Source organism: Bufo bufo, chromosome 2 (genome assembly GCF_905171765.1).
Source record: "Bufo bufo chromosome 2, aBufBuf1.1, whole genome shotgun sequence".
Lineage (NCBI taxonomy): Eukaryota > Metazoa > Chordata > Amphibia > Anura > Bufonidae > Bufo > Bufo bufo.
In genome coordinates this window covers 507,199,623-507,343,801 of record NC_053390.1, presented here as the reverse complement: position 1 = coordinate 507,343,801, position 144,179 = coordinate 507,199,623, and the positions used below count along the sequence as shown (strand labels likewise).

The window sequence follows — 144,179 nt, the reverse complement described above, 5'->3', positions numbered from 1 at the left end:
CAACTGGGACGTGAAAAGTGCCTGCGGCCAAACCCCCGTGACACATATCATACCCATATGACAACAGGACATACCACCTACTGCAAATAAGGAATCCTAGGTACGGAATGGCGCGTCGGATACTTGACCAGAAGCAAACTCTGCAAGATGATGATGCATGACAGAAATGTAAATGTACCAGAAATTAAATATTTCCTTTTTTTTTTTTTTTTTTTTTTTTTTACACAGACATTGGTACTGCTGCTCCCGATCGGAGGCCCAAAAACACCGCCCTATAGCAGGGCAGTAGAATATACCTAAGGTTAGGGTAATTCCAGATGACACACCCGGTCAGGGACCTAATTAGAGATCTAAGTGGAAAGGTGTACCACCACCATCCCACATGTGGGTAGACCGTGAACTACGGGGCTACTGTCTATGCCAGCCACACCTAGACATAATAGTCCCCATTATAATTGCTTCCACCCCGCAAAAAACTCGCACAGCTACCAGTGCTGTAGCCACATCCCCGACCTAGGTAAGAAGTCCCCAAGTGCATGCCCTCAGTGGTGGCATTTGTATTATGCGATATTGATCCGCAAGAAGCAACCCGTCTCAGTAGATTAATATCTTGCTCCACACTGCCAGGCTCCAATTGAAGACACTGGCATCGTGTACGGCTTGTTTATGCGGCGTGTAAGCAGCTATTAGCAGCACCTTATACAAATGTGACCTTGCAACTGGCAATTGACTTGAGGTGTGGGTGGCGTTTGATTTAAGGAAAAACGTTCAAGCCATAACTACCGTAATTCATAACATATCCCCACCAGCGTTTGCAGCCTGTTATTGCTCATGTCTCTGCGCCGCAAGCTAACCACCGTAGACCAGTTCCCATGGCAACCAGCCACGTGCCTAACAGCATGCGCTGGCCTACAGGCGCTTCTGCCATCTAACATGACCCCCCAGCCGGCGGCGGTGTAAAACAAAGAAGCGTAACCAGGGGCGGCGCCGCCGGCGTGCCTAGCAACCGGCACCCGCGGCCGCCCCCCGCCACAACACACGCCCTCGGTTTTACAGTGCCAGCCGGCCCGGACCAGGAGGTGAGCGGAGCTCCGGCCCCACAATCCCCCCGCGTGGATGCGCCGTCCCCGTGGTGAGGAGAAGCCTTGCGCCGCCGTATGCCGCCCCCCGCACCGAGGTACGAATCCGACCAGGATCGGCATCGGAGATATATCTTACCTGGGCGGCCGAGACACGGAGAAGCCGATCCAATACTTACCCGGATCGAGGTTTGAAGGCGCGGGACGTGCAGGAACCAGACGTGAACGGACGATCCAGGTAACTGGCTGCACGTCCCGTCTGTAACTCCCGCCAAGGTTTATAAGGGCAGAGGGGGCGTGGCCTCTGCCCCTCCCACAAATACAGGCTGCCCGGCAGCCTTAACACATATCCACAGTATCAGAGGAAATCAGTCTGTGAACAGGGGGCCCTTCTGTCCTTTGGTTATGTTGGACAGCAGGTAGCTTACAGTGTTTCCACCACATGCATAGGAGGCTGTAGCCAGATTAGCATTGATTACCTTCTTTGCCAAAGTTGTCCACAATCCCTTTGTGGTGGCTAAACCTTCTGTAGCTCTTTCACCTTATGATGCCTGGTACAAAAACTGCTTATAGTCTGTAAAGGAATGGAATCTCCCTACAGGATCTGCTCCTTGCCGCTCTGAGGTGTTCACTCCTCAGCAGTCAGCCATTAACTCCAGAATCTTCCTCCTAGAGAGAAAAGGTGGAGCCAGCCCTGACTAGCCTCATGGGACCTCCCACGCCCTATACAACCTTATGGGATTTATAGTACATGCACATAATACATGAGATACAATGATAATAACACTTTCAATGCTTTGAAGTGTATTTCAGGACACTGCATACAGTTGCAGCATAATTATCACTTTTAATTTTATGCAAATCAGGCAACCAGAGCAATCATGGGCTGGTGCAACCCCTGGGAGCACCTCTTCACCTTCTCCTCTCCCCATCACCACTCCGCTCCTGACGTGATTAACAGGTTCAGGCATCCTCACTGTTCGGATGTTTGACCCACGCTTGTACTGGCGAGACTTCATTGGTGCATGTATGGTTGATCTCAGGAGGCTCTCCCCGCGAGATCTGCACATAATATCCATTTTCAGCAATAGAGGGCTCTTTTTTGTCCAGAATTAAAGAGTTTTCTAGAAACAAGTACCATTTCTAGCATTGCAGCTCAGCTACAATACCCCAAGAATGTTGCAGATTCTGGAAACAAAGGGATGCCCAGAATTTTACAACTGATGGCCTATCTTCAGCCTGACACCCCGTAGATTGGCTTTTTCGGGGTAGCTCCAATGCTGAGCCTGGATTGTTTCATCCATCAAGTAGTAGATGGAGCTGGTAAATGCAGTGATGCTCCCATTCACTTCTACGGGAATAGACCTGCAGTACCCTCCTCTGTATACTACACAGTGGATGGAACTGTGTATACTTTGGTGCCAGAGCTACCCTGAAATAGTTGATCAGTGCCACAGATTTGTGAGCTTCTTCTGGATTACCCAATCTTCTTACATATCAATGAAAAAAGGGCTGCTACTGCCTTACATACTTCATGAAAATATATTGCAAATTGACACACTTTGGTATACTCATGACCATCAGAAAACATTAGGATATGTTAAGTGTATGATTAATGGGATTTAGGATAGATCATCAATATCTGATAAGTGGGGATCTGACTGCCAGCACCACCGTCAGTGAGCTGTTTGTAGAGGCTTTGGCGCTTCATTGAGTATTGTGATCTCTTCACAGCATACCAAGCATAGTTTTGTACATTGTATGGTGGTTGCAGTTGGTATTGCAGACCAGGCCTATTAAAAAACAGCATTATGGTGGAGGTGCCAGGAGTCAGACCCCCACCGATGACATATTAATCACTATCCTAAGGATAGGTCATCAATATTCTACTACTGGAGAGCCCCCTTCAATACAATTTTATCACCTAGAAATGCATTTACCAGTATACATAAAAAGGTGGTTTAAAAGAGGCCTGATGAATGTACATAATTTCTCCACAAGCTGTAATCCTATATTGAGAAGGCCACAGATTCCTTTCTCTTGTATTCTACAGGTTTACTACAGTCTTCAAAATCTCTTAGCTGTATAGCTTGTTCATCTGGCAGTGATCTCTCCCAACTCCACCATGCACATACACACTCAGTTAGGCCTAGAGTTTTTGTGTTTTCCATGGGTAGAGAGGAGAAAGTTGTTACCAGACACCTTTGTCGGTGGCTTATCTCTCAACAGAACAAAAGGATCAGTCATTAAAATTCAGTGCACCGAACTTTCTTTCCCCAAGATCACCTGTAGGAGGAGAGTTGGGCGCTCCCAATACACATTAGTTTATCAGCCTGCCTGCTTATTTGGCCAACAATAGTCTGTGTTTGGGGTCTTTACTTGCCAACTATATGTAAATTGGTCTGTTGAGCACTCTTGTTTCGTAGAGCGCTAAAGAACACCGCTCCAAATACAAGGTTGGTGTTGGATGAGCAGTGAATCTATTCCTAGAAAGCCAATTAAAATAACAAAATAAAGCTAAAATGTCTTGTTCTTTATGTTTAGGAACATATTCTACTATTATTACAAACAATACATAGAAATAATTCCAGGTTACCTGCCTTATGTTCCGTTCTTTCTCTCTACTACTAGGGTACATCCACATGTGACAGAAAATACAGTCGAAAAGACAGCTGTGGATTTTTCAGAGGATCTACGGCAAAAAAAAAATTATGTGTTACATGTGGTTTTTGCCATGAAAATAGCTGTGGATTTCATTGTCTCCATTGCTGGCTGCTCATGAGGAGTGTCCTTTCTCAGGGGGCATGTGGTCACAGTTTCTAACAGAATATATGGCTGGTGGCAGTTGAAGGTTGGAATTGAGCATGTGCATGTGCGTCCACCTCAGTAAGACTGACATGGAAATGAGGAAAACAAACAGCAGGTACATTTCATGAAACAACTCTATACTAAGTTTTTAATTACAGCAATTACAAAAGTATTCAGATCCAGGCGCTGGTATAAAAAAATGTAGAATATTATTCGTACTACAATCCCTTAAAACATAATTCTGGGATTAGGTACTCAGTGGCTGCATAATAGAATCACTGGAATAATTGCTTATAATAACTGATTGTATAGATATGATTGTGCTGGGTTGAGCATGCAGTCTCTAGAGATAACCAAGTGGAGTCATCGAGATGAAGTGTCCCCACCCTTTACTAGCACTGCTGTCACTTTGTTCTAGAGATGTCATCAATATCTGTACTGAGAGGACAACATCTCGGCTTTAATACACAAGTAATAAAATGCGAAGTAAAGATACTCCTCTAAATGTTTGTCAGTTTCCAGTAGCATCACCAATGCAGAATAAACCTGTATTTCAACTAAAGTCATCCTGTAATAAATGATCTAAATGTGCCAATTTCAAGGAAACTTTGAACGGCTGGCAAAGAGGTTGTCAGAGATCATAAATTGTTCTATATACATGTTGATTTTGCCACACCTTTACATTTACTGGTATGTGTTGTTACCTTACTGCTGCATTCCTCACATTTTCGATTATAAACCGGTAAAACAGAACTTGAATATTTTAACAGATATCTGCTGTTTTCTTAATCCTGGCTTACAGGACAATAAAACACGATGCATGTATATTGTCTTCACAATAAGAGATCAAGCATCTCAATTTCATATGAACTGGTTCTCATGTGCAACACTGTTGTTATTTGCACTAGACTTTATGTATGTCTTCACTGTAGTTCCTAAGGTAGATGCTTCTTCCAAACTGAAACCGAGTGCTTAGGCTAGGTTCACATCTTCATTGTGTACTCCGGTAGTCTGTTCCGATACTGGAGTACACAGTATCCTGTAAAGCCAGATCCGGCAGTGCTGAATCCCCATTCACTATATTGCTTGTTCATTGGGCAATCGAAATCATATGACATGTTAAAAAAAAAATCACTGTTTGCAGGCAGCAGATCATGCCGTCTAATAACTAGAGATGAGCAAATTATTGAAAAGTTCGATTTGACTGTTTCGCCGAAATTTACAAAAAAAATCCATTTTGTGGACAAGAATAGGCATTTTGACAATGGGGCCGTCGGAAATTGTGGGATACAGACAGCCAGTATCCGTATTTGGCAGACACACAGATTGCAGACTGCAAAATACTTACAGTTGTGTGCATGAGGCCTTAAAGGGAGTCTGACACCAAGAAATTCACAGTTAAAGGCACAATGCTTTGTAGAACTAGCTCAGCTGAATGTAATACTTTTCACTTAGTGATCCATTGCTTTATCCAGAAGAAAAAGTACTTTATATCGATATGCAAATGAGTAGTTAAGGGCACAGAGAATGGGCCTTAACCACTTTTTCCTGGCTCTTCCACCTTCCTCTACCAGCTAGTCCCTTTACTTGTTGATTGACAGGGCTAGGTGAGATCACTATGCAGGATCCTGGCCATGTCAATCAAGATGGAGAGGGAGGGGCTATGCGTACAAAAAAAGCAAGAAGATGCAAAATACATGCACACCACCAGTATAATATAAAGTATAGAAACCTTTATTGGAGACAAAAATAGTTAAAAACAATTAAAACCACTTAATAATGTAAATAGATGGAACAAAATTTAAGTGACCTTCCAGGAGTGCCCATCTATAATAAGGAAATAACATCAGGTTAAGGGTCCCAAATAGAACACAATGCAAAACAATGTGGAGAACATACAAACTTCATGCAGATGCTGTCCTTGGTGGGATTCAAACCCAAGGCACCAGTGCTAACCACTGAGCCACCGTGCTGCCCTATATACTAACATTCCTCAACTTAAAGGCCTTTTATGCGTTAAAGAGACACTTATGCAAGACGCTGTATTAGATAATAATACTATTGCTTTTCCGACTACATTATTGGAATTTGTTCTAACCATAAATTACTTCAGATTTGATGATACACATTACTTACAGCGGCGGGGGACTTCGATGGGCTCCTCCGCAGCCCCAAGTTTCGCAAATATTTTCATGCCTGTATATGAATAAAAAAAAAAATTTGGGACGATATTTTCCTACTCTGGAAAGATACTGAAGAATCTTTGAAAACATTCATTGAATACTTGAATTTATGCCATGACACTATCAATTCCAGCAATACCATCCAAAGATTATTCAATTCTTGGATGTAGAAGCTATGAAAAATGACAAAGGAGGGTTCGATACTGTGCTATATTCTAAACCTACGGATCGGAATAACTTATTGTTATATTCAGGTCATCAAGCTCCACATATTTTTAAAAGTATACCTAAAAGTCAATTAATTTGTACAAAACGGATAACTCAAACAAATTCTGATTATGAGAAACAGAAAAATTTAGCATTTAAAGTTTTTGGGGATCGAGTTTATCCTAAAAAAATTATTAGTAAGATCAAAAAAGAAGTAGATTCAATTCCCAGAGATTCCCTTCTTACAAGAAAAATTAAAAAAAACTAGTGATCGCCCAGTTTACATAGGAATTTATGACAGCCATGCACCTTTGATTAAAAAAGGTATTAATAAATACTGGGATTTATTACAAAACGATAAAAATATGGAAAACTTTTTAAACAAAAACCTAATTTTGCATATAGAAAAGGGAAATCAATAGGTAATGGATTAATTAAGGGCGATATAAAAATACAAAAGAAGGATCGACAGACTTTTTTTTGGCCACAAGCAAAAAGAGAACATTTCCATGTTTATCTTGTATGAATTGTAATCAGATCATAAAAGGAAATACAATAAATCGCCCTAGAAAAGGATATAATATACCTATGTACCACTATGCTACCTGTTTGACTAAAACTGTCATTTATGGCATTAGATGTCCTTGCAGCATGTGGTACATAGGACAGACGAAAAGGGAAATTTGAATAAGGCTTAATGAGCACAGATCAAATATAAAAAGATTTATGGAGGACGCGGATAAAAAAGAAAGTACAAAAGAAAGTAAAAATAAGACTACGCTACTGCAACACTGTAGCAAAAGAAAACACAAATGGAATGAGTTAAAATGGGTAGTATTAGAATATGTGAACCCTGGACAAACTCCATAAGAAAATAAACGTAAATTATTACAACACGAAATAAGATGGATCACAAAGATGGAAACTCTTAAACCAAAGGGGTTAAATGACATATGTAGTTTTAGGGTATTTTTATGAATCAGCTTTTGTGTAACCAAATGTTTTTAATAATGTTGATGATTGAGACATGAGAACTAAGAGTACTTAAGTTGTCTGGTTGCACCTGATAGCCATGCATGAGTAAGGGGGCGTGACCCCCGAAACGTTGCACATGATGGAGTAGGTTACAACTCGGCGTCTCAGAAACAGAGACCTGTGAGCCCACAAACTGCTTTTAACGTTTGCAAATAAAGGACTGAAAGTGCAAGCACTTCATGAAAAGTGAGTAGTAATTTTTCCTCACCTATACAAGTAAGCTAAGAGCTATATACAACTGAATTGCACTGAGAGTATTGACATAGAGTCAGAATGACACTCGAAGTTGTTTTATACAAGTGGGAGTAATCTGATATTTTGCACCTCCACAGAAGCCCACCCCCTTAACTTTGACCTTCACAGCAGCCTGCCCCGTTAACAGTGAGTTTCACAGCACCCCAACCCCTTGACAGTGACCTCCACAGGGGCCCACCCCTTAACAGTGACTGCCACAGTACCCCGCTCCCTTAACAGTGACCTCACAGCAGTGTCAGACTGGGGTATCTAGGGCCTCCTTACAGAGAATTCTCCTGTCCCAATCACTTCTTTATGGTGGAGGACTTGCCACCTCAATGACCTAGAAGCGTAGGACACTAGAGTCACCTCTATGATATTCCATGACATGCTGTGCTATGAGGGTATACCCAAGTGATCTCCAATTCTCTGTGTTCACACTTAGTTTTTCCTACATAATTGAGTGGGCATTTGCATGTACATAAATATACCACACCAGTAGTTTTGCAATTGGAGACACTCATAAAATGATTTGATCTGAGTATATAGGGACAGCTCACACAACCTCCCCGACAACTTAATGTTCCTAATGGTTTGCGGTCAAGCCACATACCAGTAATAGGGAGTCTCTGATAGAAACTATGCGCCATTCTATCTCTAATGGATCTGCCTCTTCTGTAAGTAACTGTGGGGTATGGGGACAATGTGTCTCTGAGGTTTGTATCAGATAAAAGGATCCCCCCAAATTTTCTAAATATATTGATGACCCTCTGATTTTGATCATCAAATGTACGAATTAATCTAATGATTTTCTTGGTTGCCATCTGCATAGAGGGTCAGAGAAGGGCCTGTCGATCACTTCTTAATGAACAGTGAAAGGCATCCCTGAGGACACCTAGAGGATAACCCCTCTGATAAAATCTATCTCGTAGTTCCCTAGCTTGTGATTTGAAGGTCTATACAGTGGAGCAGTTTCTCCCCATCCTCAAGTACTGTTCCTTGGTAATACCTCTTTTTAAACTCAATGGATGATGGCTTTCTATTTAGGATAGGCCTCTGTGTGTAATTAACCATCCTTTTTAGTAATGCAGTTATCAAGAAAAGGGACACTATTAGTCTATCTTCCAGGTGAATCTAAGGCAAACTGGATTTTGGTTGAGCTGTTCAACAAATGCAGTGCAGGACTCCTTTGTTCTATTCCACAAGACCAAAATCTGGTTGATAAAACAACACCAGGACATAATTTTGGAAGTTCATTTATCATATTCCTCTTGGAAAACTATGGTGTCCTCCCACCAGCCCAAAAGAAGATTCGCATAACTCAGGGCATATGGGCTGCCCATAGCGGTGCCCCCTGAGCTGGTGATAGAACGGGATACAAACATAAAATAGTTGTGAAACCAAATTAATTCTGAAACCTCACATATGAATCGATTATAAGTTTGGAACTGATTTCCTCTAGTCTTAAGAAAGTGATCAACAGCTTTTAAACCCCAATCATGTGTAATGCTAGTATAGAGGGCCTCCACATCAACTGAGGCCAAAAGAACCCCCTCATCTACTGATATATTTTAAATTTTCATCAAAAGATCAGTGGTATTCCCGTACAAAAGATGGCAATGAGGAAAAAAGGGACACAGGATCACATCAACATATTTGCTGACATTTTGGGTGATAGGTTGTACAATATGGTGTGGCTCACACTATGTATAATGGAAAACGTGGGTGCACCTCCAATTCGGGATCCCCCGTCCCTACATATTTTATATCAATTAAAATAAAAAATGGGGGGCACACCACTATCTGGATTGATTGGAACAACTCCTTTAATATGAGTATAACAAATTTATTTAATTTATTTAAAATGTCTAAAACAACATAAAATAATATCTAAACTTTGCCTTGAATAAAATAAACAACAAGTTTCCTATGTTTACCAAAACTAGTCGCTGGGATCTATGGCTAGTTGTTCCAGCCTATAGATTTCAGCCAATAGCTGGACAATACTGTTCACAGAGCAAAACATTAATAATTTGACCCCAAAGATATAGCTGGCGATTGCATCTTACAGTTCACTGGTGGTACATTTCATCACATATTTCCTTTCCATGCACTCTGATTTGACATATATGTTTTCAGTTGTTGCAACAATGTAATAATGTCTCGTTACTTCACTGTGTCAGTAGCAAAATCCCATTGTATGTCGGTACTAATGTCCCGCTTTAAATTTGCCTTTCAATGAGACTTTGGATTTGTTTATGCAATGTTCCACTTTATAGTGTTGCAATCTCCTTGGATGGATTAAATCAGGTACAGTGTATTGACAGGGTAGTGCACTTACCCCTATTGTAGAAGTCCATTTTGTTCCTTGTTCGTTCTCAGAACTGCTACTAGTTCACCAGCGCACTCCTCTGGACATACGTGTCCGGACCACGTGCCCCTAGTTTTTGTTTTTTCACCAGGTTGTTGTTCATATCCTGGAGGTTGTCGTACTTGCCGGGTGGTTTGAGATCCTAGCTGCGTATTGTGGTGACATATTAAACCCAAGTAACCACTTTACCTTTTTCACTGTAATGCTTTTTCCATCCTTCTATTGTGGTTTTTCTGTGCTTACTGCTGTCGACATCTGGCTTTTGGTGACAAAGCGCCAAACATGTTTCGGAGCTGCTGCTCCTTCCTCAGTGGCTATAAATCACCTCTTAAATTATCTTACTTTACACACATTTTCCATTTCCTTCGGTGGTGGTGCGTTTTTAGCGCATTATTTCATATACATGCGTTATTTCTGTGTACACTCGTTTGTCCTTGCTGTGAATCATTTGCGTTTATCTGAATATATTTGTCATTCTTATAATATGGTTTCTACTAAATTTTCTTCTTGGTTATATTTTGATCTATAGAAATGTTAGATAGCAATGAAAAAAGAGTCTAAATAATCTCAGTCAGTCAATGTACGTTGACTGAGCCCCAAAAAAGCTGTTGAATAAAGGAACTTAAATTCGCCCCCTACAACCCCAATGAACAAATTCAACGCCTATATAGGCATAAAAAAATATGCCTAAAGAAAAAACAAAAACGAATGAGACTTAAGGACCAGCGCCGTACATGTGATTGGGCGGGTGCAGGATATCCACGGCAGGGGTCTGGCAGTCACTGATAGCCGGACCCCTGCTGCATGCCGGCGTATTAACCCTTGATGTGCCACGGTCAGCACTGACCGCGGCACATGCAATGTCCTTCCGGTTATCGGAGCTGCCATCGGGTCCCCATGCTGCTGTAACGGGAACCCGATGGCATAGAAGGCTGCCTTCTGGGAGAGCCTGTGAGATCCAGGAAGCTGTAAGTGTATTACAGTGTGTAATACACTTACAGCCAATGCATGACAATACAGAAGTATTGTCATGCATTGTAAAGGGGACCAGACCCCTCACAAAGTGACTTCAGACCTGAACTTGTCCTGAAAAAGTGGGTTTTAGAAATTTTATGAAAAATTTCAAGATTTGCTTCTAAACTTCTAAGGGTTCTAACGTCCCCAAAAAATAAAATGGCATTCACAAAATGATCCAAACATGAAGTAGACATATGGGGAATATCTATTGTAAAAGTAGAGAAATTTAAATTAGTAAATTTGCTAATTTTTTTTTTTTTTTTGTAAATTTGGCATTTTTTTATAAATAAAAATAATTTTTTTGGACTCAATTTTACCAGTGTCATAAAGTACAATATGTGACGAGAAAACAATCTCAGAATGGCCTGCTTAAGTAAAAGCGTTTTAAAGTTATCACCACATAAAGTGACACTAGTCAGATTTGTAAAAAATGGACTGGTCCTTAAAGGGATTTTGTCACCAGGATTAACAATATGTAGATATTTATATGTGCCCATTGGTCAGGGACAGCCGGCGCATGCGCAGTGGACAAGTGGAATATAGAGCAACCAAAAATCATATGTACCCCAAACTAGTACCAACAATACTGCCACCCTATCCCGTAGTTTCTAAAATGGGGTCACTTTTTTGGAGTTTCTACTCTAGGGGTGCATCAGGGTGGCTTCAAATGGGACATGGTGTCAAAAAAACCAATCCAGCAAAACCTGCTTTGAATACCTTGAGGGGTGTAGTTTCTTAGATGGGGTCACTTTTATGGAGTTTCTACTCTAGGGGTGCATCAGGGGGGCTTCAAATGGGACATGGTGTCAAAAAGAACAGTCCAGCAAAACCTGCCTTCCAAAAACCGAATGGCATTCATTTCCTTCTGCGCCCTGCCGTGTGCCCGTACAGCGGTTTACGACCACATATGGGGTGTTTCTGTAAACTACAGAATCAGGGCCATAAATATTGAGTTTGGTTTGGCTGTTAACCCTTGCTTTGTAACTGGAAAAAAATTATTAAAATGGAAAATCTGCCAAAAAAGTGAAATTTTGAAATTGTATCTCTATTTTCCATTAATTCTTGTGGAACACCTAAGCGTTAACAAAGTTTGTAAAATCAGTTTTGAATACCTTGAGGAGTGTAGTTTATACAATGGGGTGGTTTTTGGGTGGTTTATATTATGTAAGCCTCGCAAAGTGACTTCAGACATGAACTGGTCCCTAAAAATTGGGTTTTTGAAAATTTCTGAAAAATTTCAAGATTTGCTTCTAAACTTCTAAGTCTTGTAACATCCCCAAAAAATAAAATATCATTCCCAAAATAATCCAAACATGAAGTAGACATATGAGGAATAAAAAGTAATAACTTTTTTTGGAGGTATTATTATGTATTATAGAAGTAGAGAAATTGAAACATGGAAATTGGCAATTTGTTTACAAATTTTGGGTAAATTTGGTATTTTTTTATAATTAAAAATGAATTTTTTTTACTTCATTTTACCAGTGTCATGAAGTACAATATGTGACGAAAAAACTATCTCAGAATGGCCTGGATAAGGCAAAGCGTTTTAAAGTTATCAGCACTCAAAGTGACACTGGTCAGATTTGCAATAAATGGCCGAGTCCTTAAGGGGTTAAGGTGAAAAATGGCAGGGTCCTGAAGGGGTTAAAACAAAAATCCTGTATGTATCCTAGACTTTGATGGGAAATCGGAACGTGGTATTAATCGACGTCCGGGTTTCCCCTTGGACCGGACCCCTCCCCTATTCATGAGTAAAGGTGATTAGATATTCGTCTCCCATGTACTAATGAATTATTAGATATTTTGTAATAAATGAAAAGAGGAAAGAATAGAGAGACAACTAATATATTTTGATAAAGTAGTAGAAATCCGGAAATAAGAATGTTGGTTATATTTTGATCGATAGAAATGTTAGATAGCAATGAAAAAAGAGTATTGGTATTGTATGAAAAAAAAACATCAAAAACGCACCATTAACGCAGGTAGCAAATCATTTTTTTTTTATAAATAATGAAGCCCTTAGAATAAGTATAATGAAGAAAATTTAGTAGAAACCATATTATGAGAATGACAAATATATTCAGATAAACGCAAATGATTCACAGAAAGGACAAACGAGTGTACACAGAAATAACGCATGTATATCAAATAATGCACTAAAAACGCACCACCACCGAAGGAAATGGAAAATGTGTGTAAAGTAAGATAATTTAAATGTTGAAGTGATGTAAATGTTTCTGATGAAATAGTATCAAGACATTAGAAATACATGCACATGAGTATAAGATCCATGCACAGGTTTTGGATTTATCCCTCCAACCTAATCAAGGTGAATGAAAGAAGGTGTATATAAAGCTGGGCTGAACATGGAACAAAAAGGACTTCTACAATAGGGGTAAGTGCACTACCTTGTCAATACACTGTACCTGATTTAATCCATCCAAGGAGATTGCAACACTATAAAGTGGAACATTGCATAAACAAATCCAAAGTCTCATTGAAAGGCAAATTTAAAGCGGGACATTAGTACCGACATACAATGGGATTTTGCTACTGACACAGTGAAGTAACGAGACGTTATTACATTGTTGCAACAACTGAAAACATATATGTCAAATCAGAGTGCATGGAAAGGAAATATGTGATGAAATGTACCACCAGTGAACTGTAAGATGCAATCGCCAACTATATCTTTGGGGTCAAATTATTAATGTTTTGCTCTGTGAACAGTATTGTCCAGCTATTGGCTGAAATCTATAGGCTGGAACAACTAGCCATAGATCCCAGCAACTAGTTTTGGAAAACATAGGAAACTTGTTGTTTATTTTATTCAAGGCAAAGTTTAGATATTATTTTATGTTGTTTTAGACATTTTAAATAAATTTGTTATACTCATATTAAAGGAGTTGTTCCAATCAATCGAGATAGTGGTGTGCCCACCATTGTTTATTGCAATTTTGGGTGTTAGAATCTACCCCAGATACTATAGGTCAACCTTTTAAAGGGGAAAGCCCATAAAATCTTGGGATCTGGGGATTCTTGGGTAACATGAATCTCATCTCCTCCCTGGATAATATACCATTCTCAATACCATCCAATAGAATCGCCTCTAACCGATTATAGAATTTCTCTGTAAGACGAAATTTTAACATCTTATAACAGGTCTTATCATTCAGTAATCAGTGGCACATTTCCTGATATAAAAAATGGTCCATCAATACTACATTCCCTCCTTTTTTAGAGGGTTTGAGAATGATGGTTGGATCTAATTCTAAGGCCTTGAGTGCCTACAATTCCAGATTACTTACTGTTCTTTTATTCCTTTTAGGAATTTTTTCTAGATGGTCAATAACTGCCCGTGGAGACATTAAAAATAGAAAATAATAAATTTTTAATGATATGAAGTTTAAGATTACAAAAACACCCTTGTCAGGCAATTGTATAGTGCGGTACCTCTCCAAAATACATTGCTTGTATCCAAGATAAAAATTTCAAGGATCGAGCTAAGGAGGTGACCCAAGAAGAAAGAAATCTAAACTGGGCTCAAATTAAGATATTAGTGGTCCCATGGAGAAAAACTATACCCTGTATATAGGGCTGAAAAAAATGGAGCAATGAGGAGGCTAGTAATGTGTCCAAGCTCCGCTTGTATTTCTCTGAAGAGCCTAATATATTGACTCAAATATGTATCAAAATGTCCTATGAGCCCAAATTAACCATGACGCAGAACTATTGCTACAATGTATACACTCAACACGTTTCTACTAATCTATTTTCATTAGGAGCGTGAGAGAGGTAGCGCTGTGAAATACACATAAAGCGACCACAACTCGTGTAGTGTGGCGCTGCGTCTGGCGCTGCTACAAAAACAAGCAGAGCTTGGACGAATTACTAGCATCATCATTGCTACGTTTTTTTTAAGCCCTATCTACAGTCAGGTCCATAAATATTGGGACATCGACACAATTCTAACATTTTTGGCTCTATACACCACCAAAATGGATTTGAAATGAAACAAACAAGATGTGCTTTACCTGCAGACTGTCAGCTTTAATTTGAGGGTATTTACATCCAAATCAGGTGAACGGTGTAGGAATTACAACAGTTTGCATATGTGCCTCCCACTTGTTAAGGGACCAAAAATAATAAGACAGAATAATAATCATAAATCAAATTTTCACTTTTTAATACTTAAAAAGTATTCATGCTTTATTACAGCATGAAGTCTGTAACGCATAGACATCACCAGACGCTGGGTTTCATCCCTGGTGATGCTCTGCCAGGCCTCTACTGCAACTGTCTTCAGTTCCTGCTTGTTCTTGGGGCATTTTCCCTTCAGTTTTGTCTTCAGCAAGTGAAATGCATGCTCAATCGGATTCAGCTCAGGTGATTGACTTGGCCATTGCATAACATTCCACTTCTTTCCCTTAAAAAACTTTTGTTGCTTTTGCAGTATGCTTTGGATCATTGTCCATCTGCACTGTGAAGCGCCGTCCAATGAGTTCTGAAGCATTTGGCTGAATATCAGCAGATAATATTGCCCGAAACACTTCAGAATTCATCCGGCTGCTTTTGTCAGCAGTTACATAATCAATAAATACAAGAGAACCAGTTCCATTGGCAGCCATACATGCCCACGCCATGACACTACCACCACCATGCTTCACTGTTGAGGTGGTATGCTTAGGATCATGATCAGTTCCTTTCCTTCTCCATACTTTTCTCTTCCCATCACTCTGGTACAAGTTGATCTTGGGCTCATCTGTCCATAGGATGTTGTTCCAAAACTGTGAAGGCTTTTTTAGATGTCGTTTGGCAAACTCTAATCTGGCCTTTCTGTTTTTGAGGGTCACCGATGGTTTACTTCTTGTGGTGAACCCTCTGTATTCACTCTGGTGAAGTCTTCTCTGGATTGTTGACTTTGACACACATACACCTACCTTCTGGAGAGTGTTCTTGATCTGGCCAACTGTTGAAAAGAGTGTTTTCTTCACCAGGGAAAGAATTCTTCGGTCATCCACCACAGTTGTTTTCCGTTGTTTTCCGTGGTCTTCCGGGTCTTTTGGTGTTGCTGAGCTCACCGGTGTGTTCCTACTTTTTAAGAATGTTCCAAACAGTTGTTTTGGCCACTCCTAATGTTTTTGCTATCTCTCTGATGTTTTATTTATTTATTTCAGCCTAATGATGGCTTGCTTCACTGGTAGTGACAGCTCTTTGGATCTAATCTTGAGAGTTGACAGCAACAGATTCCAAATGCAAATAGCACACTTGAAATAAACTCTGGACCTTTTATCTGCTCATTGTAATTGGGATAATGAGGGAATAACACAAACCTGGCCATGGAACAGCTGAGAAGACAATTGTCCCATTACTTTTGGTCCCTTAACAAGTGGGAGACACATATACAAACTGTTGTAATTCCTACACCGTTCACCCGATTTGGATGTAAATACCCTCAAATTAAAGCTGACAGTCTGCAGTTAAAGCACATCTTGTTTGTTTCATTTCAAATCCATTGTGGTGGTGTATAGAGCCAACAATCTTAGAATTGTGTCGATGTCCCAATATTTATGGACCTGACTGTATATACAGGGTATAGTTTTTCTCCATGGGACCACTAATATCCTAGTTTGAGCCCAGTTTAAATTTTTTTTTTCTTGGGCCACCTCCTTTTAGCTCAATCCTTGATATTTTTTATCTTGGATACAAGCAATGTATTTTGGATGGTGTAAGAAGGTACCTGGAATCATCGTGAATGGAAGGTATGTGTCACCGAGGTTCCTGGCCTCGGTGAAGTAAGAGCCGGTATTTTATGTGTCAGCAGCAGCTATTGCTAATTGACACCTTGAGATTTAGCATGCCTGTCATAGCTGATGCGGAAAACGTATCTTAGCTTGTCACTGTGGGGTGATCAAGCTGGTAGACGATCATAAGGTGCATTACCACGACCCGGTACAGGATACAATAAAGTTTATTTTGAGACAACGCGTTTCGGGGTCTCGACGGCCCCTTTATCAAGTCTACATGGAACATAGATAATAGGAAAAGTACAGTAAAAAATTATAATAAATAAAAACATATATATGTACGTTTCAAAGTTGTATATGGAATTTGGTATAGACAGATGTGTACATGTATATGTACATTTAAGAGTCGTATATGGAATTTAGTATATAAAGTTATATATTTGCATGGATGAATATATAGATATTGATAAAACATATAGATATCAATAAAACAGGGGAAAACACACTCCATTGGGTGGGCAGGTGCATCAATAATTATATGAATATATAAATAAATGTATATAAAAATATATAAAAGAAGGCTGTAAGAAATCTCTCTGTAAACATTCATAAATAAATAGGTTAATTATAAAAAATATATAAAACATAGATGATAAAATATTCAAATACTCGGTTAGGTGAGTAGATATCTCATTGGTACTGATTCATTAGCACATGTGAAAATGCCGTATATATATAATTAGTTGACGTATATTGGTAAGACTGTCATATGTAGGCACATATTTGGCAGGAAATATTTGCGTATTAAAAAATACCTGTGTCACCCTAGTTTTTTGTGCAGCTGGGTGTGTACTGCCTGGTTTCTTCTAAAAAAGGCGCATGTCCATACCTGTGGGGTCATGTGAAACAAAAGAAAGGGGGGGGGGGTTCTTTTAAGACTTTGGCTAAAATGGATCAACCAGTAAATATATATACATTATGACCCTCTGACCCTATTTTTCTTCTTTTCTCTCCTTTCCCTCCTCTCTCTCCTTGCTTTCTCCTTCTTTATCTTCCTTGGAGGTGGAATAGTGATACAAAAAAGAGAAGACTATGTCTCGGAAGCATATAGGATCCTGGGAGACCGTATATACTACGAACCCCTCCCCCATAATCCCCTTAAAGAAGATGCAAAGAAATTGGAAATATTATTAAAACAAGCAGAAGACGACCATGTCCTGAACAAAAAGGAGAAAGAATTTATAACCATCGACTTTCCCACTATGGCGATATTCTACCACCTCCCCAAAGTACATAAGGACATAAATAACCCTCCCGGAAGACCTATAATTTCAGGTATCAATTCATTAACCAGTAACCTCTCGCACTACGTAGACCTGTTTTTACAAAAACATGTCACCAACCTCTGTTCCTACCTAAGGGATTCCTCCCAACTCATTTCACTGCTCAAAGACACCAACTGGGACCCCACTTACTGCTGGCTGACATTGGACGTTGCCTCCCTCTACTCAAACATCCCGCACGAGGCAGGCATTAATACATCCAACTATTATCTGGACACTGATGACCAATTGTCCCCCAAACATAAGATTTTCATAAGCGAAGCAATTAGGTTTATCCTGACACACAATGTGTTCATGTTTGAAAATAACATCTACAAACAGCGGAAAGGAACCGCAATGGGGACGCGTTTCGCGCCAAGCTTCGCAAATTTGTATATGGGTCGCTTCGAGGAGGAATTCATCTATAACCAACACAAATGGAGAAACAAGATTGTGTTCTATAAACGCTACATCGACGACTTGATCATCATCTGGAAGGGAAATGATGAGGAAGCCGAGGCCTTTGTGTCATACCTGAACTCCAACGAGTGGAACCTTAATTTCACGGTTAACAGCTCAATAACCTCAATCGAATATTTGGACCTCCTTTTATACACTGATGATAAAACTATCCTGACCAAAACATTTTTCAAAATGGTGGATGGAAACAACTATTTAGACTTCAGAAGCGCACACTATAGTAAGTGGAAAAAGAACATACCCTTCAGCCAATTCAAACGAATACGCCGGAACTGCTCAACCACAGCTGATTTCACAACACAAAGCGAAATATTAATATCTAGATTCCAAAATAAAAAATACCCAAATAGAATTATAAATGGGGCATATGAACGTGCAAGGAACCTCACACAAAATGAATGCCTCAAGACCAAAACAAAAGCAAAAGGAATAGAGGAATCAAAGAAGTACAGACCTTCGTTCATCACCACCTATAATTCAAATCATGCCAAACTTAGGAACATTCTAACAAAACATTGGCATATTCTGAAAAACGACCCCTACCTCAGACACAATATTCCGCAAAAACCACGGATTACGTTCAGGAGAGCGAGGACCTTGAAGAATGCACTGGCCCCCAGCAAGCTGAAACAGAAAGAGCCCCCTATAAAAATCTATGTACATTCCGATACTGTAGGCAGTTACAAATGCAATCACACTTTGTGTAAGTGCTGTAATAGTATAACCCATCGTAGAAAAGAGTTTAGGAGCAACTTCACAAAAGAAGAGTTTCACATCAAAAGTTTTGCTAACTGCTCCTCATCATATATAATCTACCTCCTGGAATGTGAGTGTGGACTACAATATGTAGGTCGCACGATACAAACACTCAGAGAACGCTTAAACAAACATAGGTCAAATATCGTGAAGGGCTTCATGAAGCATAGCGTGTCCCGACATTTTCTCAACGTCCACAATAAAGACCCTACAAAGCTGACGATTACTCCTATTGAACAGATTGACGCAAACTGCTCAGCAAGATATAAGACTCTCCAGAGGAGAGAAATGTTTTGGATCTTCAAATTATATACATTAGAACCACATGGACTCAATGAAACCCATAGTTCACCATATAATTATAGCACATTGCTTATATCACTACCTCCCTCCAATCTCATTCATAGTCCTTCCCTCCAGTCACATCAATCATCCCTCCAATTTTTCATATATCAATACACACACCCACTCTACTAATATCCTCCCACCAGGTCCTGCCACCCTTAATACCCAGCATGTCCCATTAATACTGTCACCCCCCTTTGGACAAAGATCCTACAATACATCATTTCTCTTCCCCAGACCAATTGCTTCTATAGAACTGCTCTGGCTAACAAGTACATCAGCCGTGCCGCTCAAAGAAGCGGCCGACACTCCTGCATTTGCATAACCACGCCCCTTCATTTGCATAGCCACGCCCGACCTCCCGATATCAATTCCCTCACAGCGCGCGCAGACCTCTTTGCCTGCGCGCCCTTTCTACACGTGCCACACATAGGACTGTAGTGGTGAACCGCTGCTCTCACTCAAAGTGTAACAAGAACAAAACTAAGGTAACCAACCTAAAATAGATACATTTGTGTATACTTATCTGATAACCCATCTCCTTTTCTTTTATGTATATAAGGCATGAACATATAAAGGGAGAATAGAAAGTTTAATATATATATATATAGGATTGAGAAGAGAAAGATATGGGAGGAATGGAGGGAAAAGAAGAGGGGAAGAGAGAGAAAGTGAGGGAGGAGGAGAAAGGAAGATAAAGAAGGAGAAAGCAAGGAGAGAGAGGAGGGAAAGGAGAGAAAAGAAGAAAAATAGGGTCAGAGGGTCATAATGTATATATATTTACTGGTTGATCCATTTTAGCCAAAGTCTTAAAAGAACCCCCCCCCCCCCCTTTCTTTTGTTTCACATGACCCCACAGGTATGGACATGCGCCTTTTTTAGAAGAAACCAGGCAGTACACACCCAGCTGCACAAAAAACTAGGGTGACACAGGTATTTTTTAATACGCAAATATTTCCTGCCAAATATGTGCCTACATATGACAGTCTTACCAATATACGTCAACTAATTATATATATACGGCATTTTCACATGTGCTAATGAATCAGTACCAATGAGATATCTACTCACCTAACCGAGTATTTGAATATTTTATCATCTATGTTTTATATATTTTTTATAATTAACCTATTTATTTATGAATGTTTACAGAGAGATTTCTTACAGCCTTCTTTTATATATTTTTATATACATTTATTTATATATTCATATAATTATTGATGCACCTGCCCACCCAATGGAGTGTGTTTTCCCCTGTTTTATTGATATCTATATGTTTTATCAATATCTATATATTCATCCATGCAAATATATAACTTTATATACTAAATTCCATATACGACTCTTAAATGTACATATACATGTACACATCTGTCTATACCAAATTCCATATACAACTTTGAAACGTACATATATAGGTTTTTATTTATTATAATTTTTTACTGTACTTTTCCTATTATCTATGTTCCATGTAGACTTGATAAAGGGGCCGTCGAGACCCCGAAACGCGTTGTCTCAAAATAAACTTTATTGTATCCTGTACCGGGTCGTGGTAATGCGCCTTATGATCGTCTACCAGCTTGATCACCCCACAGTGACAAGCTAAGATACGTTTTCCAATATATACCCGAGTGGCGACTTGGCCTTCGTCCCAAGGGGCTTCTTGACGCATCTGGCAGCACTGACCTGCACCTTTTATACTTCACTGCTCACCTACAATACGGTTGCACTTAACTTCGGTGCAACCATAACAGGTGAGTCTATCGCATCCACCAGCTCTCTAAAAGAAGCTGTTGCACCTCGACTTACTTACCCTATGAGCGCCTTTCTCACCCTTTGGCCGTTACCTTATAGCTGATGCGGGACAGCTCTTACTGGGAGTAGTCAAAGTGCTGGGTGGGTGACTACTCCCCATGTTCCAGGACAGGTTTTGCCAGGCATAAAAACCAGCCAGCACTGCCAGGTGGAGAGGATTACCTCCGTCTAACAGTGGAGCTCAGGAGGTCTGTGTGTTGTGTTAGGATCCACGGCTTGAGCTTGGCTGGAAGGCTCAGACCCCCGTGAGGGCGAACAGGCCGCCTAACGCCTCCTGTGGACTTGACAAACCAGACCTTCCAACAGGGTGTGAAGTAACACCCAGGAGAAAAGGTAACTGTTTTGTATATGAACTTTTCATGTGTGTCAACGATCACCAAGCAACTTGCGTTTTTGTTTTGCTTTGACGTGTGAATAAACACTGATGTTTTGAACTAAGAACTTGTACTTGTACTCTGTGCTGCACCCGCTAATCCTAACTACCAGAGCGAATCCCCACAAGGGGTACCGCACTATACAATTGCCTGACAAGGGTGTTTTTGTAATCTTAAACGTTATATCATTAATGATTTTTAACGTCTCCACAGGCAGTGATACATTATTAATTTGAGATGTACAGTATACCCTTTTTTATCTATACTTCCGTGATTAGATGGTCAATAACCAGTGTTGCAAAAATATTTATAGCCAGTATATCCTGTGGGGGAGGCATTCTAGTGTTTTGGGGTTTAAGCGTAGTGAACAGGCCCTGTCCTATCTCTTTGTCCCTCTTCTTCATTAGGGGCCATAGGGTTCAAGCCTACTCTAGATCTACTAAAGGAATACCCTGCTTAGCACATTCATCCTGGTCATGCGTTTTATAAAATTTGTTCAGTTTTTGAATAAATAGATTCATATCCTTTTAAATGCATTAAATTTAGTATTTGGTACAAATGACAGACCCCCTAGATAGTATCCTGAATTCCATCAGGGTCATGGATGACAGATTAAAGACTTGTTTTATTTGTATTTTCCTGTTCTCTGGGATATAGATCCCTTCCCATCTCTGAGTTGATATGGAAAGATATTTCCTCTCCCCCTGATTCTGAAAAAGCGGAGGAGGATACTGAGGAGGATGGGCCCGCCCCCACCAGTTCTTGTACCGTGATGAATGGGTGGAGCTCCTGGGCGTTCCCTTCTTTAGGACCATTTCTTATCTCATCTGCCCCTACCTCTTCCGTGACCACTAAAGTCACTCGTCAAATTCAGGACCCTTTCTGTATCTGAGTAGAGATGTCGCGAACATAAAATTTTCCGTTCGCGAACGTGAATTTTCACAAATGTTCGCGAACGGGCGAACCGCCATAGACTTCAATAGGCAGGCGAATTTTAAAACCCACAGGGACGCTTTCTGGCCACAATAGTGATGGAAAAGTTGTTTCAAGGGGATTAACACCTGGACTGTGGCATGCCGGAGGGGGATCCATGGCAAAACTCCCATGGAAAATTACGTATTTGACGCAGAGTCGGGTTTTAATCCATAAAGGGCATAAATCACCTAACATTCCTAAATTGTTTGGAATAACGTGCTTTAAAACATCCAGTGTGTGTATACGATCAGGTATGATGTTGTATCGATCAGGTTGTGCAAGGGTTACGCCCGCTTCACAGTAACAGACCAAACTATGACAGACCAAACTCCCCGTTTAACGCACCGCAAACAACCGCAAACAGGCCATTTGCACAACCGCAAACTCCCCATTTGCACAAGGTTGGATACCAAGCTAGCTATGTCCCGTTCCTTGTCCTCACTGACGTCATTGAAGGTCTCTTCCTCCACCCAGCCACGTACAACACCAAGGGTCCCCAAAAGGTGACAACAAGCCCCCTGGGACGCCTGCTGTGGTTGGTCTTCCACCTCCTCAAAGCCACCTTCCTCCTCTGACTCCTCTTCTTCAGACTCCTCTCTCTGCGTTGCCGCAGGTCCAGCAATCGACGACGACAAGGCTGCTTCTGGAGGTGATGGTGACCACAACTCTTCCTCTTCCTGCTCATCTACGGCCTGATCCAGCACTCTTTGCAGGGCACGCTCCAGAAAAAACGCATATGGGATGAGGTCGATGATGTTGCCTTGGGTTTGACTGACCAGGTTTGTCACCTCCGCAAAAGAACGCATGAGCCTACAGCCATTGTGCATGACTGTTCAGTAACGCGGCCAAAAAATACCCAGCTCCGCAGAGGCTGTCCTCTTTATTTTAAATTAAAAAAAATCTGTTCTTACCAGTTTAATCTCTGTTTTGTCCCCTATCAGGGCCGGTGTATGGAATAGATTTTAGGAACCGGAAGATGGAAAAAGATGGTTGGTCGGTCCTCTTACTTCCAATTTGGGGCACTGCGCGTGCGCCGTGCAATATACTGTGCCACCAGATATGAGTGGTGTGTTTAAGTAGTACTATTCCTATCAGTTTAATCCCTGTTACGTCCCCTATCAGGAGATGGAAAAAGATGCCTGGTCGTTCCTCTTACTTCCAATTTGGGACACTGCGCGTGCGCTGTGCAATGTACTGTGCAACCCCAATATAAGTGGTATGTTAAGTAGTACTATTCCTATCAGTTTAATCCCTGTTACGTCCCCTATCAGGGGCCGGTGTATGGAATAGATTTTAAGAACCGGGAGATGGAAAAAGATTCTTGGTTGGTCCTGCTTCTTCCAATTTGGGGCACTGCGCGTACGCCTTGCAATGTACTGTGCCACTAGATATGAGTGGTGTGTTAAGTAGTACTATTCCTATCAGTTTAATCCCTGTTAAGTCCCCTATCAGGGGCCGGTCTATGGAATAGATTTTAGGAACCGGGAGATGGAAAAAGATGCAAGGTTGGTTCTCCTACTTCCAATTTGGGGCACTGCGCGTGCGCCGTGCAATGTACTGTGCCACCAGATATGAGTGGTGTGTTAAGTAGTACTATTCTCATCAGTTTAATCCCTGTTACGTCTCCTATCAGGGGACGTGTATGGAATAGATTTTGGACAACCGCAAAGAGTTGTCAATAGTTGACACACTCATGACATAAATTTTATTCCTCTATGCGTCAATCTTGGTGTAGTGATGACTGTGCTCGTGCGCACGTTTGGGAGATTGCAGGCGATGGGGGTTTTTCAAAGCCTATGATCATGCTGAGGTAGTTCAGTGACAGTTAAGTGACCCAGAAAACAATGATTCTGCAGTGTGGGCCCATTGTTGGCCTAGTAGAAAATTAATGTTTTTTCTATGCAAAATTATCCAGCCGATCGCTTTTGGTCTGTTCACAATGAAGCAACGACCTTATCATCTGGGGTGTGCCAACATTGCCATTGCCAACACACTCATAGAGGTAGTTGCTTCATTGTGATACGCAAGCCCCTTCACCACAACAAGGTAACGATCACGAAGGGGAATTGACACATGTATGTGCCTTTTTTTTTGTTTTGTTTTTGCAGCCACATTGCAGCACCAGAGGCCAGAAAAATTAGGCATGTACACATGCCTGAAAAATTAGGTATTGTTGTAGCCGCTGCTGTAGCAGCAGCCAGAAAAATTGATGTTTTCCAGGCAGAAAGTGCACTAAAACATTGCGGCTTGAACCCTAGTTGGTGACGGATAAGTCATGCAAGTCATCCGGCATGCAGAGATAAAATACAGCAGCGTGTGGACCATTTTTAGCCCAAGGCAGCTCATCTCATCAGGCCTTTTTTAGTCAAATGTATCGCCCACTGTCAGTCCCTTCGGGATCCATGCCTGATTCATCTTAATAAAGGTGAGGTAATCTAGACTTTTTTGACCTAGGCGACTTCTCTTCTCAGTGACAATACCTCCTGCTGCACTGAAGGTCCTTTCTGACAGGACACTTGAAGCGGGGCAGGCCAGAAGTTCTATTGCAAATTGGGATAGCTCAGGCCACAGGTCAAGCCTGCACACCCAGTAGTCAAGGGGTTCATCGCTCCTCAGAGTGTCGATATCTGCAGTTAAGGTGAGGTAGTCTGCTACCTGTCGGTCAAGTCGTTCTCTGAGGGTGGACACCGAAGGGCTGTGGCGATGCGTAGGACTTAAAAAGCTTATCTACATCCTCTGGCAATAATGCTTGCGCATCACTCATTTCTTCCAACTGATGTGTAAATAACTCCTCTGACAGATCAAGTGAAGCAGCTGTGGTGCTAGTGTTGGTGGTGGCGGCAGGCGGGCGAGTGGTAACTTGAGAGGTGCCCGAAGCTGAGCTGGAGGAGGATGGTGCGTCCAGGTTCCGAGCGGAAGCTGTAGAAGATTGGGTGTCCTGTGTTAGCCAGTCAACTATGTCCTCAGAACTTTTCGAGTTCAGGGTACGTGGCCTCTGAACACTGGGCATTATTCTAGGGCCAAAGGGAATCACAGCACCACGACCACGACGGCCCCTGCGGGGTGGCCTGCCTCTGCCTGTCATTTTTTTTAGATTAGTTGTACTATGTGTGCAAGCTACTGTGACACCATATATGAGTGGCACTGTGCACTGGCAGTAGTTGGCACAGTACACGCTGTAGGCCTGACACACACGCTTGCAGGCAACTAACTGCTATTATATTACAGTCAAAATTGTTGTTGTTTTTTTAAATGTAATCTACTGTGACACCAGATATGAGTGGCACTGGTGACACTGTGCACTGGCAGGGCATGAAACACACACGCTTGCAGGCAACTGACTTCTATTATATTACAGTCAAAATAATAATTATTTTTTTAAATGTAATCTACTGTGACACCAGATATGAGTTGCACTGGTGACACTGTGCACTTGCAGGGCCTGAAACACACACGCTTGCAGGCAACTGACTGCTATTATATTACAGTCAAAACGGTTTTAGTTTTTATAAATGTAATCTACTGTGACACCTGATATGAGTTGCACTGGTGACACTGTGCACTTGCAGGGCCTGAAACACACACGCTTGCAGGCAGCTGACTGCTATTATATTACAGTCAAAATTGTTGTTGTTTTTTTAAATGTAATCTACTGTGACACCAGATATGAGTTGCACTGGTGACACTGTGCACATGGCAGGGCCTGAAACACACACGCTTGCAGGCAACTGACTGCTATTATATTACAGTCAATTTTTTTTTATTTTTTTTAAATGTAATCTACTGTGACACCAGATATGAGTTGCACTGGTGACACTGTGCACTGGCAGGGCCTGACACACACGCTGGCAGGCAACTGCAATTAGATTACAGAGAAAAAAAAAAACAGACTGATGTACTAGCCCTAAAAAGGGCTTTTTGGGGTGCTGTCAGGACGCTGTCCTTACAGCAGAGATCAGATGAGTCTTTCAGGACTGGAGTGGACACTGAATACACTGGCCTAGCTATCGATTTCCCTATTAAATCAGCAGCAGCTACACTGTCCCTCCTCTCACTAAGACTGCAGCTTCCGAATGAATCTAAAGTGGATGCTGTCCAGGAGGTGGGAGGGTCTGGGAGGGAGGGTATGCTGCTGATTGGCTGGAATGTGTCTGCTGACTGTGAGGTAAAGGGTCAAAGTTTGCTCAATGATGACGAATAGGAGGCTGACCGAACATCGCATATGTTCCCCCGCCGCGGCGAACGCGAACAAGCTATGTTCGCCGGGAACTGTTCGTCGGCAAATAGTTCGGGACATCTCTATATCTGAGTAGTCGATATCTGTGGAGGAAGCATTCCTAACCTCATTCATTGGTGTGTCCTCTTTCAGAAAATCAAAGGCGCGTCTTTTCAAGGTACTCAGTTGGTTGTCTATTATATTGCTTGTGTTTTCTGTCTTTCAGTGTCGTCTGAAAGCGTTCTACACTTGTCTGTTAAGTAGTCTCCCCTCTAGCCAAGTCTGAATCAGTTTTATGTTTGAGTGGTGTCTCTATGAAGGCATTCAAATGTTTTGATGACATGTCCAAAATAATTTGCTCTTTTTCTAGTAGTATCTAACAAATTGAACTTGCAGTCTATTCCTTCTTCCACTTTTCAAGCAGTTGTGTGGAGCAGTATCTCTGGGCTGTATAATACTGTATGTATCCTTAGATCTTTGGGCACTATGTTATTTTTTATATACTTTTGTAGAGATTGTATCTCCCACCACGATCTGAGATTTTTTTTTATACCCATCGTACAGGTCCTTAAATATGGACTTTAATGTGGGTATCTTTCCAAGGCTGCCATCACTCCTTCTCAAAGAATACTTCCCACACTTCACTCAACCATGAATCAGTGTCAATAGGTCCCGTTAGAAAATTGCCATAGTGAGACAAAATCCTATCACAGCATCCCAATGGCATGGGATGGGGTAACACTAAATTCACTGCAAAGAAAACCCGTATAAAACTTAGCTTTAAATGATACTTTAATAAAAAAAGTAAAACAGATCATTCTGAAAAAAACTCTAAAACTAAAACATGTCAGGAGTACATATCGGGCCTTTATTGAGGCAGCAATGTCAAAAAAGTGGTAGAAGATATAGCTGAAGATGACCACTATATCACTCATATGGACCTTCTTACTCTTACGTTGCTCAGAGTTGTGGTCCCGATGAAGCCACAACGAACTTGGGATTGGCTTGAATCTTGACCTGTTAAGCCCCTGAGGCTATCCCTGCCTACAAGCAGAGCACCTGCCCTGAAAGAAGCAACCCCACTTCTCTGTGGCTAAACCCTTATATTGTCACCTATAAGGCCATGACAAATCCTCAATACCTTTGAAAACAGTCCCAACCTTGTTAAAGTAGTCCCAACATGTTTCCCCAATTTTAGATGACTGGTTCGTCAGGGGACCAAAGCTAAAGATCAAGATGACCAGGATAATCCAAAGATAAAGGTAGATGGTAGCAGACCTATAATGAGGACCAAGAAAATGGTGGCATCCGGGTAGTACTAACCTAGCAACCTGCAATCTGCAAAAAATAAAATAAAGAAAGGTACAGTATATGATATCAAATACTTTAGAATGTCAAGCTATATATGACTGAGCAGTCGAGAGCACTTCAGATGGAAGATAATTTCGACGTACCTCAACAATACAAAAGCATATATAACAAACACATCTGACTAATATCTACTTTTATTGTGATCCTAAAATGACTCACTATCACATCCTCTAAATTAAACTGATGACTCACTAATCAATAGTTAAAAACAAAAGGGAAAAAAAATTAAAATATAAATGCTGCTGCCTTCCCTGGGAATCTGGAAAGATGCAAATCTGGAAAGATGTCAAGACCCACTGCATTTTGGATAGAATGGGATCTCACACCTGGGTAAAGATGCTCTTAACTCCATTTGTCAAACTCTATCATTATGCACAAAACATAATATAATCTGCTTCACCAAGTCAAAGTTACAAAGGAATATATGCAGAAGGCATTCACAATATGCTGTGTGTGTACATTGTTTGCTCACACTAGTATACTGGCCAAGTGGTAGTTGTGCCTACGTGTTTTAGTTGAGACAATGTGTTATGCAGTGGGTGTGGAACCACTGTGTTAACCGAACAGATTTGCCTTGGGGCTACTCGTACTCTTTAAACCCTATACAGGGATCTGGACTTCGCTGCAAGGGAACCACAAGGCTGCTACCTCCTTGAGTAGTCTCTGTTTTCTTGACAGCTGACCAACTGGGGTCAAGAGACTGCAGTGCACAGTACCAAGGGGTCAGGTAAAACCGCAGTCAAGGACAGGATGAGGTCAGGGAAGAGTATGTGTCACGGATGGTGTACAGGAAACAAGATGATACAAATAACAAATGATGACTCACTGGATCCACAACTAAGGAACATAAAGGGAGACCCCTGCAATCGACCTGCCGCTCTCCCTTAATGCTCAGCCTATGCGACCACTCTAAAGGTGAATGGGCGCATATCCACGTACCTCGGCTATCTTAACCTGAAGGCCCTACAATAGTGAGGGGACACGACCACAGGCTCCCTACACAGACACGGAGGGAGTCAGGGTCCCCTGGATCCAGACAACAGAAAATAATAAATACAAAACAGCACTTATCTGAAGACGACTGTGAACTGAGAACTGGGAGCTGAAGTCAGCATGCACACTCATTCCAGGAAGTAGTATCAGCCACACCCAACTACCTTATGGGGGAGAATATAAAGGGAGGTAATGAGTCTGACTGCATGACAGCTGAGATAGCCTAACGAGGTGAGGAACAGAAACCAAAACAAAGAAACTCAAGGGGGAGGATCTGAACGGCTCCTGTCAGAGCCTCTCAGCTGTCTGCTTGTGACAGTACCCCTCCCTCTAGGAGTGGACTCCGGACACTCAGGGCCCACCTTCTCAGGATGGGACCTATGGAAAGCCCTGATGAGGCGAGAGGCCTTAATGTCCGTCACTGGGAGCCACATCCTCTCCTCAGGACCATAACCCTCCCAATGAACGAGGTACTGGAGGGAACCACGGACAAGACGAGAATCCACAATCCTAGAGACCTGAAATTCAAGATTCCCATCAACCATAATCGGAGGAGGAGGCAAAGGAGAAGGTACAATAGGTTGAACATAAGGTTTCAATAAGGACTTATGGAAAACATTATGGATCTTCCAAGTCTGAGGAAGATCAAGACGGTAGGCAACAGGATTGATGACAGACAGGATCTTGTAAGGCCCAATAAACCTAGGACCCAACTTCCAGGAGGGAACCTTCAATTTGATATTCTTGGTAGACAGCCACACCAAATCACCAACATTCAGGTCCGGACCAGGCATACGTCTCTTATCCGCCACACGCTTATATCTCTCACTCATATTCTTTAGATTATCCTGAATATTTTGCCAAATAGATGACAAAGACGAGGAGAATCTGTCCTCATCAGGCAAACCAGAAGAGCCCTCTCCAGAGAAAGTCCCAAACTGCGGATGAAACCCATATGCACCAAAAAATGGTGACTTATCAGAGGACTCCTGACGACGGTTATTTAAAGCAAACTCAGCAAGGGACAAAAACGAACACCAATCCTCCTGATTCTCCGCCACAAAACAGCGCAGATATGTCTCCAGATTCTGATTGACACGCTCTGTCTGGCCATTCGACTGCGGATGGAAAGCAGAAGAGAATGACAAGCGAACCCCCAAGCGAGAACAGAAAGCCTTCCAGAATCTGGAAACAAACTGCGTGCCCCTATCAGAGACTATGTCAGAAGGAATCCCATGCAATTTGACAATGTGGTCAACAAATGCCTGCGCCAGCGTCTTAGCATTGGGCAAACCGGGAAAAGGGATAAAGTGCACCATTTTGCTAAAACGGTCCACCACCACCAGAATCACAGACTTCCCCGAGGAACGAGGCAAGTCCGTTATGAAGTCCATGGACAGATGTGTCCAAGGACGGGAAGGAATGGGCAAAGGAAGGAGAGGACCTGATGGCCGTGAGTGAGGGACCTTGGCACGAGCGCAAGTCTCGCAAGCTGCCACAAAACCCTCAACTGACTTACGAAGCGCAGGCCACCAGAATCTCCGAGCAATGAGATCCAGTGTGGCTCTTGTCCCCGGGTGCCCAGCAAGGACCGTATCATGGTGTTCTTTAAAAATCTTGTGTCTCAAAGCGAGAGGCACAAACAACCTCCCAGGAGGACAAAGATCAGGAGCTTCTGACTGGGCTGCCTGCACCTCTGCCTCCAAATCAGGAAAAAGAGCAGAGACCACCACACCTTCAGCTAAAATGGGACCCGGGTCTTCAAAATTCCCACCTCCCGGGAAACAACGTGACAGGGCATCTGCCTTCACATTCTTAACCCCAGGGCGGAACGTAACAACAAAATTAAACCTTGAAAAGAACAAAGACCATCTGGCCTGTCTCGGGTTCAGACACTTGGCTGACTCCAAGTAGGCCAGATTTTTATGGTCAGTAAACACGGTAATAGGGTGTCTGGCTCCCTCTAGCCAATGGCGCCATTCCTCAAAAGCCAACTTGATGGCCAACAATTCCCTATCTCCCACATCATAATTTCTCTCTGCGGAGGAGAGCTTCTTTGAGAAAAAGGCACACGGTTGCCATTTGGCAGGAGAGGAACCCTGAGACAAGACCGCCCCCACCCCCACCTCAGAAGCATCAACCTCAACTATGAAGGGTAAGGAAACATCAGGTTGTACTAGGATGGGAGCGGAAGCAAAACTCTCCTTGATATCAGAAAAGGCCTTACGCGCCTCTACCGACCAGGAAGAAAAATCTACCCCCTTTCTGGTCATATCCGTGAGTGGTTTAACAACAGAGGAATAATTCAAAATAAATTTCCTGTAATAATTAGCAAAGCCCAAAAAACGCATCAGCGCCTTCTGATTCTCAGGAAGCTCCCACTCAAGCACAGCGCGGACCTTCTCGGGGTCCATGCGAAAACCAGAAGCGGAGACAAGAAACCCCAGAAATTGGATCTCTGGAACCGCAAACACACATTTTTCCAGTTTCGCGTATAATTTATTCTCCCGCAGGATGAGTAAGACCTGACATAAGTGTTCCTTATGAGTTTTGAAATCAGGAGAAAAAATCAAAATGTCATCCAAATACACTAATACAAATTTTCCCATTAAATGATAAAAAATGCTGTTGACGAAATGCTGAAAAACGGCTGGGGCATTCATCAAACCAAAAGGCATAACTAAATTCTCAAAATGGCCCTCAGGGGTATTGAAAGCCGTCTTCCATTCGTCTCCTTCTCTGACCCTAACCAGGTTGTATGCCCCTCTTAGGTCTAATTTGGAAAAGACTTTCGCCCCAACAACCTGGTTAAACAAATCTGGGATTAAAGGAAGCGGATACGGATCACGAATAGTGATACTGTTCAGCTCCCTGAAATCCAGACAAGGTCTTAAAGAACCATCTTTTTTCTTAACAAAGAAAAAACCAGCGGCAACAGGTGACTTTGAGGGTCGTATGTGTCCTTTTCTCAGACTCTCAGAGATATAAGCACGCATCGCGACCCTCTCAGGTTGGGAAAGATTGTATAAACGAGATTTAGGCAGCTTGGCACCTGGGATGAGATCAATAGGGCAATCATACTCCCTGTGCGGAGGCAAATCCTGAACTCCACTCTCAGAGAAAACATCCAAAAATTCAGAGAGGAAAGGTGGTACAGTTTTAGTAGAAACCTCAGAAATAGATGTTATGAGGCAATTCTCTCTGCAAAAGTCACTCCAACCATTTATTTGCCTCGCTGGCCAATCAATGGTGGGGTTATGTTTAGAGAGCCAGGGTAGCCCCAACACTAGAGGAGTAGGCAAACCGCTAAGGACGAAACATGACACATCCTCAACATGAGTATCATTCACAATTAAACGGATATTGTGAACTATGCCCTTTAATGATTTCTGAGAAAGTGGAGCTGAATCAATAGAAAAAACAGGAATATTTTTTCGCAAAGTGCAAACCTGGAAACCATGAGTTATTGCAAATTGGTTATCAATGAGGTTGACAGCTGCTCCACTATCCACAAAAATCTCACAAAAAATGCTCTTGCTCTCTAGCGCCACCCTAGCAGGCAGGACAAAACGGGAACTACAAGCAAAAGACAATTCTTCAATTTCCGCCTCAACCCTGCCAATAGTAACAGACGGAATATTCTTAAAAGATTTCCTCCTTTTTGTCTCTTTATTACTCCCAGAAAACTGCCTGAATCTCCTAGAGGGACAAACATTTGCCAGATGATTTATACCTCCACAACAAAAGCAAACACTCCCCTGCGGGCTGAATCCTCTATTGTCAGAGGCAATCAACCCCAGCTGCATGGGCTCCTGCTCAGAAGGGGCTGACAGCGACTGAGACCCCTGTGCACAGAATGACACCGGTGCACTGTCCCGGGACTGAGCATGACAAGAAGGAGAAATCTCTCCTCTTTCTCTAAGACGCCTGTCAATACGAACAGCCTGAGACATAGCAGAATTCAAGGAGGTAGGTCTTTCATGAAAGGCAAATGCATCTTTCAATCCCTCAGAAAGACCATAGCAAAATTGACTTCGGAGTGCAGCATCATTCCAACCCGTATCTGCTGCCCATCTCCGAAATTCTGAGCAGTATATCTCTGCGGATTGTTTACCCTGGCATAACAGACGTAGTCTAGACTCAGCCAGAGCAATACGATCCGGATCATCATATATCTGACCCAGGGCTAAAAAGAATTCATCCACTGAACGGAGGGGTTGTGCCCCCTCCGGCAGGGAAAAGGCCCAGGACTGAGCATTACCCCTGAGCAGCGATATAATGATCCCCACCCTCCGTTCTTCATCACCGGAAGAATGGGGAAGAAGGCGAAAATGGAGTTTGCAAGCCTCTCTAAAACGTACAAAATTCTCACTACCCCCGGAAAACGTATCCGGGAGCGAAATCTTAGGCTCAGCACAAACTCCATTAACGCAAGCTGAACCGGTCACTTGAAACTGAGAAAAAGTCTTACGGAGATCAGCTACCTCCAATGAAAGACCCTGGAAGCGTTCAGCCAAAAGTGAAACCGGATCCATGCTTGAGACGGTTTTGGTGGCTGATAATGTCACGGATGGTGTACAGGAAACAAGATGATACAAATAACAAATGATGACTCACTGGATCCACAACTAAGGAACATAAAGGGAGACCCCTGCAATCGACCTGCCGCTCTCCCTTAATGCTCAGCCTATGCGACCACTCTAAAGGTGAATGGGCGCATATCCACGTACCTCGGCTATCTTAACCTGAAGGCCCTACAATAGTGAGGGGACACGACCACCGGCTCCCTACACAGACACGGAGGGAGTCAGGGTCCCCTGGATCCAGACAACAGAAAATAATAAATACAAAACAGCACTTATCTGAAGACGACTGTGAACTGAGAACTGGGAGCTGAAGTCAGCATGCACACTCATTCCAGGAAGTAGTATCAGCCACACCCAACTACCTTATGGGGGAGAATATAAAGGGAGGTAATGAGTCTGACTGCATGACAGCTGAAAAGGGGAAAGCAGTCGGCACTCCTCTGGCAGAGTCGTGGTGCACGCGTCCAGGGTATGAAAAACCCACTTACAATATGGAACAGAAGACCGGCACTTCACAGGTGGAATCTTCAAACTTTTATTTCAGCATAGGAGGATGGCCGAGTGGTCTAAGGCTCCAGACTCAAGGTATCTGTGAGATTTCCTCCTATGCTGAAATAAAAGTTTGAAGATTCCACCTGTGAAGTGCCGGTCTTCTGCATGACAGCTGAGATAGCCTAACGAGGTGAGGAACAGAAACCAAAACAAAGAAACTCAAGGGGGAGGATCTGAACGGCTCCTGTCAGAGCCTCTCAGCTGTCTGCTTGTGACAGTATGAGCACAATACAAAGTAAGGCGGGCAGCACAGGGTCAACACGGAGATCAGGCAGGGATCAGGACAAGCAGCGAAGGGACAAATCCAAAAAACAGGCAGAAGTCAGTACACAGGCTCCTAAAGGGCCAGCGAACACACCCTAATACACACCAGCCAATGGTTGGCCACCTTGGAGTACTGCAGGCACCTTTCCCTAAGGGAGGTTGCCTGAGCAATAGGTTCCTAGTTCTCTAGTGTCCTTCTAAGGTGTGCTGATTTGTCTGCCTGTGTAAAGACTTTTGCTTATTTTCCAGATTTTATCCTATGGGCAGAGGAGGAGAGCCCTTGCTGGCATGCAGGCCACAGCCCGCTTGTGAAGACAGAGTACCCTGGGTGGTCAAGCCAGGTGAGCAGCGGCGGCCACAGGTCACTGCCACTGCTGTATCTGTTGCTCAAGACAGATATATAGTTGGTGCAGGGGGGGTGTGTTTATACCCAAGCCCCTATCATTAGCAGTTTGACAAGTCCAATGCTCCTGGAAGTTCCATGGCCATCCTTAATGCCTATTATCCTAAAAGACAGATAGTATTCTACACACGCTGATAAATAATTGTCATTATTGCCATGGGTGTCTGACCACAGTGCATACTCATATAGATGTAATGGGGGTGGGGGTCACAAGTTCCCAGTGGCCCTGCGCTTCTCAGTCTCAAGTACAGCAATAAACCCTGCCTTTTTTTCTGCTCTGCAGCTACCGTGACCTATGGGGAAGGGGTCATGTAAATTATTTATTACTTATTTATATCGCAGCAACATATTCTGCAGTGTTTTAGAGACATTGTCATCATGCATTTTCCCCAGTGGGGTCCACAATCTAAATATCCTATCAGTATGTCTATGAAGGGCCAGAGGAAACTGGAGTACCTGGAGAAAATCCACACAAACATGGGGAGAACATACAGTCCTGATCAAAAGTTTAAGACCACTTGAAAAATGGCAAAAAAATCATATTTAGCATGGCTGGATCTTAACAAGGTTCCAAGTAGAGCTTCAACATGCAACAAGAAGAAATGGGAGTGAGACAAAACATTTTTTGAGCATTCAATTTAATGAAAAAGACGAATAAACTGAAACAGGCTGTTTCTCAGCTGATCAAAAGTTTAGGACCACACCTCCCAAAAAAAACTAAAACCCCCCAAAACAGAAATCCAACTTCCAAACATGAACTCAGTAATGAGTAGCTCCGCCGTTATTGTTTATCACTTCAAAAATTTGTTTCGGCATGCTTGATGCCAGCGTTTGCATGAGGTGAGTGGGAACATTTCGCCAGGTGGTGAAGACGGCCGCACGAAGGCCATTTACTGTCTGGAACTGTTGTCCATTTTTGTAAACTTCCCTTGCCATCCATCCCCAAAGGTTCTCAATTGGATTTAGATCAGGGGAACACGCAGGATGGGCCAAAAGAGTGATGTTATTCTCCTGGAAGAAGTCCCTTGTCCTGCGGGCATTGTGTACTGTAGCGTTGTCCTGTTGAAAAACCCAGTCGTTACCACACAGACGAGGGCCCTCAGTCATGAGGAATGCTCTCTGCAACATCTGGACATAGCCAGCGGCCGTTTGACGCCCCTGCACTTCCTGAAGCTCCATTGTTCCACTGAAGGAAAGAGCACCCCAGACCATTATGGCGCCCCCTCCACTGTGGCGCGTAGAAAACATCTCAGGTGGGATCTGCTTGTCATGCCAGTAATGTTGGAAACCATCAGGACCATCAAGGTTACATTTTTTCTCATCAGAGAATAAAACTTTCTTCCACCTTTAAATGTTGTCCCATGTTTGGTGCTCTCTTGCAAAGTCCAAACAAGCAGTTCTGTGGCGTTCAAGGACACGAGGTCTTTGCAGACGTTTTTTGTTTTTGAAGCCCTTCAGTCTCAGATCCCGTCTGATGGTTATGGGGCTGCAGTCAGCACCAGTAAGGGCCTTAATTTGGGTCGAGGATCATCCAGTGTCTTGACGGACAGCCAATTGGATCCTCCGGCTCAGTGCTGATGAAATTTTTTGGGGTCTTCCACTTGACTTTTTTGTTCCATAACCCTCAGGATCATTTAAGAAATTCCAAATGACTGTCTAATGCATCCCATCTCAGCAGCGATGATGCTGCTTATGCAGTTCAACAACCCAAAAACGTTCAAAAAGGGAGAGTTTTTTTGCCTTTGCCATCACAATGTGTGACTACCTGACAGAAAATGACAATGAATCCACATCTTTGCACAGATTTGGCCTTTTAAAGGCATGTGGTCCTAAAATTTGGATCAGCTGAAAAACAGCCTGTTTCAGTTTTTTTTATCAAATCTTTATTTAATTTTTGACAAATATTTCCATCAATTGACATGACATTTGCAGGTATAAAAACAATTAACATCAAGAAGTACTCCATAATCCTTAGTGATCAACATACTTTGGTAATTACTATTACAGAAAAGTGCATGAAGTAAGATAATTAGGTAGAAAAATTACACATAAAATGACACAATCATGATTTGCATGTGACAGCTAAGGTAGACTTGGGAAAAAGCTGACTGTTATGTGCATTATTCATTTCAACCCCATCTTTAACCGTTAATTAGTTAGGTGTATGTTTCATCTAGAACACGTGAGAAGTGAGTATAAGGAAGACGCCAAGTCCTAATACCAGGTACGCAATTAAGTGTGTCCTTACACACCTATCTCAACTAACATAACTCCTATACCATTCAGACCATTTTTCCCAGGCTAAAAGAAACCTGTCATGAGACAGAATCTCCCAGCTAGTTAGTTCTTCTAACTGATAAATCTCTTGGACCTTAATAACCCATTCTCTTAGACTGGGTATCTCCTTGGATAACCAGTATTTTGGGATAAGTAGCTTTGCTGCGGCAATCAGTTGTGCAGGTAAGGAGTTGTTAGCCAGTTTGTAATAGCTATCGGGTAGGTTGAGAAGAGCTACTAATGGAGTGATGGGGGAGTTAATCTTGCATATCTTTTGGACCTCCCTCGATATTGAGTCCCAGTAGTTTGTAATTTGTGGACACGATCACCATACGTGATACATGGTACCTCTAGCTTCACCACATCTTCAGCATTCCGCTGCTATTGAAGGGGTAATAGTGTGCAATTTATCAGGAGTTTTATACCATCTCGTGACTATTTTAAAATAATTTTCCTGAATCTTAATACATCTTGAGTAGCCATGAGAATGAGCAAGTATCCTATCTATGGTACTGTCACAACCAGACAGCTGAGAAGCTCTGACAGAAGCCTTTCAGAACCTCCTCCTTGAGTTTTCTTTGTTTTGGTTTTCAGTTCCTCATCTCGTTAGCCTCTCTCAGCTGTCATGTGTTTGGACTGATTGCATCCCTTTAAATTCCTTCCCATAATGCAATAGTGTGCGGCTTCTACAACTTCCTGGAGTGTGTGTGCATGCTGTTTCTATTGCCCAGTCTTCTACAAAGATAAGTGCTGTACTTTTATTTGTGATTTTCTGTTTGGTGGATCTCAGTTGACCCTGACTCCCTCCGTGTCTAGTGTAGGGAGCCGGTGGTCGTGTCCCCTCACTATTGTAGGGTGTTCAGGTGGTAGATAGTCGAGGTACGTGGATATGCTACCATCCACCTTTGGGGTGTTCGCATAGGCTGAGCAGTCAGGGAGAGTGACAGGTCTCATGCAGGGGTCTCCCTTTTGTTCCTTAGTTTTGGATCCAGTGAGTCATAGATTCTTTTGCTTTGTCTCGTTTTCTGTACACCATCCGTGACATTATAAGCCGCCAAAACCGTCTCAAGCATGGATCCGGTTTCACTTTTGGCTGAACGCTTTCAGGGTCTTTCTTTGGAGGTAGCTGATCTCCGTAAGACTTTTTCTCAGTTTCAAGTGACCGGTTCAGCTTGCGTTCATGGAGTTTGCAAGCCTCTCTAAAACGTACAAAATTCTCACTACCCCCGGAGAACGTATCCGGGAGCGAGATCTTAGGCTCAGCACAAACTCCATGAACGCAGAGAGAAATTACGATGTGGGAGATAGGGAATTGTTGGCCATCAAGTTGGCTTTTGAGGAATGGCGCCATTGGCTAGAGGGAGCCAGACACCCTATTACCGTGTTTACTGACCATAAAAATCTGGCCTACTTGGAGTCAGCCAAGCGTCTGAACCCGAGACAGGCCAGATGGTCTTTGTTCTTTTCAAGGTTTAATTTTGTTGTCACGTTCCGCCCTGGGGTTAAGAATGTGAAGGCAGATGCCCTGTCACGTTGTTTTCTGGGAGGTGGGAATTTTGAAGACCCGGGTCCCATTTTGGCTGAAGGTGTGGTGGTCTCTGCTCTTTTTCCTGAATTGGAGGCAGAGGTGCAGGCAGCCCAGTCGGAGGCTCCTGATCTTTGTCCTTCTGGGAGGTTGTGCCTCTCGCTTTGAGACACAAGATTTTTAAGGAACACCACGATACGGTCCTTGCTGGGCACCCAGGGACAAGAGCCACACTGGATCTCATCGCTCGGAGATTCTGGTGGCCTGCGCTTCGTAAGTCGGTTGAGGGTTTTGTGGCAGCCTGCGAGACTTGCGCTCGTGCCAAAGTCCCTCATTCACGGCCATCAGGTCCTCTCCTTCCCTTACCCATTCCTTCCCGTCCTTGGACACATCTGTCCATGGACTTCATAACGGACCTGCCTCGTTCCTCGGGGAAGACTGTGATTCTGGTGGTGGTGGACCGTTTTAGCAAAATGGTGCATTTCATCCCTTTTCCTGGTTTGCCCAATGCTAAGACGCTGGCGCAGGCATTTATTGATCACATTGTCAAATTGCATGGTATTCCTTCAGACATAGTCTCTGATAGGGGCACGCAGTTTGTTTCCAGATTCTGGAAGGCTTTCTGTTCTCGCTTGGGGGTTCGGTTGTCATTCTCTTCTGCTTTCCACCCGCAGTCAAATGGCCAGACAGAGCGTGTCAATCAGAATCTGGAGACATATCTGCGCTGTTTTGTGGCGGAGAATCAGGAGGATTGGTGTTCTTTTTTGTCCCTTGCTGAGTTTGCTTTAAATAACCGTCGTCAGGAGTCCTCTGATAAGTCACCATTTTTTGGTGCATATGGGTTTCATCCGCAGTTTGGGACTTTCTCGGGAGAGGGGTCTTCTGGTTTACCTGATGAGGACAGATTCTCCTCGTCTTTGTCATCTATTTGGCAAAAGATTCAGGATAATCTAAAGAGCATGAGTGAGAGATATAAGCGTGTGGTGGATAAGAGACGTGTGCCTGGTCCGGACCTGAATGTTGGTGATCTGGTGTGGTTGTCTACCAAGAATATCAAATTGAAGGTTCCCTCCTGGAAGTTGGGTCCTAGGTTTATTGGGCCTTACAAGATCCTGTCTGTCATCAATCCTGTTGCCTACCGTCTTGATCTTCCTCAGACTTGGAAGATCCATAATGTTTTTCATAAGTCCTTATTGAAACCTTATGTTCAACCCATTGTACCCTCGCCTTTGCCTCCTCCTCCGATTATGGTTGATGAGAAACTTGAATTTCAGGTCTCTAGGATTGTGGATTCTCGTCTTATCCGCGGTTCTCTCCAGTACCTCGTTCATTGGGAGGGTTATGGTCCTGAGGAGAGGATGTGGGTCCCAGTGACGGACATTAAGGCCACTCGTCTCATCAGGTCTTTCCATAGGTCCCATCCTGAGAAGGTGGGCTCTCAGTGTCCGGAGTCCACTCATAGAGGGAGGGGTACTGTCACAACCAGACAGCTGAGAAGCTCTGACAGAAGCCTTTCAGAACCTCCTCCTTGAGTTTTCTTTGTTTTGGTTTTCAGTTCCTCATCTCGTTAGCCTCTCTCAGCTGTCATGTGTTTGGACTGATTGCATCCCTTTAAATTCCTTCCCATAATGCAATAGTGTGCAGCTTATACAACTTCCTGGAGTGTGTGTGCATGCTGTTCCTATTGCCCAGTCTTCTACAAAGATAAGTGCTGTACTTTTATTTGTGATTTTCTGTTTGCTGGATCTCAGTTGACCCTGACTCCCTCCGTGTCTAGTGTAGGGAGCCGGTGGTCGTGTCCCCTCACTATTGTAGGGTGTTCAGGTGGTAGATAGTCGAGGTACGTGGATATGCTACCATCCACCTTTGGGGTGTTCGCATAGGCTGAGCAGTCAGGGAGAGTGACAGGTCTCATGCAGGGGTCTCCCTTTTGTTCCTTAGTTTTGGATCCAGTGAGTCATAGATTCTTTTGCTTTGTCTTGTTTTCTGTACACCATCCGTGACAGGTACCTTCATCTAGAGATTGGCCAATCTCCTTCTCCCATCCTACAATAAACGGCGGTTTGGTATCGGAATCTATCTCTAATATTTTATTATAAAGTCGTGAGACAGTGCCTTTCACGTGTGCTGATTGGTTCCATATTGCGTCATACCAAGTAGGGGTATAGTTACTCGGAGTGTTCTTTAAATACTGAGTACATATCTTACTGAACTGAGAGTAATGGGTTACAGCCCATGGGATGTGTTTAAACCGGGCTTTCAGAGTGTGAATAGTGGGGACTGTTCTGTTTTCTAAGATATCACCGATAGCTATATCTCCTAATGCCGCCCATAATCCCATATCATCTTGAAAATCGCTGTGGAACAAATAAGGTAGGTACCCAATAGGAGTGAAGGGTGACAGGCAACTGGAGGGGTGCAAATGTTTCGATAATTTAAACCAGCTGTTAACCATACCTCGTAGAGAGCTAGGAAGTACGTCTTTGTGAGGAGATTTTTTACAGGGATAGCATGGCTACTGCACTCGGTCCTAATATTTTCCTAGCAATTTGGCAACCTAACTTAGTGACTCGGGGATTAGCTATCTCTGAATGAAGTCTCATTTGAATTGCTCCATAGTAACCACAAATATCTGGTAGTCCAAAACCTCCTTTATGTTTAGGTAAGGTTAGTCTCTTATATGCCAATCTAGGTTTTGCATGGTTCCAGACAAACGCAGAAAATGTTTTCCGTATTTGAGCCAAATAGTGTGGAGGTAGGGCTACTGGTAAAGTCTGCATCAAGTACAGCAGTTTAGGGAGAATGTATGTTTTCAGCACATTCTTTCTTCCTAGCCAAGTCAAAAAAGGTATTTTTAATTCCTTCAATTGGGTTTTAATGTCCTCCAATAACTTGGGATAGTTTAATAAAAACAGTTGGTTGGGGTCTCTAGTTATACGAACACCCAAGTAACCTATATTATCCGGCTCCCATTGGAAGGGATAATTTACCTTTAGGTGATCTATGGTGGTTTGAGGGGTGTTAATTCCTAATGCTACACACTTGGCTAAATTTATTTTGAAATTGGACAAATCCCCGAATGTGTCCAGTTATCTCAGAAGTGCTGGGAATGCTTCTAATGGGTTGGATAGTAACAGAAGCATGTCATCCGCAAACGCCGCTACTTTGTGTGTCTGAGAGCCGATGCAAAGTCCCTGAATATTTCTATCCTGTCTTATGGCTTGAAGGAAGGTCTCTAGACACAGAATGAATATAGTTGGCGACAATGGACAACCTTGACGGGTCCCATTTCGTATTTCAAAATGAGGCATGAGATTACCATTTATGCATATCTTCGCTGTGGGTGAGGAGTACAGAGACAGCACAGCGGCTACAAATTGAGGGGGAAAGCCAAATCTGTATAAAGTGGCTTCCATGAATTGCCAATCCACTCTATCAAATGCCTTTTCGGCGTCTGTGCTCAGAAGAGTGAGCCCTCTACCTTGTGATAAGGCATATTGCTGAGCTTGTATCACCCGAAATGTACTGTCTCTGCACTCTCTGCCCCCTACGAAACCGGACTGTTCTGGGGAGATTAAGTCCTTGAGCAAGGACGCGACCCTATGAGCCAAAATCTTAGCCCAAAGTTTAATATCTGCATTAAGCAGTGATATTGGCCTATAACTAGCTGGTAGAGCCGGATCCTTGCCTGGTTTGGGTAACACAGTTATATGTGCCTCAAGAGATTGTTTGGGTAAAGGCACTCCGCATAGCAGGGAGTTAAAGAGGGAAACTAGATGGGGACCTAGTGTGGAAAGGAATTTCTTGTAGTAAGCTACTGTTAAACCATCTGGTCCCGGGCTCTTGCCTTTGGGAATAGATTTTAGGACTTTCTCCACTTCTCCCAGTGTTATAGGGGCTATTAGTGTTTCCTTATCTGCTCCAGACAGCATTGGTAAAGTGAGGTTTTCCAAGTAGGTCACCATCTTATTTCTCCTTTCCTGAGATGCTGCACTAGATTCATCCTTGTATTATATAAATCGTGGTAATATGTTGTGAACACTTTAGATATCTCACTGGCATCTGTAGTTAATGTGCCGTCAGGCGTCCTCATTTGTTTGATAAATGATTGCTCTGTTCTCTTTTTAATCATCGCCGAAAGTATTCTACTTCCTCTATTTCCATGGACATAGTGCTTTTGTTTTACTCTTAAGTATGCATTAGCGGATTTAATGTTGAGTAAAGATTTAAGATCCTGCCTGAGAGTAACTAGTGACTCAAAGTCCTTTATTGCTAGTGATTTCTTATGCGATTTCTCCAGCTGAGAGATTTTGGATAATAAATCCGTCAGCCGTTTTGTTCGCTCTTTTTTAACCACCTGCCATCTGGGCCATTTGCCCCCTTCCTGACCAGGCCAAATTTTGCAAAACTGACATATCTCACTTTATGTGGTAATAACTTTGGAACGCCTTTATTTATCCAAGTCATTCAGAGATTGTTTTCTCGTGACACATTGTACTTCATGATAGTCATAAATTTGAGTCAAAATATTTCACCTTTATTTATGAAAAAATCCCAAATTTACCCAAAAATTTGAAAAATTCGCAATTTTCTAAATTTCAATTTCTCTGCTTTTAAAACAGAAAGTGATACCTCATAAAATATTTATTATTTAACATTCCCCATATGTCTACTTTATGTTGGCATCATTTTGGAAATGTCATTTTATTTTTTTAGGACGTTAGAAGGCTTAGAAGTTTAGAAGCAATTCTTCAAATTTTTAAGAAAATTGCCAAAACCCACTTTTTAAGGACCAGTTCAGGTCTGAAGTCACTTTGTGGGGCCTACATAGTGGATACCCCCATAAATGACCCCATTGTAGAAACTACACCCCTCAAGGTATTCAAAACCGATTTTACAAACTTTGTTAACCCTTTAGGCGTTCCACAAGAATTAAAGGAAAATGGAGATCAAATTTTTAAATTTCACTTTTTTGGCAGATTTTCCATTTTAATCAATTTTTTTCTTTAACACATCGATGGTTAACAGCCAAACAAAACTCAATATTTATTACCCAGATTCTGCGGTTTACAGAAACACCCCACATGTGGTCATAAACTGCTGTATGGGCACACGGCAGGGCGCAGAAGAAAAGGAACTCCACATGGTTTTTAGATGCCATGTCCCATTTGATGCTCCCTGATGCACCCTTACAGTAGAAACTCCCAAGAAGTGACCCCATTTTGGAAACTAGGGGATAAGGTGCCAGTTTTATTAGTACTATTTTTGGGTACATATGATTTTTTGATCATTCATTATAACACTTTATGGGGCAAGGTGACCAAAAAATTGGTTGTTTTAGCACAGTTTCTATTTATTTATTTTTACAGCGTTCACCTGAGGGGTTCAGTCAAGTGACATTTTTATAGAGCAGATTGTTACAGACATGGCGATACCTAATATGTATACTTTTTCTCATTTATTAAAGTTTTACACAATAATAGCATTTTTGAAACAAAAAAATTATGTTTTAATGTGTCCATGTTCTGTGAGCTATAGTTTTTTTATTTTTTAAAAGATTTTCTTATGTAGGGGCTCATTTTTTGCGGGATGAGGTGACGATTTTATTGGTACTATTTTGTGGGACATACGCGTTTTTGATCACTTGGTGTTGCACCTTTTGTGATGCAAGGTGACAAAAATTGCTTGTTTTGACACAGTTTTTTTTTTGTTTTTTTTTTACGGAGTTCACCCGAGGGGTTAGGTCATGTGATATTTTTATAGAGCTGGTTTTTACGGACGCGGCAATACCTAATATGTATACTTTTTTTATTTTTTCTATTTTTAACTTTTTTTTTTCATTCCTTACTTGGGGACTTTTTTTTTTACATGTGAAACTTTTTTTTATTTTTTTTATTTTCAACCTTTTATTTTTTATTTTTTTATTTTACACTTTTCGTCCCCCATAAGGTCATACAAGACCTCTGGGGGACATTTGCTTCACTTTTTTTTTTTTTTTTTTCACTGTTGATTTCTCCTGTAACTGGGGATGACATAGTAGCCCCAGTTACAGAAGAAATGCACCCCTAGAGAGGCTGTACAGCAGCAATCCAGCGCTGTACAGCCTCAGAGCAGGGCTGATCGAGGTCTCTGAGAGACCTCACACAGCCCCTGCACTCTCCGGTCACGGCGGTCACATGACCGCTGGGCCGGAACAGGAAGCGCACAGCGCTTCCTTCTCTGCAGACACAGCGCTCGGTGAGCGCTGTGTCTGCAGCGATCTAGAAGGCAGGGACACCTGGGCACTGTCCCTGCCTTGTCTTAGGGTTGCCCTGCTGTCACTGACAGCAGGCAACCCGATCAGCAGCTGCACGATTAGCGTGCAGCTGCACTTTCTGAACGGATGTTCTGGAACGTCCGTTCAGAAATAGACGTCCACCCATAGGACGTTTATATCCTATGGGCGGACGTAAAGCGGTTAAGATGAGATCCTAGCGCTATGAACTCCCCACGTATCCCCGCCTTGTGCGCCTCCCATGTAATAGTGGGTGTCGTGGCAGTGTTTACATTGATGTCAAAATAATCTCTTAATTTTTCCGAGATAATGTCAACGTGCGTTTGTGTATCCAACAACGTATGATTTAGTCTCCATGACCACTCCCTCCCAGTCACCTCAGGGATCCTAATGGCGCAACACATCATGGCATGATCCGAGATCGTTATCGATGATAGCGGACTTGACTAAGGTTAAGTTTTGTTCAGGAATAAGGAGGTAATCTAGTCTTTGATAAGACTTATGAGGGTTTGAATAAAAGGTGTAATCCCTTCTGTCCCCATGAACTGATCGCCACACATCCACAACTTGAAGGTCCCTTAATCGCATTTTCAAGGATTTAAGTGCTCTGAACGAGACAGCCGACCTCTGGGATGAAGAGTCTAGCAATGGATTTAAGGCTAGGTTGAAATCCCCTCCTATAAACATCAAACCAAAAGAGAAGGCGGCTATCTTGTCCAGAGTCTCCAAAAGCCAGCTCACCGGTTTAACATTCGGGGCGTATAGGTTACATAATGTAATTTTCGTGTGGCCTATTTCACAGTTCACCAGTAGGAACCTGCCCTCCGGGTCTATTAATTGGGAGTGAAGCGTGAAAGGTATACTTTTTTTCAGCCCAATACTAACTCCCCTGGAAGCAGATTTATCTGAACATGAATGGAACCAATAGTGAAAAGAGGAATTACCTAAGTTGGGTATACAGCGAGACGAAAAATGTGTCTCTTGCAGCATTATTATGTCCACTGCTGCATTCTTAATTATCCGGAATATACGACTCAGTTTAACGGGGCCTTTACAGCCATGCACATTAAAGGTTGCTATATTAAGTACTAGTGGTGCCATTCATGTGACGTATTAAGAAAGCCGCTTTGCGTGTGACATATTAGGTACTTCAAGAAAATAAAACCAACAGTAAACCAAGTAGGAACTGCATGATATTGCAGGTACATCTGTGTCCTAGCTACAATTCCTTTCAGTAGTGAGGGGGGGTGATCAGTTGTCAATAGTATATCCTGATCGGCTAGATCCCTTTATAGTGGTCAGATCGGATCTAGAGCCCTGTGGAGAGCTTGTTCCAGAAAATCTCTGGTGAGTATCGCTGAGTCGTCCCCTGCGTGGTGTCTGCTCACCTTGTGCGATTCATCATGTGCCATGGTTGGATTAAAACCTAGTAACCCAGCACCACCGTGCTTATCCCAGCAGCCTTGTGTTTCTTCCATTCAGCAGGGCAACAACCTGATTTATGTTGCCTTGACTCTCTCAGCCCATGGGTGTCATTGTCTACATCAGGACAAAGAGTTCTTGATATTGGAATTGTCATCTGCTAGTAAAGAAGTTATGAGTAACTTGTTTTTTTTTGCCACTGTATGTTTTCAAAGTTCTTTCTCATTGCTTACATCCTTACTAAAGACTAGTGTTGAGCACGAATATTCTAATATCAAATTTTTTTTTGCGAATATCGGCACTTCGCTAATTCGCGAATATTTCGAATATTGTGCTATAAATTCGATATTTCGAATATTCTTTATTTTTTATTTTTTTTATTGTTATATTTTTTTCTTTCCCACTTCCCAAAAGTAGTTCTTACCTGTCCTTAGGATTCCTGGCTGCTCTAGTCAGTGACCGTTGCCGCTTCTGCCGACTTCCGTGCTCATGGAGCGTCCCCATCACCATGGGAACGTTTCCATACTAGAATGTACTGTCGGATTTGAGAATTACGTTGAAATCGCAATTCGATTAATTCAAGTTATAATAATCGAATTGCGATTACACCTCAGCACTGCTATATTCCATATTCGTTAATTCTAGCCTAATATTGAATATAGCAGTGCTAAGTTGTAATCGTAATGCGATCAGTACAGCTTGAATTAATCGCATTGCGATTTCAACTTGGACCTGGTTTACTATGGTTGGCTTGGTAGAATTAGCGAATATGACGAATGTATTCGTCATATTCTTCAAAACGAAGATAACGAATAGGTAGCTAAAAACGAAGATGGAGAATACTTTGTTATCTTCGTTTTGAGGAATATGACGAATACATTCGTCATATTCATCATCTTCGCTAATTCTAGATATCAAACCAATAGGAAAGTAGCCTTAAGTTAAAATCGCAATACGCGATTATTTAAATCGCATATTAATCGCGATAACTAGAATAATGACGAATATTTGATTTCGACGAATATGAAACGAATATTCTATCGAATATTCGCGAATTTCGTCGAAATCGAATATGGCACCTGCCGCTCATCACTATTAAAGACAAACATTTATGTTATGTTCCTTCCCACTAACACGTTTTCTGGAATTAAACCTTAAAAGAGAGTCTGTCAGCACATTTTACAATGCTAAACTGCTGACAGTACCAGATAGGAACTGAGGAGGACATGTTTTTAATTATCGGGAGTAGTGAGAATATAAAGTTGTATTCTGTCTGATTATGCTCTCTCCAGTACCCACAGCAGAGCTCAAAAGTGTTGATAGACTCTATTTAAGAAATGCCACTCAATTAACTTAATTTACTTTACTAAAGTTCAAGGACCAAAATTTGAACAAATATTACACAGACAGAACAAGGAAATAATTTTAGAAATGTAATTCAATTAGAGCCGACACTGAGAAAACGTGTGAAATATTTTACAAGTCAAGCACTAATCCTTAAATTCAAGTAATCCATGCAAGCCTCACAACTTATACAGTTTTGTCTTCTAAATGAACTTTAGAAAAGGTATTGGACATTTTATGACATATGCGGGTCCCCATATGGAGTTGTTGTTTTTCTTTTTCTCTATGCTCTAGGTTGCTCCCATATGCCTCCTCCTATCAATAGGGCACCTATCTGTGGAATCTTGTGGCGAATATTCGAACCCTACTGACGCCTTAAAAAGGAAACTGATGTGTATCCTGAATGAGGCAAAAAATAATGGCCTCATTAGTAAGACTGAGAATGCCTATTTGTTACCTGTCAACCCCATTACACCAGTTTTCTATGGGCTGCCCAAGATACATAAAGGGGTTAATCCTCTTAAAGGCAGGCCCATAGTATCCGGGGTTGGCAGCCTCACAGAAAAGATCAGTAATTATGCAGATGTTATTTTACGTCCCTTTGTATTGAGTCTTCCCTCGTATGTGAGGGATTCGATGGACGTGCTCCGTCGTCTTAGTGATGTGACATGTGACAGTGGCACCCTCCTTGCCAGCTTGGACGTGCAGGCTCTCTACAGCTCCATCCGCCATGAGAAGGGATGTGAGGCTGTGGGGGCTTTCCTTGCAGGAAGAGGGGCACATTTAAGACCGCATAATGAGTTTGCAGTCACTCTGTTGATGTTCATTTTACAAAACAACATATTCCTGTTTGATAGACAAGTCTTCCGCCAGCTCAGGGGAGTTGCAATGGGCAGTCCCTGTGCCCCTACGTTTGCAAATCTCTACCTGGGCTGGTGGGAGAGGGAGGTTGTTTTTGGTGAGGATATGAGTCGATGGACCTCGTCTATTACATTATGGTTGAGGTTCATCGACGACGTGTTTATCCTTTGGGATGACACGATCCCTGATTTAAGGATTTCGTGTCTGCTCTAAATCAGAATGATCTGGGCTTGTTTTTTACAAGTGAAATACATGACACGAAACTCACGTTCCTGGACCTCTCTATCAACATCGGTCCGGATAGAAAAATAAGAACTAACATGTTTAGAAAACCCACAGCCACAAATACGTTACTCAAATGGGAAAGTAGCCATCCGCTCTCATTGAAACGTGGCATCCCCAAAGCACAATACTTGAGGGCACGACGTAATTGCTCCGAGTTGGCGGACTTTAGGGTCGCGGTATACGACCTAAAGGCTAGATTTAGCCAAAGAGGCTATTCAGCAGAATCTCTCAGAATTGCGTATCAACACGCAGCCGCATGCGACAGAGAAAGTCTCTTACATCCAAAGGTTGGGACCAAGGAAGATGCAAATATGAGAATTATAGGTACCTTTGATGCGGCGCATAGGGAAGTACGGGACGTCTTGAGAGATAGCTGGAGTCTTCTTCAATCTGACCCGATAGTGGGGCATCTTGTGGGTGACTATCCATTGATCACTTTTCGTAGAGGAGGGAATTTAAGAGATAAGTTAGTACACAGTGCCTTCTCCACTCCAGCCCTGGAAACATGGTTACCTAAGAGGCCACCGGGCACATATAGCTGTAGTGGATGTGTGGCATGCAAGGCCATCATGAAAGGAAACACCGTTGTGAGTAGTGTTACCAAGCAGAGATACACAATTCGGTCATTCATCAACTGCAGAACGGTAGGCGTTGTGTATGTGGCTACTTGCATATGTCAGGCACAATATGTTGGCAAAACTAAACGGGAGTTTAGGCGGCGTATCGGTGAACACCTAAGGGACATTTCCAATGAAGCCGAGACTCCAATTGCACAACATGTGCTCAAACACCACTTGGACAGGAACAACTGTATTCGGTTCCAGGGTATTGAGCATGTCAGAACATCAGCGCGGGGGGGGATATTGACAATCTCCTCCTCCGGAAAGAGGCTCAATGGACCTTTACTCTGCAGACCACTAAACCAGATGGTCTAAATGACTTTATCTCCTATATTGGGTATATTCAGTGATATCTATGGTAGGGCTATTATGTATAGCTGAGGCTTAGGCCGGAGTCACTGTCTCCACTCACACCTCCATATATATGATGTATTCACCACGTAGGGGCTTCTAAATCAGTAGGTGATGCACTGGATTATGGCACTGTCTAGCCCCTGATAACATCAGGATGTCATCTTATGTATTAGGTGATGAGGTTACCCATTCTCTGTACTATGTTACTGCTGTAAACTATTCTGTAGATGTTATTATTGGCATGTAGATTATCATCTGTCAAGTATGATGCCTGAGCGAATGGGTTCATATCGCTCCTTTAGTTGTTTTTCTTTTTCTCTATGCTCTAGGTAGCTCCCATATGCCTCCTCCTATCAATAGGGCACCTATCTGTGGAATCTTGTGGCGAATATTTGTCTTAGATTAATAATAACCGCCTTGATTCACTCCTTTATGTTTACTTACCTCCTGCGCTCTTTACAGCGATGACAAGAGGCGGGGCAGGGGTGTGTCGGCTCTCGGCGGCGCCCCTGATTCATTGGCTCCCGCGTAGCTCCGTCCGGCCCAGGGGGTGTGGCTATTTCTTCTTCAGCAGCAGCACTGGCGCGGCCGCGCTACGGCCGTCCAAGTGCCGCAGGCTACGCGTGTGCACACAAATCTATGGGAGCGTGCTACAGCTTTATGTGTTAGTCCTATGTTTGTCTTCCAATTTTGCTCCTGATGACTTAGCCGCATATTTACAGCGGTCAAAGAAACGCTTCGAGCAGTTAGGCCTGTGTGCCTTTAGTGATATAGAGGGACATACCTCATTAGGAAGTCATATGTGTTTGTAGCCAGGAACCAGTCTATTCAATGTACCTGGGGTAATAGTGGAGGGTTTAGTGAGAGTGCCATTGCGTTAGACACTCTCACGTAGTCAAACCCTGTGGTGGAGTGATATATGCGGACTGTATTGCTATTCCGCTAGCTTCCAGTTACACTGCTGGCTCCCTGATTGGTACATTGGTCCAGGATCAGGTTTGAGTGTTTTGACGTCACACTCTCACCATATACCAGTGGGATCCTGGACGTAATTGGATGTTAGTTGAATTATCCACATTTTAAGGACCACCAATAAAAGTTATATTTTAGCGACATTAAGTTCTAATAGTTAATCCCCCCCATATGGAGAAAGGGTTTCGCTGACCATTAACCCACCTGGTGAGATAGCCACCTTATCAAAGTGTACAATCAGCAGCCGTTCAAAATTCTTTGAAAACAAATCAACTGCACAGTCAGTTTTTTTCTGTACAATTGGATAACACAATTATAGTACTAAGATCAAAAATTATAGATATATACATTTTAGCTTTATATGGACATCCTTCTCTTACCTTTAAACACAGCCTCTGTATATGGATGATAATCATCCAAGTGTAGATCATATCTTCTCTGCATGTCTCCAGGACCCCTCTGCCCAGGGAATCCCTGTGTTGTCACTGAGATCAGGGAGTTCCCTAGATACCACCTGAATGAGGAAGCAGCACTTTTGCATCAGGAATACAGTCCTCAATGTGTGCTGTTTGCAGATTATTCCTGTTCCCCATCACAGTGCCGGATCAGACTTGCCAGTGTGACAGCTTGAACTTATCTATCTAGTGTATCTTTCTATCTATAGTTGAAGTCATAAGCTTACATACACCTTAGCCATATTCATTAAAGGGGTTATCCAAGTTTGAATAATGCCCTCTAGCATGCCCTGCCCTGCGACCCTGCACATATTTACCTGGTCCCTGATGCCTAGTTTCCTCTAGGATTACTCCACGGCAGTGGCTGCAGCTCTCCTGTCGGCAGAAATCAACATTCGTCGACAGCAGGAAAGGGGGGTGTAACGGATCACCTGGTACACCGACCGGGTACCTCCGTTGAATGAATGCTCCTAGTGCTTTCCGAGGACTCCAAGCACTCCACTTGACGCCGTACGCACTGCAGACCCCACGAACCGCCGAAGCTTGGTTGAGGTCTCACCGTCTCCTACCCACCCTGGACCTACGACAAGGCTCCAGGCTCCAGTGGGTGGACCTCTCCTAAAACCAGAGATCAGGAACAGCCCTTAAAAGAGCTAGTAGTTATAGCCAGGGGAGTATACACGTATAGCAATCCCCACACACATGAGACGAGGCTCTATGTTGAAGGTGAAACAGGAACTGACTGTACTTCACGTACAGCCTCTTTTATTCACAAACCAAAAACATAGTACTGCCCACAGGGGTTTGAAATACAACCAATCAGTAATTAACAACACATACAATGCAACTACAGCAACCAATCGTTCACGCCCCCAGAGGACCAGAATGAAGACTGGGACATAGGACAACATATCCCCACAATGCATCATGGTCTCCTCCCCTCTGTCTGGAGACAACCTGAGGAGCAATCCAATTATCTCTCAGAACAAAGGGAGATCGCCAATACACATGTAGATACAACAGGACAGACATCACCATTTAAACACACAATGGGACAATGGCACAATAGAAACACACCCAGCATTTTCCTCCCAAGCTGACAAGTTACAATTATTATAGATTGTTACAACTTTGTGAGTTTACATTGGCCATACATATAACTTACATTAATTCAAACAGTATAACGTGGGGACAAACCTATCCAAAATTCACTTGAATCGGTTCAGGGGTTTAAAAGTTAGTATATGGCCCATAATCCTGGGGCAAGAGGCCAGCAGCCAGTCCTCTCCAAAACCCAGTGGCGAGGTTGGTTTCGCCACACATCTCCCCCTCCCAGGGAAGACTAACCAGATACCTGACCTCACGGTCAGTACCGGAGTTAGTCTGGCAGTCCAACCACAACCCAATACTGGACCTGTTGAATCTTGGGGCCTGGCTCTGTTCTGTATGTCCCCAGCTGTTGAGTGGGCATCTGCTACTCCTCGCTTCCTTGTGGTTCTCCAGCTTGGAGCTGTAGGTACTTGGTGGGCAGAGGCCGACTGCGCTCTGCCCAGATGCCAGCTCTTCTGCTGGGGTAGCCTGTGGGAAGTCCGGCTCTGGAGAAGAGGATAGGGGAGGGCAGAGGCCGACTGCGCTCTGCCCAGATGCCAGCTCTTCCGCTGGGATGTGGTCAGGGAATCCTATCCCCAGGACCTTGTTGCAGATCGGCTGTGGAGAGGAGGAATCACTTACCTCCTCCTCCTGGCATTCCTGCAGGGTTGGTGGGGGATCTGAACCGGCCGTCCAGTATCTCGGTAGGTCTGGTGCAGAGACCGTGGTCCCATCTGCACCATCGGAGTTAGGGGTGCTGTCCCCCTGTGGTTGGGGAGAGAGATCAGTGGATATCGCAGGCTCATCCCCTGCCCCCAGAACTCGGTTGGGAAGTACCTGGGAAGGGGAGGGCTCGCTTACCTCCTCCTCCTGGTATCCCTGCGGAGATGGCTGGAGATCTGGACCAACCGTCCAGCATACCTGTAGGCCTGGTAGAGAGACCTCGGTCCCATCTCCACCTGCCATCTGTGGGTCCTCCCAGGACCAGTCTGTGAGGTCCCTCAACAGTTGCGAGTAAGAACCACCTGCGTCCACACCTGGCAACTCCGGCTGCTGTTGAGCGTCTGGGCCAGCTGCCCAGCATCCCGGTGGAGAGACCTCGGTCCCGTCTCCACCTGCCTGTTGTGGTTCCTCACAGGACCAGTCTATGAGGACCCCTACTTCGGGTTCCTCTGGCCGCCTCAGGGGGAGACTGCTAACCTCCTCGGATGCAGCCTCTGCTCGGCTGCTGTAACACTCCTTCCGCTGGGCAATTTCGCTCTCTTTCGCCAGTCGGAATTCTCGTTCCATCCTTGCGTGTCGCTTGGCTGTGACCTGGTTCCAGATGGCCTGGTATATATCCATGGACACATTACCTCCATACTGGGCCACTCGCTGCCTCACCTCGGCCAGCCAGTCATCTTCAGAGCCTTCCATACTTGTCTGCTCCAAGTCGCTGGATACCTCTGCTCCCAGGGGCGCTGTACGGATACTAGCGTTGCCCTCAATTTGTAACTCCACGAACTGTGTCTCCGAGCTGCTTCTCCTCACACTAGGACGCCATCCCACTGCTTGCCACCAATGTAACGGATCACCTGGTACACCGACCGGGTACCTCCGTTGAATGAATGCTCCTAGTGCTTTCCGAGGACTCCAAGCACTCCACTTGACGCCGTACGCACTGCAGACCCCACGAACCGCCGAAGCTTGGTTGAGGTCTCACCGTCTCCTACCCACCCTGGACCTACGACAAGGCTCCAGGCTCCAGTGGGTGGACCTCTCCTAAAACCAGAGATCAGGAACAGCCCTTAAAAGAGCTAGTAGTTATAGCCAGGGGAGTATACACGTATAGCAATCCCCACACACATGAGACGAGGCTCTATGTTGAAGGTGAAACAGGAACTGACTGTACTTCACGTACAGCCTCTTTGATGTGTGGCGAAACCAACCTCGCCACTGGGTTTTGGAGAGGACTGGCTGCTGGCCTCTTGCCCCAGGATTATGGGCCATATACTAACTTTTAAACCCCTGAACCGATTCAAGTGAATTTTGGATAGGTTTGTCCCCACGTTATACTGTTTGAATTAATGTAAGTTATATGTATGGCCAATGTAAACTCACAAAGTTGTAACAATCTATAATAATTGTAACTTGTCAGCTTGGGAGGAAAATGCTGGGTGTGTTTCTATTGTGCCATTGTCCCATTGTGTGTTTAAATGGTGATGTCTGTCCTGTTGTATCTACATGTGTATTGGCGATCTCCCTTTGTTCTGAGAGATAATTGGATTGCTCCTCAGGTTGTCTCCAGACAGAGGGGAGGAGACCATGATGCATTGTGGGGATATGTTGTCCTATGTCCCAGTCTTCATTCTGGTCCTCTGGGGGCGTGAACGATTGGTTGCTGTAGTTGCATTGTATGTGTTGTTAATTACTGATTGGTTGTATTTCAAACCCCTGTGGGCAGTACTATGTTTTTGGTTTGTGAATAAAAGAGGCTGTACGTGAAGTACAGTCAGTTCCTGTTTCACCTTCAACATAGAGCCTCGTCTCATGTGTGTGGGGATTGCTATACGTGTATACTCCCCTGGCTATAACTACTAGCTCTTTTAAGGGCTGTTCCTGATCTCTGGTTTTAGGAGAGGTCCACCCACTGGAGCCTGGAGCCTTGTCGTAGGTCCAGGGTGGGTAGGAGACGGTGAGACCTCAACCAAGCTTCGGCGGTTCGTGGGGTCTGCAGTGCGTACGGCGTCAAGTGGAGTGCTTGGAGTCCTCGGAAAGCACTAGGAGCATTCATTCAACGGAGGTACCCGGTCGGTGTACCAGGTGATCCGTTACAGGGGGTGCAGCCAATAGCAGGCCATGACGGTGACCAGCCCCCTTGAGTCACGTGTGACGTCATTTGACACAAGGGATCTGGTCACTGTCATGGCCCGCTATTGGCTGCAACCCCCCCCCCCCCCCCCCTAGTATCGGGGACTTGGTCAGTATGTGCAGGGCCGGGCATCCTAGAGGGGGTTATTCAAACTTGGATAAACTCTTTTGAAGCTGAATTTCTCACAATTCCTGACATTTGATCCTAGTACACATTTCCTCTCTTAGGTCAGTTAGAATCACTGCTATATTTTAAGGATGTGAAAGGTTGTGGTCAGGGCCAGAAAAAATAAAATTGAGTTTTAATGAATATGGCTAAGGTAAATGAAAACTTATGACTTCAACTCTGATATCCATCCATCCCTTATAAAAGAGAGTGCATTAATTAGAGAATAGAACAGAGGAATCCCTGTGGTGGCCAAGTAATAATAAAAACAGGGCAGTACTGTGTTATCTTTGTCAAATGAAGACTGCTAAATAAGACATTTCAATACTGTTTTAGTCAAGATGATTTGTGTTATATATAGAGTTATTTTTATATTAAATAATTGCCATGCAAGGTATAATGCCAATATCTGCAATGAAGATCAGAATAAAAAGCATGTATGAGATTTTTTTAGGGGAGGTGTTTCTGGGGCTACATCATGTAAAACAAGTTGGCCTGCCACTCCCAAGGCTTCCTCCTTGCTTCTCTGACTTCATGGCGCAGCATTTCAAAATCTTGCGCCCGCCTATGAAGTACATTCTTTTTTTTAGGATATTGCCTCAGCGCTATGTTCTGCACAGGCGCTGTGCCGTACCCTTGTGAAGATCGCCAGAAGCGGAGCGGCTTATTCCCAGGCAGTACTCAAGATTTTGAGATGATTTGCTGTGATGTCAGGGAAGAGGGGAGGAAGCCTTGGGAGGTTAGGGGAGGAGCAGAGTAGTGGGCTTGGACACTTTAAAAGGCCAACCCTCCCAGCACTTGGGAGACATTTTTTCAGCAGAATAAAAGTGATTTTCCTGGACATTGAAAAAATGGCCAAATTATACACAGGTATGTCTGGAATGCTTTCACAAACTTCTGAGGAGCAATGTTGTTAGGTATATTAGTGAAAATGAGTGACACACTCCAATAAACCATACGATGAGAACTGTATCATTAGGTCTGGTTTTTGAAAAAAAATTTGGGCCAGCTTGTGACCATCATCCGTGAAGTAGTCGGATAACATATTACTGACACACAGTGATCTATGGCACACATCATTAAGGATTGTGTCTCTTTTGTTGCAATTCAGGTATCTTCTTCATCTTCACTAACTCCCATGTCATTATCTGTACTTCGGAGTTCCCTTTTACTTTTCACATACTCCAGTTTTATATTTTCCAGTTCAACAAGTGCTGCTTTGAATTTTTCCATATGTGCAGCACGACGATTTCTCACCAGCTTCATTGGGAAAGGATTCATTTCATAAAATGCAATATTCATTAATTTCCTGAGAAGACAAAGTACAGAACACCCAACAGTGTGTTTGATAAAAAGTAGTTACAGTAAAGATCATCTTGATTGTCGTAGACTTGGCATGGTTTACACAATGAGAAAAATGTACTACAAATTCTATATTATCATCTCTGCCCCGCTTGCCTCAGTTGCCCCACAAATATTAGGAGGCAAACTCAGCAGGTTTGTGCACGAGAACTGAAATCTACACAAGCAACGTATCTGGTCTAGATTTCATGACATAAATTATGGCAGCTGAATCAAGAATCCCGGGGCACGGAGAGAGGTGCGGATCACCAGTACTGAAGCAATTGGGATAAAAGACACAGATTATCTTTATTTCATCTTATTTTCAGCTTACGTTCTGCTGCGATTCAAGTGGAACTCCCATTCTTAGTGGTAGCATAGAAGTAAGCAAATTTCAAGCCACTAATATTGCTATACTACTCTGGTTTGACTAAGTGTGGGGTTTCCACTCGAAACACGTCAGTACGTAAGCCTTGCTGTAAATGTCAGGTATAAAGTACACCAGTGTTCTGGTGTACTTTATAACACATGCTGGGCCAGCTGTGCTCGGCCCCCCCCCCCCACCCCACTTTTTGGATGAGCTGGGCATAAAAAGCCCCAAAAAATTTGCGCACATGGGGTGTGCATCAAATTTTGCAAATTATTTATGACAGTTTTCTCACGTACAGGGGTTGATACATGTTGTCCTATGTGTTTGCTTTTTTTTTTCAATTTCAAGGGGGAAGGCTCCTATGCTAGGATATGTGGTGGGCTCAGAGATGGCTATTCAGGGGGTCACTGTACTTGTTGGAGATTCTGAATGCAGTGTAAACAATGATCTCTCTGATTTTATTGATTCAAGTTTACATTATTCGCAAATCACTCTTGCGTGAGACGGGATATGTCTAAAGTAAAAAGGAAATCCACTATTGGAAACAAAAGGGTTTATGATAACGAGGACAAATAGTACACTTGAAAAATAGGAGAAAGAGAAATTTTTCAAGGAGAAATATTGCTAGGGATTTTGGAGAAATCAGGGTCAGGGACAGGGGCAGATTGGGAACTTAAAGTGGCCTTGGAAAAAACCCTAAAAGTGGCCCCATGTTGTAGGTGGGTTCAAACTGACAGAAGATGGGCAAAAACAAGTAGGCGGGTACAACCAAAGTAGGCAGGCCTGCAATACTTTAGTGCAGTGAAGAATACCGCCCAGCAGAACCAAATACCACAGGACAGTACAAAATACTGCCGCTCATCACAGTATTCAGCTGCATCACCACCTTGAGGACAGTAATGCAATTGAGTTCGGGAGGGCACCTGCGGCCGTTGAGCATCCGATCATTATGTGCCTGGCCTGCGGCCCTCAAGAGGGCTTGAGTGTCCCCCTGGGCAGCAGCCCACTGGGAAGTTTCCCTGTAGGGTCTATGGCCAATTTGCCCCTGGTCAGGGACCAGATGTATTATCACTTGTACAATATTTTGCATCAGTATTTGGTCAATATTTGTAAGCCAAAACCAGGAGTGGAACCTACAGAGAAAAGGTATAATAGAAATATGTGTGCCTCTTCTGTGTTTTGGACCCACTCCTGGTTTTGGCTTACAAATACTGATGCAAAAATACTGACCATGTGAAAGAGGCCTTCCCCCTTGATGTTTAAACTAGAGAGAACCCACAGGGTTTCTTCTAGACCGGAACCCAGAGGAAATAGATAAAGATCAATTGTGATTAAACTGCTTTTGTTTCAGGACACAAATGTGATTCTTGGAAAGGAATATTATAAAAGAACAAAAAAATCATTTGGTACCGACGAAATTGCAACGACCTGTAGAATACCGTTAACTTATTTTTGATAACGAATGGAGCATGGCAGATTTGCGTTTTATCTTCAAATTTTATTAACTTTTTTGGGGGGGATTGAAAAAAAACAATAGCAATACCGGAACTGAGTTTTTACGTTGTAAATTTTGTGACGTACACTTTGCTGCATAAATAGTATGATGACTTTATTCTCTTGGTTAGTATGATTACATAGATACCAAATACATTTAAAATTTTTTTACGTTTTATTACTTTTGCACAATAAATCTTTTTTTTTATTTTATGTTTTTGCATTGCTGCACCCATTTTTTTTTTATTTTTTGTCCTACAGAGCTATGTGAGGGCTTGATTTTTGTGGGATGACCTGTATTCTTCATTGGTAACATTTCTGGGTATATAAAACTTTTAGATTGCTTTTTTATTCAATTTTTTTGTTGTGGGACAAGCAAAAAAACAGCAATTCTGACTTTTTTTTTTTATGGAGTTCACCATGTGGTATAAATTATGTGATAATGGTATAGTGCAGGTTGTTTCTGATGCTGCAATACAAAATATGTGGAGGGGATTTTCTTTTTGCAATTGTTTTAATTTTTTTATTTGGAGATTTGTTTTTTGTTGTTTTTTACCAGTTATTAGTTCCACAAGTAGACTTTGTTACGTCATTGCTTTTATAATACAATGTTCTACTTATGGTAAGCTGTGTGCAAGAGGCCTCTTATTCAGCTGATTGGTGGCAGTGCTGGGAGTGTGATTCCACTGATCAGATATTGTTGATCTATCCTAAGTAGTCATGAGCAAATGTCTGACAATTCAATTCAGGTCGGATGCATTTTTTTCAAAATTTGGGTTAAATTTTGATACTATAGCATTGATTTGCTTATCTTTTAGGCCTCATGCACATGACCGTTGTTTTGGTCCGCATCCGAGCCACAGTTTTTACAGCTCGGATGCAGACCTATTCACTTCAATGGGGCCGCAAAAGATGCGAACATGTCCTATTCTTGTCCGTGTTGCGGACAAGAATAGGCATTTCTACAATGGGCCGCCCGTTCCGTTCTGCAAATTGCGGAACGGTCGTGTGCATGTAGCCTAAGGCCGAATGCACACGGCCGTGTTCCGCGGCCGAGAGCAGTCCGTGGTATGCCGGGCTGGATTCCCGTTCAGAGCAGGAGCGCACGGCGTCATTGGTTGCTATGACGCCATGCGCTTCATGCCGCCGCTGCTGTAGTACAGTAATACACTCGTATAGATCATACGAGTGTATTACTGTAGTGCAGCGGCGGCATGAAGCGCACGGCGTCATAGCAACCAATGACGCCGTGCGCTCCTGCTCTGAACAGGAATCTAGCCCGGCATACCACGGACCGCTCTCGGCCACGGAACACGGCCGTGTGCATTCGGCCTAACCCTGAGGATAGGCCATCAGTATCAAACTCCTGGAAAACCCCTTTAAATCCCCCACACTCTAATGATAATTAGATGCCTCTGTTCATTCTCTCTTGGGGTCCATTCACACGTCCACAAGTGTTCTGCGGTCCGCAAATTGCTGATCCGCAAAACACAGACACCGGTCCTGTGTGTTCCGCATTTTGCGGACCGCACATGGCCGGTCCTGTGATAGAAATGCCTATCCTTGTCTGTGGCTGCGGACAAGAATAGGACATGCTTCAAATTTTTGTCGGGGCCGCAGAACGGAATTACGGATGCGGACAGCACACGGTGTGCTGACTGCATCTTTTGCGGCCCCATTGAAATTAATGGGTCCGATGTTGACCAATTTATACAGATGTGTGAATTGACCCTTAGTCTATACAGCAAAGCTGACAAGTGATCTGGAGAGAAAAGGAAATGTCAGCCTATTGTGACTACTCTAGTGGCCAGTGTAAAAACTTTTTCGAAAGTTTTTTTTTGTGGATAGTAACAGCAGTACCAATTAAAATATGTTCATCATACATTTTAAGTTGTATATCATTTTTCATAATAGATTTACATTTTGTGAAACATTTTTACTGGATGTTTCTTTTAAAAACTTAATGTGTGTGAATCCAGTCTTGAGTTTTAGAATTATTTAATTCAAGGTTAATTTTAATGCTGACATGCCATTTAAGACCAGTTATGGTCATAAATGACGCATGTAACAGCCATCAAAATACTTTGATTATACTGGTGTCAAGGTTTCTGTTGCTGGTTGATCCATGATGGATCCGTTTTTGGCACATCAGAAATAAATATAATGATCCCCTTAACTTCAATGTGATCCATCAGGTTTCATTCTTGTTACTAGGAAGAGGCAATGACCCCTGGCTGAACAGAACCTAACTAAAGCCAATAGAAAGCAAGAAAATCCAATTAAAGTCAATTAGAATAGAGACGTCTATTCCGGTATATTTGGTCATGATAAAATAGCCTTATTTCTGGTCTCGTAAACAAAACAATGATTAGATTATGATGGGTGTTTACCTGCCATCACAAATGGTCTTGGTGAAAAATGACAGGTACTGGTAAATTTCAGTTTCATCGGTTAGTTTTAAGATCTCTTCTTCGTTGTATTTAAATATTGCAAGTGCATAACGAAAGATAACCTATTAAAGAGAGCACAGGATTATAATCTAAGGCTATGGACAACACTGCATTAACATTTTATATTTTTTTTACTATATTGCATCTATTATGTGATGAAAAAAGATTTTTAGAATTGGGTTCATTAAAAATGTTCACCCATTTGTTGTCTGCATCCTATATGAGCAAGTACTTTCATCATAGTGAGCAGGACAGAGAAATTAGAAAAAAAACTGCAGGTGGCACTATACAAATAAAGTTCATAACCCGGTGGCCATACAACATTTTTAATTACATGCAATTACAAAAAGTATTCAGATCCAGGTGCTGGTTTGAAAAATGTAGAATATTTTTCATGGGACAATCCGTTTAAGTGCCTCAGACAGGAAAATGAGATTATGAACCCAGAAAACCACAGGAAACAGAGTTACTGTAGTAACTGAGATTGCATCATCCTTGTCCATTTTGTGTCTGGTATTGCAACTAAATTCTCAGGATGTCTGATGTCACTTCTGCCTCTTGTACAGTTCTTAGTGCTGAATTAAAAAAAAAAGAATATACCATCGGATTTGAGTTACATCGTGAAACTCAGATCCGACAGTATATTTTAACACAGAGGCGTTCCCATAGTGATGGGGACGCTTCTAGTTAGAATATACTACGAACTGTGTACATGACTGCCCCCTGCTGCCTGGCAGCACCCGATCTCTTACAGGGGGCTGTGATCCGCACAATTAACCCCTCAGATGCCGCACCTGAAGGGGTTAATTGTGCGTATCATAGCCCCCTGTAAGAGATCAGGGGCTGCCAGGCAGCAGGGGGCACACCCCCGTCCCTCCCCAGTTTGAATATCATTGGTGGCCAGTGTGCGCCCCCCCCCCCCCCCCCGGCCCCACTCCATTGTATTATCATTGGTGGCCAGTGTGAGCCCGCCCCCCCTCTATTGTATTAATATCATTGGTGGCCAGTGCGACCCCCGCAGCCCCCCCTCCCTCCCTTTATTGTACTATCATTGGTAGCCAGTGTGCGGCCCCACCCCGGCCCCCCCTCCCTCTATTGTATTAATATCATTGGTGGCCAGTGCGGCCGGCCCCCCCTCCCTCCCTTTATTGTATTATCATTGGTAGCCAGTGTGCGGCCCCCCCCTCCCTCCCTCTATTGTATTATCATTGGTGGCCAGTGTGCGCCCCCCCCGGCCCCCCCTCTATTGTATTAATATCATTGGTGGCCAGTGTGCGGCCTTCCCTCTCCCCCCCCCCCCCGATCATTGGTGGCAGCGGAGAGTTCCGATCAGAGTCCCAGTTTAATCGCTGGGGCTCCGATCGGTAACCATGGCAACCAGGACGCTACTGCAGTCCTGGTTGCCATGGTTACTTAGCAATATTAGAAGCATCATACTTACCTGCTGCGCTGTCTGTGACCGGCCGGGTGCTCCTCCTACTGGTAAGTGACAGGTCTGTGCGGCGCATTGCTTAATGATCTGTCACTTACCAGTAGGATGAGCTCCCGGCCGGTCACAGACAGTGCAGCAGGTAAGTATGATGCTTCTAATGTTGCTAAGTAACCATGGCAACCAGGACTGCAGTAGCGTCCTGGTTGCCATGGTTACCGATCGGAGCCCCAGCGATTAAACTGTGACTCCGATCGGAACTCTCCGCTGCCACCAATGATGGGGGGGGGGAGGGGAGGCCGCACACTGTGGCACCAATGATGATACAATAGAGGGAGGGAGGGGGGGCCGCACACTGTGCCACCAATTATATTAATACAATAGAGGGGGGATTGGGGGAAGGGGCACACTGGCCACCAATGATAATACAATAGAGGGAGGGAGGGGGGCCGCACACTCGCTACCAATGATAATACAATAAAGGGAGGGAGGGGGGCAAGGGGGCCGGCCGCACTAGCCACCAATGAAATTAAAACTGGGGAGGAAGGGGGGTTGATGGAAATAGACGAGCCAGTGCTTGACTATTTTCGGTGGCTCTATAGAAATTAATTGAGGGTGGCTGCGCATTCACTGTGTGCCCTCCTTCACTTTGCCGGCTCAGTTCTCAGTGTAGGTGCAGGTCCCAGAGGTGGGACCCACACCTATCAGACAACGGGGGCATAACCCAGCGATATGCCCCCATTGTCTGAGATAGGAAGACCCCTTTAAAGGAATGGAAGGAAAAAAAACTACCATTGGAATCAGTGGGAAACTGTATACTGTAAATACCTATGAAATCAGTTTCCTAACTGGAGTGTATGCCACATTTATACAATGCTCTTTTTGTTTTTGTGCTAAAAATTTTAATAGAAAATAGACACCTACCTTTGTCCCTTCATACAAGAAGGCATCCCAGACTCTTAGGAGAATATCACTAACTAGGCTGTCAACAAATATCACAAGGAACCAGTTAAAAGTGACAAGTGACAGATCAACTCTGTACTGTTCAAAGTGTGCAGTCAAACGGGGTAGTTTTTCCGACAAGAAGTCTTTGAACACTCTCTGATCTACCTTGAAAAACAAAAAGTTATTTTATGGCATAGCAATTCATTTTCTACAGCAAACAGTATGAATGACGTTATAAACTATACTGTACTGTAAAGTCACGTGTATCACTCATCTCTATACCATATAGAAAGGATTACTTTACAAATACTGTAAACACATCACACAATATGCCACTATGGCCTTATCCAAGGTAGAGATATGTTCAGAATATTTGTGTGCTAAGTATCCATGCCATATGCCCTCTCACAGTATATTTTGTGTAATGAGGCTTTATCTTCGCTATCAGCTCACTTAATCCACTTCATATACTGGGACTATTTTCAATATAGCCAACCTGCCAATGGTTAATTCACCATTTGATGAGCCTCTGTATTACTACACAGCGTACACTAGGCACCGTATAGCCGCTCATCTACAGTGCCTTGAAAAAGTACTCATACCCCTTAAACTTTTCCAAATTTTTTCACGTTACACCTAAAAACTTAAAGGTGTTGGCCACTTTCTGTTTCCTATTCACCAATGTGTTTGTAAGATACCTATATGGCACTTATTAACCCCTTCGGGACCCTGACATTTTTCACCTTAAAGGGACACTGACAGGCCCGATAAACATATTTAGTTATTCCTATGCAGTCATAGATCTATTAAAGTGTATTCCAATGATATAAGAGTACCCCCTGTCCGCATTGTAAACCATGTAAAAACAACTTTATATTGATCTGTCAATCACATTTCTTTATGCCCAAGGGGCGTTTTTTCACATTTCTTTATGCCCAAGGGGCGTTTTTTCTCCTACCTTCGTGCTCAGCTGCGCCTCAACTGTCAATTCCTAGCGCCGCCCAGCTCATTATTATTTACTGCGCTGGGCAGCTCTTACATTCCCCGATCCCGTCACCAGAGAGAAGAGCGCTGGATTCAATTACAGGCTTGGGAGGGTGCCGGCGCATGCGCAGATGGTCCGATTGAGGCCGATGCCCATAAGTATGTAAGAGCCGCCCAGCGCAGTGAATAATAATGAGCTGGGCGGCGCTAGGAATCGACAGTTGAGGCGCGGCTGGGCACGAAGGTAGGAGAAAAAACGCCCCTTGGGCATAAAGAAATGTGAAAAAACGCCCCTTGGGCATAAAGAAATGTGAAAAAACGCCCCTTGGGCATAAAGAAATGTGATTGACAGATCAATATAAAGTTATTTTTACATGGTTTACAATGCGGACAGGGGGTACTCTTATATCATTGGGATACACTTTAATAGATCTATGACTGCATAGGAATAACTAAATATGTTTTTTCACGCATCAGTTCTGCGTTGCGTGAAAAATGCAGCATGTTCTATATTCTGCATTTTTCACACAGCCCTGGCCCCATAGAAGTTAATGGGGCTTCAGTGAAAAATGCATTGCATCAGCAAGCAAGTGCGGATGCAATGCGTTTTTCACTTATGGTTGCTAAGGCCTCTTTCACACAGGCGTCATGGTTTTGGGCCGGATAAGATGCGGGTGCGTCGCGGTAAAATGCACGATTTTTCTGCGTGAGTGCAAAACATTTTAATGCGTTTTGCACACGCGTACAAAAAATCGGCATGTTTTGTACCCAAACCCGAACTTCACAGAAGTTCGGGTTTGGGTTAGGTGTTGTGTAGATTGTTTTATTTTCCCTTATAACATGGTTATAAGGGAAAATAATAGCATTCTTAATACAGAATGCATAGTACAATAGGGCTGGAGGGGTTAAAAAAATAATAATAATAATTTAACTCACCTTATCCACTTGTTCACGCAGCCCGGCTTCTCTTATTTCTTCAGGACCTGGGTAAAGGACCTTTGATGACATCACTGCGCTCATCACATGGTCCATCACATGATCCATCACCATGGTGATAGATCATGTGATGGACCATGTGATGAGCGCAGTGACGTCACCACAGGTCCTTTTCCTACAGCACAGTAAAGAAGAAGACAGAAGAGAAGCCGGGCTGCGCGAACAAGTGGATTAAGGTGAGTTAAATTATAATAATTTTTTTTTAACCCTTCCAGCCTTATTTTACTAAGAATTCTGTATTAAGAATGCTATTATTTTTTCTTAGAACCATGCTATAAGGGAAAATAATAATAATTCGGTCCCCATCCCGATCGTCTCCTAGTAACCGTGCGTGAAAATCGCACAAAGTAGAGCATGCGGCGATTTTCACGCAACGCACAAGTGATGCGTGAAAATCACCGCTCATGTGCACAGCCCCATAGAAGTGAATGGGTCCGGATTCAGTGCGGGTGCAATGCCTTCACCTCACGCATTGCACCCGCATGGAAATCTCACCCATGTGAAAGAGGCCTAAGAGATGTTGTTTGTAAACCTTCCGTTTTTTTTTTTTTATCACGCGCGTGAAAAACGCATCAAAATGCATTACACCCTGAACAACTGAACTCAATCGCAGACAAAACTGACTGAACTTGCTTGCAAAATGGTGCGAGTTTAACCGAACGCACCCTAAACGCATCCGGAGCCAATCCGTCATGCTCGTGTGAAAGAGGCCTAACAGAAATACGTCTATATTAGGCGTATTTCTGGTGCAGATTGCACCTCAATGGCACAGGTGGGGAAAAGGGATGGGCCGGCAGGTCCATCTCATTCATCATTTTCTACATCTGTTTTAGGCGTAGAAAAGGTCTAAATCTACGTCAGAAAGGGAGCTGGCATAGATTTAGAAGCGGATCTGCCGAAGATCTGGATCTGCCGAAGAGATGCTGCGCCGGCCTCTGCATAACTTCAGTGGATCCACAGCCAGAGCAGGGCCTTATTAAGACCGGAGTCTAAAACGCTGGTCTTAATAAATGTGCCCCAGTGTGTTTAAATAAAGAAGACATCATATGGAGGTGATTTGCCTGGCCACATGACCTTCCATCAAAAGACCTGGCAAACAAGGGGTATGACTTATGAAATATAGAAAATGGTGCCAAATTTCAACAAAGGCTGTATTAGAAAATGCCATCGTAAAAATACGTGGTCAACAGTAACCAGAAAGTGGCCAACCCCTTGAAATGTATTTTAGTAGAATTTTATGTGATAGACCAACACAACGTAGCAAGTATGTTTGATGTGAAAAGAAAATGATACGTGGTTTTCAAAATTTTTAATAAATATAAATCTAGAAAGTGTGGCTTGCATTTGTATTCAGCCCCCCTGAGTCAATACTTTGTAGGACCACCTTTTGCTGCAATTACAGCTGCAAGTCTTTTGGGGTATGTCTCTACCAGCTTTGCACATCTAGAGGATGAAATGTTGGCTCATACTTCTTTGTAAAATAGCTGAAGCTTAGTCAGATTGGATGGAGAGCATCTGTGAACAGCAATTTTCTAGTCTTGCCATAGATTCTCAACGGTATTTAGGTCAGGACTGTGACTGGGCCATTCTAACACATGAATATGCTTTCATCTAAACCAGTTTTCCTCCAGGATTGCCCTGTATATAGCCCCATCTATCTTCTTATTAACTCTGACCAGCTTCCCTGTCCCTGCTGAAGAAAAGCATCCCCACAGCGGGGTGCTACCATCACCATATTTCATCATGGTGGGGATGGTTTGTTCAGGGTGATGTGCAGGGTGGTGTCACAGATGGTGTTTTGCATTTAGGCTAAAAAGTTCAAGTCAGGTCTCATCTGACCAGAGCACCTTCTATCACATGTTTGCTACATCCCCTACATGGCTTGTGGCAAACGGGATGTGTTTTCTAAAATGGCTTACTTCTTTCCACTGTTCCATAAAGGCCAGATTTGTGGAGAACACGAATAATGGCTGACCTGTGTATAGTTTCTCCCACCTAAGCTGTGGATGTTTGCAGCTGTTCCAGAGTTACAATAGGCCTTTTGGCTGCTTCTCTAATTAGTGCTCTCCTTGCCTGGGCTGTCAGTTTAGATGGACAGCCATGTCTTGGTAGGTTTTCAGTTATGCCATACTCCTTCCATTTTTGGATGATGGATTGAACAGTGCTCCTTGAGATGTTCAGAGCTTGGGATATTTTTTTAGAACCTAATCTTGCTTTATACTTCTCCACAACTTTATCCCTGACCTGTCTGGTGTGTTCGTTGGTTTTCATGATGCTGTTTGATCACTAATGTTCTCTAAAAAACCTCTGGAGCCTTCACGGAACAGCTGTAGTTATACTGAGAATAAATTACACACAGGTGGACTCTATTTACTAATTAGGTGACTTCTGAAGGAAATTGGTCACACTGGATTATATTTAGGGGTATCAGAGCGCAAGGAGGCTGAATACAAATGCATTCCACACTTTTCAGATTTTTATTTATTAAAAATGTTGAGAAACCATGTGTCATTTTCTTTTCACTTCATACATACTTGCTACTTTGTGTTGGTCTACCTTTGTGTTGGTGTCCTAACTAAGGGCAACATAAATAAGTGACTGATTCTCTTAGCAAAATGCTGAGTCACTTTCTTTAATTGACCCAGTCAATCTGCCAACATCTTGTACTGAAAAGTTCCAGCTCATAATGATGAGTCCTGAATATTCATGAGCTCCTGACTCTCCCCACCCACCTGCTGCTGATTGATAGTTATTTTCCATATGAATCAGCAGCAGGTGGGCAGGGATGTGGCTATAGCTGTGAATTAAATAAACGCTGGACTCACTGACATCACGCTGGACTCAAATCAGCTCATTAGCATGCGGCATGTGGCATCTTTGTGTGTATATTATACCAGGTAACCATCTGTCACACCAGTAAGTGAATACATCTAAGGCACTTTTTAGTAGTTAATGATTGTATATACATAGTTAGATTATAATCAAATATCCACATGACAGGTTCCCTTTAAGTTTGTGGGTGTAACGTGAAAAAATGTGGAAAAGTTCAAGGGGTATGAATACTTTTTCAAGGCACTATATATGAATTATACCCTGTCTAATACTCTCTATTCTCTATACAACATTTATCCCTATGTATGGTATTTCCAGTGACTATAGCTCCTACTGGTTTTGTTCTCACTTTTATTTCACACACTAAACTATCATTGTTAGAACTAGACATGATTTTTTATTGATCTGGTGTTTCATTTCACTTTCTTGTGTAGTGATACAGGCATACAGCTACAGTCTGACGCCCTTGCTGCTAACACAGATCTCTCTAAGGCCTAACGTTTTATTTTTTTGTTTATGTTCCGTTTTTTTGCGTTCCGTATATGGACCGTATACAGAACCACTCATTTCAATGGATCCGCAAAAAAAACGGAAGGTACTCTGTATGCCTTCCATTTCCGTTTTTCCGTTCCGTTCAAAGATAGAACATATCCAATTATTGTCCGCATAATGGACAAAAATAAATAAAATAGAAGACTGTGAAGACATCATACCTGTGATCCAGACAGATTATTGCTGTAGTAGTCGGCTGGCATTATATTCTCCACAATGTCAACTAAACAGTAAAATGCACTCTCCTCGTCTTCCAGGACTAACAGAGCCATTGCAGCTAACCTACAAAATAGAAACTACGCTGTAATCACATTTTAATGAGGTCATTGATTATTAGACTAATCTGATAATTATGAAGAATGGAAACACATTTTAAGGGGGAACCAGTCTCCATTTTTCTTCTGTAAAATAAACGTAGGTGAGTATACAGTTCTGCTAAACAATTATACAAGGCTCGCAGGAGGCAAACTGATGTATGTGACACATAACTGCAGGGCCAGGTTTCTTCATAACCACAGAGATTCATAGGTCTTCACAGGAGCTGTATACATAAAACGGTAGAATATTTTTAAGACTATTTGCAAAGTTTTTTCCCTTTTTCATTATAATGTATACAATGGAGCAATATAAAATTCTGTTGTAAAAGTATATCCATTTTCAATGTCATGTACGCTTATTTTCAATGACTACAAGTTTCCTAAGCAAAGGACTTTGATTTCTAAGCAGAGTTGATTTGTTGATATGGTGTAGTGCCTGAACCCATCAAGTTTCTTATACAAGTTTCTAACAATATCCTATACTAGTAATTAAAGGGGTTGTCCCCTTACGACAACTCATCCCCTATATACTGGGGCCCTCATTGATCACTAGAACTGCAGCCCGTGTTTCTCCTGTCTGAATGGAGGTACAGACACGCATGAGCGATGCCGCTCAATTCAACTCTAGAGATAGCCAAGAGCTTGTTACTTGTTACCCATATAGCTGAATGATACGGAAGTGTACCCCCAGCAGTTAGACCCCTGCAGATCAGACACTTATCCCCTATCCTGTAGACAGGGTATACGTTGTTTTTGTTCGCGGGCAAAACCATTTTAAGGGATTTGCCAATGAACAAAAATTATAATCTATCACTATCCAATGTATAAACGCTGGGGGTCCATAGAAGTGAATGGAGCAGGGCTCACGTTTGCACTAGGAGGTCCTAAGACACGTTTATAACCTATTTATAACCTATCCTGTGGATATAAGCGGAAGCGATTTTTTAGCACTTACCTACTTAATCACTATATACGCAATGCTCACTGATGGCGCTTTGTGTAGATATTCCAGTATATGGCAGTTCTCTTTCCTGTATTATCACTGAGATTCTGCTAGGAGGACAGAGCTGCTGGGTATGACAAGTGACTGGTTATATTACAGTTACATTTACCCTGTAACTGGGGTTGCCGCATCAGCTCCAGCAAGAGAGAGAAGCTGTATTATATATAGTTAAATGTACATTAACCCTTTATCTGCTATATAGAAAGGAATTTAAACAACCTCAATACAAGAAACTCAGTTGAATAGACTATCCAAAAACAAATCAAAAACAGACATTAGTAGCATATCTGCAATAGGGGGTCACAATGGTTTGAGCTAAACAATGGTGGAAAATTGTAGCAATGTCTGTGGTGAGACAGCTCCTTTAAATGAAGTGGCTTTCAGCCCCTGGAAATTTTGCACCAAAAGCTGAGAATGGTATAAAATAACAAACTGAGTAACATACACCTCACAAATCCTCCACCCGTCCATGCTGTTGCTTTCCAGGTCCCCGAGTCCTGGCCTCCAGTGTCTCATCATGAACACATGACTGTTGCAGCCAATCACTGGCTGCAGCAGACACCACTAAGTCACTGCCGATATGTCACCGCTGGAGGACAGTATACACAAACCAGTAGGGAACTGGGAACATGGGGACAGCGGCCTGTTAAGGCGAATGTTACTAGGTTTGTTATTTTATAGCATTCTGAGCTTTGATTTAAAAAAAAAATACATTCAAGGGGCTGTACAGCAGTTTAGTATAGTGTTGAAAGTTTTCAGCACTTATCTGAACCAGAGTCTTAATTGCCATTACAAAGATAACAACATTGTTAGGTCTTAAGGTCACGTGACTGATGAACGTGATGCCGCTGACCTAGGAAGAGGCCACAGGATAGGACATCAACATGCAAATCCTGGACAACCACTTTAAATAAATCACCAACTAATGGTAAGCTTGCCTTATGGAGAATCAACCCAGCACACAGTACATAACATTTAACACTCTGTTAGATTCTACAAAATACAAAGTGTTGCTTTATGAGTGACAGTATGACAAAAAATTTGTAAAGGGCTGCTAAGGAGAAACTGTTAGAATTATGAATGGTTTGAGGAAAGTGTCATCAAAGGGAAAGCAGTGTAAAATAAGAATGTGCAGATTTTGTACCACGCTTTTCATACTATAACCCCTTTGTGCCACAGCGATTTTCCATTTTTTACTCCCCACCTTCCTGGAGCTATTTTTTTATTTTTCCATTCAAATAGCCGTAGTTTTTTTGCGGGACACGTTGTACTTTCTAATGGTAACATTTAATATTGCATACAATGTAGGAAAAAATTCCATATGGATGGTATTGGAAAAAAAGCAATTCCTACATAAAAATGACTGTTAACTCCATTATCCAGGTCAGTTCAATCACAGTGATATTACCTTTACGGTATATAGTTTTTCTGATGTTTTAATACTTTAAAAAAAACTTTGAAAAAAGTAAAACATTTTTCTTTTCATCATCATATTCTGACCACTTTCTGATCACTTTTTATTCAATTCTTGTGAGGTGAAGTGGCTAATTGGCCATTTTATTTTTCGCTACAACTTTTACCTTAAAGGATAAATATGTTTGTATTTTAATAGTTTGGGAATTTTGGGATGTGGCAATATAAGTGATTTTTTTATTGTTTATTTGTTTTTATTTTTAATATGGTGAAAGGGTGATGATTTGAATTTGTATTTTTATTTTACATATTTTTTCAAATATTTTTTTTTTACATTCATTTTCAGTCTTCCAAGGGGACTTTAACATGTGATCATCTGATCCCTTCTCCCATAGACTGCAATGGTTTGACATTGCAGCTTTTGGGAGATTTACTATGTTCTTATGTAGCCCTGCCTTCAGAAGGCACAAGGCTGCCATAGAAACCAAACGGCTCTCTTGATCTCAGCGCGAGGGAGCAATTTGGCACGGGAGTGCAGATGTCGTGGTCGCAACTGACCACAGCATCCGAGGGGTTAAAAGTCTATGATTTGTGTTATCGCCGATCACAGACAATCCCTCTGAGTATCTGTTGTATAAAACAGCAGGCGCACAGTGGCTATAGTGCCCAGTTTCTGAGTGGGCACCATCTTTAAAGTCCCGTCATCCGGTGTAAATGTATGCCTGATGTCATGAATGGGTTAAAAGCTTTGACATAGAAATAAATGATTGCACATATATTAGTGGTTAACTTGAGGGGGGGGGGGATTAATAAAATCGCACAAAGTTTCAAGTTGCAGTCTTAATTCTTTCGTTAATTTTCAGGTCCCCTGATAATCAGTTTACAAACTGCTCCTAGCTTCAGACTTTTTTAATGGATCCGTCCCTTCCTGTTACATATGCTGGATCTGTATGTCAAGAATGCTGATGTCTGGACTCTTCACTATATCACACTGCATTCCCCTTCCATAGTCCATGAGGGGTCTCTTCTCCATTTTCCCTCCCTAATGGTATCTCTGTAATGTCAGAAGAAGCAGCACAGCTAGCTATGTTCAGAAGCTGCACAGACTCTACAGCAAAAGAAATTGTTGAAATTTAAAATGAACATTATTTATAAAATTGATTCATTTTGTATGTATGATGCAAATGAACAGGTGTCCATATGTCGGATCAGCTGCACTGGGGCCCAGCATGGGAGGGAGCACAGTGCTCCAGATTAGGGCCAAAATGATCACCAATGTGACTGAAAAATTGCACCAAAAGCTGTCCCTCTGTGGTGGCCATCAATATATGCGATTTTCTGTCCTCCTCCAGTTGTTTCTGATTAGGATATGGAGCAGGGGGCTTAGTAGGTGAGATGCAGGCCACAGCAGTTAAATTCAGGAGGGCATGTGGGTCGCTGGCCGGGTGCATGAGTACTTGATTCTCACAGCTTTAATTACCCCTGAGAGAGCATTATATACCCAGCCAGTGGCAGAGAGAAGGGTTTGGGTGGCCCCAGGGCATCGGCCCACCGGGAAAGTTCCGTGTAAGGTCTATGGCCAATCCTCCCATGGGGATATTACTTAGGAGAGAAAAGGAAAGTTCTGTGTAAGGTCTATGGCCAATCCTCCCATGGGGATATTACTGAGGAGAGAGAAGGAAAGTTCTGTGTAAGGTCTATGGCCAATCCTCCCATGGGGATATTACTGAGGAGAGAGAAGAGCACTGAGGTTTATTACTGGAGGGGCAATGTGCATTACTACTGTGGGGCAGTGAGGGGGAAATTACAACTGGGGGGCACTGTACATTACTACTGTGGAGAAGTGAGGGAGACATTACTGCTGTAGGGTCACTGTGAGGGACATTACTAATGTAGGGCCACTGTGGCCGATGTTACTGCTGTAGGGGCACTGTGGGGGACATTACTACTGTAGGGGCACTGTGAAGGACATTGATATTGGGCAGCACTGTAGGGGACATTACTACTGCGGGGGCACTGTGAGAGACATTGCTATTGGGCACCACTGTGAGGGACATTACTACTGTGGGGAACATTGCTGTTGGGGGGCAATAGTACTGGAGGCAAACTGTGGGGGATATTACTACTGTGGGGGACATTACTAATGTAAGGGCACTGTGGGCGACATTACTACGAAGGTGGACATTACTAATGGAGGTGCACTGTGGGGGGCATTGCTACTGGAGGGTCCTGTGGGGGACATAACTGGCAGTATCATTGAGGGCACTCTAGGAGAATTAATACCAGGGACAGAATAAGGAGCATTACTTGTGGCACTGGGGACTTCCAATACTGACGCACTATAAGGGGCATTACCGGGGCATTTTCTAATATGAGGGCACTATTTGGGGCATTACTGGAGACACTGGGTGCATTTTAATACTGGGGCACAACTGTGGCATTTTTTTGTACAAAGGCATTACTACTGGGGGACATTATTAATACTGGTGGCACTATAATGGCATTTTCATTGGGAGTAAAATAGGGGATATTAATGCTGGAGGCACTGTATGGGTATTTCTATTGCAGGGGAATATTACAGGACATTATTTGTGGGGACACTCATTGTTGCTGGGAGCACAATGTAGGGTTTTATTATTACTGTTGGGGGGGGGGGCATTTCAGCAGACATTATTATTACAGGGCATTCTAATTTCTGGAGGCACTATAGGCACATTATTTATACTGGGCTCACTATTTTGTCAGCAGAATAGTATTTGGGGGCATTGGGGAGCACAGTGGGCACAGTATTGGGAGTGGCAGCAGGCTGATATTGACATTGAGTTTGTATTGAAAATGCGGGAGGTTGATGGAGAAATTGAGAAATCTAACATACTACAAACTTTACAAAGACGAGACGTGGCTGAAAGAATTAGTCATGGTGAACTGGGTCAAACAGAGGAGATAAGGAAAGAGAACGTCTGCATCAAAGGAGATTTTAGTAGATGTAAGAGATATGTACGGTATATGTTTATGTCTGGTTTGGGGGGACAGGCACTTTCTTTGCACAGGGGCCCTCTGCGGTCTGTGTCCACCCCTGGCTTGAAGTCTTCTGCTTTTTAGTTTGGTGATCTTTTGGGCTTTGTCCAATGAAGTCTGCATAAATGTCTCTGAAGGTTCTCATTCATCCACTTCATGGTATATTAGTAGTAATAAGTCAGAGCAACTGGACTTGTATATCATTTTTTCTTGAAAACATTTGGCTAGTCAAGTCCAGTTGCTCTGACTTATAACTACTAATATGTTTGCATACATTGTAGAAGGGCCATGCTACTGGAACCCACCAATGTCATCTTCTGATAGGTTTTCTAGCAAGAGATGAATAAAACATTTAGACTTTTCCACCTTCAACGCAACAAGTTCTTCCTTTTGCAAGCTGCACTTAGCAGATGCTGCAAACTTTATTTGAGCAGGCCAAAATTCTGGAAATAACTGTTATCAAATCTCCCTTTTTTAATACAAACTGGCTTTTTACCTGTTCAGTCCTTGACAGTAGCCAATGGTGGGGTTTTGCCATGAGTATGCTAATAGCACTCGTCTTAGCTTCTGAATGACCTCTGAGGTAGGACTGTTAAAGTGTTTATTATTGGTCAAAGTTCGATGTAAATCCAGTTCGATCTGCTGAGAGGCTGGATGTTGAGCACTCTCACATTTTCTCAGGAGGTCTTTGTAATGATTGGCACAGATACGAATCCGTCGACTCGTCAGCCATTTCCAGACACGCTTGCGGTGCTCAGTTGGGATACCACATCTCACCAGGGTTTTTAGCTCTGTTGAGTGGGACAACTCCTCAATGCTGTTCCATTTCATTTGTAAGGGCTTATCTACAACCTCATGAGTGAGCAGCTTGTTAGATCGAATTTCCAATGCCTGGATTTTGGCTAGAAGTTTCAAGTGTTCAACCTCATGCTCAGGAATGATCATGAATCCATAATCATCATATTCACTGGAATGAAGAAAGTAGTGAAATATTATTTTCAAACTGAAAAATGCACAGCATTTTATCTGTATCCACCTGTGCCTGAATATTTAGCATTATTATTATTATAATTTTTTAAATTTTTTATTTGCACTATGCACAATGGCCAGGAGAGATGAAAAACCATGGCTCCCGGGCAACAGAAAGTCATATATTTCATTCCAAATATGAACAAAATGTAGAATTTGGGAGACAGCATCGTTTTCTACAGACTTCACTGACAAATAAATAAAATATATAGATCACCAAAAATGCTCATGTAAGTTGAGCAATTTAAAGCTGGATTATAGAGTTTTTGAGACTACAACTTATTACAACTTGGTCCTGCTAACGTGACAAAAAATACATATAAATAATGAAATAACTATGTTCTCGTCACTAAAATGGCATCAAGTGTACTAAAAGTTCCTAAATTGCTGATGCCCACGTCATAATATGTCTACATCGCAGATTTTTCTAGTTTCTAAAGCCAAAAGGAATATAATTATTGTCTATGGTTTGCACTTGTTGTCCTGTCCTTATCTTATCCTAAACCATAAACTATTTGGAAAATATGCAAGTTATCAGCGCTCTTTAAAGGATCCTTTACACAGGTTAATGGAAGGTACATGTGGAATATATGATTGCTGCTATGATTAATCTTCTATCATGGATAATGTGAGGCGTTAAAACTAATATACTTTATTATAACTGATTAAAAACAGGGGGTCGTGTCCACACACGTACATACAGTACATAGAGGTGCACAGTCAGGCAATATTGCCTAATGTATCGACTGGATTTAATGTTAACCAGTGGAATAGACAGTGCAATAAAAAGGAAACTGGGTAGGAGGTATCAATGCGAATGATTAACTAGGTGGGAGAGACCACTTGATCAGTATGTCGTTTCTGCCGGAGTTATGTCAGCTGCGATGATCTGACCATTATCACATAGTGTAGTATAATGAATGGTGATTAAAACCCATTCAAAAAGGCTCTCAGACACCTGAACCCCCTTCCCGCCACTAGCTACAGCTCCCCAACATCTAAGGCTCGACGCGTTTCATCAAGATAGATTCATCAGGAGCAATTTACTTGGCAGACTGAAAGAGCTCGTAGTGGAACGAAACAACAAACGCTGTTACACTGGTGTTGTGTGACAGCATACCAGCACTATGGCGGCCGTGAGCGGCCACGAGAACCGCCGACATATAAAGGGAGGTGAGACACACCCACCAGGGGGCAGGAAGACGCACAGCCAATGGGACGCAAGGGGGAGTGAACCACATATCCTCCGTGTCCCAGAAACAGCGCACTGTAAGGCCTCATGCACACGACCGTGGTGTGTTTTGCGGTCCGCAAATCGCGGATCTGCAAAACACGGATGGCGCAGTGCACATTCTGCAATTTGCGGAACGGCACGGACAGCCTTTAATATCAATGCCTATTCTTGTCCGCAAAGCGCGGACAAGAATAGGACATGTAATATTTTTTTGCGGGCCCATGGAACGGAGCAACGGATGCGGACAGCACATAACCTTGACCGGACTCCATCTATTGTAAATTCAGTTAATTGGACATGATTTGAAAAAATATACACCTCTATATATGGTCTTACACCTGACAAGGCATATCAGAAGAAAAATCAAGCCATAAGAGTACAAGAAAAAATTATCTGTACTAAAAGCTTCCAAGAGCACAGTGACCGGTATAATTCTTATATGGAAGAAGTTTGGAACAACACTTCCTAGATCTGGCACCTCCTCCAAACTAAGTAATCAGGGGAAAGGGGCCTTGGTAAGAGAGGTGACCAAGAACCCAATGGTCACGCTGGATGAGCTCCAAAGATCCTATGTGCAGACTGGGGAAACTTCCAGAAGGTCAATCACTGCAGCATTCCCCCAGTCTGGGCTTTATTGGAGAATGGCCAGCAAAAAGCCTTTCCTCAGTAAAAGACACATGAAAGTTTGCAAAAAAGCATTTAAATGACTCAGAGTGTGAGAAACAAGATTCTCTGGTCTGATGAAACCAAGATTGAACTTTTTGGCCTCAATTCTAAGTGTCATGTTTGGAGAAAACCAGGCACTGCCCAATACTACCCATACAGTAAAGCATGAGGGTGTCAGCATCATACTGTGGCGGTGTTTGTCAGCAGCTGAGACATGGAGACTGTTTAGAGTTAAGAGAAATCTGAATGGAGCAAAGTATAGAGATAGTATTAATGAAAACTGATCCAGTGTGCTCCAGACCTCAGACTGGGCCGAAGGTTCACCTCAAACTGGAGACTGTAATCGATGCCAGGGTTGCTTCAACTAAGTACTGAGTAAAGGGTCTGAATACTTATGTCAATGCAATATTTTTGTTTTTCCTTTTCAATAAATTAGCAAAGACTTCTAACATTCATAAAAACATAAACAATTGTGAAGAAAGTGAAAAGGTCTAAAGAATTTCCAAATGCACTGGATCTAATGCTTATGACCATACAATAGGTAGATTAGTCTTATAGCCTGAGACAAAGCATTACAGAATAGTTACAGCAGTGGAGAAGTCTTGCTGAGAAGTGAGAAACAATAGGGCCTGGAATAGTATTTTTAACAGTATTAAAAGTGAACTAAGGAAGTAGCTAGTGACACAATCTATATGGAGATAAATATTGGTCATCTCACTTTGCAATGTTAATAATTTAGAACTGCTACATGTTAATTAAAAGGGTTGGAAGGTTTTTAGATCATACTGATTGTAGAAATTTCACAATCTCTTCCACTGCTTCTAAAACTGAAAAATAATTAACTAGATCTGAGATGATTAGCCAATTCAATTTGCTCCTCAATCCTGTTGCAATCCTATGTTGGTCTGTAAGACAACCTTCTGCAACAGAAGCCTCCCCCTTCTGCAGTAGGACACAAAGATCATTAAAGAGGTTGTCAGACCATGTATATTGATAACCTATCCTCAGGATAGGTCATCAATATCAGATTGGCGGGGGTCCGACACTTGTCACCTCCGCTGTTCAGCTGTTTGAAGAGGAGTTAGCGCTCCATGTGAGTAATAACAAGTATTTGCTCCATTCACTAGACTAGACCGAGTACTTGTAATTATACTACACCACCGCTCCACAGAAGACGATGCATAGTGTAATGACCAGGAGGCAGCGAGTTGCATGGAGCACCACCTCCTCTTCAAACAGCTGAACGTCGGAGGTCCGATGACCTATCAATATTAATGACCTATCCCAGTGATGGCTAACCTCCAGCACCCCAGCTGTGTTGAAACTACGACTCCCAGAATGCTCCATTCATTTCTGTGGAGTCCTGAGAACAGCCGAGCAAGTGTACATCTTGGGAGTTATAGTTTTACCACAGCTGGAGTGCCGGAGGTTAGCCATTACAGCCCTATCCTGATGATAGGGCATCAATATATATGGCCGGACAACCATTTTAAGTTCCACTCCTAGACTATGTTTCACCCCTCAGCAATTCACCTGCTAAACATGGAACAGATAAACAGAAATTAACACCTGTGTTCTCTGCAGGATTTCTACAAGCCTATATGTTTTTCAGGGTCATGGAGAAAATCCTTCAGACTGACAAACAGTAGGGGTAAGTTTATCTCCTGTTTATTTTAATGTATAATTTTAGGTTTAGAGTTCCTTTAAAGAGGACCTTTCATCAGTTTAGCCCTAGTCTAATTATGGTCTTACCTTATAGGGCGGCCCCCACTGATGCCATGGCACAATAATTTTTTTTTTAAAGAATGAGCTCCTCTCTGGCTAAGAGCGGTGCGCTCTGATTAGATGCGCTCACAGCCAGGGAGAAGAGAACTGCCCCCCAGCGAAACTGCGAGTCTCCGCCTAGTATAACCGAGTCAGCTCATTATAATATAAGGCGCCGAAATCAACGGGGCCAACAGCGGATGAACGGGGGAAGTCTTTAAAAAAAAAATAATGCCATGGCAAGACCATAATTAGACTAGGGCTAAACTGATGAAAGGTCCTCTTTAAGCTGACTGGTGTATAACTCCATTATGTTTCCTCATTTTAACTTCTTACCTGACAGGATTAAAGTGCACAGTGGATGGTTGGAGAGGTACTTTTATATCAGACTCTAAGGCATCTTCTATTAAACGTTTTATGACTGCACAGTATTCAGCATCCATATTTGGCAGAACTTCTTGCAGCTTTCTCAGTAAAATTAAATATTTGCTTTCTATCTGACAATTCCTAGCTTCCAGGTAAGAACACTGTAATGGAAAAGAACTTCAAATACAAGGATATTGTGTATTGTATGTGTGAATCACACCATGTATTAAAGAAAATCAGACCATGTATTAAAGGGTTTCTCTGGGAATTAATAAGATGAAAATACTTAAATATAACTTTTTTATAAATAAATTTAAAAAATACCTTTCATTGGTTATAATGGCTCGTTTGCTCTATGGAGCAATCATTAGGAGAAATAAAATGGCCGCCGTCCTATTAGTACACACGAAACCTGTCCTAATCACACAACAGGACAAGTTAATTTACAATACTGAGGTAAAGAGCTGCCTCAGCTTCCTCTCTGCTTGTCAGGTATTATGATCCTAAATACAGCTAATAAGATCCTCAGATAAATCTCTCTAGGAATAGAGGTCATGAGGAGACATGAAGTACAGAGAGGAGGTGGGGATGTGGCTAATGAGCAGCTTTGTCTGCAGTCTGCTGCATTACCAAAGCCCCGCATTACCACAGACTGTCCTGTCCGTCTTCTCTTTACTTTAGATGTTTCCTCATTCCTGACTCCATTCCTACATAGATTCAGCTGTATTCAGGATCATAATCCCTGACAAATAGAGCAGAGAGGAGGCTGAGGCAGCTCTTTAGCTCAGTGCTCTGAAGTAATTTGTCCTGCTGTGTGATTAGGACAGGTTTCGTGTGTACTAATAGGACAGCAGCCATTTTATTTTCCCTGATGAATGCTCCCGAACTAATGAAACGTATTTGGGAATATATTTATAATAAAGTAATATTAAAGTATTTTTAGTGAATGTATTTTACAAATTCCTGAAGAACCCCTTTAAAATGGAACTGTCTGCTTAATATGCTGTTCTATGTAAGGGTAGCACAATACAGATACAGGTCCGTACCAGTAGTAACCAAAAACATTGTCGAGGAGTGCTGAGAGAATATATTATAGAGATATCTTACAACGAGAGCAATCCTCCACCCCACTAGGACAGTGAATTGCATACCCTGTATACGTGCATTACATAGCAACCTGTCAATTTGCATTCTGAAGGGAGAGAGAGGTAGATGGAGTGCTCCTCTCATGAATACACACTCATTCTTTCAGTGCTCCTAGTAACCATATAGTCCAAAATTATTTGTGCTGTTTTTGCATTAGTATAGATCTGTAGCTATTACACAGGGCAGCATAATATGCTGACAGATTGGCTTTAAAGTGTCACAGAACTTAAAGGGAACCTGTCACCTCCAACAAACATCCCAAGCCGGCAGCAGTACCTGAGAGTAGCCAGCAGCGTGTTTGTAACTATCATTTTCTTCCTGCAGGCAGATGAAGCAAAATCTGTAAAAACGTTCTTTAATCCCTTGCTGCCGCGCTTCTCTAGTCAGGCTTGAAGTCACGGAGGCAGCGGCCTCCTTGCTTCAAATCACGGTAACCACGTCCCCTTCTCTGCCCCATTGCTGTGATTGACAGCGCTTATGCACGACAGTTCGGCTGGCATTGCCGAACTGTCAGCTGTCAGTCACAGCGAAGGGGCAGGGAAGGGGGCGTGGTTACCGTGACTTGAGGCAAGGAGGCCGCTGCCCCCGGGACTTCAAGCCTGACTAGAGAAGCACGCCAGCAAGGGATTAAAGAACGTTTTTACAGCTTTTGCTTCATCTGCCTGCAGGAAGAAAATGATCGTTACAAGCATGCTGCTGGCTACTCTCAGGTACTGCTGCCAGCTTGGGATGTTTGTTGGAGGTGACAGGTTCCCTTTAAAAACATTTTTTTCATATGTCATAGACACTTACCAAAGGTTTTGATTAGTGGGGGTCTGAGTGCTTAGACCACCACCAATCGCTAGAAGGATGAGAAGCTCTTACAACGCATGCTCTGTCTCCTCTCTGCAGGAGATGGAATCGGGACAGACTCATAGACTTTCTACTGAGCCCATCTCCTTCTGCGAGGAGGGACAACACGCTATGTGAGCTCTTCTCTTTCCTTGTTCTAGTGATCGCTGGGGGATCAGCACTCAGACCCCTACTAATCGAAACCTTTGATATGTCGCTATGACATAGCAAACATTTTTAACAGTTCAGTGACACTTTAAAGTATTTTTGGATATCACTGCTAGAGGGCATTTAGAGAGTGTGGTCAACTAGTCAATACATATTTTAAAGGGGTACATTCACTGGGCATGCGTACTGCAGATTTAACTACAGCAATCTGTACAATTTCCAATAAGCATGATGGCCATTACCTTCATAAGCTGAGCTGTCTCCTTTTTAGCTGTGTTCCTCCATAGCTGTGTCACTTGATGGATTTCAGAGTTTAAGAACTGGTTCTGCGTTTTATAGGCATTAATGTCATCCTTTTGAAAGATAACAAGTACAATTAATGTTCTGTTAGAAGTCACTTACTCTAGGAGTTCACATATCACAGTTTACAACCATATCTGTTTGCAAGGACAATTTGCTTACCATTAAGCTGTCAATTTTCCTAAATTGCCCTTGTAAGGTCTCAATGTCAGTTCTGTTTTTATGATCGGAATCAATCTGGCTAAGAAGCTGCTCATTCTGCTTCATGATAACTTGTTGTTTTGCATTGTTCTTTTCCATTAGCAATTGTACATGCTCCTTTAGTTCCCCTATATGAATGTCCTTGAAGCTAAGACATTGTTCTTGGTCCAGCTTTTTCTGCTCCAGGGCCTCCACACGTTGCCTCAGGTCCTCAATTTGCCTAACCTTATGTCGTATTAATTCCAGCCTGTCTTTCTCCTCTGGGGCACTCAGATACTCAGAGCATGCCCTTTTTTCCTCCTGAGCAGACTCAAGAGCACGGTGAAGCAGCTTAACAAGATCCTGGTGGAAACAATAATAAAGGGAACTGACATTGTTGGAATTATTCACTTTCTAAGAATCGCTGATCACTTTAAATGTTCTTGAAGATTCAGTATAATACAATGGGGGAGATTTATCAAACTTGTGTAAAGTAGAACTGGCTTAGTTGCCTATAGAAACCAATGAGATGCCACCTTTCGTTTTTCACAGCTCCTTTGGAAAATGAAAGGTGGAATCTGATTGGTTGCTATGGGCACCTAAGCCAGTTCTACTTTACACAAGTTTGATAAATCTCCCCCAATGTCTTTACTAGGCTCATATCTACTCATATCTACCCCTTATATATTTACCCCTTATATATTTTTCATTAGTGGTTTATGACATATCGTCCATTAGAATTCTGACCAAAGTAACACAACAGCTGAAATTGTTTGTTTACCCAAGACATAGTACATCATTTTATACAGCAGGACTGTTACTGGTCACTGCTGCATCTATGGCTATCTAGAGTATCTATCACCAAAATGCTATTTAAGGCCTCATGCACACGACCGTTGTGTGCATCCGTGTCCGTTGTTCCGTTTTCCGTGATTTTCTGCGGACCCATTGACTTTCAATGGGTCAGTTGAAAATTCGGAAAATGCACCGTTGTACATCCGCGTCCGTGATCTGTGTTTCCTGTCTGTCAAAAAAATGTGACCTGTCCTATTTTTTTGACGGACAACGGTTCACGGACCCATTCAAGTCAATGGGTCCGTGAAAAAACACGGATGCACACAAGATTGTCATCCGGGTCCGTCATCCGTGTCCGTAGGCTACTTTCACACAGACGGATCCGCTGATCCGTCTGCATAAAAGCTTTTTAGATCTGAGTTTTCACGAAGTGAAAACTCAGATCTGACAGTATATTCTAACACAGAGGTGTTCCCATGGTGATGGGGATGCTTCAAGTTAGAATATACTACGAACTGTGTACATGACTGCCCCCTGCTGCCTGGCAGCACCCGATCTCTTACAGGGGGCTGTGATCCGCACTCTTAACCCCTCAGGTGCCGCACCTGAGGGGTTAATTGTGCGTATCATAGCCCCCTGTAAGAGATCAGGTGCTCCAAGGCAGGAGGGGCAGACCCCCTCGCTCCCCAGTTTTAAATTCATTGGTGGCCAGTGTGGCCCCCCCTCCCTCCCTCCCCTGTATTTAACTCATTGGTGGCCAGTGCGGCTGTCACGGAACCATGAACCAGACGTACAACAAGAGATAAGTGAAAATAAGAAGGCTTTATTGAAAATAAAGCTGTAAAGCAAAAGTCCAAACGGATGGTGAAACCGAGCAGAGTCTTTGCGAAGCCAGAGGTCAGGAACCAGAAGGGTAGTCAGACGAAGCCAGGATCAGGAACCAGCAGGGTAGTCAGACGAAGCCAGGATCAGGAACCAGCAGGGTAGTCAGACGAAGCCAGGATCAGGAACCAGAAGCAGCAGCAGTCTTAGAAGCATGTGAACACAAGAGGACCAAGCAAGGAACTGAAGCCACAGACCTCCTATATATATGAGCTAGGCATCCAGCTCCTCCCAGGGGAAGGAGGAGCCGCAGGGTGGAAGGCTACAAGAAACCAAGATGGCCGTCAGCACATGTCAAACGAAGGAGAGCAGCAAGCAGGTAAGACCATGACAGTACCTCCCCCTCAAGGGCCCCTCCTCCGCGGAGCACAAAACGGTTTCTGAGGGAAGCGTGCGTGGAAGGCTCGGAGCAAGGCAGGAGCATGGACATCTGCGGAGGGAACCCAGGAACGCTCCTCTGGACCATAACCACGCCAATGGACCAAAAACTGCAACCGACCGCGGACCAGGCGTGAGTCCAGGATATTGCTCACCTCATATTCCTCACGATTGCCCACTTGGACCGGACGAGGCCGAGGAACCGAGGAAGTGAAACGATTACACACCAGTGGCTTCAACAGGGAGACATGAAACACGTTGGAGATCCGCATGCCAGGAGGAAGCGCAAGGGCATAGGCTACCGGGTTTACCCTGCGAAGCACTCGGAAGGGACCAACAAAGCGAGGCGCCAGCTTGGGAGTGGGCACTCGAAGGTTGAGGTTGCGGGTGGACAACCATACACGGTCTCCGACCTGGTAGGAAGGAGCAGGCGCTCGTCTGCGATCAGCCTGGAGTCTCTGGCGCTGCGCAGAGACCTCAAGGGACTTCTGGATCTGTACCCAAGAAGCACGTAGGACGGAAAGGTGATCCTCCACAGCCGGAATATCCTGGGGAGAGAATACCTCCGGTAACACGGCAGGTTGGAACCCATAATTGGCCATGAAGGGAGACGTCCCAGAGGAAGAGTTCACCGCCGTGTTCCTGGCAAACTCAGCCCAAGGCAGGAGGTCAACCCAATTGTCTTGGTGATCGGAGACATAGCAACGAAGGAATTGCTCCAAGGCCTGATTGGATCGTTCTGCGGCCCCATTGGACTGAGGGTGGTAGGCCGAGGAGAAGGAGAGATGAATCCCCAACTGGGAGCAAAAGGCGCGCCAGAACCTGGACACAAACTGACTCCCCCGATCCGACACAATCTCCTTAGGCAAACCGTGCAACCGGAAGACCTCCCTGGCAAAAATCGTGGCCAACTCTTGTGCAGAGGGTAACTTCTTGAGAGGAACACAGTGGCACATTTTGGAAAACCGATCCACAATCATGAGAATGACCGTATGGCCTCGGGATGCAGGGAGGTCCACAATGAAATCCATCCCCAGGTGTGACCATGGGCGCTCCCCGGTGGCTATGGGTTGCAGAAGGCCCAACGGAAGGTGCCGAGGGGACTTACTCTGGGCACAAACGGAGCATGCCGCTACATATGAGGCGATGTCGGAACGTAGGGAAGGCCACCAGAACAGACGTGAAACAGCCCAGGACAGCTGATTCTTTCCAGGATGCCCCGCGGTCTTGGAGTTATGGTAGGTTCGCAACAACCGAGTGCGCAACTCCTCAGGCACAAAACATCTGCCATTGGGTCTCCCAGAGGGAGCACCAGATTGAGCCGCCAAAATCTGCTCACCCAGGGGAGAGGTCAGGCTGGTGCGAATGGCGGCCAGGATCTGATTCGGAGGTATGACCGAAGTCGGAATCGACTCCTCCCTGGACAGCTCGGAGTACTGCCGTGATAAGGCATCCGCCCTGATGTTCTTGGAACCGGGTAGGTAGGAAACCACGTAATTAAAACGAGACAAGAACAGAGCCCATCTGGCCTGACGTGGTGTCAATCTCTTGGCCTCAGAAAGGTAGGTCAGATTCTTGTGGTCCGTCAGGATGAGAACCGGAACCACCGAACCCTCGAGCAAGTGCCTCCATTCTTTAAGGGCCTGCACGATGGCCAATAACTCCCTGTCACCAATCTGATAGTTGCACTCCGCGGAAGACAGTTTCCGGGAGTAAAACCCACAAGGAAGCAGAGGACCCTCTGGTGTTCTACGCTGAGACAGAAGGGCGCCTACTCCCGTCTCAGACGCGTCCACCTCGAGGACAAAGGGCAACCCAGGGTTGGGATGCGACAGAATCGGAGCCGACACAAAGGCGGACTTTAGGGCCTCAAAAGCTCGGATGGCCTCGAGCGGCCAGACCTGGGAATTACTGCCCTTCCTGGTCAGATCCGTGAGAGGCTTGGCCAGCATGGAAAAGTCCCTGATGAACTTCCGATAATAATTGGCGAAGCCCAAAAAGCGCTGCAGGGAACGAAGACCACTGGGCTGGGGCCACTGTAAGACAGCCGAAACCTTCTCAGGATCCATGGAGAACCCCTCAGCGGAAATGATGTAACCTAAGAAGGTTACCTGGGATCGGTGAAATTCGCATTTCTCAAGCTTACCGAACAGCTTGTTCTCTCGTAACCGTTGCAACACTCGTCTGACATCCAGAATGTGGGCCTCCATGGATTCAGAATATACCAAGATGTCATCCAAATAGACTACCACACACTGCTGCAACAGGTCACGGAAAACATCGTTGATGAATTCCTGAAAGACTGCGGGCGCATTGCACAACCCAAAGGGCATAACCAAGGATTCGTAATGACCGGTCCTGGTGTTAAACGCGGTCTTCCACTCATCGCCCGCCTTGATCCTTACCAGGTTATATGCCGCCCTCAGGTCGAGTTTGGTAAAGACCGTGGCCCCTTTAAGGCGATCGAACAGCTCGGAAATCAAGGGTATCGGGTAAGCGTTCTTGATCGTGATGCGATTGAGACCCCTGTAATCGATGCAAGGCCTCAACTCACCGCCCTTCTTTTTCACAAAGAAAAATCCAGCCCCTGCCGGGGACGAAGATTTGCGAATGTGTCCGCGTGAAAGCGCCTCCCTCACGTACTCCTCCATGGCCTCATTCTCCGCTACCGACAGTGGATAGACTTTGCCACGAGGAGGAACGGCACCAGATTGTAACTCTATGGCACAATCGTATGGGCGGTGCGGAGGTAGGGCAACCGCGCACACCTTATCGAATACATCCCGGTACTCCTCGTATTCAGGAGGCAACAGAGAGTCCGAGGAAGTACACAGCAACTTGACAGACCCATGGATACAACTAGCCCCACACTGCGGTGACCACGAGAGGATCTCGACCGATCTCCAATCGAAAGTCAGATTATGCTTCTGGAGCCAGGGGTACCCCAAGACCACCGAGTAGTGTGGAGACGAAATAACCTGGAGGCAGACCGACTCTCTGTGAACGGCACCAATGGCTATCCCCACTGGAAGGGTCTCATGAGTCACGTGTGGCGGCAGAAGGGGTCTGCCGTCTATCGCCTCAAGAGCCAGTGGGGAACCTCGAGCCTGCAGAGGAATGGAATTGGCGGCAGCGAACACACTATCAATGAACAAACCACCAGCACCAGAGTCCACCAACGCCTGGGTCGTCACCGAGCCCCCGACCCAGGAGAGGACAACAGTGATCAGTGGTTTGTCAACACGGGAAACCGGGGACGAGGAGACTCCACCCAAGATCTGCCCCCGACAGGATCTCAGGGTACGAGCGTTTCCCGGACGGTTCGGACATGCCAACCGAAAATGCCCACTAAGACCACAGTACATGCATCGGCCCTCGCGTCTCCGGAGTGCCCTCTCCCCCTCGGACAGGCGAGCAAACCCCAGCTGCATGGGTTCACCCCCAGACAAGTCATCCCCGGGAGGCGTGGGAGGAGAGGGAGGCACGGGTGGGACAGCAAACGTAGGCACCAATCTGTTAGAAGACCTCCGCAGGTTCTCCTTAAAGGAAGGTCTCTCCCTGAGTCTGGTGTCAATCAAAATCAGGAAAGAAATAAGAGACTCGAGCTCAACTGGTAGGTCCTTAGCTGCAACCTCATCCTTCAAGGCATCCGAGAGACCATGAGAGAAAGCAGTGACCAGAGCCTCATTATTCCAGCCCACCTCTGCTGCCAGGGTACGAAACTCAATGGCGTATTCAGCTACGGATCGTGAACCCTGTCTGATGGACATAAGGAGCTTCGCAGCAGAGGCAGCACGAGCCGGCACATCGAATACCTTCCGAAGAGAAGCAACAAAACCGGAAAACTCGGCAACCACCGGATTGTTGTTCTCCCATAAAGGGCTGGCCCAGGCCAAGGCCTTGTCCGAGAGCAGCGAGATCAAGAAGCCCACCTTTGATCTCTCAGTAGGAAAGGCATGTGGCAGCAACTCAAAATAAATGCCCACCTGGTTAAGGAAACCTCGGCACTGAGTTGGCTCTCCCCCAAAGCGCTGTGGAAGAGGGGCAGAACCGATCATACCCCGAAACACCGCAGGCGCAACAACAGGTGTCGGGGTAGACTCTGGCGCAACAACCGGAGTGGCAGTAGGAGCGAGCCCAGGAGCGACAACCGACCCATCGGCAACGGGAGCGAAATGAGCCGTGCGTTCAAGCAGGGTTTGCAACGCCACAGCGAACCGACCCAACAGGTGATCCTGCTGATCAAGTCTGGCAACCAGCGTGGGTAGCGAGGATGGCCCTGTACCGTCAGAATTCATGGCTTGGTCCTAATGTCACGGAACCATGAACCAGACGTACAACAAGAGATAAGTGAAAATAAGAAGGCTTTATTGAAAATAAAGCTGTAAAGCAAAAGTCCAAACGGATGGTGAAACCGAGCAGAGTCTTTGCGAAGCCAGAGGTCAGGAACCAGAAGGGTAGTCAGACGAAGCCAGGATCAGGAACCAGCAGGGTAGTCAGACGAAGCCAGGATCAGGAACCAGCAGGGTAGTCAGACGAAGCCAGGATCAGGAACCAGCAGGGTAGTCAGACGAAGCCAGGATCAGGAACCAGCAGGGTAGTCAGACGAAGCCAGGATCAGGAACCAGAAGCAGCAGCAGTCTTAGAAGCATGTGAACACAAGAGGACCAAGCAAGGAACTGAAGCCACAGACCTCCTATATATATGAGCTAGGCATCCAGCTCCTCCCAGGGGAAGGAGGAGCCGCAGGGTGGAAGGCTACAAGAAACCAAGATGGCCGCCAGCACATGTCAAACGAAGGAGAGCAGCAAGCAGGTAAGACCATGACAGCGGCCCCCCTCCCTCCCCTGTATTTAACTCATTGGTGGCCAGTGCGGCCCCCCCTCCCTCCCTCCCCTGTATTTAACTCATTGGTGGCCAGTGCGGCCCCCCTCCCTCCCTCCCCAGTATTATATTCCCTCAAGTACCGACGTTACTTGTGCGGATCACAGCCCCCTGTAAGAGATCGGGTGCTGCCAGGCAGCAGGGGGCAGTTATTACACAGTTCTCAGTATATTCTAACTTGAAGCGTCCCCATCACTATGGGAACGCTTCTGTGTTAGAATATACTGTCGGATCTGAGTTTCACAATCTAACTCAAATCCGATGGTATATTCTAACATAGAAGCGTTCCCATGGTGATGGGGACGCTTCAAGTTAAAATATACCATCGGATTGGAGAAAACTCCGATCCGATGGTATATCAGGGACTCCTGACTTTACATTGAAAGTCAATGGGGGACGGATCCGTTTGCAATTGCACCATATTGTGTCAACGTCAAACCGTCCCCATTGATTTGCATTGTAAGTCAGGACGGATCCGTTTGGCTCCGCACGGCCAGGCGGACACCAAAATGACTTTTTTCCTTCATGTCCGTGGATCCTCCAAAAATCAAGGAAGACCCACGGAAGAAAAAACGGTCACGGATCACGGAACAACGGAAATCTGTTTTGCGGACCGCAAAAAAAACGGTCTTGTGCATGAGGCTTTACTATGTTTTTGCACAAATTATTCCAGAATTATGTAATATATTCTACCCAATGATATGAGTATCCTATAACTTATACTGTGGTTCCCTTCAGCGCAATTCATGTGTTACACATGGCAAAACCTTCTCCCTGTGTAGGTGTGCGCTTCTCCACCGATTCCAGTACACTTTGTGCCATCTTGATCAGTGGCCCCTATTCAGAGAAATAGTTTAGTGTTGTCGTTGCACCCAGAGGCTCCGCTCCTTTTCCTTGATGGCCGCATCCCCACCACTTTGAATGATACGGCCAGGCAGTGCAGATGTAATTGCGCCTGGCCCTGAAATCGCGCGGTAGTGCATTCATCACAGTACAGGGCTGAAGGGTGCTAGGCAGAAGTCCATCTGTCCAGTGATCTCCAGCTCTGTATTGCATATACGGGAATACACTGTTGTGAGATTTTAGGTCCGGCCGAGATTATGTATACACTGCCTGTCCCCGTCAGTCAAAGTGGTGGGGACGAGGATTGCAGGGAAAAGGAGCGGAGCCTCTAGTTAAAATGGCAACGCCATAATTGTACCAAGTGGCTCATTAGTATAAACAAACGTTTTTTTTCTGTAAATAGGGACCACAATAAGAGCTATAAGTGTAATTGATTTTTTATTTGTCTGATCTGAGGTCTGCTTAACATTGGGGGTCTGATATGAGGTCTGATTGGGGGTCTTATTAACATTGGGGGGTCTGATCTGATGTCTGATTGGGGGTTTGAGCTGGGGTCTAATTAACATTGGGGGTATGATCTGAGGTCTGATTGAGGTTCTTAACATTGGGTGTCAAATCTGAGGTCTTTTTGGGTGTCTGAGCTGAGGTCTAATTAACACTGGGGGTCTGAGCTGAGGTCTGATTAACTTTGAGGGGTCTGATTGGGAGTCTGAGCTCAGGTCTGATTAACATTGGGGCTCTGAGCTGAGGTCTGGCGAAAAATATTTTCTTCTTATTTTCCTCCTTTAAAACCTTGGGGCGTCTTATGGGCAGGTGCATCTTATACACTGCGTGCAGAATTATTAGGCAAATGAGTATTTTGACCACATCATCCTCTTTATGCATGTTGTCTTACTCCAAGCTGTATAGGCTCGAAAGCCTACTACCAATTAAGCATATTAGGTGATGTGCATCTCTGTAATGAGAAGGGGTGTGGTCTAATGACATCAACACCCTATATTAGGTGTGCATAATTATTAGGCAACTTCCTTTCCTTTGGCAAAATGGGTCAAAAGAAGGACTTTACAGGCTCAGAAAAGTCAAAAATAGTGAGATATCTTGCAGAGGGATGCAGCACTCTTAAAATTGCAAAGCTTCTGAAGCGTGATCATCAAACAATCAAGCGTTTCATTCAAAATAGTCAACAGGGTCGCAAGAAGCGTGTGGAAAAACCAAGGCGCAAAATAACTGCCCATGAACTGAGAAAAGTCAAGCGTGCAGCTGCCAAGATGCCACTTGCCACCAGTTTGGCCATATTTCAGAGCTGCAACATCACTGGAGTGCCCAAAAGCACAAGGTGTGCAATACTCAGAGACATGGCCAAGGTAAGAAAGGCTGAAAGACGACCACCACTGAACAAGACACACAAGCTGAAACGTCAAGACTGGGCCAAGAAATATCTCAAGACTGATTTTTCTAAGGTTTTATGGACTGATGAAATGAGAGTGAGTCTTGATGGGCCAGATGGATGGATTGGTAAAGGGCAGAGAGCTCCAGTCCGACTCAGACGCCAGCAAGGTGGAGGTGGAGTACTGGTTTGGGCTGGTATCATCAAAGATGAGCTTGTGGGGCCTTTTCGGGTTGAGGATGTAGTCAAGCTCAACTCCCAGTCCTACTGCCAGTTTCTGGAAGACACCTTCTTCAAGCAGTGGTACAGGAAGAAGTCTGCATCCTTCAAGAAAAACATGATTTTCATGCAGGACAATGCTCCATCACACGCGTCCAAGTACTCCACAGCGTGGCTGGCAAGAAAGGGTATAAAAGAAGAAAATCTAATGACATGGCCTCCTTGTTCACCTGATCTGAACCCCATTGAGAACCTGTGGTCCATCATCAAATGTGAGATTTACAAGGAGGGAAAACAGTACACCTCTCTGAACAGTGTCTGGGAGGCTGTGGTTGCTGCTGCACGCAATGTTGATGGTGAACAGATCAAAACACTGACAGAATCCATGGATGGCAGGCTTTTGAGTGTCCTTGCAAAGAAAGGTGGCTATATTGGTCACTGATTTGTTTTTGTTTTGTTTTGAATGTCAGAAATGTATATTTGTGAATGTTGAGATGTTATATTGGTTTCACTGGTAAAAATAAATAATTGAAATGGGTATATATTTGTTTTTTGTTAAGTTGCCTAATAATTATGCACAGTAATAGTCACCTGCACACACAGATATCCCCCTAAAATAGCTAAAACTAAAAACAAAGTAAAAACTACTTCCAAAAATATTCAGCTTTGATATTAATGAGTTTTTTGGGTTCATTGAGAACATGGTTGTTGTTCAATAATAAAATTAATCCTCAAAAATACAACTTGCCTAATAATTCTGCACTCCCTGTAGTATTTCTTTGCATCACCATATTCTGACACCCATAAATTTTTGTATGTTTCTATCCAGAGACCTGTATGAGGGTTTGTTTTTAGAACGGGGAGCTGTAGTTTTTGTTGGTACCACTTTGAGCTGCATACAAGTGCATACAAATTCATGTTTTAGAAGTTTAGACATTTTTGGACATGGCGATACTAATTATGTTTATTTTTTATTGTATATTTATATGTAAAAATGGGAAATGGGGATGATTTGAATTAATATTTTTTGTGTTTATTCATTGAACTTTTAAAAAAAATTTACTGTCATTTTTAGTTCCCTAAGGTGTCTTGAACATGCAATTGCACTCTATGGGATGTCAGGCCAGTGGTTGTCAGGTGTATTATACAGTCTGCACCTACTGCATATGGAGCATGCTCAGCTTGTAAGCCCGCTCCATACAAGGGTTGTCCAAGTTATTTTTTTGTTCTTTGCATGTTCTGCTGTGAAGCAGGCTCAGGTGGGATTGGGCTTGTGTAGATAGGTATTGGATGGAGTTAAGACATGAGACATAGTGTAAAAAAGAAACTACTATTGGCAGCATGTAACCTGATCAGTGAGCTCATAATCTCCTAATCCCTACTTTCTCTTAGGCCTCATGCACACGACCGTTTTTTTTTGCGGTCCGCAAAACGGATTTCCGTTGTTCCGTGATCTGTGACCGTTTTTTCTTCCGTGGGTCTTCCTTGATTTTTGAAGGATCCACGGACATGAAAAGTGAAAAAAAAAAACGGATCACGGACGCGGATGACTATCTTGTGTGCATCCGTGATTTTTCACTGACCCATTGACTTGAATGGGTCCGTGAACCGTTGTCCGTGAAAAAAATAGGACAGGTCATATTTATTTCACGGACTGGAAAAACGGATCACGGACGCGGAAGCCAAACGGTGCATTTTCCGATTTTTCCACGGACCCATTGAAAGTCAATGGATCCGCGAAAAAAAACGTAAAACGGAACAACGGCCGCGGATGCACCCAACGGTCGTGTGCATGAGGCCTTAAAGGGACACTGACTGGGCCAATAAGCATATTGAGGTATATATATGGCAGTACAGGTCTTATAATGGGTATTACAATCATCTAAGTATCCCCCCTGTCCACATTATACATACAGTAAACTTAAGTTTTATAACCTGCTCCAACGGTCTTCAATCTGCCCAAGGAGCGGCGTTTCACCTCTCTTGCGCCCAGCCAGCCTCCCCCAACTGCCGCTTTGAAGCGCCGCCCAGCTCATGAATATTCAGTTTGCTGGGCGGCTTCTGCGGTCCCCGCTCTGAAGCGCTGCGCTTAACAGTGCCCGGCGCATGCGCGGGATCTTGTGAAGTCGGGGACAGTAAGCGCCGCCCAGCAAAGTGAATATTGATGAGCTGGGCGGCGCTTACTGTACCGGACTTCACAAGATCCGGCGCAATGCTCCCGTTAACTTATAAATTATGAAGACTGAATTTGTTTGCTACAAAGGTGTTAATTGTTTGCTACAAAGGAGATAACACGGTAGAACTCAGGTCAGACAGGAAACATTTATGAAATACATGTCTACCTTTTGAGACTTTAATTCTTCAGTTACTGCTTGAATTTGGAGCTGTGAATTGTTCATCTTTTCATGAGAAATATTATCATGATTAGATGGGAGGCATCCATTTTGCTTCCTTGCTTTCCTTGCAAAGTTCAATGATGGAGACATTTTCTCAAACTGTTTTGCAGTTACTTCTACTGTGAGAAAAGGACATAAATGTGATTGCATTAATCTTCCCAAAGATGTAATATCTAAGCCAAGTCATGGCAAAAATGCAAATATTACTGGAATAACTGAGCACTTTGGACGCTGTAAAGAACAGCAGTTTGTTTTTATGAGACTTCTAATAACCATCATTAAATAATGATGAAACAGGTATGTTAAAATGAACCTGTAGGGTGATTTCCACTGCCCTATCTGAGAGCAGTATATGATTGAAAGAGAGAAGCTGAACTCTGTAATAAATGTATTTTCATATATTTGGGGCAGGATGTCTCAGTAAAAAAACAGAGTAAATCCTGACAGGACTCTCAGAAATCACAGGTTTACATATTACTACATATTACACTTTTAATTATACAACTATGTGCTTTGCACTGGAGACCTGCTACATAGACATACACAACATTGGGGTCAGTAATGTAAACGTATATACAAGCGTCTCACCTCTGATTAAATGTTAGGATACTTTAGGTGCTCAGTCAGCTGACTACCCAGTATCAGCGTACATAAACAAAAAAAAATTACATATATTACATGGTTTTTGAATAGACACTATTCACAGAAAGTTTGAGATGTTTGGCTTTGAAATTTACGAAAATAGTAAACAGTTCACACTACAGTGATATATAATGAAAGTAGGGCATTTAAGAAGAAGCATGCAATTGTGATTTCTTCATCTCAAACAATTTATTGAAACAAAAGCCAACAACAGTGGTGTGTATACCCCTACAGAAGTGTCAGTGTCTCAATAACTTGTCATGTGGCCTTGAGCATCAATTACAGCTTGACAACGAAGTCTCATGCTGTACACAAGTCGACTTATTGTCTGCTGAGGCATGGCATCCCACTGTTCTTGAAGGCAGCCCTCAGATCATTGAGGTTCTGGGGTACAGAGTTACGAGCCTCTACACAGCGACTCAGCTGATCCTATAGGTTTTCAATGGGATTGAGGTTTGGAGAAAGCGCAGACCACTCTATTTGAGGTACCCCAGTCTCCAGCAGCTGTTCCCTAATGATGCGACCTCGATGAGCTGGGACATTGTCATCCATGAAAATGAAATTAGGCCTGTGTTGTTCACGCAGAGGCACAATGATTGGAATAATAATGTTATTCAAGTAGTATGGACTTGTCATTGTACCATTCACAAAGTGTAGGGCAGTTCTGTATTGACTAGACACACCTGCCCACACTGTAACACCACCACCACCAAACACTCGTCTGGTGACAACAGTGGCTGAAGCGCTCTCCTTGACATCTCCAACTTCGTTGGCAGCCATCATTTCTGCTCAGCGTAAATAGACTTTCATCAGTGAACAGTACTGAGTCCCACTGGTCCCTTGTCCAGCGTAGATGCTCCCTGGCCCATGCAAGACGATGACGCCTTGGTCAGGTACCCTTGCCGGTCATCTAGCACACAGACCACTGCTGATGTAAATGATTTCGAATGGTCTGATGTGACATTTGGGTTCATCTCACCTCCATTAAATGTGCCCTGAGCTGTGTAGCATTCTTCATCCGGTTCCGCAGGGCATTTTTTTTTCTCAAGTGGTCATCAGTGTGGGGTATGGCCAAAGGACGCCCACTTCTATGCCTTTATGTGACTCTTCCAGTCTCTCTGTATCGCTGTTGCAACCTGCTGATGACACTCTCACTCTGTGACACTCTAACCTCAGTGCCCACTTCCATTGGAGAACATCCTGCTTGAAGCTTCGCAAAGGTGAGGTACTGTTGATCAATTGTTATGTGTCATCTTGGTCTCATGATGTCAAAATGTGAACAGCATGAGGAGGAGGACTGTTTAAATACCAATTCTAAATGAACCAGGAAATGTATTGGGTGATTCTTGGATCAAACACCTGTTGTGAATTTTGCAGTTAAGCTCCTTGCTAGAGAACAGCAAGTTGTGCAAAAAGTACTGAAACACTGAACAGATGTATATGTAAATTCAACATTTAAGAGAAGGTCACATTAAGTTCACCTGGAAAAGTTAGGGTGTTTTTTAGGTTCATCCTGAAATTTCACCCAGAAGCCAAATATCCCTAACTTGTTGTGAGTAGTGAATAACAATCCATACCTATATAGTGCCATTGTATGAAAGTTAAGCTTAGTTGAATTTTGAGAGAAGATCAATACTTATTCTGACACCCACTACTTCATCCTATTGCCTTTGAATTCACAACCTTTCCTTTGTTTGATTACATAATATTTATAATTAATTTACATAATAAGTGTTAAAAAAACATAATCAGCATGGTAAAGTACATAATACCCTTTGACCTGCATACTGGGCAAACCCTCGACATACACCATTCTTCTACAAATGTATGTCAAGGGCTCTGCATATTACATACTTAAATGCTGATCATATTTTCCCCCCCTGTGCTGTTCTATGGATTTGGCACTGTGTTGTTTTTTATACTTTGTGTGTGAAACATATTTATCTTCCGATATAGCTATGTATGTAGTTTCCATTTTTGCATTTAAAGTTTTTATTTTACTGCTTACATATTGTACTGTAAATTATATTCCAGTAACTTGTTTTGTAAGGCCAAAACTGCATCTACATGACCAGGAGCCTAGTAACAATAAACTGTATTAATAAAAGCCTGTTTTTCTAAAATTTGCAGAGTACACAGTGGACTTTTTCAGGAAGATCTCACTACTAACTATATAATTTGTGCCTGCAATTTTCACAGTCAGGTTGTCATTAAGCATTATGCAAACATATGCCATTATATGGCCAGCTTAACCCAGGTCAATCATAATTACATCTCAAGATAATGATCTGATCAAGATCTGTTCATGGAAGCATGGTATAGCAATGACACAGCAAGTTAAAACTAATACAAATGCTGGTTATTCACTGTCCTGGAAAACACCTAAACTGAGATAAGGCTTGTTTAATCTTTCTATGTCTTTATGCAAAATAACAGTAGCAATCCAATTATGAGTCATACACAACAGTAAAGGGTGTATTACATGGGCAGATTTCAAGCTCGATGAACGGTAACGAGTGTTCGTATGTCCACTGTTTAACGATTATCTGGCAGTGTAATACTGCTGCCGATTATCCAATGAATGAGCAATTGGGCAATCGTATTTCGGGCATCGGGCAATCCAGATCTTTCAGCATGCTGAAAGATCAGGATTTACTGGAGGCAGATCGTGCCGTCTAATTACAATCTGCTGTCGTCAAACCACTATAAAGCATCAGGATGAGCGATGGCATAGCGTTCGCTCCTCCCCATGCTGAGGAGGAGATTACTGCATGTAATAGCAGCGGTCTCCTCTGCTAGTGAGCAGGCGATTGGCGGGAAGAAACGTTTCCCTCCCAACAATCGTCTAAGGGGGTCTAATACACCCTTAAAGTGGTTATTCCAACCCCTATAATGACAACCCCCCCAATGCTAAGCACCTCATATATCGCTTCTGATCCCTGCACGGCCGATGCTGCATCTCCGTCACGTGGATCAAAACATCCGGCAATGGAGGAAGGGTGGGGGGTGCAGCTAATAGCAGGCTGTGACAGGGACTGGCCTCCCTAGCATCGCGGGTGAGGCTAGGGAGGCCGTGCGGAGATCAGAAGCCGTGCAGGTGCCGGGGAGCGGGATAAGTATAATATATGAGGAGCCCGGGCATTGAGAGGGGGTCATTATAGGGGTTGGATAACCCCATTAATAATGGTTGCTCTTCAAGGCTAGTGCGAGATAATAACTTGCAAGCGCTTGTTCATTATTTGCAGTTGACTGTACTAAAGTAGTTTCTCCATATTATTGCTTTGAGTTGAGCAGTAGCGTCATCTGCTCCAACATTTGCAGGTCTGTGAACTGAAGTTGTGGTTTATAATGGGTCTTCCTAAAACACTATATGTGATGTGTACAAAATATTCTATGAAACTGAAAAATACCTTCTGCTGCTTGTTCAGATTCTTCAAAATGAAAAACACTCCTACTTAATTGAAAAGGCTTTGAACCACAGATGTTACGAACTGTGTTCCTGGAAAAACAAAGAAATAATCAGATGATCAATTGGTAAAAATGATATAATTCTTAGAAAGGTAACATCAATTTCTTTACATTAACAAACACTGTAACGAGTGTGTGTCTATGTAACATGCAGAGACTTCTGGCCTGCCTCTTGTCACTACCTCAGTGTGCCCTAACTATCACTGCCCATCACCCTGCCAATCTGACTTGCTGCCAGCTCTGCTAGTTAGGCTCTATTACCTACTCTTCCCTCTTACTTAATAAGCACAGGCTAGAGGGCAGGGATCGGGGCTTCCAGAGCTAAGGGATGACAGTATGTGTAATGAAGCACACTTACTGTCAGTGCAGAACGCTGAAGACCTACTTTGTTAGGGAGAGATGTTTCTTTGTACTAGAAAACAGGTTATAAGGACAGCCTGTCTTCAGCATTCTACTGAGTGCTGAAGATGACTAAGGAGCACACAGAGGACGGCATCTCTGCCTCCCTTCTGTCACTACCCCAGTCCCCGCCTCCCTAGATGTGCCCTTTGTCTACTGTCTCCTTGCGTAACTGACTTGTTGTTGGTTGCATGACACTGCTAAGGATCAGAAGGGAGGGGATAATTCACAAATATAGCCACGGATCAAAAGATTACATTCACTACAGTTTACATCATGTACCTTTCTAACAAGTCAGAAAATAATGTTTTTTTTTGTGGGAATGCTACTTTAGGAGATATTTATCATTCAAATCACAACCTGTTTAAACTTTCACCTCTAGTTAGCGCTATAGGTGCCATCGGTGCTGTATAAAAAGATTAAGGGCTTATGCACATGGCAGTAAGTCGTTTGCAGTCAGCAAATTGCAGATCCGCAAAACATGTATACCGGCCACCATTCTTTTTATTACTCAAGCAGAAATGTCATACCAGGGCTTTTGTAGCATTACTGAATATTAAAATCTGGCAGTAAATACGAGGGTAAGAGCCATATCTCTTGGTCATATCTTCAATAGACTTTTCCTTTTTAATTTACACATTCTGTTATATGTGAAGGGGTAAAACATTGGGGACATCTATTGTACAGACTAGACCAGTGGTGGCGAACCTATGGCACGGGTGCCAGATGCGGCACTCAAAGCCCTCTCTGTGGGCACACGCACCCTGGAAAAAGTCTATGGTGTACCAATATGCCTTAGACTTTTCCTGCCATTCATCAGCGCAGGCGCACTATTACAGCACAGGCAGCGCATTGAATGTAGGCAGGCTATTATAGATAAATAATAAAGGACATGGAAGATATACTATAGTGGTATTCAGGTTAAATTGCCGTGTTGGCACTTTGTGATAAATAAGTGGGTTTTGGGTTACAGTTTGGGCACTTGGTTTCTAAAAGGTCTAGACTAAAACAAAGATATATTGTAGTGTGTCAATATAACTGCATCACACACAGCAGAAGCATAGCTATAGGGGGTGCAGAGGTAGCAGTTACTACCGGGCCCAGGAGCCTGAGGGGGCCAAAGACCCTTGTGCCAAATAAGAAGACACTGGTATTATAGAAAGTGCATGCTGGTCATGCCACACCTCTGGCTGGAGGGAAGGGGTAAGGCAGTTTAAAATTTTGCCTCAGGCAAGGCTATGTGCTGCCTTGCCCCTGGCCACAAAGCACTGAGGAAAGGGGGGCCCAAGCTTATCTCACCACAAAATGGTGTCCTCCACACTGGGTACTAAAAGAAATGGCAGACAAGTTCTTAGTACAGCCATGCAGAGTTGGTACTCTGGTACAGTACCGATCACCAAGTCATCACTGCTCATGGGTTGACAAGTGTGTCCTGAATTTCCACTGATCTATTTTAGTATTGTTGTGTAATAATTTACAGTGTAAACTAATTTCTATGCCTATAATACTTCCCTAATTATGCAATGATAACATTTCATATATTGCATCATAAATTATACCAAAAACCTTGCCACACAAGAGTGAAATAAATCTACCCACAGTACAAACTATGAAATTCCCCAAAGTATACTACAAAATTCAGCATCTATAGCTAAAACAAGCCTCCATTGTGACGCTACCATTCACTTCAATGAGGCTTAGTGTGACACCAAGTACAGCCGCTATACAATGTACTGTGCTGTGCTTGGCAATCTGTGAGAAGGCCGCTGCATTCACAGGAGCGCTGTTGCTTTCTCAAACAGCTGATTGGCAGTAGTCTCAGGTGTTGGACCCCTGCCAATCAGATACTAATGACCTATCCTGCGGATACGTCATCAGTATTAAAATCTCGTAAAACCCCTTTAATCCCCTCATTCACTACATTATGTCAGTAGCACATCCCCTATATCATTTTTGTGGCCGCATAAAAAATGTGCTAAGCCAACAATCAAGCATTTGCTATAGCAGGCGCACTGATGGTCTATTTATATGGAGCAATGACTGCAAACGAATGGCCAATCATCAGAGCATACTGAAGAAAAATACGGTCAAGTGCATGAGCCCTTACAGTGCCTTGCAAAAGTATTCACCCATCCCCCGCCCCCCCCTTGACTTTTTTTGTATTTTGGTGCCTCACAACCTGGAATCAACATGGATTGTTTGAGGATTTGCATCATTTAATTTACAGAACATGCCCACAACTTTGAAGATGTTATTATTATTATTTTTTTTATTGTAAAACAGACAACAAATAGGACAAAATAACAGAAAAAGTCAATGTGCATAACTATTCACCCCCTAAAGTCAATACTTTGTAGAGCCACCTTTTGCAGCAATCACAGCTCCAAGTCGCTTTGGATAAGTCTCTATGAGCTTGCCACATCTTACCACTGGGATTTTTGCCCATTCCTCCTTGCAGAACTGCTCCAGCTCCTTCAAGTTGGATGTTTGCCCTTGTGAACAGCAATCTTTAAGTCTGACCACAGATTTTCTGTTGGATTTAGATCTGGGCTTTGACTAGGTCATTCCAACACATTTACATGTTTCCCCTTAAACCATTCAAGTGTTGCTTTAGCAGTGTGTTTGGGGTCATTGTCCTGCTGGAAGGTGGACCTCCGTCCTAGCCTCAAATCATGCACCGAGTGGTACTGGTTTTGCTCAAGAATATCCCTGTATTTAGCACCATCCATCTTTCCCTCAACTCTGACCAGTTTCCCAGTCCCATCCCCACAGCATGATGCTGCCACCGCCATGTTTCACTGTGGGGATGGTGTTCTTTGGGTGATGTGATGTGTTTGCGCCAGACATAGCGTTTTCTTTGATGGCTGAAAAGTTCAATTTTAGTCTCATCAGACCAGAGCACCTTCCTCCATACATTTTGGGAGTCTCCCACATGCCTTTTTGCAAACTCCCAAAGTGCCTTTTTGTTTTTAGCTGAAAGTAATGGCTTTCTTTTGGCCACTCTGCCATAAAGCCCAACTCTATGGAGCGTAACGCTTATTGTCGTCCTATGTACAGATACTCCAGTCTCTGCTGTGGAACTCTGCAGCTCCTCCAGGGTTACCTTAGGTCTCTGGGCTGTCTCTCTTATTAATGCCCTCCTTGCCCGGTCCGTGAGTTTTGGTGGGCGGCCGTCTATTGGCAGGTTTGCTGTTGTGCCATGTTCTTTCCATTTGGTTATGATAGATTTGATGGTGCTCCTGGGGATCATCAAAGATTTGAATATTTTTTTTATAACCTAACCAGGCTCGGACTGGCTCACCGGGAAGCCGGTGAAATGCCTGGTGGGCCCCTTGCCTGTCTGCTTATACTGCAGCCAGAGCCACCAGCAGGGGTAGGGCAGTTACTATTCTTTCAGGCGCCTGGCTGTTATCAGGTGCTGGACTGCAGCACTGGCACACATATCATTTTACTTTGGTGAAAGGGACAGCACAATACTTTGCAGCGCTTGTTCCTTTCTCCAAAGTAAACTTCACCGACCCGACATGAGCAGACAGCTCCCCCCCTCCTCTCTGCAGTGTGATATTCCATCATGTGTGAGAAGGGGGCGGAGCCAGAGGAGCCGACAGCCGAGGCAGCAGCAGGAGATAATGGAGACGCTGCTCTCTCTGTGTCACTGTGCCTCCAGTGTAAAGTTCTGTCCTCTTCTCTTGTCCCACTACTCCACACAGCAGAACTGGGGTAAGTTACTGTGGGAGGGAACTGGGAAGTTAGGAGAGTCCTGAAGCTGCTGCCCCTGCACATTTTGTGTCCTCCTGTTCCAGCCCCTCACAGACCTTTCCCACCAACTATCTCACCTATACTTTATACAGGGCAAGAAGTCATGTCTCCCAGTGTCCCCCTCTTCCCTCTCATCAGTGGCATTTCACATTTTCCCAGCCCCTCACCCCCACATAATATGTAATGTCTCTGGAGCAGTGGCGTGCACACAATCCATGGGGCCCCGGTGCAAAACTGAACCATGGGGCCCGCTCCCCATCGCCGCCCCCCCCCCCCCAACCTCCCTCCACCAGCAGCAGAGTTAGGCTACTTTCACACCTACGTTAGGTGCGGATCCTTCTTGTATCTGCACAGACGGATCCGCACCTATAATGCAAACGCTTGTATCCGTTCAGAACGGATCCGTTTGCATTACCACGAACAAAAAAAACAAGATAATGCAAACGGATCCGTTTTGACTTACACTAAACGTCAATGGGAGACGGATCTGTTTTCAATTGCACCATATTGTGTCAGTGAAAACGGATCCGTCCTCATTGACTTACATTGTAAGACAGGACGGATCCGTTTGGCTCTGCATCGCCAGGCGGACACCAAAACGAATCTGCACAGACGGATCCGCACCTATAATGCAAATGCTTGTATCCGTTCAGAACAGATCCGTTTGGCTGCAAGCAGCGTTTTGGTGTCCACCTCTGGAGCGGAATGGAGGCTGAACGGAGGCAAACTGATGCGTTCTGAGCGGATCCTTATCCATTCAGAATGCATTGGGGCAGAACTGATCCGTTTTGGACCGCTTGTGAGAGCCCTGAAACGGATCTCACAAGCAGACCCAGAAACGCAGGTGTGAAAGTAGCCTAACTCTGCTATATTTCTGTAGCCTGCAACCTCTGACTGCCCAGTTGGGCTGAAACTACTACACCCAGCATGTTCTGGCAGTAATAGTAAATGGATATTGGTGCAATTCTGAGCTACTAGTCTATATAATACAATATAATATTATATAGACTAGTAGCTCAGAATTGCACCAATATCCATTTCCTATTACTGCCAGAACATGCTGGGTGTAGTAGTGGGCAGTCAGAGGTTGCAGGCTACAGAAATATAGCAGAGCTAGTTATAAAGCCAGCCCCCATCAGACCCTACTCTGAGTCTACTCTGAACTCACTCACCATAAATGTGGTGAGCAATTATAAGGACCTTTTTTTTTTTTTTTTTTTCACAAATCTTATCTTCACTTCCGGACCGGCACCGGCTTCTTCATGCTCTCCCGAAAGCTTTTCCGGCGCCTTTTCCCTGCTGCGTCTCGCCGTTGTTGTGCGCCTGCGCAGCCTAGGGAAACGTCATGTCCGGTGCGGCCACCCAACAGGAAATGACTAGCCACGCCGCACCCGCACGGGGAGGAGAATCAGGGGGAGGAGACTCACTCAAGGAGGGTAGGGCTGGCACTGCAGCGCAGAAACGCAACACTGGGCGGCAGGCCCCAGGTCGGCCGCCCGGGTTAAGGCTGTTTCACACGAGCGAGTCCATTGCGGGAATCGCGCTCCGTGTGTGAGTGTGATCCTCCGCTCTGGACTTGCAGGAGCGCACGGCATTATCATGATTTATAATGCTATGTGTCTCTACATGGCCTGTTTTCTACAGAATCATACTGACAGCTTTATGTCGCTATGTCCAGAGCGGAGGTTCACACTCACACACGTGTGAAACACTCACTCGCTCGTGTGAAACAGCCCTTATACAGGCAGGCACAGCACTACTGCAGGGCGAGGCCAGGGGTCCACAGGCAGCTGGGCCCCCTGGAGTGCCGGGCCCGGTCGCAACTGCGACCCCTGCATGTACGCCCCTGCTCTGGAGGTTATATCAGTACTGGAGCGATATAAGAGGAGTGGCTGATATCAGTCACATAGGATGTAATGTCCCTGAAGGTTATATCAGCGTTGGAGCGTTATAAGAGGAGCGGCTGATATCAGTCACATATGATGTAATGTCTCTGGAGGTTACCGTATTTTTTGCCCCATAAGACGCACTCCCCCCCCCCCCAAAATGGGGGGAAAATGCCCCTGTGTCTTATGGGGCGAATGCTGACATTTTTACATCGCAGGCTGCGATGTATGAGCGAGCGGGGAGGGACTGGGAGGAGGAGCTGGGGGCCGGCAATTGCGGCGGGGCGGTGCAGTCACTGTACTCCGGCCCCGCCGCTCCAGTGCTGCAATATTCAAATAGAAAATGTCTCATTCAATTAAAAGTGATTAAACATGCCCCCCCCCCCCCCCCCACTTTTAATATTACCGTACACCCTAACAGCTTCTGTAGAATGCAGGCCGGGCGGGCGGCAGCATAACTCCCTGATGTCACTTGCCTGCGCCACCTACTTTATGAATCAAGCAGGCGGCGCAGGCACGTGACGTCAGTGAGTGACGCGCTGGCCGCCCGGCCTGCCTGCCTGCGTAGTACAGAAGCTGTTAGGGTGTACGGTAATATTAGGAGTGAGGGGGCATGTTTAATCACTTTTAATTGAATGAGACATTTTATATTTGTATACTGCAGCACTGGAGCGGTGGGGGGGGATCTGTGGATGACAGTTTTATGGGGGACATCTGTGGACGGCACTGTTAAGGGGTGGGGGGTCTGTGGATGGCACTGTTATGGGGTGGGGGGGGGGTCTGTGGATGGCACTGTTATGGGGTGGGGGGGGGTCTGTGATGGCACATCCATAACAGTGCCATCCACAGATCCCCCATAACAGTGCCATCCACAGATCCCCCATAACAGTGCCATCCACAGATCCCCCCATAACAGTGCGTCATCCACAGATCCCCCCATAAGGCCTCATGCACACGACCGTTGTTGTGTTCCGTTCCGCAAAATGGGGTTCTGTTGTTCCGTTTCCGTTTTTGTTTCCGTGTGTCTTCCTTTATTTTTGGAGGATCACCAGACATGAAGGAAAGTAAAAAAAAATCTAAGTCAAGTTTGCCATGCAAATGATAGGAAAAAAACTGATGCGGACACGTGGACGTGGATTACAATCTTGTGTGCCTTCGCGTTTTTTCACGGTCCCATTGACTTGAATGGGTCCGCAAACCGTTTTCCGTGAAAAAAATAGGACAGGTTATATTTTTTTGACGGACTGGAACCACGGATCACGGACGACAAACGGTGCATTAGCCGAGTTTTCAACAAACCCATTGAAAGTCAATGGGTCCGCAGAAAATCCCGAAAAACTGAACGGACACGGAATAAAACAACGGTCGTGTGCATGAGGCCTAACAGTGCGTCATCCACAGATCCCCCATAACAGTGCCATCCCCAGATCCCCCCATAAGTGTCCTTCACAGATCCCCCCCCATAACAGTCTCCTTCACAGATCCCCAGTAACAGTGCCATCCACAGACCACCATTAGTTCCAAACCCACCAAAAGCACACCTTTTGGTTAAAAATATTTTTTTTCTTATTTTCCTCCCCAAAAACGTAGGTGCGTCTTATGGGCCGGTGGGTCTTATAGGGCGAAAAATACGGTATATCAGTACTAGAGCGTTATTAGAGGAGCGGCTGATATCAGTCACATAGGATGTAATGTCTCTGGAGGTTATATCAGTGCTGGAGCGTTATAAGAGGAGCGGCTGATATCAGTCACATATGACTGTGGATAGGTTATCAGTATCTGATTGGTGGGGGTCTGACACCCGGGACTAGGGATCAACTGATATAGATTTTTTTTAGAGCCGATAACCTGTGAACTTTCAGGCCGATAGCCGATAATTTATGCCAATATTTTGTGCATTTTCACAAATTCCTACACAAATCTGTTGCTAAATGAAGAGATGCCATTATATATCTAAGATTAAATATTTATACTTAATATTTTGGTGTTTTTTTTTAGTTTAATAACTATCTCCCCCTTAGGGGCTAGAACCTGGATCCCTTGTCCTATTCACCCTAATAGAGCTTTATCAGGGTGAATAGGACGTCACACTCTCCCTGCTGCCCTGTGCATAGTACACATGTCAGCAGGGAGCTGACTATAGCAGCCAGGGCGTCAGTAGCGTCCTGGCTGCCATGGTAACCGATCAGAGCCCCGCAATTACACTGCTTGGGCTCTGATCAGACGCTGCCACTGCCACCAATGAACATAACTTGCCCATTAATTAAAATATAGCGACACCTGACCTCTATGAGAGGTAGCTGCGATCCGCGACAGTTAACCCCTCAGGTGCAGCTATATGATTCACCCGCCTCCTATATTTGAATTAATAACTGAGTTAACATCATTGGTGGCGCAATGGCCACAGCCCCTCCTCCTCCCCTCTTGCCTCTCACTGGTGGCAGCAGCGGCACAGGGGGGAGGGACTGCTTCCTTCTCCCCTGTGCTGCTGAGGGAACATTGATCGCGTTGATAGCAGCGCGATCCATGTTCGCGATTCGTTATCGACATATCGGCAAGGTTAGATGCTGATACCGATAACTTTGAAAACCCTGAATATCGGCCGATAATATCGGTAAATCCGATAATCGGTCGATCCCTACCTGGGACCACTGCCGATCAGCTGTTTGAGAAGGCACCGGGGCTCCTGTGAGCCCTGTGCCCTTCTCTGTGATTGTTCTGGACATGTGACGTCACGTTCATTGATCAAGTGGCCTAGGAGCAGCTCAGCCCCATAGAGGTGAAAAGGGCTGAACATGATACCAAGCACAGCCGCTATACAATGTACGGCGCTGAGCTTGGTGAGCTGTGAGGAGGCCGGGGCACTACTGCCAGCACTTCAATAAACTTATCCTTTTGAATATGCAGGAAACATTTCCTTCACTTTGGATATTGTTTAGGCTGGGGGACTGGGTGGTTCATCTAGGACATGGAATGTCCATGTGTGACTGCTGTCCAAACTACTGACTGTAAATAACAGATACAGTTATCAACTAAATGAGTTGCTTAAAGGGAGTCTGTCATCACAGTTTCACCTTTTTAACCCTTCCCATAGCTTTCGAGCAGCATTACAGTTGATAAAAACTTTACCTTTATAAGCAATCGTGGACTTATAAAACTGGCAAATCATCTTAGTAGGATATGCAAATGAGGGCTTGCAAGTGCCCAGGCGCAGCGTCAACCTCGTAGTTGCCAAGATCCCGCGCCTGCGCACCGAGTCCATCGGCCGGCGCATGCGCACTGCGATGTCCATTCCTGGTACGGCATCACAGTAATTAATGCGCATGTGCCGGCTAAGGCTACTTTCACACCTGCGTTCGGGTGTCCGCTCGTGAGCTCCGTTTGAAGGCTCTCACAAGCGGCCCCGAACGCATCCGTCCAGCCCTAATGCATTCTGAGTGGACGCGGATCCGCTCAGAATGCATCAGTCTGGCGGCGTTCAGCCTCCGCTCAGCAGGCGGACACCCGAACGCTGCTTGCAATGTAAGTCAATGGGGACGGATCCGCTTGAAGATGACACCATATGGCTCAATCTTCAAACGGATCCGTCCCCCATTGACTTTCAATGTAAAGTCTGGACAGATCGTTCAGGCTACTTTCACACTTAGAATTTTTTCGAAGTTATAATGCAGACGGATCCGTTCTGAACGGATACAAACGTCTGCATTATAGGAGCGGATCCGTCTGGGCAGACATCAGACGGACCCGCTCTGAACGCAAGTGTGAAAGTAGCCTAACGGACTCAGTGCGCAGGCGCAGGATCTCTGCAAAAGAAGAAGTAAGAAGATGGGCGGGCAAAGGGAAAGGATGGGCGGGGGGAAGCGGCGATAAGGCAGAGCTGCCTGGGCACCTACGAGGTTGACGCCGCCCCTGGGCACTTGCGAGCCCTCATTTGCACATCCTACTAAGATGATTTTTGCCAGTTTTAGAAGTCCACGATTGCTTATAAAGGTAACGTTTTTATCAACTGTAATGCTGCTCGAAAGCTATGGGAAGGGTTAAAAAGGTGAAACTGTGATGACAGACTCCCTTTAAAGAGAAACTATTTGATATAGTGCAGTGCACAATACTGTTCTGTTTAGCATACTGTTACTGTATTGTGTGCTAAAATGCATACATTCATGTGTGCGAGACTGAAAAATGAACAAGTTATATCTCCAGCTCTAGGGTGGGCCCCCAAAATCTGTTCCACTGGTGGGCCTTAGGCACCCCAGTCCGACACTGAACCTAACCGTGACTTGTACTTCTCAATAAGATTGTCCCTTACTTGTTTGGAGAGTTCCTTGGTCTTCATGGCAGTGTTTGGTTAGTGATGCCTCTTGCTTAGGTGTTGCAGCCTCTGGTGTGTGTGTACAGTGGCGGAAATAATTATTTGACCCCTCACTGATTTTGTAAGTTTGTCCAATGACAAAGAAATGAAAAGTCTCAGAACAGTATCATTTCAATGGTAGGTTTATTGTAACAGTGGCAGATAGCACATCAAAAGGAAAATCGAAAAAATAACTTTAAATAAAAGATAGCAACTGATTTGCATTTCATTGAGTGAAATAAGTATTTGAACCCCTACCAACCATTAAGAGTTCTGGCTCCCACAGAGTGGTTAGACACTTCTACTCAATTAGTCACCCTCATTAAGGACACCTGTCTTAACTAGTCACCTGTATAAAAGACACCTGTCCACAGAATCAATCAATCAAGCAGACTCCAAACTCTCCAACATGGGAAAGACCAAAGAGCTGTCCAAGGATGTCAGAGACAAAATTGTAGACCTGCACAAGGCTGGAATGGGCTACAAAACCATTAGCAAGAAGCTGGGAGAGAAGGTGACAACTGTTGGTGCGATTGTTCGAAAATGGAAGGAGCACAAAATGACCATCAATCGACCTCGCTCTGGGGCTCCACGCAAGATCTCACCTCGTGGGGTGTCAATGGTTCTGAGAAAGGTGAAAAAGCATCCTAGAACTACACGGGAGGAGTTAGTTAATGACCTCAAATTAGCAGGGACCACAGTCACCAAGAAAACCATTGGAAACACATTACACCGCAATGGATTAAAATCCTGCAGGGCTCGCAAGGTCCCCCTGCTCAGGAAGGCACATGTGCAGGCCCGTCTGAAGTTTGCCAATGAACACCTGAATGATTCAGAGAGTGACTGGGAGAAGGTACTGTGGTCTGATGAGACCAAAATAGAGCTCTTTGGCATTAACTCAACTCGCGGTGTTTGGAGGAAGAAAAATGCTGCCTATGACCCCCAAAACACCGTCCCCACCGTCAAGCATGGGGGTGGAAACATTTTGCTTTGGGGGTGTTTTTCTGCTAAGGGCACAGGACAACTTATTCGCATAAACGGGAAAATGGACGGAGCCATGTATCGTGAAATCCTGAGCGACAACCTCCTTCCCTCTGCCAGGAAACTGAAAATGGGTCGTGGATGGGTGTTCCAGCACGACAATGACCCAAAACATACAGCAAAGGCAACAAAGGAGTGGCTCAAGAAGAAGCACATTAAGGTCATGGAGTGGCCTAGTCAGTCTCCGGACCTTAATCCAATCGAAAACCTATGGAGGGAGCTCAAGCTCAGAGTTGCACAGAGACAGCCTCGAAACCTTAGGGATTTAGAGATGATCTGCAAAGAGGAGTGGACCAACATTCCTCCTAAAATGTGCGCAAACTTGGTCATCAATTACAAGAAACATTTGACCTCTGTGCTTGCAAACAAGGGTTTTTCCACCAAGTATTAAGTCTTTTTTTGTTAGAGGGTTCAAATACTTATTTCACTCAATGAAATACAAATCAGTTGCTATCTTTTATTTAAAGTTATTTTTTCGATTTTCCTTTTGATGTGCTATCTGCCACTGTTACAATAAACCTACCATTGAAATGATACTGTTCTGAGACTTTTCATTTCTTTGTCATTGGACAAACTTACAAAATCAGTGAGGGGTCAAATAATTATTTCCGCCACTGTATATGTAATGACAGGTCATGTGACACTTAGATTGCACACAGGAGGACATCATTTCACTAATTATGTGACTTCTGAAGGTAATTGGTTGCACCAGAGATTTTTATGGGCTTCCTAACAAAAGGGGGGAATACATATGCACATGCCAATTTTCTGTTTTCTATTTCTAAACAATAGTTTTATTTATATATTTTTCTCATTTCACTTCACCAACTTAGACTATTGTGTTCTGATCCATCACATAAAATTCAGATTAACAAAACATTGAACTTAAGGCTGTAATGTAACAAAATACGAAAAAAGTCAAGGGGGGTGAATACTTTTGAAAGGCACTGTATATCACATAACTTCAGGGCAGGCACCAGACTTTGTTTCTTGAATCTTTAGATTGTAAGCTTTTTTCACTCCTATTGTATATTATAACTGGTATATTAAACCTCTTTTAGCATAAACATTGTGGGGGACATTTTCTATGCTATATACTTTTGTGCAGTCACAAAGTCGCAGTTTTCTCCCCGCAAAAAAAGATATGGCAACGTACAGGTATGTGGAGCACAGACTGGAGATCAGTGGGGCTACAAGACTGGAAGAAAGATGAGACAGAGGGGATATGATAGAAACTTTTAAATACATAAAGGGAATCAACAAGGTAAAAGAGGAGAGAATATTTAAAAGAAGAAAAACTGCTACAAGAGGACATAGTTTTAAATTAGAGGGGCAAAGGTTTAAAAGTAATATCAGGAAGTATTACTTTACTGAGAGAGTAGTGGATGCATGGAATAGCCTTCCTGCAGAAGTGGTAGCTGCAAATACAGTGAAGGAGTTTAAGCATGCATGGGATAGGCATAAGGCCATCCTTCATATAAGATAGGGCCAGGGGCTATTCATAGTATTCAGTATATTGGGCAGACTAGATGGGCCAAATGGTTCTTATCTGCCGACACATTCTAGGTTTCTATGTTTCTAATGATATGCGAGCTAACACAAGCATTTTGAGTATATCTAAAGTGTTGCGGATATCAATTAACTCACTGTACTTCACTATATAGAAACATCAATTTAATTTTTGGGGGAGAAAAACCTGGTTCACCACAAAGGTAGTATAGTGGAGATCTCTGTGAGATGTACACCAGCAATTGGTTCTGTCAGTAGGGAGGAGAATCTGTGTGTGCAGTGTGGAAATATAGAGCAACGCGGATCATGTAAGAAAGGTTGGTAAAAAGCATAGTTTGACTATTTATTGTGAGTAACATAACAATTATGGATTCCACTTACTGTATCTCTTTCCATGGGTGTTTGAGAGAGATATTTTGAAGGGATGTTGATTCCTGGGGTACTGGCATGGAAGCCACAGTCAATCCTACAACTTCAGTTGGTGTCTTCACATGAGGAAAAAAGTCACCATCTACTAATAAGAAAATGTTTTTGTACTATTAGAACATACTGTATTTATAAATACCAGTAAAGGGCATCTGTCAGCAGATTTGTACCTATGAAACTAGCTGACCTGTTGCATGTCTGCTTGGCAGCTGAAGGCATCTGTGTTGGTCGCATGTTCATATGTTCCCACATTGCTGAGAAAAAAGAGGTTGTAATATATTCAGCCAGCCTCTAGAAGCAACGGGGGTGTTACCATTACACTTGAGGCTCCACTTTCTTTACTGCTGCCACACCCTTTGCACTTTGATTGACAGGGCCAGGCAGTGTAAAAGTGATCACACCTGGACCTGTCAATCAAAGTGCAGGGGGCACGGCAGCTGCAGAGAAAGCGGAGCCTCTAGGTTTTACGTCAACACCACCGTTCCTCCTAGAAGCTCATTTGTATATATTAAAACATAATCTTTCTCAGGAATGCGTTATATATGAACATGGGACCAACACAGATGCCTTCAGCTGCCAAGTGCACATGCAACAGGTCAACCAGTTTCATAGGTACAAATCTGCTGACAGATGCCCTTTAAGACTTAACATTAGTTTCGAGAACATCTATATGACATTCTATTTTTCTGCATCGCTTATCTTCTGAAGGTAAAAAAAGATCAGGAATGATAACATATCCAATATACCTGATCCTTCTTTCTCCTAGTGGCAGACTTCAGGGGACAGTCAAGCACCCCCATACAAAATGGATACGCTTGCAACTGGTGGGTTTGGAACTAAGAACTGAGCATGCTATTGAAGAAGCACTCCCACAAAACTTTTCTTTTTCTGGACCATTAGAAAGGTAACTGCTTACCATCCCCTCCTTTCTGGTCCTAGGCTTTGTCATGGGACATAGGACACTCTGACTCCCCAACTGACACAGCATCTTATGTGTGATAGTATTCTCCAGACTAAAGAATGTTTCCAGAAGACATTATTCACAGGGATTCCAGCTGTAGAGTTTACCCTAGTTCATATTTTTTAGCAGAAGAGGGATAAAGCTAGACGTTACCAGCTCTGTGGCATCCACTGATGGGGGCCAGGAGTGAAGAAGATAAGAGCACAAAGACAGTATTTTCTAACCTGCTTATATGACTAAATATATTCATACATAGTTAAATTATGTACATATAAAATTAGTCAGAATTTGCTGTATAGTGTTTTCATATAATAAATGATGGGTTATTTAGATTAGGGAAGACTGTGAACCTGCCCCCAAAATGAACCATTTTGATCCAAACAGTGTATCTGCTAGGTTCCATGCCTTCTTCTCTAGGTTGTAGTTTACCAGATAATTTACCAATTCATAAGAAAACTAGGAACAATCTACTGAGTTCCTGTAATCTACTTACTCTTTCTAGGGAAAGCAGTAGCATTACTTAATAGGCCTATTACAACAAAGTAGATTGCGGAGAGATCTTATAGAAGACCTCCAAGAGGCTAAAGCACCTGGTTTTTATATCTCTGCTATAAAATCTTTAAATTAGAATTAATTTCTCACATGTCCTCTCTTTTTAACTCTTTTCTGCAAGGCAATTTGGTCCTTACTTGTATGTCTCACTCATATCACTCTAATTCCAAAACCAGGGAAGGACTCTCTAGAATGTCAGAATTACAGACCTATGGCCCTCCTTAACACTGATCCTAAAATATTTACGAAGGTTTTGGCCTTTTGATTGAATTATTTTCTCCTTTCATTAATTTACGAGGACCAAGTTGGTTTTGTACCTTGTCGACAGGGTGGAGATAATACATGGAGAGCTATTGATTTGCTCGAGATTGTGAATTGCTTATTGTTAAGTTTGGATGCTGAAAAAGCATTTGATTGATTAGGTTGGCCATTTATGTTTGCTGCCTTGAGAGCTTACAGTTTCAGTGGCCCCTTTCTTGAGGCCATACGTGGTCTGTACTCTACCCCCACAACGACTGTCAAATTCCCGCATGCATATTCCCTACCAATATCTATTAAAAACTTCAGGGATGTCCACTGTCCTGCTAATTGCTTGCACTTTGGATAGAGCCTCTGACTGCTGCCATTAGGTTAAATCCTAATATTCAGGATGTTATGGTTAGGGACAAGGAATGTAAAATCTCTCTAGTCGTGGTTGACGTCCTCCTAACTCTAACTACCTTGCATATCTCTCTGCCTAATCTCCATTCTACTTTACAGGAATTGGGAAGCTATGGGGCTATAAGATCAATACTATAGGGAAACTCCAAATGAATTTTCTCTATCAGTGAATACGGACTCACTCTGCTATCTAGGGGTCAATATAACCCCTCCTTACGCAGATTTATATAAATCCAACTTTCCCACTGTATACTGTAATAAACAAGACCAATTTAATAAATGGTCCAAGTTGCCACTATCACTATTTGGCAGACTGGCGGCTGTTAAAAGGACAATCCTCCATAAACTCCTATATTTATTGGAGACCCTACCAATTGCAGTCCCCATGCAAAACCTTAAAGGGATTCTGTCACCAAGTTTTAGGCTATAGAGATACAGACATGCACGGCTAGATCGCCGCTAGCATGTCCGCAATATACCTGTCCTATAGGGCTGTGTGCTTTTATTTTCTATAAAAAAGGATTTTAGAGATATGTAAATTAGTCTTGTAAGGTGCCCAAGGGTCTGTACGAACCTTCCTGGTTCCCAGGCACGCCCGCCTGTGAAGGAGCCCAGCACCGCCTATGTCCTCCGAATCTCCTCCTTTCGTCACCGATAGATTGCTGTAATCTCGCGATGCGCGAGCTCGCGCATGTGCAGTGCCGGTATAGTGTTCCTTCCCTGTGCAGGCATCAGCCTCAGGGAAGGAACTGCGCATGCGCGAGCTCGCGGCAATCTATCGGTGACGAAAGGAGGAGATTCGGAGGACATAGGCGGTGCTGGGCTGGGCACGGTTCGTACAGACCCTTGGGCACCTTACAAGACTAATTTACATATCTCTAAAATCCTTTTTTAAAGAAAATAAAAGCACACAGCCCTATAGGACAGGTATATTGCGGACATGCTAGCGGCGATCTAGCCGTGCATGTCTGTATCTCTATAGCCTAAAACTTGGTGACAGAATCCCTTTAAATGATGCAAGCCTGTCTGATCAGGTTTATTTCGCCCTTGTAAGAAGGTACAAGGAATCATCGTAGATGATAGGTATGTGTCACCGAGGTTCCTGGCCTCGGAGTAAGAGACAGTTTTCTGTGTCATCAGCAGTTGCTGTTTGACACCTTGCTATCTAGTATGGCTGTAAATAGCTGATCCGGGACGGCTCTTACTGGGAGTACTCAAAGTGCTGGGTGGGTGAATTATTCCTCTCTGACACTGTAGCTGTGTGAAACTCTGCTGCGATCTGAGGCCTGTGTGTTGGCTGGAAGCTGAAGACAGTGTGTCAGGCGAGCAGGGCGCCTAAAGCCTGCAGGTGGACTTTCTGAGGCTGAGCATTCAGCCGGGTGTGGATTAAACACCCAGGATCAAAGGTGAATGTTTTTTCTGTATGAACTGTTTTGGGTGTGAACTAACACCAATACTGAAAATGGATTGCCATACTGTAAACCTGCAACTAGGGTCAATAAACACTGCAGTTTTTGAGTTACAAACATGTCTTTGCCTCAATACTGCACCCTCTTGTCCTATCTACCAGAGCGAATCCTCACACCCTTTACAGGTTTATTTGGGCTTTTACTAAAACCATCAGGAAAACTTGTAGTAGCCGGTTTCCGTTAGCCACACAACATTCTTCAATTACCTCTTTTCTTTATCAACCCTTAATTCCGGATAGTGTTACAACACATATGTCTAAGCCTTGGTTTCAAAACAAACTGTTCCATTTTGCTGATATTGTAGACCTGATAACAAGAACACTCTTACCTTTTTCATATCTTCAAGCTATGTTATCTTCCTTCTCATTCTAGCTCATTCATCGAGTAATCGACTCATTCATGTGGTCAGCTAAGGCTACTTTCACACTAGCGTTCGGGGCTCCGCTTGTGAGTTCCGTTTGAAGGCTCTCACAAGCGGCCCCGAACGGATCCGTCCAGCCCTAATGCATTCTGAGTGGATGCGGATCCGCTCAGAATGCATCAGTCTGGCACCGTTTGTCCTCCGTTTCGCTCAGCAGACGGACACCTGAACGCAGCTTGCAGCGTTCGGGTGTCCGCCTGGCCGTACGGAGGCAAACGGATCCGTTCAGACTTACAATGTAAGTCAATGGGGACGGATCCGTTTGAAGTTGACACAATATGGCTCAATTTTCAAACGGATCCGTCCCCCATTGACTTTCAATGTAAAGTCAAAACGGATCCGTTTGCATCATCATGAACAAAAAAAAATAAATATATATATATATATATATTTTTTTTTTTTTGTTCATGGTAATGCAAACGGATTCATTCTGAACGGATCTAAACGTTTGCATTATAGGTGCGGATCCGTCTGTGCAGATACCAGACGGATCCGCACCTAACGCAGGTGTGAAAGTAGCCTAAATCGTCATTTGCAGGCAGCAGATCGTGCTGTCTAAACAGGGATCTTCTGCCGGAAAATAACGAGTCTCTATGAGGACGAGCAATCGCAATAGTGGAAAAAAACTTCTAGTGCAGATTTTAACGGCAGCTAACTGCCTTTTTGCTCGCTACTGGAAACAAACTAACCCTCCAGCCCTATTAGACTTGTACGCTAGAATTGCAGAAATTAAATCTATAAAATATATTATTGCTTAAATTCAGAATAAAATAAAACTCTTTGGAAATACTTGGGGAACCTGGTATACATAAAGGATACTTGTCACGACCATGGTCATGGTCGTGACTCCTTGGGACCCGCATGCATTTTCCCACAGTTTGGTATTGTTGTCAACCACAGGTGAGGGCTAGTATCTTGCCTCACGTGTGGTTGCCGCTGGCAACTTGTGGTTGTTGGGCAGTGGAGCAGCCTGAGCTGGTTGCTGGGCGGCTCGCTGTCCATGCATGCGGTTGTCTTTGGTAACGTGTAGTTTTGTGTATGCACTTTGTCTGTTTGTTGTGCACGAGGTTATGTTTGTATGCACTGTGACACCTCCCTTCACTTGCGGTTGTCCGCGGCAACGTCTGGTGTTGTGTGCATGTGGTGGCAGTGTCTCGGCCTGCTGGCTGTTCCTCAGGAAATGGTTGCCACGCATGCCGTTGCCGGCGGTAACAGGTGAGTGTGTTTATGTGCTTTTCCCTTTAAGTGGCTTCACTACCCTGCCTGGTGTAGGAAGGGTTAACTCCCTTCTTTCTGTGTGAACACTGGGTGTGTCTGAGTGTGGGTGTGGCTACTTTGGGCTATAAAGCCTTTCTGGAGACCAGATGCTGAGGGGTACTTCAGCCATGGTTGCTGGAGGCATCCTCTTGGTTATTTACCATCTGCCAGTGTGTGCCACACTTGTGGTCATAAGTTTTTGTCACACATGATGTTATGAAGGTGTGTTTTTTGGTATGCTTGTTTATTGCAGATTATGGTCCTGGGTTCCTGTGTGATGTGTGGTGTGTGCTGTGTCCGTGTGTGTTCTTTGGACAGCAGTGCTTCTGCATGGGTTCCAGGCTTTGTGTCTGTGGCAGGTAGGTGCTATACTTGTTGCATTTACCTGCCATTGCCATAAGTTGTTTATGTTTCCCCTTTATTGTAGCCTGGCCTGTGAGACTCCTGTTCCTCCGTGCCTAGGAGGAACAGGTCGTCTTACCCTGCTCCTAGTTGAGGGCCACCGTGAGGGCTAGTTGAGGGACTTCAAGGTTCCAGAGTATGAGCCCTCCCACCATCAGGGTCGGCTCATACAGCTAGGAGTCAGGGTCAGAGTTAGGGATATGATAGGAGGTGACCTGCTCCCTGATCTCTGTCCTGGCCATGCAGCGACCAACATCTTCTGGCATCGCACGGCTGAGGGTTTTCCCCATCCTCAGCCGTGACAATACTAGGCACTTGTGACCTGCACCTTTTTGTGTATTATTTCCCCTCCCTATTAATCCTTTTCCTCCCTATTAAATTCTACCTTGTGTCCTGTCCGCTGTATTTGTTTCATCTTTTTACCTGAGCAGGTATTGATAACTATACACCAGCTTTTATTCAAATTTTGTAAAAGTCTTATCTGCTAATTTTTGTCTACCCTCTATATGTAATGTACAGTGGATATAAAAAGTCTACACACCCCTGTTAAAATGTCAGGTTTCTGTGCTGTAAAAAGAAATGAGACAAAGATAAATCATTTCAGAACTTTTTCCACCTTTAATGTGACCTATAAACTGTACCACTCAATTGAAAAACAAACTGAAATCTTTTAAGTGGACGGAAGAAAAAATATAAAAATAATAATGTGGTTGCATAAGTGTGCACAGCCTCTTATAACTGGGGATGTAGCTATGTTCAGAATTAAGCAATCACATTCAAAATCACGTTAAATAGGAGTCAGCATACACCTGGCATCATTTAAAGTGCCTCTGATTAACCCCAAATAAAGTTCAGCTGCTCTAGTTGGTCTTTCCTGAAATTTTCTTAGTCGCATCCCACAGCAAAAGCCATGGTCCACAGAGAGCTTCCAAAGCATTAGAGGGATCTCATTCTTAAAAGGTATCAGTCAGGAGAAGGGTACAAAATAATTTCCAAGGCATTAGATATACCATGGAACACAGTGAAGACAGTCATCATCAAGTGGAGAAAATATGGCACAACAGTGACATTACCAAGAACTGGAGGTCCCTCCAAAATGTATGAAAAGACGAGAAGAAAACTGGTCTGGGAGGCTACCAAGAGGCCTACAGCAACATTAAAGATGCTGCAGGAATATCTGGCAAGTACTGGCTGTGTGGTACATGTGGCAAAAATCTTCGTATTCTTCATATGTCTGGGCTATGGGGTAGAGTCGCAAGACGAAAGCCTTTTCTTACGAAGAAAAACATCCAAGCCAGGCTACATTTTGCAAAAACACATCTGAAGTCTCCCAAACCATGTGGGAAAAGGTGTTATGGTCTGATTAAACCAAGGTTGAACTTTTTGGCCATAATTCCAAAAGATTTGTTTGGCGCAAAAACAACACTGCGCATCACCAAAAGACCACCATACCCACAGTGAAGCATGGTGGTGGCAACATCATGCTTTGGGGCTGTTTTTCTTAAGCTGGAACTGGTGCCTTAGTTAAGCTAGAGGGAATTATAAACAGTTCCAAATACCAGTCAATATTAGCACAAAACTTTCAGGCTTCTGCTAAAAAGCTAAAAAGAGGAACTTCATCTTTCAGCATGACGACGACCCAAAGCATACATCCAAATCAACAAAGGAATGGCTTCACCAGAAGAAGATTAAAGTTTTGGAATGGCCCGGGCAGAGCCCAGAACTGAATCCGATTGAAAATCTGTGGGGCGATCTGGAGGGCTGTGCACAGGAGATGCCCTCGCAATCTGACAGATTTGGAGTGTTTTTGCAAAGAAGAGTGGGCAAATCTTGCCAAGTCAAAATGTGCCATGCTGATAGACTCATACCCAAAAAGTGCTGTAATAAAATCAAAAGGTGCTTCAAAAGATTTCAGTTTGTTTTTCAATTGAGTTGTACAGTTTATAGGTCACATTAAAGGTGGAAAAAGTTCTGAAATGATTTATCTTTGTCTCATTTTTTTACATCACAAAAACCTGACATTTTAACAGGGGTGTGTAGACTTTTTATATCCACTATATACAGTATTGCATAAGATCTTGCCTAAGAATACTCTTTGGGGGAGATTTATCAAATTGGTATAAAGTAGAACTGGCTTAGTTGCCCATAGCAACCAATCAGATTTCACCTTTCATTTTTTCCTTTTTTAAATAAAACATATGTACAGTGTATATATATATATATATATATATATATATATATATTCTAAATATATAAAACAGCAATTATATACATGATGTGCAAGAAATAAGTATGTCAATATGCCCCAGGAGCTAAAAATCCAAATGCTCAGGGTCCTCTCCTGGTGGTATAGGGTGCCCTCTAAACGTCACTGTCTATTTCCAACCGCTTCCTGATACTACACGTCTTTTGGGAGTGTCCTGTGCTCGCTGGCTTCTGGGAAAAGGTATGGCGCATCTCTTCTAAATTCACATCTCATGTTCTCCCTAAGTTACCTGCCTTATTTTTGCTTCACCATAGGGACATCCGCTTGTCAACTGCGGCAAGGGCTTGTATCTCATGTCTGTGGAAACAGATGTTGGCTCTAACCATAGCTCTCTGGTTCAGTAAAATTCAGGAGGTCATAAGGATGGAGGACCTTACCGCTTCGGTGAGGGGCACACATGCCAAGTTTCACAAAACATGGTGACATTGGATTCAATTTCAGGGCTTTGCTGACAACAGGTCTCTGTTAGTCTCTTGGGCCCAGAGGTACCCTGCCTCTCACCCCCCATTTTTGTTCTCTCTTCTTGTTTTTCTGTTTCTACTTCTATATTTGGGGGGTACTGTCTCTCCTCGGATACTTTGCTAATCCTGTTTAGATAGAAGGTACTGCAGTATGCCTAATATGCCTATTCAGTGATGCTGATGTATTTTTATGTACTCTTATGATCTTTCTGTTTCAATTGTTTTTGTATTTTTGCTTTCTGAAAACTTAAAGAATTTACAACAAAAAAATTAAAAATCCAAACGCATTCAGTGCTCATACCAATTGGGAGATATCCATGTTTGAGTAGCCTTTCCTCTCTAGAAATCAGTTATATTGCAAAAAAAATCTAATTTTTTTTATAACCAACATTTAAACGCTATGTACACCTTTGGGGGCAATTTTTTTATCTTTGCATTTTATTTATTTTGAGCTAAAAATCATTTTTTCAATTGGTCTTTATTAACAATATGGAATCCTTTTTTCTGTATTTTTTCTCTTTTCTGTCATCTGAGGAGCAGAGGGACTCCTTATCTCTGCTCTCTGACATTATAATCACTCAATAAAGTTCAATCCTTATCTTACTGATAAAAATGTGGCTTAAATGAGTGTTTATGACCTCTCAGTAGTTTAGAGATAAGGTGGCATAAAGTGAAAGTGAAAGTACCAGTCACACAGTTAAGGTCCATTCACACGTCCGCAATTTCGTTCCGCATTTTGCAGGACGGAATTGCGGACCCATTGCGGATTCGCACTTCCGGGTCCGCAATTCCGATACCGAAAAAAATAGAACATGTCCTATTCTTGTCCGCAATTGGGGACAAGAATAGGCAATTTCTATTAAATATATATATTATATAAAATGCAGAACGCACATCGCCGATGTCCATGTTTTGCGGATCCACGGATCGGCAAAACACACACGGACGTGTGAATGGACCCTTAGAAAAACTGTTAACCCTTTGCGACTAAACAGCTCAATAGCCCAATTGAAAACATGATTTTGAGCCAAAAATAAGTTAAATACAATCATAAAAAAAAATGTACTTCAAAGGTGTACATAGCCTTTACTTCTGTTCATTTAACAGTAATATATAAATTATAATGTTTCTTTAAAATGAAGTGTCATTTTGTTTTGTCTAATATGTGGACTGAAAAAAAATGGATCAGTAGTAAGGTTGGTCCGAACATTGCACTAAGCATCTATAGGAAGATGAATAATAAAACAGATCCAAATGTAGTTGAGCTAATGTATCTTATACATACCTGCACTGTGCAGATTGTCATCACTGTCAAGAACATCTGAAGACATAGTCATTTTTGACGTATTATTACAATATTCCCATCTCTTCCGCTGCAGTTGCTGCAACCAGTACATCTTGGCATGCTTGTTAATTGCCTTAGTGAAAATACAAATAAGATTAGAAGGACAACAACCTCAATTTGGCACAGTCTCCTGACAAGTCTGCTTGGCAAGCAAGGGGAATTTGAAATCCTTTGAGTCCTAGAGATTTTATGGGAACATTTCCAATAATAATACACAGTTAGGAAATTGCCATTGATACATTTCCTTAGCTTGTTACCCCAATTCTTTACATACCATTCCTTGATAATGGGGTTCCAGGTGATGGAAACTCAAGCAATCAGCTATGACATCCACATTGTCCCTGCAAAGTGACTGGCCTTTACTTACTGTTCTAGAGTAAAATAGTAAAAAATTATGTAAAATAGTTACACACCTTTAGAATATATGTTTTTGCCAGTGTTTTAATTTCAAATATTCCCTCTTCAGCTTCCATGCTGAAATGAAAAGTTGCAGTATGCAGATCTATACTTCCAAGTGGACAAACATCTGTAGCCATTCTGTAGTAGAGCAAATGGCACTTCTTGTCATTGTAACAAAAGAAGCGGTACTTCCAAGCTTTCAGGGGCCCTTTCATTCCCAGTTTATAAAGATATCCACAGAGCTTATTGGGAGTCCCTTCTTCACCCACTTTACTTGGAGTAAGACAGGGAACATCAGTGGTAGCAACCGTGACATGGTCTTCAGCCTGTACATCAGTCTCAGCGTTCAAAGGTTTCTCTGGAGCTCCAGACTCTGAAGGTGTCTCCTGAAGTATATCAGGTTCCTTGTCATTTCCATCTAGTTCACTCATTTCTTTCTGAAATAAGAAAAACCAATAACTGGATGCTGTGATCTCTGAGATTTATGTACTATTGTGTTTATCTATGTTTCTAGTAGTTTATTAAAATACATGTTCAGTTGAAAATAGGACAAAATCAAGTACGTATGGGGGTTACCAGACTCCTCTGATGGCAGATGGCAGGGGAATAAAGGATCGGGTACGTGGAATTTAAATGTGCCTTATGAGTTATCCCTGTTAAGATGTTTTGAGCAGCGGCTCAGAGTAGCACATGTTATTTGGGAGTCAGTTGAAATAGCTGTCGGCCAAATGAGTCAAGTACAAGAGTCAAGCAATCAAAAGAACGACTGTAGTGATAAACCTGGTCACCTCTGCATAAGGCTCTGTTCATATTTGCATCATGGTTACTATTCTGAATGGCACCACGACCAGTATGACAGGCATGTTTTCATTCCTTTATTTCCTGTTACATATCTATAACCAAATAAAATAGACCAGGCATGCTCAACCTGCGGCCCTCCAGCTGTTGTAAAACTACAACTCCCACAATGCCCTGCTGTAGGATGTTCGGGCATGCTAGGAGTTGTAGTTTTGGAACAGCTGGAGGGCCGCAGGTTGAGCATGCCTGAAATAGACAAATCAAAATGGAGCGTTCAGGAGCGCAAAGAGAGGAGCTATGGCCTGAGCCATCAGAGAGCTCACCTCATGTATTTAATGCTGACGCAATCTTAAATGTTTTATTACCCATAATAGGGCCAATGCAAAAAAAAAAAGAGGGTGGCAATAGCATATCATCTATATATCATAAGCCAGTGGAGCCTAATAGTATGTGGGTAACCTCTACTGGTGAACATCAGCACTGACAACAACATACACTACACCCTCCAGTAGCTGAAATGTCCAGTTTAACCCTATGCAACCTGAACATCGTCTACAAACTGAGTTAGAGGACATCCAAATAAAAAAGAGAATCTATAGGTACCTAATAATTTAAAGATAAATTCTGAGGTTAGGAAAACAATACTAATACTGTACATATTGGTACATGATCTAATACTGATCTGGACCAGAGTTTCTCAATGTTTCCAAGTCATGTATCCCTACTGAAATAAATGATGCCTAGTACCCCCCGATCAACCTTCTATACAGTGAGGGTATTGTCAACAACCTCTAGGCATGCACCCACTGGCCTATACCTAAGATCTATTCTAGAAGATACTGGAGGCCTATTCTGAACAAAGTGAAGGCGATAGCCATATACTTGCCTACTGGAGTCAGGGCAGCTCCCAGTGCTGAAGTGTCTGCAGACTTCCTGCTGTGTGAATCACCTGGGCAAGCTAGCACAGAACACATGAAACCTGAGGAAATTCCATGCAGTTCATAGAAACTCCTTCCTGACTATCTCCTCAGCCTGCTGTCACACTGTTCCTGTCTGTCAATGCTGCTGTGTGTCTCAAGTACTCGACTTTAACTATTCACACAATGACGTCTCCCAGAGGAAACACTCCCAGAGTCAGGGGAGGGTATACCATTCCTTCAAGCTCGTGCCTGCTGACCTCTGATATTGTGAAAGCAGGCAGTGAGTCAGCCAGCTGGTCTTGTGCATGTAGCATATACTTCTGGAGTTCTCGGAGATGTTAAAATGGATGTTGCTCAATGTTAGCGCAAGTAATGAAACCACAATGATGATAGGTTATAGTTAACCCATTAAGGACCAGGGCTCATTTTAGCAGTAGGATCACACCATCTTTTCTAGTTATCACCCCCTTTCTATGCCCTTTTGTTCTATAATGACGTTTTCATCTTAAAAGGCAGGCAGCATTTTGAGGTACATATAAAGTTGCATTCAACTAATACTACAGGACATAGCAGAAACGTATACATTCGGATTTTGTTTCCATAAAAATATTGATAACTTATCTTCATGATAGGTCAATATCTGATTGGTGGGGGTCTAACTGCCATCACTCCCCCTGATGAAGCCATGCTGACAGCTATGTGTGTGGGGACTCCACTCTCAGGGCTGTGGAGTCGGTACGCCAAAGTTAAGACTCTTGCAATAATTTAGGGTACTTTCACACTTGAGGCAGAGGATTTCTGCAGGCAGTTCCGTCGCCGGAACTGCCTGCTGGATCCGTCAAAATGTATGTAAACTGATGGAATTTGTCAGACGGATTAGGATCCTGATTTGTATGACAAATGCATTGAAATGCCGGATCAGTCTCTCCAGTGTCATCCAGAAAAACGGATCCGGCATTTTTTTTTTTCACATTTTTTGCGGTCTGAGCATGCGCAGACCACAATGCCAGATCCGTTTTGCCGGAAAACATGTCAATGGGAAAAAATGCTGGATCCGGCATTCCGGCAAGTGTTCCGGAATTTTGGACGTTAAGTCATGTTAAGTAATTAGGCCACTTAGACAGAACTTAAAACCATAGTTATTGGAATAAAATGTCTGAAATTTTCAAATTTCCTTTATGTAAATATGCAATGCATGATGTTTTTAATAACTATAGAACTGCCTATTCTTGTTCGCAATTGCAAGACAAGACTAGGACATGTTCTATTTTTTTGCGGAGCCGTGGACTGGAAGTTCGGGGCCGAAGCCCGGAAGTTCGGGGCTGCGGCACAGAAATGTGGATGCGGACAGCACACTGTGTGCTGTCCGAATCTTTTCTGTTACCATAGAGAATGAATGGGTCCGCACCCGTTCCGCAAAATTGCGGAACGGATGCAGACCCATTTGCGGACGTGTGAATGGAGCCTTATACATGTTATACACTGTTATTTTTCCTAGAAAATTTAGAAAAGCTCTATATGTATGTCCTGGAAATGCTGAAAATCATGCGCAAGTCTGAATGAAAATAAAAGAAACCTGTAAAAAGCATAGCTGTCATATTCACTGCTTGCCATAAAAGGGTTGTCTGGGAATAAGTACATTTTCACAGCTGCTTCCTGCATGATCATCTGCTCTGCTGTAGCCAATGATTGGCTTCAGCGATGACGTGTCCACAAGAGACACCACCACTAAGGACTCTGGCTGCAGAGGTGCAGATGATCATGCCTGTGCCAAGGACCAGGAGATGTACACATGCTAGCTGGCGTGCAGGACCAGAGGGGTGGGGAGTAGGCAAGTATGATTTTTTTCCATTGAGGAGGCAGACTGCGGGCACCTGTTAAAAGTTACTTATTCCCAGACAACACTTATAATGCTGTCTTATGTTCTGTTTAGCAGTTCGGAGATGAGTGCAGGCATGCCCAGTAGTGAACTTCCACTTCTGGTCTTTAGAAAAGGAACTTACTAACGAGCATGTGCAGCAGTTTCAGTCATTGTAACTGAGCGCCTTAGAGAAGCATGAAGATACCTAGAGGAGTATAAGGGACAGAAGAGGTGATAACAGATTTTCTATCATCACTAGAACACCCTGCTTATCACTGTTATAGTATAAGGACAGGAGAGGGAAGAACTGATTGTCTATAACCACTAGAACATCCTGCTTATTACTGTTTATAGTATAAGGACAGGAGAGAACACAGGGGAGGGGAGAACTGATTGTCTATAACCACTAGGACACTCTGCTTATCACTGTTTATAGTATAAGGACAGAAGAGAAGGAGAGATGAGAACTGATTGTCTATAACCACTAGACCAGCCTACTTATCACTGTTTAAAGTATAGGGACAGGAGAGAACACAGGAGAGGTGAGAACTGAGTTTCTCTCACCACTAGAACACCCTGCTTATCACTGTTTATAGTATAAGGACAGGAGAGATGAGAACTGTTTATCTATCACCACTAGAACCTCCTGTGTTCTTCCCTGTCCATTTTACTATAAGCATTGATAAGCAGGATGTTCTAGTGATGATAGAAAATCAGTTATCACCTTTCCTGTGTTCTCTGCTGTCCTTATACTATAAACAGTGATAAGCAGGCTGTTCTAGTGGTGATAGATAAAATGTTCTCACCTCCTATAACCACTAGAACAGCCTGCTTATCACTGTTTATAGTATAAAGACAGCAAAAAAACACAGGAAAGGTAAAAACTGATTTTCTATCATCACTAGAACATCCTGCTTATCAATGTTTATAGTATAATGGACAGGGGAGAACACAGGAGAGGTGAGAACTGATTATCTATCACCACTAGAACACAGTGTTTATCACTGTTTATAGTATAAAGACAGCAAAGAACACAGGAGAGCTGAGAACTGATTTTCTATCTTCACTAGAGCATCATGCTTATCAATGTTTATAGTATACGGACAGGGGAGAACACAGGAGGAGAGAGCTAATTTTCTATCAGCACTAGAACATCCTGTTTATCACTATTTATAGTATAAGGATAAGAGAGAACACAGGAGAGGGGAGAACTGATTATCATCACTAGAAATCCAAGGGCCTTGTAGTAGCATCAAGGTACCTAGTATAAGGGACAGAAGAGAACACATGAGAGGGAAAACAATAATTACTCTTACCGGTAATTGTTTTGGTTTTTTTGAAACCCATGACGACACCCATGCGACTAGGACCTCCTATCCAGGACAGGAAACCTAAAGAGATAAAATGGTTTACACCCCCACCACACCTCAGTGATTCTAATAAACAGACCTCCGGAGGAGTGCCAACCACCAAGAACAAGAAGGTTTAAAACAGAAACCAACACACAAAGTGGTAAAGAAGAGAACCAATATGGTAAATTATATCTCTTCTAATATCTTCTAGGAAAGTAACTTTACCAGCTACTGTATATGTATGTGATAGATATATATAGGTTTATATATATATATACTGTATATATATATATATATATTTTTTTTTTGCTATTATTTTTAGTGCAATTTTTTTGCATGTTGCACATTTGTGTATGGTTTTTGTTTTATTATGTTATTTTGTTATATGCACATTAAGTATTTTTGGTTTAAAGGTGGTCAGATGTATTGATTGCACCATCGCGTAACTAAACTTTTCCTGTGATTTGAAGATTTTAAAAAACCGCAAATAAAGCTACTATTCTTCGCTATCTTGGAGACGGATTTTCCTTCATTTCTTTTTTGCTATATACTGTATATCTATATATCTCCCTTTTTAAAATAAAATTTTGTAGTGAGGGAAATTTTTAGGGTGCCGTCATGGGTTTCAAGAAAAACAATTACTGGTAAGAGTAATTATTGTTTTCCCCTCACCCATGCGAGAAAAAACTATAAGATAAAGAATTTAGGGGGCTGCATCTGAGTCAAGATGGGGCTGCATCTGAGTCAAGATGCAGTCTGTAATGTCTAAAAACGGTATGGGGAGAGCTCCAAGTAGCAAATCTGCATATCTGGGCCAGAGAAGCAATCGCTCTCTCCGCCCAAGAGGCTGCCACAGATCTGGTGGAATGAGCCCGGAACCCTGAAGGAGGAGTCAGGTTAAGGGAAGAATAGGCCAGGGAAATAGAATTCTTTACCCATCTAGCAATAACACTAGTAGAGACTTTGCACCCTCTAGCTTTACCCAAAAACTGAATAAGGAGATTCTCGTCTATTCTCAAAGACGAAATGGAGTCTAGGTAAAATACTAAACACCTTCTGACATCCAGGTAATGGAATCTTTCTTCCAACATATTGGTTGGATTTGGACAGAAGGAGGGAAGAAACAAACCTGACTTCTATGACCACCTTAGGCTGAAATGATGGAAGCGGTCTAATAATCACCTTGTCCTCTAAAATGGTAGTATAGGGAGGAAAGGCAGAGAAAGCCTGAATTTCTGAAACCCGTCTAGCAGATGTTATAGCTAAAAGGAAGGCCATTTTGAAAGTAAGCGTTTTAATAGAAATCTCACTTAATGGTTCAAACGGCTTTTGCAATAGGGCCAAAAGGACAGTATTCAAATCCCAGGGGGGAGACAAGGGTCCTAAAGAAGGGGGCATTCTTGATGCTGCCAACAAGAATCTTTTAATCCATGGATGATCTGCTAAACTGGAATCAAAGAAATAACTTAAAGCAGCTATCTGGACTTTCAATGTAGATGCTTTAAGTTTCCTGTCTAGCCCTGCTTTCAAAAATTCTAGGATCTTTGATCTTCGTTCAGGAGACTTAAAGGGTCTGGGGTATGTCCTAAGAAGGCTGAAAAAACATTCCAAACTTTGTTATATTTTCTTGAGGTAACCACCTTCCTACTCTTCAGCACAGTGGAGACTACTTTGGCGGATAATCCCCTTCTAGACCAAACTTCCCTTTCAAAATCCACACCGAGAGAGGGAGACTTTCTGGGCTAGGATGGACTAGCGGACCCTGGTACAGAAGATCCTCTTTCAACGGAAGGGGCCACGAAGGCTCTACTGCCAACTTTAGCAGACTGGAGTACCAGGACCTCTTTGGCCACATTGGAGCTATCAGGATAACCGAGGCCCCCTCTCTTTCTAATTTCTTCAATACCTGGGCAATAAGGCAAAATGGAGGAAAGGCATACCCTAACTCCTGGCTCCAGTCCTGTGCTAACCCGTCTATTGCTAATGGGCCGTCTAAATGGTTGAGGGAGAAGCACCTCTCTAGTTTTCTGTTGGCTCTTGAGAGAAGAAGGTCCACTGTGGGAAGACCGTACCTCTGGACTATTTGCAATAAAAATTCTTTGTTTAAACACCATTTTCCTTGTTTTAAGGAGACTCAACTTAGGAAGTCTGCTATAACATTCTCCTTCCCCTTCAGATGCACTGCTGACAGAAAAATCCTTCTCTCCTCCGCTATATAAAAGATCTTCTGGCATAGAAATAAAAGGGAAGGGACTCTCGTTCCCCCTTGACGGTTTATTTAGGCCACTGTTGTAGAATTGTCGGAATAGAAGACAATTTTCCTGTGTTTTAGCTCTGGTATAGCCAACTTCAGTGCCATCTCTACTGCCTTTAACTCCTTGAAATTGGAGGATGCTTTCCTCGTGTTCAAGTCCATCTCCCCTGTTTATCACTGAAAAATTTACCTACTTAAAACTTAACTTTTATATTGGGTATTAGCTAAAATATGTCCCACAAATAGATCAATATTGTAGATAACTGCAATTGGTTATCTGGCAAATAAACATATGTTTATAGGCACAGGGCACCACATTCAACATATAATAATGTTTCTTTTGACACTGTATTTTTATGACCACCGTATATTTTATTTAGGCTGATGTGGTGGCTCTGGATCTTAGGCAGGAGGGCGTATTTGATGATAATTCCTTTTGGATCCGTGGAGCTTGGTTGTTGATTCGTCCGCTGTGGTTAGGGTCCAAAGGTTTATCAATATTTCCACATTTCTCTTAAAAATAATAAAATAGGGTATTGGGAGATATGTCCCTATTGGTCTATCAGGCCCTGCCTAAAAGAGGAGAGGTCTCCCGCCTAGATTTGGAAGAATCACCCCCTAGGGAGCGACCCCACTTATCGATGGTTGACCCTGGAAAATCTCACCCTATATTGGTACCTCCCAGTGCCTATATTTCCAGATATTCCATCTCGTCCCGACGCGTTTCCTCTGCCAAATATACTGACAGATTCATCAGGGGATAAAGATGATGAAGATACAGCCTAATGGCCGTTAGCTAAATAGCTATAACTGATGCTCCGGCTGGGTATGTGCAGTCCAGAACGATGTCTGGAATCTACTCCCTAATATACCCATTAAAATCAGATAAAGTTTGTACACATGTGTTACTTACACTTTCCCATGGCGTACGTTACATGTCAGTGAGGCTGAGCCGGAAGTTGTCACCCGGCGCATGTGCTAGTATCCACCGTGGAACGCACCGACGTCACTGGTATGCGTCCGGAAGTGCGTCCATCGGAAGTTGTGTATATGGTGTCTGAGGTGGAACGCATGCAAAGCGCAGGCGCCGAACACTTCCCCTGTAGTCAATTTGGATAAGGTGCTATGTAGCTCCCTGGCGCTTGCGCAAAGGGAATTTTCAGGCCGTCCATTATCATAATCGGGTGCCAGCTATAATAAAGATAAGTTTACTCTTTAGCAGGATTTTCGCTACATTTTGATATCATCTCACATAACGCAGTATAATTGCATGATTTTCCTATTTTATGAAAGACACGGAGGCGAGTATCGCTTAACCCTTTCTTTACTGTCCACCAATAGCAGCAAAGAAAAAACATGACATAAAGGAATAACCATGGCAACAAGCCCCTCCTCATATATGCCATTATAATAGACCCCACATTCATAAGTCCTTCCTCTTTCTTAGCGAGGTGACACCAACTCAATAACAGGAACAATCCGGAACATTCCTTTTCAACCAATGCAGCACGAACCACTGAACTCTCCGGAACTGGCAACACCACCACGGCCTGGCAAACTCAGCACTGGAGCCACACTATGAAGCTCCTAATGATCTCGAAGATTTTACGTAATAAAATAGGAAAATCATGCAATTTTATTTCAAGACACGGAGGCTCCTATTGCGAGTTCAAAGCCAACCCGTAACCGACGAGAAAGCATGAAGTGGCGGTCGAAAGTAGAATTCCTTGAAGGTGGAAACTCTGAACCAAACTGCCAATCTCATGACGTCTTCCAGTTTAGCACCTGCTACCGCCATAGAAGTGGCTGCCGCTCCTCTGGTGGAATGAGCCGTGAAGACTGACGTGTCCACTCCCGCTAAGGACATGACCCACTTAACCCATCGAGCCAACGTAGTGCTGGTGACAGGGGAGAAGGGCCAATGGAACGAGAGAAAAAGCTGGGGAGACGCGGGAGAGCGATATGCAAACGTACGAGCCTCATATTCCCTGAGGCAGAGTACCGGACAGAGCTCTGGGGTAGAAGGAAAAGCGGGATAATGAACCACTTGAATGTGCGTCTTGGTGCGGCGCGTAATGTTGAAAGTAACGCCTTCTGGGGTGAATGAATGGGCATCGTAGTTCAGAGCCCGGACATCGGACACTCTCTTACAAGAGATGAGACACAGAAGTGTAACTTGCTTGGCCGACAACTGGTGCAAGGAGAGATCTGGGTTGGACGGGCAGGTAGAAAAAAGAGACAAGACACAAGACACATCCCAAGTCATGGAGAACCAAGGCTTCGGGGGCCTAGCCAGGCGTGAACCACGGAGTGGACGACACACCAAGGGGTGCCGGCCTGCCGGACGCCTGTCGTATCCTTGGTGAGCGGAGGAGATAGCCGAGCTGAACAAATTAATTGTGCGGTAAGCCTTGCCCTCTTCGAACAAGAAAGTAAGGAACTGCAAAATTTCCGCTACAGGAGCCGAAAAAGGGATCCAAGTCCCGAGCCAGGCACCAGTTAGTCCAAGATCTCCAGGCCGCTCTATAAGATCTTCTTGTGCCGGGAGCCCATGCGTCCTCCAAAAGACGCCGAGTCGCTTCCGAAATTCCCCGTATTCCCCAGGAGTTCCTGAAATCCTGCATGCCAGGCGCCGAAGAGAGCCGTCCAGTATGAGAGGATGCTGAAGCCCCGACGGTCCTCGTAAGAGATCCAGAAAGCAAGGTAGGAGGAAGGGTGTGTCGATTGTCAGTTCTAACAATTGGGGAAACCAAGATTGGGGACCACCAAAACGAGCTCAGACAATTGCTGGCGAACTTGACTCAGGACCCGCGGAATCATGGAGAACGGCGGAAAGGCGTACATCAGTGACCCCGACCAGTCTTGTAGGAAGGCGTCCACCTCCATCACGTCTGGGAAAGCTGAGCGTTCAAACGGGAAGTGAAGAGGTCGATAAAAAAGGGACCCCAGTGAGATGATAAAGCAGCGAACACCTGTTTGTGCAACTTCCAATCGCTGCCATCCTTGAGATATCGAGAGCTCCAGTCCGCTAAGTGTTGTGTAGCCCCGGAAGGTATTCTGCCCGAACTACAATGTACCTGGCCAGACAAAACGACCAAAAGTCCTTCGCTAGCCGAGACAACATAGCCGAATGAGTGCCACCCATGGCGTTGACGTACCTCACCGCCGAGACGTTGTCCATATGCAGTCTGATGCACGCCTTGGCCACCCCATTCGCAAAACTGCGGATCGCGAAGGATCCCTCCAGAAGCTCCAGAGCATTGATGTGGAGGTGGGACTCGTCCTTTGACCAGCATCCTCCGGTGGTCACACCTTCGCAGTGAGCGCCCAGCCACGAAGACTGGCGTCCGCCTCCACCATGAAGTCCGGTTGGGGCCCAAAAATCGCCTTGCCGTTCCAGGCCGAGAGATTGTGGATCCACCATAACAACTAGTCTCTGGTATCCGAGTCCAGCGAGATTAGATCTGCATATGAAGCCCCCGCGTGGGGGCGATCTTCAAGTGTTGCAAGGCTCGGTAATGTAGCGGGGCTGGGAAGACCACCTGAATAGAGGAGGCCAGGAGGCTGATAATCTGGGCCAGATGGCGCAGCGAGATCTGAGGAGACGCCAAGGCGCGGCGCAACTCTTTGCGGATGGAATGGATCTTCTCCCGAGGGAGGCGTAGCGTAGACGTGGTCGAATCCACCGTGAAGCCCAGAAAGTCCATGCAGCGAGATGGTATCAGCACAGACTTCTCTCTGCTGAGAAGAAAACCTAAACGGGACAGGAGATTCACCATCAAATCTAGATGACTGGGGGGTGTGGCCAGAAGCTGACATGAGCGGACGCGGTTAGCAGAAGCTCCGGATCCTCATACCCTAACTTTCGGTTTATCCTGAACTTAAACAAACGCCAACATTCCCACACCGACGGGTAAGGGACCGGGCAGATCCCGTGCACCAAAAATGTCCCGAAACAGGGCTCTTACCACTGCAGAGAAACTTAAAGAGTTTGCCCGCATGGATAGCCAAGATGGCAGCGGAGCGGGAGCGCAGTCGCGTGCATCATCGGCCTCTGGTGAGTCACTAGTGGAAGCAGAGGAGGCGACTCAAGGGGGTGAACCATCACTTAAACAGGTGACGGAGCAGCTATTACTGGCCATCACAACCTGCCGGTCTTCTCTATCCGGAAAGATGGAAGAGGTGAAGGTGGATATAGGCCTTTTAAGAGCTGACATGCAGAACATGCGTGAGCGCATTAAAGAATCTGAACAGAGACTCTCTGATGTGGAAGATAGGGTGAACCCGATACCTGCGCAAATATCCGAATTGGAAAAGAAAGTGGAATTCTGGCAACAGAAGTGCGATGACTACGAAAATCGCACGCGACGCAATAATCTGCGCATAGTTGGGCTACCAGAAAGAGCGGAGGGTAATGATCCTGGCACATTTGTTACTACATGGCTAAAGTCTACCTTTCCTGATGCAAGCTTTTCCAGTGCATTCATCGTAGAGAGAGCTCACAGAGTTCCCGCCAAAACCAGGAGCTCTTCCGCGCCCGCTGTTAGCGCGACTGCTGAATTCCAACGATAGAGATCACATCCTTCAACTGGCAAGGCGCAAACAGAATCTATGCTTTGAAAATGCCACAGTTATGCTCTTTCCGGATTTCTCTGCGGAGCTACAAAAACGCAGAGCTACGTTTGTGGCGGTGAAAAAACGTCTTCGAGATCTGGACATACCATATTCTATGGCGTTCCCAGCCCGACTGCGGATTACAGATGGAGAGAGGAGCAGATTTTACAACTCGCCGGCAGAAGCTGTCACTTGGTTGGAGAGCAGACCCCGTCCCGTCAGAGATCACAGATGACTCTAATTCTAGGGACACTTGTGGTATGCTAACATGCTATGAGGGGTAAACGCTTTTCAGTTATATAGTCTTACCATTGGGACTGCAATTTGGTTTCAACTATGCTTTGGTGTTGCAGGCATTAATGTGGTAGACCGAAATTCGATTTCATCATTTATGTTCTGCCCTATATTACCACACGTTTATATGTTGCTGCAAGGTCCTATGATCTCACTCGTGTTTGGCCTTGAGGGGCGGTTGGCGAGACATTTTTCCTCTAGAGATAATCGCATAATAATATAACATTATATGTCTTACAACAAAAAGAATAATAGCTAACATATATTTATTGATGTATGTTTTGACAAAGCGGGAGGGGAGATGCCTCGTCAGGGCCTCAGCATATGTAACGGTGGCACCATCGTATATAAGAATGTGTGAAAGTTAGGGTATGCGTTTCTTTTTATATGTTACAGCTGACAACATCAGTGCGATTGGTAAAAGTCTACCATTAGTACACCCCGTCTAATTGTTGCCACGGGGGCCTTAAAGAAGATCTTTCACCTTGAAAAAAATTGTGAACTAAGTATGCTGCCATGGAGAGCGGCGCCCGGGGATCTCACTGCACTTACTATTACCCCTGGCCGCCGCTCCGTTCTCCCGTTCTCCCCTCCGGTATCTTTCCTCACTAAGTTATAGTAGGCGGTGTCTGCCCTTGTCCTGTGGGCGTCTCCCCCTCCTAGGCTGCAGCGCTGGCCAATCGCAGCGCACAACTCACAGCCTGGGAGTTTTTTTTCTCCCAGGCTGTGAGCTCTGCGCTGCGATTGGCCAGCGCTACAGACTAGGAGAAGGTGACGCCCACAGGACAAGGGCAGACACCGCCTACTATAACTTAGAGAACGGAGCGGCGCCCAGGGATAATAGTAAGTGCAGTGAGATCCCCGGGCGCCGCTCTCCATGGCAGCATACTTAGTTCACAATGTTTTTCAAGGTGAAAGGTCCTCTTTAACATTGTTTAGTCACTTGCAGGATTGAGGATCGTCTGCTTGGATAAGTCAGTCCAAGTCCTGCTTCTCTATACTGTTCTATGTTATATTTCTATGTGTTCAATGATTTGTACTATGTCAGTGTTACACTATTGAGCTCATCCAGACATGAAATTGCTAGGGTGTTAGATTGGGGAGATGGGAGGTGTAGGTATCTGCTGTGGATCTGATTCATTGCGTTTCATATACTAAAATGGCGGACATGCGAATAATGTCGTGGAATATCCGGGGTTTAGGGAGTGTTAAGAAAAGGGTCATGGTATTTTCTGAGATAAGGAAGTTCAATCCACACATCTTGTGTTTGCAGGAAACACACTTAATTACAGATACGGTCAAGCGGCTGAGGAAACCGTGGCAGCAATGGGCACAGCACTCCTGCTATACAAATATGTCCCGAGGAGTATCTTTAATGATACATAAATCCCTGAGGTGGGAGCTTAAAAAAATGCAGATCGATCCTGCTGGTAGATACATATTTGTAGCAGCATACATCCAAGGCATCCTTTATGTCTTGCTGGGCGTGTATATACCACCCTCCCCCCCCCGTTCTCCCTACAAATTATTCACCAGGCTATTAGTTTTGCTGTTTCATACCCTTCAGCTAGGGTGCTGTGTATGGGAGATTATAATATGACTATGTCTAACGCCATGGATAGGTTTTACCCAAGGGGGACCGCGGAAGGTGCTGAAGTACCTGGATCCTCTCTAGCTAAATTAATGACTTGGATGGATAGACATGTGGCGACTAAAACATCCTGACGATAAAGTTTACTCTTGTCATTCTACCAGTCACAATAGTCTATAGTCTATCTAGAATAGATTACGTTATGGGGAACTCAGATGTATGCTCTACAGACTATAAGATTGAATATGGAGTAAGAGGGATATCTGACCATTCACCGATACTTCTAACATTTATACCAGGGATTAGGAAATCTGGTCACTCGATGAGGATACATCCCTTCTGGCTAACTCTTTTTTCATCCAATGACCGTATTCCAGATCAATTGCCGGTATTTGTAGAAATTCATGATGCCACTGTGGATCCTTTGCTGAAATGGGACACACTGAAGGCTTACTTGAGGGGCTGCCTAAAATCCTCCATCTCATTTGTGAAAAAGGCTTCGGCTAGGCTAGAGGAAGAAGTAGCTTCTGAATGTTCTGTACTGGAAAGATTATACATCAACGATCCCACTGAACCAAACAAGCAAAATTGACTTATGAAGGGTAGTCAGTATCTGAATCTTCTAAAAGAGAAGGCCCAGCGCAAGTTATTTTTCACCAGACAATTTTACTTTGAATTGGGGAACCAGTCCAGTAAACTATTAGCTCATATAATCCAACAAAATCAAGCCTCTCCAGCAATACTTAGAATCAGAGATGTAAATGGCGCTTTACTAACTGAACCTGATGCAATTGTCAGTAGATTCAGGGAGTATTACCAGATGTTATATACTGGGAGGGCAGAATATACAACAGATGAGATAAGGAGTTATTTATCAGACATAGAGATTCCTAAACTATCACAGGAGTCAAGGAGTATCTTGGAAGCCCAGATAACAATTCAAGAGATTTCAGATGCCATATCCGCGCTTGCTAAAGGGAAATCCCCTGGCCCGGACGGGCTATCGGTGGAAATCTACTCCAAATATGCTACCTCTATGACTCAGCCTCTTTTGCAAATGTACAATGAGTCGTTTATACAGGGAAGTTTACCACCATCCCTATATGATGCAACTATTGTTATTTTGTTGAAGCCAAGAGTGTGGCTCTTACAGGCCGATATCCTTACTGAATCTGGATTACAAAATTTTGACAAAAATTCTAGCATCTAGATTGAGCAGGGTGGTTAGCCCGTTGATTCATCCAGATCAGTCGGGTTTTCTACCTGGGAGATCCACATCCGATAATATCAGAAGAGTACAGGTGATTACGCAAATAGGCCTAGCTAAAACACAGAGATGGGCATTGGCTTCATTAGATGCGGCCAAAGCTTTCGACTCAATAGAGTGTCCATACTTACTCACCACATTGGAACAGTTTGGAATTGGGCCTAATTTCATCAAATGGATTTCCATATTATATAAGGAACCAAAGTCTAATATTTTGGTGAATGGGATATGCTCAAGTAGCTTTCAGTTGGGTAGAGGTATGCGGCAGGGCTGCCCACTTTCCCCCCTGCTCTTTGCTTTGGCTATAGAGCCTCTAGCTATACGCATTAGAGGTGATGGAGTTTTCAGGGGTGTGAGTCTAGGACAGAGGGAAGACAGAACAGGTTTATACGCAGACAACATGGTGCTTTTTATGTCAGAGGTGGAACCTACTCTTCCTAGAGCTGTATCACTAATTGAAGGATTTAGCCGATTCTCGGGGCTCCTAATTAATTGGTCTAAATCAATACTTTTTCCTCTATATGCTATGGACCCTGTACAGCTTCTCAATGGGGACTTACCTATAGTATCTAGCTTTAAATATTTGGGTATTACTATCACAAAAGATGCAGACTCCTTTCATGCTTCCAATGTTAGACCTCTTCTGGACTATTGCAAGGATAAATTTAAGGTCTGGGGAGGCCTACCATTGTCGGTGGCAGGTCGCATCAATTTGATCAAATTGGTTGTCTTACCCAATTTTTTGTATATTTTGGAGCATGCACCCTTTATTATTCCAAAGAAGGTTTTCCAACAGTACAAGTCTATGCTAGTGCCTTTTCTGTGGGGGCCTAATAGACATAAACTATCGGTAGATACCTTATGCCGTCAGAGGGGGAGTGGGGGCATGTCCTTGCCGGACCTGTATATTTACTATTTAGCGGGACAACTGCGATACTTGAAGGCATGGTTGACCACTGATATTCAGGTACCCAGATCTGAATGCCTTTTAGCTGAATTTCTGGACATTAAAACATTGTGGCCTGTTTTAGAACAACCAAACCTATTCCCTAGACGACTACTACCAATACATAGATTGGGTATTCAAGTGTGGAAAGCATGTAAAACTTTGCATAATTATTCGGATCACAATCCAGATACCCCTTTATGGGATAACCCCATGTTCCCATCTTTGCTATCATTACCCGGAACTCAATTCTGGAAACAGCATAATGTGCACCTGTTAGGAAATGTGTATGAAGACAACAATTTCTGTAGATATGACTCAATGGGTAATAGATATGACTTGCCCAGGAGTTCATTTCATAAATTCCTACAGATCCGTCATGCTCTACAGACACATTTTGGTACAAACCAAATCCAGATTGTTAAATTCCCTATGATTGGGGTGATTCGATCTCAGGGCCCCAAAGGATTTATCTCTGGGTTGTATACCCACCTACTGAATGCTAAATGTAAGTTAGCCCCATTAAAGGTGATATCGAAATGGCAATCATTGATACCAGACCTTACAGATGAAGATATTGAAGATTTGCTAGAATCTCCTGTACTGGTATCTCCAGCTATTAATAATAAGTTTATACAGTTATGTATAATACACCAGGGATATTTATCTCCCTTGCGTTTAGCTAAAATTGGTGCACTATCACACTCCTGCTGTCATAGGTGCTCCATGGAAGGCGCTGATTTTTGGCATCTGATATGGATGTGTTCACACATTCAGAGGTTTTGGACAAAAATCACTGACTTCTTGACCATTATTATGGGACGCACAGTACCCATGAACCCCAAATTATGTATTTTTGGCATTCTGGATGAGGAATTATCATTATGATAGAATATTTTTGAGGGAGACCATGTTTTTGGCAAGAAAAGTAGTGGCAATTAGGTGGATGGGGGAGAGAGGACCTACATTGAATCAGTGGAAAAATTTAGTAAATACCATCATTCCATATGAGAATATTGTATACAAAAATAGAGGATGCGCCTTCAAATCTGCTAAGGTATGGGAAAGGAGGTGCTCCTCACCGCAGTCAATGTACACTCAACAAGATCTTTCTAGCTCCCTGGCTAGTGTATCGAGGCAACTATGAGCTCATGTAGAGTAATGTACTGAATATAATAAAAGTAACAATAGCAATATATGTGGAAATATGTATTTGGTGAAACAAATATATAATATGACATGGTACAAACTGTAATTGTGATTCTCGTATGGTACATACCGTTGTGTGTACTTTGTATACTTTGTGTATTTTGTATGCTCAATAAAAAGAATAAAAAAAAAATCTAGATGACTGAGAAGGATCGATCGGTCCTGAGCCATGATGAGAATGTCGTCCAGGTAGATTATTAGACGTACTCCTCGACTGTGCAGCCAAGCAATAGCTGTACGCATTCATTTGGTAAAAGCACCAGGGAGCTGAAGAGAGACCAAAGGGGAGACATGTAAAACGCCAGATGTCCCCTTTCCAGAGGAAACGCAGAAGGTCTCTGGAAGCCTCTGACACCGGAACCGTCAGATACGCATCTTTGAGGTTGAGCTTCACCATCCAATCTTGTTGCAGAAGAAGATCTCTGAGGATGTGAATCCCCTCCAAGTGGCGGTACCTGACGAACGCATTCAAAGCCCGGAGATTGATTACCGGGCGCATATGCCCTTCTTTCATTTTCACTAGGAAAATGCTGCTGACAACTCCCGAATATCCGTCCGGGGCCCGTTCCACCGTCCCTTTCTGGTAGAGGTCCGACAGCTCCTGGAACACCAAAGCTTGCGCCTGATTGAAGCGGACCTGGATGTGCGGTGGGGGAAGGAAAGGAGGGTCGTCTACCAGCTCTATGTGGAACCCCCGAACTGTGGAAAGAACCCACGGGTCCGAGGTGAAAAATGCAGAGGAGGTGTTGGACTTACCTTAAGGACGTCTTGATTCCGCGGAACCTCTATAGCCTCTGAAACGGCCTGATCCGCCTCGAGTGGGGAAGAAGGAAGAAGAAGAAGATTGCCTCGCCTCCGGGTAGGGGTTCCTCTGAGCAAAGGACCTCTGAGAGAAGGAGATTCGACCCATGCCTCAGGTCTGGAAGCTCGACCGGCCGGACAGACAGCCCCTGGAACTGCCGGCCCTGGTAGAAACCCTATTCTGAAACACCCTCTTCATGGAGGACTGGGCTTTGTCTAAAGCCGTAAAGGCACCTACAAAACGGCCCATATCATTGATAAAAGAATCACCGAAGAGCAAACCTTGTGCCTCCCTGCCTGCCTCTGTAAGGGCGAGGTTGGCCAATTTGGGTTCAATCTTAAAAAGGATGGCCTTGCGCCTCTCAATAGAAAGGGAAGTATTAACATTCCCGGTAATAAAAAAGGCGCGTTGAACCCAGCCCCGGAGTTCTTCCGGGTCCACCTGCCTGTCCTCAGCTCTAGCGGTTTCTGCCAGCTCGAAAATTTTTGCTAAGGGGCCAAAGACATCCAAGAGTTTGTCCTGGCAGGCTTTTAAGGCTGATTCTAGCCCCTTGCAAGGGTTCCAACCTGATTTGGCCAAAAATTGTGCCATTTTAGGGTCCACCACTGGGGTCTCACAGACCTTGTTAGGTACCAGGGTCTCAGGCATTCCGCCCGTAGCTTATTGCGGGCCTCCTTACTAAGGGGGCACCGTACACGGGCCTCTAAGTACTTGGCCACGTGGTCTACCGGGAGCCACTCCGCAGATCTGGGATGATGGAGGGCATCCGGGTCAAAAAGGGGTTCACCGACCGGGTCTATAAGGGTGGTGGCAGAGGCAGTGGTGGCCTCAGCTAGAGAGCCGCTGGCCGAAGGGGCTGAGAAGGATCGGTCCACCGGAACGTCCCCAAGATCCCCATCCGCGTCGCCAAAAGCGTCAGTCGGAGCCTCCTCATCTGAACCAAAGTCCGACTCGGACTCAGTGTCTGGTTGTGCTCTGGCACATTTCCACGGGCGCGCTCTTTCTGCTTGGTTTGTACAGACCCTTTTGTGCGACATAGGCGCGCTATCATGGGTGGCAAAAGTCACACCGCTCACACCGTTTCTGGAAGCAGACGGGTCAGGAGCTGATGACACAGATTCAAGGGTGGCATGGGGAACCTGAACTCTGGAAGTAGAGCGCTGCGCCAAAATGGCCTCAGAAATGGACCGGGATAGTGTGGAGGACATGGATCCCATGGCTGCAATGATGGCGTCAGTCATAGAGCGCTGGAGCGCAAGGACCTGGGAGTCATCCACCCGGGGATTATCCACTCCCGCAGGGGAAAAGGGGCCAGAATTACTTAAGGCTTCTCCAGATGCATGGTCCCCAAGGGAAGGGGGACTAAGGGGCACCTTTTGTTTGGACATAATGAATCCCTGTAAACTATCTATAGAAAAACTAATTGAGGGCAGCAGGTCAACCTGACCCTGGATCCCTCCTGCAGCAAGGGTATACAGAAAAGGGGGGGCAATAATATTAGCCCAAGGGTGGAAACAAGAGCTGAATAAATGGGTACCAGAGGCCCGAGACCAGGAGCGCTGTCGTCCGTTACTGCCGGCCGGAATGAAGAGCGGGGCGCTCTAAGTCTCGCGAGATTACGGGCGCGACGTCCGCAACTGCCGGCCTGAATGAAGAGAGAGGCGCCCGAAGTCTCGCAAGACTGCGGGCGCGTCAGTAGGAGCGGGCCAGAACCAGAGCGGCCGGGGAGCGCGCGAAAAGAAGGAGAAGAAGGGAGACTGAGAACAAGGAGGCGGAGCCAAGGGAAGAGAAGGTAAGCGCAATGGCGGACGACGCAGTAGGAGAGGAGATAGGAAGAGAGGGGGGGACAAGGAAAAAAGGGGGGAACGGATCCAAAGACACCAGAAGAAAGAAAAACCACACCAGCCCCTGAGGCAGAGACTGGTGTTGGAGCGATGACGACAGGGAGAATATATATATATATATATATATATATATACACACACCGAATAACCAGACCTATAAGGATATACAGTACAGACCAAAAGTTTGGACACACCTTCTCATTCAAAGAGTTTTCTTTATTTTTATGACTATGAAAATTGTAGATTCACACTGAAGGCATCAAAACTATGAATTAACACATGTAGAATTATATACATAACAAACAAGTGTGAAACAACTGAAAATATGTAATATTCTAGGTTCTTCAAAGTAGCCACCTTTTGCTTTGATTACTGCTTTGCACACTCTTGGCATTCTCTTGATGAGCTTCAAGAGGTAGTCCCCTGAAATGGTTTTCACTTCACAGGTGTGCCCTGTCAGGTTTAATAAGTGGGATTTCTTGCCTTATAAATGGGGTTGGGACCATCAGTTGCGTTGTGGAGAAGTCAGGTGGATACACAGCTGATAGTCCTACTGAATAGACCGTTAGAATTTGTATTATGGCAAGAAAAAAGCAGCTAAGTAAAGAAAAATGAGTGGCCATCATTACTTTAACCGCCTCCGGACCGCCTAACGCAGGATCGCGTTCCGGAGGCGGCAGCCCTGCGCACAGTCACGCATATATGCGTCATCTCGCGAGACGCGAGATTTCCTGGATCACAGGATCGGAAGGTAAGCGAGTGGATCTCCAGCCTGCCAGCAGCGATCGTTCGCTGGCAGGCTGGAGATGCGATTTTTTTAACCCCTAACAGGTATATTAGACGCTGTTTTGATAACAGCGTCTAATATACCTGCTACCTGGTCCTCTGGTGGTCCCTTTTGTTTGGATCGACCACCAGAGGACACAGGTAGCTCAGTAATAAGTAGCACCAAGCACCACACTACACTACACCCCCCCCTGTCACTTATTAACCCCTGATCACCCCATATAGACTCCCTGATCACCCCCCTGTCACTGATCACCCCCCTGTCATTGATCACCCCCCTGTCAGGCTCCATTCAGATGCCCGTATGATTTTTACGGATCCACTGATACATGGATCGGATCCGCAAAACACATACGGACATCTGAATGGAGCCTTACAGGGGGGTGATCAATGACAGGGGGTGATCACCCCATATAAACTCCCTGATCACCCCCCTGTCATTGATCACCCCCCTGTAAGGCTGCATTCAGATGTCCGTATGTTTTTTACGGATCCACGGATACATGGATCGGATCCGCAAAACACATACAGACGTCTTAATGGAGCCTTACAGGGGGGTGATCACCCCATATAGACTCCCTGATCACCCCCCTGTCATTGATCACCCCCCTGTCATTGATCACCCCCTTGTAAGGCTCCATTCAGACGTCCGTATGATTTTTACGGATCCACTGATACATGGATCAGATCCGCAAAACACATATGGACGTCTGAATGGAGCCTTATAGGGGGGTGATCAATGACAGGGGGTGATCACCCCATATAGACTCCCTGATCACCCCCCTGTCATTGATCACCCCCTGTCATTGATCACATCCCTGTAAGGCTGCATTCAGATGTCCGTATGTTTTTTACGGATCCACGGATCGGATCCGCAAAACACATACGGACATCTGAATGGAGCCTTATAGGGGGGTGATCAATGACAGGGGGGTGATCACCCCATATAGACTCCCTGATCACCCCCCTGTCATTGATCACCCCCCTGTCATTGATCACCCCCCCCTGTAAGGCTGCATTCAGATGTCTGTATGTTTTTTACGGATCCACGGATACATGGATCGGATCCGCAAAACACATACGGACATCTGAATGGAGCCTTATAGGGGGGTGATCAATGACAGGGGGGTGATCACCCCATATAGCATAGGTGTCAAACACAAGGCCCGCGGGCCGAATCCGGCCCGCCAGACCTCGTCATGTGGCCCGCGCAGCCGCCGCCGGCCGCCAGCCTTCACCTTTTATTCTCGCTTTTTTTTTTTTTTGACACGAGAAAGCCGCCTCTTCAGCGCATGCGCGGCAGCCTACAAGCCAGAGAACATCTGCCCTCTAGCGGCGCCGGCCGTTCTACACAGGAAATAATTGTACCGTATATCCTAATTGCTTGTGTAGAATGCAGGCAGGCCGGGCGGGCGGCAGCGTAACTCCCTGATGTCTAAAAATGCCCTAATAAAAGGAATGTGGGCCCCTTTGCGCATCTAGGCTGCAAAAAAGTGTCACACATCTGGTATCGCCGTACTCAGGAGAAGTTGGGCAATGTGTTTTGGGGTGTCATTTTACATATACCCATGCTGGGTGAGATAAATATCTTGGTCAAATGCCAACTTTGTATAAAAAAAATTGGAAATATTGTCTTTTGCCGAGATATTTCTCTCACCCAGCATAAGTATATGTAAAAAGACACCCCAAAACACATTGCCCAACTTCTCCTGAATACGGCGATACCAC

General features: G+C 43.9%; 1 protein-coding gene and 1 long non-coding RNA gene across 8 annotated transcripts; one reads left to right on the top strand and one right to left on the bottom strand.

Moving 5' to 3' along the window:
- Positions 1–55,945: 55,945 nt before the first annotated feature.
- On the bottom strand, positions 55,946–123,909 carry TBC1D2 (TBC1 domain family member 2). Of its 7 annotated transcripts, none has more exons than XM_040417850.1 (14): positions 123,812–123,909; positions 121,928–122,350; positions 121,455–121,587; positions 111,676–111,808; positions 98,295–98,383; positions 94,189–94,361; positions 82,441–82,821; positions 82,221–82,331; positions 79,804–79,994; positions 75,271–75,741; positions 69,185–69,305; positions 63,639–63,824; positions 61,226–61,347; positions 55,946–56,939 (listed from the first exon to the last, which is right to left on the bottom strand). In XM_040417850.1, the coding sequence occupies exons 2-14, from the start codon at positions 122,342–122,344 to the stop codon at positions 56,738–56,740; spliced, it is 2,730 nt and encodes a 909-aa protein (XP_040273784.1). In that variant the 5' UTR covers positions 122,345–122,350; positions 123,812–123,909; the 3' UTR covers positions 55,946–56,737. The 7 variants fall into 7 exon arrangements, with proteins under 7 accessions (XP_040273784.1, XP_040273780.1, XP_040273782.1 ...); XM_040417846.1 differs by lacking the exon at positions 123,812–123,909 and adding an exon at positions 123,602–123,781; XM_040417848.1 differs by lacking the exon at positions 123,812–123,909 and adding an exon at positions 123,602–123,781 and having other exon boundaries at positions 94,189–94,358.
- LOC120989629 lies at positions 69,298–73,838 on the top strand. The gene is made up of 3 exons (XR_005776285.1): positions 69,298–73,327; positions 73,390–73,439; positions 73,554–73,838. It is a non-coding gene; the product is annotated as an uncharacterized LOC120989629 (long non-coding RNA).
- Positions 123,910–144,179: the final 20,270 nt, after the last annotated feature.

Excerpts from the sequence above, each read along its gene's own strand:
- TBC1D2 (XM_040417846.1), bottom strand. The coding sequence starts at position 123,685 with ATGTGTTCTGTGCTAGCTTGCCCAGGTGATTCACACAGCAGGAAGTCT. Across the intron at positions 94,362-98,294 it reads ATCTGAACAAGCAGCAGAAG|TAGAAGTAACTGCAAAACAG; the intron begins GTATTTTTCAGT and ends CTTTTCTCACAG. Across the intron at positions 69,306-75,270 it reads TACTGTCAAGGACTGAACAG|GTTAGCTGCAATGGCTCTGT; the intron begins GTAAAAAGCCAG and ends TCTATTTTGTAG.